The sequence below is a fragment of the Sus scrofa genome, chromosome 3 (assembly GCF_054392235.1).
Source record: "Sus scrofa isolate SSC_HxYL_T2T_F1_AM1 chromosome 3, Sscrofa_HxYL_maternal_Yorkshire_Landrace_v2.0, whole genome shotgun sequence".
NCBI lineage: Eukaryota > Metazoa > Chordata > Mammalia > Artiodactyla > Suidae > Sus > Sus scrofa.
Window position 1 is genome coordinate 80,291,535 of NC_139385.1, and position 144,179 is coordinate 80,435,713.

The following is a 144,179-nucleotide window of genomic DNA, read 5'->3' on the forward strand; positions in this document are numbered from 1 at the left end:
AACACATCTTCAAACCATGTAGTCTCTTGAATTCTTTAGGCTGTACTCACTGCATTTTTAGAATGTGATCACTAGCAATCTTGCCTGCAGCCCTGCTTTCAATTACCACTGTCATCAGGGAGAAGAGGCAAGGAGACATGAATGGAGCAAGAAAAACAGTCCCAGTGATACAAGAAATGTCCATTCCTTGTTGGGAAAATCTTAAGACTGACCTGGGAAAGCACACTATCACCAAATCACTTGGAGGCCAGAGAGGATGTTGGTTAGAAGAGCCTGTTGGCGTTGTAAAGCGATGGTTTAAAAGCCCTCAGAGATGGTAAAACCACCGCCACAGGACTTTCTTTTTTTGGTGGGGGGGGGGGTGCAACCGCAGCATATGGAAGCGGCCAGGCTAGGGGTTGAATCGGAGCTACCGCTGCCGGGCTTTGCCATAGCCACAGCACTGCAGGATCCAAGCCTCGGCTTCAACCTACATCACAGCCCACAGCAACGCTGGATCCTTAACCCACTGAGCGAGGCCAGGGATGGAATCCACATCCTCATGGATGCTGGTCAGATTTGTTACCACTGCATCACAATGGGAACTCTGGACTTTCTGATATATGGTGTGAAGCCTGAGGAGGGCATGGGGTGAAAGCGCCCAGTGGCAAAAGAGTATAGAGGGTAAAGGATGCCTGACACCGTCTCACATCTTTGAGTGCTATAAATCAGAGGTGGCACTCCAGTTGGGACACAGTGAGAGCTGAGGTACAGGCCTACACATGCAGCTCAAGTCCAAGTGCTGGCAGTGAGTCATCAGTAGCCCAGTGCCCTGTGTCTGATGTGAAAGTCACCCTAAATCAGTGTGTTGTCAGTGCCATTCTGGTGACCCAATCTCACATAATCCCACATCAGCCAGCAGGAGAAATTCAATTTCCAGGCTGCCCTCCCAAACGAGAGCCTAGCCAAGAGGTCTCAGGTGACCCACTGGCACAAATCTTAAACTTCCTAAGGCAATGGGTTAGCCATATGCATGGAGTAGAGGTTCAGCGAGTACCCCGAAGGGGGAGAAAACAAAGATTGAGTCCACATATGTTCCTCTCTAAAGACAGCCATTTATCCCCCACCCCAGGTGTCTATCATGCCTAAGCAAGCCCTATTGGAAGAGGAGATCAGATAAACCCACTTATTTTTCTACTTGCATTGTTGCCCAAGCTTATTTGTTTTTCTGAAGATGCAGTAGAGTCACAGAATTTCCAAGCTGCAAAGGATCTGAGGCATTCATAAAATCATAGATATTCAGATCTGGAGGAGCTTTTTAGGGTCATTCAGACCAATCCTTTATATCTGAATGCCCTCCTTTCTTAGTTATCATGATACCCAATGTCCTAATTTTCCCTCCTGTCTTTCTGACCACTCTTTCTCAGTCTCTGTTGCAAGCTATTTTTTTTCCAGGGTGAAATCTTCATAATCTTTTTCTCACTCTAGATCCGTAGGTGAGCACGTCCAGGCCCATGGCTTTAAATACCATCTGTATGCTAATGATTCCCAAATATATATTTCCAGCCCCACAGTCCCCCCTGAGTTTCAAGCTCATATATCCAGCTGTCTATTGCGTACCACTAGTATCATCACAAACATCTCCAACTTGAAATGCTTAAAAATGGACTCTAGGTTTTATCTTTCCCATGGATCAATAAGTTCCTCCCCTAGTCTTCAAGTCAAAGGAAATGGGTCTGCTGTCCATACAGTGTCAGAGCCTGAAACCCAATATTCCTTCTTCCTATCTGCTTTTCCCTCTCTCACATCCAGTCTGTTAATAAATTCTCTCCGTTCTTCCCACCTTCTGTCAAGTGCATCTAGTTTTCTTCATCTCCAAGCCATCATCACCTCTCCCCTGAATCACTCCAGTAGTGTCCTAACTTGTTTTCCGGTATTACCTCAATCCATTCTTTTTTTTTTTGTCTTTTTTTTTTTTCTTCTTTTTGTCTTTTCTAGGACCGCACCCACAACATATGGAGGTTCCCAGGCTAGGAGTCGAATCAAATCTGTATCTGCTGGCCTACACCACAGCCACAGCAATGCCAGATCCAAACCACATCTACGACCTACACCACAGATCACGGCAACACCAGATCCTTAACCCACTGAGTGAAGCTAGGGATCAAACCCCAGTCCTCATGGATACTAGTCAGGTTTGTTAGTGCTGAGCCACGACAGGAACTCCTCAAGTTGCTAATTTAAATTTTAAATCATCCAATGGCTCCCACTGCACCCAGAATAAAGTCCAAACTCATAAACTCCTTCAAATGGCTCTAACCTCATCTCATATATTCCCTCTTGCTCACTGTGCTCCAGCATTGTTGGCCTTTTATTGAATTGAACAAACCAAGCATTTTCCACTCTCAGGGCCTTTACACACTGAGACCTCTTCCTGGAAGGCTTTTCTACTAATTTCTTCTATAGATCGGAGCTTGTCATGATTTTAAACACATCTACAAATTCTTGGGCTTTAACCTATCAAAAGGTAGAATCTAATTTCCCTCCCCTTGAACAAGGACAGGACTTAGCAACTTTTTTTTTTTTTTTTTTTTTTTTTTTGTCTTTTTGCCTTTTCTAGGGCCACTCCAGCGGCATATGGAGGTTCCCAGGCTAGGGGTCGAATCAGAGCTGTAGCCACCGGCCTACACCACAGCCACAGCAACTCGGGATCCGAGCCGTGTCTGCAACCTACACCACAGCTCACGGCAACACCAGATCCTCAACCCACTGAGCGAGGCCAGGGATCGAACCCGCAACCTCATGGTTCATAGTCGGATTCGTTAACCACTGTACCACGACAGGAACTCCAGCAACTTGCTTTTAATGAATAAAATGCAGCATAGGTGACTCGGAGTTGCTTGTAAAACTAGGTAAAAAGAACCTAGCAACCATTCAAGAAGCCACACCACATGGAGAGGCCACATACCGGTATCTTAGGTCCTGGCAACAGCCAGCATCAACCACTAGATGAGGATGATGAGGTTGACGAGGGAAATGAGGGCGGTTTCAGATGAGTCCATTCCCCAGGCTCCAAGCTGCCCTGGCAGATACTGGGTAGATCAGAGACGCAGGGTCCCCGCCAAGTCCTGCCAAAATTGCAGATGTTCGAGCAAAATAACTGCTACCCCTTCCCTTACATGCGGAATCTGAAAAAAGGACACAATCAACTTCTTTATAGAATAGATATTGGCTCACAGACTTTGAAAAACGTATGGTTTCCAAAGGAGAGAGGTTGTGGGGTCGGGGGATGCTGGGGGTTTGAGATGGAAATGCTATATCATTGTACAACTATAAATGTAATAAATTCATTGAGTAATATAAAGAAAAATAACTGCTACCCTTGTTTTAAGCCACTAAGGTTTGGGGTGGTGTGTTTCATAGCAATAAATAGATGCCAGGAATATAGCTGATAGGTTTCCTTCTCAGAACTTCTCTCCCTGAACATGTTATCTAAGTACGTGTTCACTGGCTCCATCCACCACTGATAAATGATTAATTATTATTATCATTGTTATTATTTTGTCTTTTTTTTTTTTTTTTTGTCTTTTCTAGGGCCACACCCACGGCACGTGGATGTTCCCAGGCTGGGGGTCTAATCGGAGCTGTAGCCACCAGCCTACGCCACAGCCACAGCAACGCGGGATCCGAGCCGCATCTGCAACCCACACCACAGCTCATGGCAACGCCTGATCCTTAACCCACTGAGCAAGGCCAGGGATCAAACCCGAAACATCCCTGGTTCCTAGTTGGATTCGTTAACCACTGAGCCACGATAGGAGCGCCGATTAATTATTATTATTAACGTCAGTGTCCAGCCTAGTGCCTGGCACACAGGAGGTGTTCAATGAAGATTTGTGAAATGATCAATTAAGCAGATGAATCCTCTTGCACATTCGAAGTTATCAGTTATTACTAAGATGGAAGTTTATTTAATCACTTGAAGGGCGGCAACATCCAACATCCACTCAGATCGAGGGAAGGGTAGCTGTGGAGCATGCACTCCTGGCGCTGCCGCATGGGGAAGGGTGGGCAGACTAAGTGACTGCCACTCAGGGGCTAGAGGTCGCTGGGGCCTGGGAAATTAGAGAAGGATCCCCAGAGACGCCTGTCCTGGTGTCAGTACAGCAAACGGTCTCCCTTATCTGTTATTGAGAAAGCAAGTGGCCCTCTCTGTTATCTGCTGTGCCTGACAGCACATGTCTTTCTCAGAGATGGGCATATTCCCAATTTGGGAACCAGAAGACAGGCGGATCAAGGCGGGAGAAGTTTCAGAGAATCATTCTTGCAAGAGATGCTGTACTTTGGCAGAGATGATAATGACAGACATGTCAGACAATTGAGTTTCAGGCTGGTTCCTGGGGGCCCTGTCCATTGCTTTCCTCTCTGACTTGTGGTTTCCTTGGTGACAGGACAGCTGCTGGGCAGATGGCAGCTTTGGGGCCACCTGTCTAGCTTTGAAGCTAACTGACTCTGACAGCTTTGATTGGAATGAAAAGATGTAGGGTCCCTACTGTCTTTCTTAAATTAAACCCTCCCTCCCGGAGCGTGTGCGTTTGTAAACATTGCATTAGATTAGGGGATTTCTCCTGTGCCAAGAGGGTTCCTTTATCATAGAGGTCAACTTTCTGGGGCCGCTGGAAGTGTTTCTGAGGTGGCGCTCCTCAAAGCTGCCCCATGAAACGAGGCTACACCCTCGCCTGCTCCCCAGACTGTGATTCTCAGGGGTATGTACCAATCAGATCTCGGCGGAAAAACAGAAACCACACCTGGCTGATGGTAGGGGCAGGAGGAGGGTGAAGTGGTAGCTGGTTGTAAATTAATTCTAGAAAAGCAGAAATATGATGTTTATTCACCTTTGCACTTGCCAATTTTAGGTCTCTTCCCAGCTCTGCCCACCACCACCCCTACTCTCAGAGCACTCAGAGTTCTTGAGTTTACTGCCCTTTATTTTAATGCTGGTATGTATTTTTAAAATTTTCTTAGGGAGAAGTTCAGAGAAAGGCAAAAGTAGAAGGAAGAGTTCCCTTTTTGGCTCAATAGGTTAAGAACCCAACTAGTACCCATCAGGATACGCGCTCAATCCCTGGCCTCACTCAGTGGGTTAAGCATCTGGCATTGTTGCAAGCTGCGGCATAGGTCACAGACACGGCTTGGATCCGGTGTTCCTGAGGCTGTGTGTAGACCTGCAGCAGCAGCTCCAATTCAACCTCTAGCCTGGGAACTTCCATATGCCACTCGTGTGGCCATAAAAAAAGCAAAAAAAAAGTGCATGAATGAGTACAATTAATCCATATGTACTCATCACCAAAGTTGTGAATCATCAGCTCACAATCTTACTCTATCCCAAATCTCGTCTATTTCTCTCTCCTCCTCCTATGTTACTTTGAGGCAACCCCAAGTACCATTTGGTTTCATCAACTAATATTGCAGTGTACAGCTCTTTAAGTTGATTCTTTTTAAACATGTTACCTCTATGCCTTTCCCACACCTAGAGGAAAATTGCTTAATATCATCAAATTCCAGCCAGCATTCTCATTTCCATGTCTCCTAAATACCGCCCACAGGCTTTGGGAGGGACCCTGGCAGAAGCACAATTGGAGACAGGACAACAGTGGACCTGGCTGTGGCCTGGACCAGGTGGGCACTAAAAGGTCGAATGGGGGAGGAAATGGCAGGAGATGCCGAGGGACTACGGGACTATGAGCAAGACTGAGAGAGGGGACAGGATCCTCTCTCTCCTTCCAGCCGGAGGGAAAGGGGAGGTTCTAGGAGGAAGGCATTGTCAGACAATGGCCAAGGGCATTTTTCTCCCTTCTCTCCTGAACATCTATTTGGCACATCCACTCCCAACACTTTGGTCTCCCGTGGTGCCCAGAGGTTCCTAAAAGGGAGACACTTTCTCTCCTTCACCTGCTCATTTTCAGTGCAAACAATGTACTTGGTGCATAGTAGCCGCTTGATAAATGGTTGTCAGGGCACTACCTTGTTGGACAGCTAGATGGCCCCTGCTAGGGTCCAGGGTAGGCTACACAAAATGTGCCTCAGTGGCCTATTGATTATTTGCATTAAAGTTACTTAAGAAATCCCCCCCCCCCCCATCTATCAAAGGAAAACGTGCCCAGGTCACAATACAAGAAGAGCGTGTAGAATTGGAGATATTACTGCAACCAACCTGGGGGGGGGTGCATTTTTTATTGAGGTATATTTGCTGTACAGTATTATGTAAAGTTATATAGTGATTCACAATTTTTATAGATTGTATTCATTTCTTGCTTTTTTTTTTTTTTTTTTTTGGTTTTTTGGCTTTTTGTCTTTTTAGCAGCATATGGAGTTTCCCAGGCTAGGGGTCCAGTTGGAGCTGTAGCCACTGGCCTACACCACAGCCACAGTAACACCAGATCCAAGCCACGTCTGCGACCTGCACCACAGCTTGTGGCAATGCCGGATCCTTAACCCACTGAGCAAGGCCAGGGATTGAACCCACAACCTCATGGTTCCTAGTCAGATTCATTTCCGCTGCGCCACGACTGGAACTCCAGTATTCTTTTTAAAGTTATCATACATATAAAATAAAATATATTCCTGTATTGTAAAAAAAAAAAAAAAAAAAAAAGAAAAGAAGAAGAAAGAAATGGCTAATGCAAAAGAAACCCTCCTTTCTGTTGCACTGGAAAAAGGAAAGAAATCTCACATATGAGAATTACACTCCCAAAACCAAGCAGAACCCTGTAAGTTGTAATTAGATGTTTATGCATTTAAAGTCTTCTCATTTATAGACAGTTATTGTTGTACTCTGATCCTTTTGCAAGAGTGTTTTATCTTTGAGAAAGTTCACAAGTACAGGTCTCTGATAAATTTCAGACAGTACCGCTGAACGGGGTAGGAAAAAATTATAAAATCCTAATGAAAAATTTGATCGCTTCGGAGTTCCTGATGTGGCATAGTAGAAACAAATCTGACTAGTATCCGTGAGGATGTGGGTTCAATCCCTGGCCTTGATCAGTGGGTTAAGGATCCAGCATTGCCATGAGCTATGGTGTAGATGGCAGACACGGCTTGGATTTTGTGTTGCTATGGCTGTGGTATAGGTCGGCAGCTACAGCTCTGATCCTGCCCCTAGCCTAGGAACTTCCATATGCCATGGGTATGGCTCTAAAAAGCAAAAAAAGAAAAGAAAAGAAAAAAAAATGTATGTCTTCATAAAGCAGAGAGCAAAAAGGATTAATTGCTGAGTAAACTGGTGAATATGGTTACAATGGTTTTTTAGAGGGAGGGTTGTCTGGAATATTACTGTGTTTTCCAGACATAAGGAAACCCTTCCCCTCAAGCTGCTTATGACTTAGAACAACTGGGTAAATTACACCTCGGTGGGTAAAATTCAAATATTTTTCTTTTCTCTCCGCCTTGTCTCTCTAGAAATTAGAGACTCTTCGGTTCTGAGCAGCCTTATCAGGTGAATGGGAAAAACTGTTTCCTGTCATGTGCAGGGATCTTGATATTTTGGGGACTTCTAGAAAGGAGAACTCCACCAAGGCAGAATCTGATGGCAGGACCTTGGCATGTCTTTCCTGGCCTTCAAAGGCCTTTCAGGAATTTTGTCTGAGATTCCTGAGGAATTATGCCAGAGTCAATGTGGAGGAGCCTACGTGGTCAATGGACCAGACTTATTTTGGAAACAAATTAGCCTTGGTTTGGCTGTGTTCCATAGAGATGAGGGTAATTTTGAAGAAAAAGATTATGTTTCAATAAATATGAAATTCTAGTTCTGTTAACTGAATTTATGAGTCATTAGAGTTATTTATGAGAGTTATTGTGTTAGCCATACTTTTGTCCTAATGTTCAGAAGGAAGAGAAAATTATCTAGTGGAATTTTCACATGTACAATGCTTGTGGACAATTGGGCGTAAGCAATAAATGTAGGACCTGTGAAGTGTTTCCCCATTGATGTACCTCTGAGCTTGTTCATGCTACCTGATCAGTTTTTCCTCAACACGGATTAACTAGGCAAAAATAAAGGAGGCTTAGGGAATTCCTATTGTGGCTCAGTGGTAATGAACCTGAGTATTCTCTATGAGGATGCAGGTTCAATCCCTGGCCTCACTCAGTGGGTTAAGGATCCAGTGTTGCTGTGAGCTGTGGTATAGGTTGCAGACATGGCTCAGATCCCATGTTGCTGTGGCTGTGGTGTAGGCTGACAGCTACAGCTCCATTTTGACCCCTGGCCTGGGAACTTCCATATGCTGAGGGTGTGGCCCTAAAAAGAAAAAAAAAAAAAAAAAAAGGAGAACCTACCATGGACAGACATGCTCAAGCAGCTGCATCACCCTGGCATTGAGGGAAAGATACTCTGATCATCAATGTTTTCTACTGAAAGACTTGCAATCAAAAGGGAAAATGATGGAAAAACCTGGATGTATCCAGGTATGGGGAAGTCACTCTAGCTTATACATGGTTTAAATTAAACTTTACCAACCAAAGAAGACTATTTTGTGGCCTTTTCAGACATGTGTTGTACATCTGCTTTGGCCATTATGGATTTCAGACATGTTCCCTAATTACTGAGAACTTGAATTTTCTGAGTTATGTCAGATGCCACTAGCCATTCCCAAAGCATGTCTGCTGGCAGGTGGTAGCTGCAACCTTATATTTTTAAAGTCCTCTCTTGTAACTATTCAATTCTTAGACAAGGAAATTGCTTTAGATCTGATATTATCAAAAAGAGACTCATGCATAGCGACAGTGGCTCCTGTTGTGTTTATGTTAAATGCTGCACCAGAAGTTAAAATCTACTTAGGCAAAATTAGACAACTGGCAGTCTCCTCAAAATGCCAGTTCCAGACTGAATTTTAGGCTTATTCTCCTGAATTCTTCAGGGAATTAGATCTATTTTGTCCATTAAGTTTCCAGTTGTCACTCCTACTTCAAACTGTATCTGTTGCACCAGAATTGTGGCCCAAGGGATTGAAATCTTAATCATAAAGACTCTTTGGATCCAGAACCTGTAACTCAGCAATATTTTTAATTTGGTGCCCATTCCCCAAATTGAAGCAGAAGTATGCCCCATTTCAGCAGGATGTGGACAGAGTGGGCATTACCACATTCCCTAAAAGACTTGGGGAAAGATATAACAGAGGTGGGAAGGAAGCAATCCCATTTACCACTGCATCAAAGAGGCTAGAATACCTAGGAACAAACCTACCTAAAGAGGCAAAATGCCTGTACTCTGAAAACTACAAGACACTGATGAAGGAAATCAAAGATGACACAAACAGATGGAAAGATATATGCTCTTGGATTGGAAGAATCAACATTATCAACATGACAATAATACCAAAGGCAATCTATAGATTCAACATACTCCCTATCAAATTACCAATGGGATTTTTCAAAGAACTAGAACAAAAAATTTTAAGATTTGGATGGAAACACAAAAGACCCCAAATAGCCAAAGCAATTTTGAGAAAGAAAAATGGAGCTGGGAGCTCCCCAATTTCAGACTTAACTGCAAAGCTACAGTCATCAAACCTGTATAGTCCTGGCATGAAAACATAAACGTAGATCAGTGGAACAACATAGAAAGCCCAGAAATAAACCCATGCACCTATGATCAATTAATCTGCAACAAAGGAGCCAAGAATACACAATGGAGAAAAGACAGCCTCTTCAATAATTGGTGCTGGTAAAACTGGACAGCTACATGTCAAAGAAGGAAATTAGAACATTCTCTAACACCATACACAAAAATAAACTCAAAGTGGATTAAAGACCTAAATATAAGACCAGACACTAAAATTTTTAGAGGAAAACATAGGCAGAACACACTTTGACATAACTTGCAGCAATATCATTTTTGACCCACCTCCTAGAGTAATGAAAATAAAAACAAAAATAAACAAATGAGACCTAATAAAGCTTAAAAGCTTTTGCATAGCAAAAGAAACCTTAAAGAAAATGAAAAGGTGACCTACAGAGTGGGAGAAAAATCTTTGCAAACTGACAAGGGATTAATTTCCAAAATATACAAACATCTCATACCAAAAATGTGTGTGTGTGTGTGTGTGTGTGTGTGTGTGGAAACAAAATATAGACATCTTTATACGAAAACAACAACAACAAAAAAAACCACCTCAATTAAAAAATGGTCAGAAGATCTAAAAAGACATTTCTCCAAAGAAGGCAGATAGACAAAAAGCCATGAAAAGATGCTCAACATCACTAATTATTAGAGTAGTGCAGGAGTTCCCGTCATGGCACAGTTGTTACCAAATCCGACTAGGAACCATGAGGTTGCGGGTTCGATCCCTGGCCTTACTCAGTGGGTTAAGGATCTGGCGTTGCAATGAGCTGTGGTGTAGGTCTCAGACGCAGCTCGGATCCTGTGTTGCTATGACTCTGGCATAGACCGATGGCTACAGCTCCAATTGGACCCCTAACCTGGGAACCTCCATATACTGCAGGAAGCAGCTCTAGAAAAGGCAAAAAGACAAAAAAAAAAAAAAAAAATAGAGTAGTGCAAATTAAAACTGCAATGAGGTATCACTTCACACCAGTCTGAAGGGTCATATCAAAAAGTCTACAAACAATAAATGTTTTTTTTAAAAAAAAAACAAAAAAAAAACCTCGAACAATAAATGTTGGAGAGGATGTGGAGAAAAGTGAACCATCCTACACTATGGGTGGGAACATAAGCTAATGTAACCATTATGAAAAACAGGATGGAGTTTTTTTTAAAAAAAAACTAAGTATAGAACTACCATATGATCCAGCAATCCCACTCCTGGGCATATTTCCAGAAAAAACCATAATTCAAAAAGATACATGCACCCTAAAGTTCACCACAGCACTATTTATAATAGCCAAGACATGGGAGCAGCCTAAATGTTCATCCACAGAGGAGTGGATAAAGATGTGGTACATATATACAAGAGAATTAATTTTTCTTTCTTTTTTTTTTTTTTTTTTTTTTTTTTTTTTTTTTGTCTTTTTGCCTTTTCTAGGGCTGTACCCGTGGCATATAGAGGTTCCCTGGTTAGGGGTCTAATTGGAGCTGTAGCCGCCAGCTTACACCACAGCTCACGGCAATGCTGGATCCTTAGCCCACTGAGTGCAGCCAGGGATTGAACCCACAATCTCATGGTTCCTTGTCAGATTTGTTAACCACTGAGCCATGACAGGAACTGCCAACAGAATTAATTTTAAAAGCCATAAAAAAGAATAAAATAATGCCAATTGCAGCAACATGGACAAACTTGGAAATTCTCATACTAGGAGAAGTAATTCAGACAAAGAAAAATATCATATGATCATTAGTACATGGAATCTAATGAAAAATGATATGGGAGTTCCCATTGTGGTTCAGCAGATTAAGAACCCAACATAGAGCTCCCGATGTCGTGCAACGGGATTGACAGAGTCTTGGAAGCACTGGGACATGGGTTCAATTCCCAGCCTGGCACAGTGGGTTAAGGATCCCATGTTGCTGCAGCTTCGGCTTAGGTTGAGAGTGTGGCTTAGATGTAATCCCTGACCTGGAAGCTCCATACGCTGTGGGGTGGCCAAAAATGAAGAAAAAAAAAAACCAACATAGTTTCAGTGAGGATGTAGGTTCCATTTCTAGCCTCGATCAGTGGGTTAAGGATTCTTCATTGCCACAAGCTTTGGCGTATGTTGGTCATGGATGTGGCTCAGATCTGGTGTTGCTGTGGTGTAGGCCTGCAGCTGCAGCTCCCATTACCCCCGGCCCAGGAACTTACATGTGTCACAGGCACAGCCATAAAAAGAAAAAATAAAATAAAATAAAAAGATTTTTTTTTAAAAAATGATGCAAATGGAGTTCCTGTTGTGGTTCAGTGGTTAATGAATCCGACTAGGAACGTTGAGGTTTCGGGTTCAATCCCTGGCCGTGCTCAGTGGGTTAAGGATCCGGCACTGCTGTACGCTGTGGTGTAGCTCACAGACGCAGTTCGGATCCTGTGTTGCTGTGGCTGTGGCGTAGGCAGGCGGCTACAGCTCCAATTCGACCCCTAGCCTGGGAACCTCCATAGGCCTTGGTTGTGGCCCTAGAAAAGACCCAAAAAAAAAAAAAAAAAAAAAAAAAGATACAAAAGAACTTACAGAACAGAAATACACTCAAAGATTTCAAAACCAAATATATGGTTACCAAAGGGGAAATATGGGAAGGAGGATAAATTGGGATGTTGGGATTGACCTGTACACATTACTGTATATAAAATGAATGGGTAACGAAGACCCACTGTATAGCACAGGCTAACCTACTCAGTGCTCTGTAATAACCTATATGGGAAAATAATCTGAAAAGGAGTGGATATAGGTACATGTATAACGATTTACTTTGCTGAACACCTGAAACAAACGCAATTTTGTAAGTCAACTGTACTCCAATAAAATTTATTTTAAAAAAAGAAGTGGGAATTAATTATAAGTGTGTCCCCCTAAAACTGATATCTTCTGCTAGTTTATGATTCGCATCTCTATCCAAAATAATTATTCCTTTTCTTGTCCTGTTCTCCTCAAAAATTGAGGAGTATGAGAGAAAAGAGGAGAGTGAAACTGAGCAGGACTCTGTGGGGCTCCCGGGTACAAGAAAATCCTTTCTGTGTCCCCATTTCTTTTCTTTTCTTTTCTTTTTTTTTTTTTTTTTTTGCCTATTTGCCATTTCTTGGGGAGCTCCCGTGGCATATGAAGGTTCCCAGGGCAGGGATTGAATCAGAGGTGTAGCCGCTGGCCTACACCAGAGCCACAGCAACACGGGATCTGAGTCGCGTCTGCAACCCACACCACAGCTCACAGCAACGCCAGATCCTTAACCCACTGAGCAAAGCCAGGGACTGAACCCACAACATCATGGTTCCTAGTCCCATTCATTAACCACTGCACCACAATGGGAATGAGCAAGGCCAGGGATTGAACCTGCAACCTCAGGGTTCCTAGTTGGATTTGTTAACCACTGAGCCGCGATGGAAACTCCCCCATTTCTTATCTGTAGGAAATAGGCCTCATTCAGCCTCTGTGACCTTCCCTGAGTTCCAAAATTATGTTCAGACAGCTGCTAGTGAGGGAAGGGATGGGATGCAGAGACATGGGAGGAGCAGTTTAGAAACAATAGTGCAGCCTTGGGGCAAGGTCCTGGTTCCCCCTCAAAGAGATACACAGAACTAAAACCCCCAACAAATGGAAGATAGTAACTACTTGGAGAAGCATTCTTCATTCCAGAAAGAAAGTCATAGGTCAATAGCCTCAAAGACTACCAGAACCCATCCCAGGACCAGCCTTGAAGAAGAATCCAAGCTTGCATCTACCCCTTTCGGCATCTGGACCCTTATCTTTTCCATTCTCCAAACTATTGAGACCAACTCCTATTCACTCCCAAAGGAAGGCACAGCCTTTTTGTTGTTGTTATTGTTGTTAATTTTACGGCCACACACGTGGCATATGGAAGCCAGGGATTGAATCTGAGAACTATGAGAACTATGCTTTCAGCCCTAGCAACACCAGATTCTTTAACCCACTGTGCAGCCAGCTGGGGATTGAACTCGCACCTCCACAGCAACCCGAGCTGCTGCAGTCAGATTCTTAACCCGCTGTGCCATGGCAGAACTCCAAGGAGGGCACAGTCATTAGGGCATTGGCCTACAGTGGCCTCCTTTGCTTGGTAAAGCAATAAGGCTATTCTTTTCTCCTTTGCCCCAAACCCTCTGGGTTTCTGCTCAGCACTAGTGGACAGAGTTTTGGCGACACTCCCTGCATCTGAAGGTAAATTCCCTTATCACCAGAGACAGAATTCAGGCCCAGATACCTACATGTAAACAAGCCTTGTTACTTCTTTAATTAACTACCCCAAGGCCAAACTCTGTTTAGATTCCTCACTAATTAGGTATCTAAAGCCGGGTTTTTTTTTTTGTCCTGTCAATTCCTCAGAAAGGCTTTGTTTTTTGTTTTGTTTTGTTTGTTTGTTTGCTTTTTAGGGCAGCACCTATGGCATACTGAAGTTCCCAGACTAGGGGCTGACTCAGAGTTGCAGCTGCTAGCCTATGTCACAGCCACAGCAATGCAGGATCCAAGCCGAGTCTGCAACCTACACCACAGCTCATGGCAATGCTGGATCCTTAACCCACTAAGCAAGGCCAGGGATCCACATCCTCATGGATAATATTTGGGTTCATAACCTGCTGAGCCACAATGGGAACTCCACAAATGCATTGTTTTTTGTCTAGAAGTATAAAAACTGCCTGCTTTTGAAACAAGAGGGAAGAGGGCAGGGCACAACCTTTAAAAAAAAAAAAAAGACATAGCCATTGAGGACACAACAATAACTGGTTAAATCCAATTAGGCCCACGATGGAGGACTGCTCAGCTTCCAGTGGACGTTGGGCCTCATTACAAGCTCACTGTGATATGTAAGCATCTAAATGACATGCCCAAGGCACCAAGACTATTCCCAGTCCCCATCATAAAAGGCTGAAAGAGTGGACAGTGGCCCAGTTCCCCCAGCCCCTTCCCCCCAAATAGTTGGAATAATCCTCCCGCTCATTAGCCTATGAAATTACCCTGCCCATAAAAACTCACTACCCCTTATCACCTTCTGAGATGCCTCACACTCTGTGGACTGTGTTTCTCCCAGGGCTTCTCTCTCATCTTTTGAGATGGCCCACACTTTATCTATCTGTATGTATCTCAATAAATCCGCTTCTTACTTATCACTTTGCATCTCGCTGAATTCCTTCTGCGCAGAGACAAAGAACCGAACTTCAGTAAGTCCTGAGACCAGGTGTGAGTATATCTAAAAAACCGTGGCTTCAAGCCCCAATCTGAGTTGCATGGTTTCACTTTGGCTACTTCTTAGGTCCCATTTCCATGAGCCTCTATGCACACCAATTAAAGCTTGTTTATTTTTCTCCTGTTAATCTTTTTTTTTTTTTTTTTTTTATCTTTTTAGGACCGCACCAGCAGCATATGGAGGTTCCCAGGCTAGGGGTCTAATCGGAGCTATGGCTGCTGACCTATGCCACAGCCGAAAGAATTGAGACCCGAGTTCAGGCATAAAAGACTTTATTAGCGGGGAATACTGCCAGCCTGACTCACAAAGGGAGGTCAGCAGTCAGCCTGTTGGAGGAGGGAGGTTATATGTGGGTGCCAAGAAAGGGGATTTCTTATGCAAATAGGGTGAAAAGGAACAGACCAATCAGTTTGGGGGAATTGTTAGTAGGATATGAACGGAAGTACAGACATTCTTCTGGGTAGTGGGATAGTCTTGAAGACTGGGTCACATGATTTCAGGGAAGACTTAGTCATGTCTCAGTCATGTCTCTCCAGGAGCTAGGCGAGAGCCTAGAGCTAAGTCTTGTTTTTCCCGGGACGAACCTAACGCTGGCAAGCCACGTACCTGCTGTTATTATTATGATGACATATTTTGACTGAAAATAATGCACAATCTAAAAGTTGAGAATTATCTTTTATTCAGTTGAGAATTGTATTTTATTTCTGAGGACTCAAGCCCAGGAGGCAGCCTCTCAGCTCACTCTGAGGGACTGCTCTGAAGAGGTAAGGGAGGAGCCAGGATGTATAGAAGTTTTTGCAGGAGTTTCCTTCGTGGCTCAGTGGTTAACAAACCCAGCTAGTAACCATGAGGTCGTGGGTTTGATCCCCGGTCTCACTCAGTGGGTTAAGGATCCAGTGTTGCCATGAGCTGTGGTATAGGTCACAAATGAGGCTCGGATCCCGTGTTGCTGTGGCTGTGGTGTAGGCCGGCACCTAGGCACCTAATCTCTGACCTAACCTCTAGCCTGGAAACCTCCATATGCCACAAGTACAGCCCTAAAAAGCAAACAAACAAACAAACAAACAAACAAACCAAAGCAAACAAACAAGTTTTTGCAACAAAGACCAGGAAGTCAGAACATCAAAAGATTACTGCTAATTATAGAAAATCAGACATTACAAATTAATGAATTTAGTGCTTTTCTAAGTGTAAGAAGGTCCAAGAGTCTGGACTTATTGAAATCATACTTTGGATATACACCATAGCTATCTGGGGCCAGTATCTTGTTCCAGCCTGAATTCCCCTCAGGATGCACTGTTGGGGGTGGCTGCAGTGGCTTGATGGCTCTCAGCCTGTTTATCTCCATCCTGAGTTCCCTCAGGGCTCACCATAGGGGGTGAGGAGTGGCTTAGTTGGCTGAAGGTAACATCCTTTGTTTACAGATATGGCAGGTGGCATTCTTAGTCCTCACAGATAAATAACATTTTGTGTTCAGGTGCCCGCAGCTGTCAGCCATCAGCAGAGGTGTGACTCCTTCCCCTGCTGGCTTTAAGTGGCTTAGATATCACTTCCCAAGAGGCACTGGAAAGTGGCAGCCCCCCCCCCCCCCCCCCCCCCCCCGCCGCCCGCCCCAGTTAACATTACAAAGAGATCTGCAAGGAAGCCCAAGAGCTCCAGGAGGCAAAGCACCCTTGAGATAGCTGTGCTTTGGCCCAGAGAAGGCAGCACGGCCACCCCCTTGCCAGGGACCTGCCTGATGCAGGCTGTGCATCCAGCACCGCCACTGTCCTGCACCTGCAAGCAGTGGGAGTACCCAAAGGCCACCTTGGGATCTGCGGGGATGCCATGAGCACCTGGGATGGTGGTGGCGTCCTTTCATTCTATTTCATCCTTTAAACATTTATTAAGCCACTGCTGTGTGTTAGGCTCTGGGGATATGGGTAGAAATAAAAGTACCGTCTTTTCTCCCATGGCATTCAAGGCATGATGGAGAAGACCGACCCTCAATAAATGATTCAATGTGCAATACCAAGGACTAGAAAAGAAATTCATACAAAGGCAGGAATAACTAATAGAGAAGAAGTTTATTGGTGCCAAGCACAGTTTTGGCAATGAAAATAAAAGAACAAAACAGCCCTCCTGCCTCCAGGGAGCTCATAGTGCAGAGGACAGACACAAACTTAGAGGGAAGAGACAGAACTAAGGACTCAGACTGGGATCAGAGGTGTCTGGAGGGAGGTCAGGGAAAATTTCCAGGAAAGCTTGTTACTTAAATCGACTCTTAAAGAATGGGCAGGAGGAGTTCCTGTTGTGGCTCAGTGGTTAACGAATCCGACTAGGAACCATGAGGTTGCGGGTTCAATCCCTGGCCTTGCTCAGTGGGTTAAGGATCCGGCATTGCTGTGTGAGCTGTGGTGTAGGTCACAGACACGGCTCGGATCCCACGTTGCTGTGTCTCTGGCATAGGCCGGCGGCTACATCTCCTATTAGATCTTTAGCCTGGGAATATCCACATGCCATGGGAGCGGCCCTAGAAAAGGCAAAAAGACAAAAAAAAAAAAAAAAAAAGAAAGAAAGAATGGGCAGGATTCCGGGAGTTCCCGTCGTGGATCAGCAGTAACAAACCCAACTAATATCCATGAGGACTTGGGTTCCATCCCTGGCCTCACTCAGTGGGTTAAGGATCTGGGGTTGCTGTGAGCTATGGCATAGGTGGCAGACGTGGCTCAGATTCAGTGTTGCTGTGGCTGTGGCGTAGACCAGCAGCTGCCACTCCAATTCGACCCCTAGCCTGGGAACCTCCATATGCCTCAGGAGCGACCCAAGAAAGAAAGAAAGAAAGAAAGAAAGAAAGGAAGGAAGGAAGGAAGGAAGGAAGGAAGGAAGGAAGGAAGGAAGGAAGAAAGAAAGAAAGAAACAGGATTTTGCCAGGTTGAAAGGTGACAGATGAGAATCTTCGGTAAAACGATGGAGGGGGACGTGGGACTGGAAAAGGAGGTGTGGTCAGATCGGGAAGGGCTTGGTTGGACAGGTGAAGAAGTTCCAACCTGATCCAGAGCAGCAAGGAGCCTCAGGGGTCTAAAGCAGAGACCTGAGCTATAGAAACCTCACTGCCAAAGGCAGAAGTGAAGACCGGAGAGAATACTAACAGCTCAAACTCAAATGTGCTGAGTATTTGACATTCACTTTTTTAAGTCCTCTAAATGGCTCTGGGATAAGAATTATTGTTTTGATTTTACCAATGGAAAAAAACAGGTGGCCATCAAATGCCCACAAGATTCAAGCCAAGTTCACATCCACTAGATGCAAGCGAAATTCACAGTTGGCCAGCTGCAGAGCCGGAGCTCTTCTTCAGGGTGAGCAAAGCCAAAGGTGCTGGTGAGGGGACCACAAGGCTGTGGGGCCAGTGGGCATGGACTGGCGCTAGACTCAAGATCCGATTGGTGGGTGGAATCAACAGTACTTAATGAATTTATAAACACCTTCTGCAGCTCAATACCAAAAAAACAAAAAACCCCATCCAAAAATGGGCAGAAGATCTAAACAGACAGTTCTCCAAAGACATGCACACGACCAAAAAACACATGAAAAGATGTTCAACATCACTCATTATTAGAGAATGCAAATCAAAACCACTATGAGGTACCACCTTACACCAGCCAGAATGGCCATCATCAAAAAGTCTACAAACAATAAATGCTAGAGAGGGTGTGGAGAAAAGGGAACCCTATTACACTGTTGGTGGGAATGTAAATTGGTGCCACCACTGTGGAAAACAGTATGGAGATGCCTCAGAAAACTAAAAATAGAACTACCATTTGATCCAGCAATCCCACTCCTGGGCATCTACCCAGAGAAAACCATGACTCGAAAAGACACATGTACTCTGATGCTCACTGCAGCTCTATTTTCAATAGCTAAGACATGGAAACAACCTAAATGTCCATCAACAGAGGAGTGGATCAAGAAGAAGTGGTACATATACACAATGGAATATTACTTAGCCATTAAAAAGAACGAAATACCAGCATTTTTTGCAACATGGATGGACCTAGAAACTATCATGCTAAGTGAAGTCAGCCATACAATGAGACACCAACGTCAAATGCTTTCACTGACATGTGGAATCTGAAAAAAGGACAGACTGAACTTCTTTGCAGAACAGATACTAACTCACAGACTTTGAAAAACTTATGGTTTCCAAAGGAGACAGTTTGGGGGTTGGTGGGATATGCTGAGGGTTTGGGATGGAAATGCTATAATTTGGTTGTGATGATCATTGTATAAATATAAATGTAATAAAATTCATTGAGTAATAAAAAAGCAGTACTTAATGACTGTTAGAGCTGCTAGGTGAAGATTAGGAAAGAGCTAATGAAGAGATTATTATTAAAAGTTCTTTTTTTTTTTGGTTTTTAGGGCCGCACTTAGGGCATATGGAGGTTCCCAGGCTAGGGGTTGAATTGGAGCTGCAGCAGCCAGCCTATACCACAGCCACAAAAACACCAGATCCAAGCCACATCTGTGATTTACATCCCAGCTCCTGGCCGTGCTGGATCCCTGACCCACTGAGCAAGGCCAGAGATCAAACCCGAGTCCTTCTTGCATACTAGTTGAGTTCATTACTGCTGAGGAAGGACAGGAACTCCCAAAAGTATCATTTTTGAGATAAAGTTTAGACCTGAAAAAAAACTTATTGATCATCCAGAACAACCCTTTGCTCTAGTCATGCTCCTAGACAGGTAAAGGCAACACACATGCATCTGTATCCATGCTTTCCTCTGCTGGGAAGGATGGGGTCCCATCCTTGTGTCTGCTCATGGCCACCTGGGTAATTTTTTTATCCTTCTTTCTACTGAATCATATCCCAAAACATATGTTCACTGTAATTTCTCTCATCTTAAAAAACAAACCCTCTTTTGGCCCCAAATCTCTCCCCACCATCACCATTCTGTTATGTCAACCCTCCTCAGAAAACTTCATTAGACTCCACTTTCTCTCCCCTTATTCTTTCTTGAAGCCACTTCAATAATTCTATTCCCACAACTCCACCAAAATTGCTCTTCTTGGAGTTCCCATCTTGGCGCAGCGGAAATGCATCTGACTAGGAACCATGAGGTTGTGGGTTCAATCCCTGACCTTGCTCAATGGGTTAAGGATCTGGCATTGCCGTGAGCTGTGGTGTAGGTCGAAGACGCAGTTCAGATCCTGCGTTGCTGTGGCTGTGGTGTAGGCCGGTGGCTACAACTCCAATTAAACCCCTAGCCTGGGAACCTCCATATGCCACAGAAAGTGGCCCTAGAAAAGACAAAAAAAAAAAAAAGACAAAAAGACCAAAAAAAAATTGCTCTTCTTGTGCCCACAATCACTCCACATTGCAATTTCAAGTCAACTGAGAGATTTCATCTTAGGTGACCTGTCAGCAGCCTTCAACACACTTTCAAATGAGCTCACCCTGCTGATATGGGACCTCCCAAGTACCCTGTGCCGATCCACGAGTCTCACCCTTGGGGTACCCCAACCTCATGCCCTCACTATGGACAAAGTTACAGCATGGCTACCCGAGCATCAGCGTTACCTCAGCACTTTTACGGAGTTCCTGAGGCCAGAGGGATGATCTTCAGGCCTCTGACAATGAAACGAAAGCGCAATAACACCAAACTCAGCATAGTTAACTTGATCATGGACCTGTTTGGGGCCCACATGGTGATCCATGTAGCAATTTTCCCCTCGCTTCCCCATCACTGTTCCCCATCTCTCTCTCTGTCTCCTGGATCATCCTCATCAAATTAAAAGCATGCTGCAACTCTTCCCATCTTGAAAAATAACCTGTCGGTCTCTACCCCCCTCATACTCCATCTCATTTCTCTGCTGCTTTCTTGCAGAACTCTTCTAAAGACTCACCATGCTCACTGCCTCCAGTCTCCACCTCTGTCTTCTAGAAAAACCCTCCCCCAAACTGCTGTGGTCCATCCAGGTCAGCAAGGACCTCCAGACAAAAGCCGTGGTCAGCAGTGCAGCACCTTTCCTGCCTCATCTTCCAGACCTCTTAAAGTCGGAATTTTTTTTTTTTTTTTTATAATCTTCTTAGGGCCGCACCTTCGGCTTATGGAGATTCCCAGGCTAGGGGTTGAATCAGCTGTAGCTGCCGGCCTACACCAGAGCCACGGCAACTCGGGATCCAAGCTGCATCTGTGACCTACACCATAGCTCATGGCAACGCTGGATCTTTAACCCACTGAGCAAGGCCAGAGATCAAACCTGCAACCTCATGGTTCCTAGTCGGATTCGTTAACCACTGTGCCATGATGGGAACTCCCCTATAACATCTTTTTTTTTCTCATATTTTACTCCTTTCTTTTTAAATAAAAAAAATTTTTTGATGGCCGCATTTGCAGCATATGGAAGCCAGAGATTGAATCTGGGCCACAGCCATAGCAACACCAGATCCTTTAACCCACTATGCCAGGCCAGGGATGGAACCCGAGCCTCTGCAGCAATCTAAGCCACTGCAGTCAGCTTCTTAAGCCACTGTGCCACAGCAGGAACTCGTATTTTTTTTTTTATTTATTTTTAAGGTGAGCTCATCCAATTCCATTTTAACACTGTTATACATACATACATATATATATATATATGTATATATATATATATATATATATTTTTTTTTGTCTTTTTTCTATTTCTTTGGGCCGCTTCCACGGCACATGGAGGTTCCCAGGCTAGGGGTCTAATCGGAGCTGTAGCCACCAGCCTACGCCAGAGCCACAGCAACGCAGGATCCGAGCCGCGTCTGCAACCTACACCACAGCTCACGGCAACGCCAGATCGTTAACCCACTGAGCAAGCACAGGGACCGAACCCTCAACCTCATGGTTCCTAATCGGATTCGTTAACCACTGCGCCACGACGGGAACTCCCTAACATTGTTATAAATTTAGGACATCTTAATTGTTGTCTCAGCCTTAGCAGGCTCCTGGACTTACTCTCTGTCTAGATATCAAATTAGCTGCTCAAATTCCACATACTTCAGACAAAACTTATCTTTCTTTCCTTTCTCTCTCCCCTTCCCTTCTTCTCTGCCTTCCTCTCCATCAGTATCTATTTTTTAATCTTTTTTTGCTCATGATAATGGGGAATTTCAAGCACCCATCAAACTAGCTAGGCGGACTGGTATAATGAATCCCCATGTAACCATCACAGAGGTTCAGAAATTACTAACTCATGGTCAATTTTGTTTTTCTCCGCCCACCCCGTCCCCGCCTTGTATTAATTATTTTGAAGCAAATCCAGGGCATAAACATAAACATAAACATCATTTCATCTGTGCATATTTCAGTGGTTATTTCTAGAAGATAAAGCCTTATTTATTTGTTTATTTATTTATTTATTTATTTTTGCTTTTTAGGACCACCCATGGCATGGAATTCCCCAGCTAGGGGTCAAATCCAAACTGCAGCTTTCTGCCTACACCATTGCCATAGCAAGGCTGGATCCAAGCCACATCTGCGAACTACACCACAGCTCATGGCAATGTCAGATCCTTAACCCACTGAGCAAGGCCAGGGATGGAACCCTCATCCTCATGGATACTAGATGGGTTTGTAACTGCTGAGCCACAACAGAATGGCCTTTTTGATATTAGAGCCTCATTTTTAAACGTCATCATATGACTGCTACACTCATAGAAAATAATTTCAAACTGTCTCATAATTTTTTGAAGTTTGTTTGAATCAGGATCCAAATAAGAGCTATACTGTGTGAATGTTGACGTATCTTTTTTTTTTTTTTTTGCTTTTTTAGGGCCATCCCCGCTGTATATGGAGGTTCCAGGCTAGGGGTCTAATCGGAGCTACAGCTGCCAGTCTGTGCCACAGACTCAGTAATGCAGAATCTGAGCTGTGTCTGTGACCTACACCACAGCTCACAGCAACGCCAGATCCTTAACCCACTGAGCAAGGCCAGGGATCGAACCTGCAACTGCGTGGTTCCTAGTCGGATTTAGTTCCACTGCGCCACGACAGGAACTCCATACAAGGGAAATCCCGATATATCTTTTAAGTCTCTTTTAACTTATAGGTTCTTCTTCCCTCTTTTTTCTTTTCAATTTGTTGAAATGAGGCCTTTTCGTTCCACATTTTGGATTTTGCTCAATGCACCCTATGGTATAGTTTAACATGTCCCTCATGCCTCTGAATTTTAGGAAGTTGAGATTAACATAAACACACTGCTATATATAAAATAGATAATCAACAAAGACCTACTGTATAGCACAGAAAACTCCTCTCGATATTCTATAATGACCTATATGGGTAAAGAATCTGAAAAAGAATGGATGTGTGTATATGCATAACTGAATCTCTTTGCTGTACACCTGGAACTAACACTTTATTAGAATGATTCTACCTCAATAAAAATTAAAATTAAAATGAATAAAGAAAACTGATGTTCCCATTGTGGCTCAGAGGAAATGAATCCAACTAGTATCCATGAGGAGGCAGGTTCGAGCCCTGGCATCGCTCAGTGGGTTAAGGATCTGGCATTGCTGTGAGCTGTGGTGTAGGTCACAGATGCAGCTTGGATCGTGTGTTGCTGTGGCTGTGGGGTAGGCTGGCAACTGTAGCTCTGGTTGGACCCCTAGTCTGGGAACCTCCATGTGCCGGGGGTGCCACCCCCCCAAAAAAGAAAAGGAAGCTGAGTGGCCCCCTGAAATATTATGACAACTACCACAAAGCCAATTATTTCAAGATATGATATTATGAGTTGCTAAATCAAGTAATCATATGTAGGCATTGCATAGCCAAACCCTGAAGACTCTCTAAACTGTATCGAAGAAGATAGCATAAGCACAAGTAAATCTTTTTTTTTTTTTTTCAAAAATTTTATCTGTTTTGGTTACAGCTATGGCACGGGTTCAATCCCTGGCCTGGAAATTTCTGCATGCCTCAGATGCAACCAAAAAAAAATTTTTGTCGGTTTTACATCAATTGCATTTTTTTCTTTTTATCTGTGACCCCTTTCGAAGCCTGATCTGTCTCCCAACTACCTTCTTACCTCATCTCTGTCCCTCTCCCCTTCAGGTCCTCTGCCCAGCCACACTGGCCTCCTTGCTCCTCAAGAGGTCTTGCTATTCGTGTGCTTGGAAAGTCCTTCTCCCACGTACACACCTGGCTCGCCCCTTCCCTAAAAGGCCTTTCTTCTCTCCTCCGTATAAAACAGCCACACTGCCCCCCACTCCATCATTCTCTATCCTCCTCCCCTGCTGTATTTTCCTCTATAGCACCAACCACATGCGACATAATATATGTTAGGTGTTCACTCTCTCACTACAAGGATATAACGTTTCTCTATTTTGTTCACTACTGTAGCCCCACCATCAAAAACAATGGTCCTGGGAGTTCCCGTTGTGGCTCAACGTGACATAGTGTCTATGAGGATGAGGGTTCGATCTCTGGCCTCGCTCAGTGGGTTAAGGATCTGGCATTGCCATGAGCTGTGGTGTTGGCTCAGACACAGCTCAGATTCTGTGTTGCTGTGGCTGTGGTGTAGGCCAGCAGCTGCAGCTCCCATTCAATCCTTAGCCTGGGAACCTCCACATGCTACAGGTGCGGCCATAAATGAAAAAAGAATTGTCCTGCAGTTCCTGCTTAACGCAAAGGGATCAGCAGCATCTCTGCAATGCCAGGACACAGGTTCAATCCCCCCACTTGGCACAGTGGATTAAAGGATTCAGTGCTAGAGTTCCCGTCATGGCTCAGTGGTTAACGAATCTGACTAGGAACAATGAGGTTGCAGGTTCGATCTCTGGCCTCACTCAGTGCTTTAAGGATCCAGTGTTGCCGTGAGCTGTAGTGTAGGTTTCAGACACAGCTCAGATCCTGCGTTGCTGTGGCTGTGGCGTAGGCTGGCAACTACAGCTCTGATTAGACCCCTAGCCTGGGAACCTCCATATGCCACAGGAGTGGCCCTAGAAAAGACAAAAAGAGGCCAAAAAAAAAAAAAAAGAAAGAAACGAAAGGATTCAGTGCTGCCACATCGTTGGCGTAGGTCACAACTATGGTTGGGATCTGAACCCTGGCCCAGGAACTCCATATGCCACAGGGCAGCCAACAAAGAAAACAAAACAAACAACCAAAACGAAAAAAACAGTGGTTCTAGTAATAGTTCAACCAATATTTGTTGAATGAGTGAGCTGAGGCAAGAGAGAGGGGCAAAGAGAGAGGTTGAGCATCTGGGGTAATTCGCTGCTTGCGGAGTCTGGGGCCTAAGGGAAAGGTTTCAAGGAGGAGGGAGAGAGTGATTAGATCAGAGAAAGGAAGAGCCCTAGTCAGTCTGAGGATGTTGGGGCTGCAACTTCTTCCTCTCTCCTTCCTTTTCTTCCCCCTCCTCCTTTGAAATATCATCTATAATGTACAGGATGTTAAACTAATCTGCTTGAGTGGGGAACTCTAAGTGAAAAATATCCATCCAGGGGAGGGAGTGGGATGAGCTGGGAGTTTGGGGTTAGTAGATGCAAACTATCTATTGCATTTAGAATAAATAAGCAATGAGGTCTTGCTGTACAGCAGAGGGAATTATATCCAATCTCCTGGGATAGACCATGATGGAAGGAAATGGAAGAAACCGTAGTGTGTGTGTGTGTATACATATGACTGGGTCACTTTGCTGTATAGGAGAAATTGGTACAACATTGCAAATCAACTATACTCTAATAAAGAATTTCAAAAAGGAAAATATCCAAAGCCTAAGGCTGGAGCAACTTCCAGTCTCTAAGGTGAATCTGAGGCTCAAGGATGAATTTTAGGGCAGTGTCCATTGTGGCTTAGCAGAAACAAATCTGACAAGTAACCATGAGGTTGCAGGTTTGAGCCCTGGACTCGCTTAGTGGGTTAAGGATCCAGCGTTGCCGTGAGCTGTGGTGTAGGTCTCAGACACGGCTTGGATCTGGCATTGCTGTGGCTGTGGTGTAGGCCGGCAGCTGCAGCTCCGATTAGACCCCTAGCCTGGGAACCTCCGTATGCCATGGGTGTGGCCCTAAAAAGACAAAAAAAAAAAAAAAAAAAAGATGAATTTTAGGACATGGACAATCAGGATGCAAATGGTGGGATGGTGGCTGTTGAGAGTGGGATGGGGTTTCCAAATGCAACCACACAAGGAATCTCCAGGGCAGATCTCCTGACAGCCTGGATGGGGTGCCAGTGCCACCTCCCTCCAGAGGTGCATCTCCTCAGCAGGATCTGGGCAGCGTCTGGTTCTAGGGAGCTGGATTCCTAGGCAGGGGCCGAGGCATGCTGCAGGCTCTAGGCAGCAGGGGCTCCCCAACAGTCCGTGTGGGCTCAGAAAGCAAGGGGACCACAGTGTCGTAAAGCCTGGAGGCCCTTTCTCCGGAGCCACTGCACTGCGATGCTCCCAGGGACTCCCACTCTATCCTGGGGAAGGGAGAAGCATCACAAAAATACTGGATATTGGACATTCATTCTCTTGATGAGGGAGGACTCAGAGTTACTGTGACATCTCTTGCATCCAAATGTTGTGACATCTCTTGCATCCAAATGTTGTAAAGCAAATTCACACTTGCTTCATACATCATGCATACAGATTGACTAATACACATGTACAAATGCTCTTTTCCCAGGGTTCTCACTCTACGGAGTACAGGGTAGTGGCCGAATGGCAACATCTGGGGCTTAGAAATTCATAGAAAGTTGCCAAGGAACGTGTCACCTGGTTCTGTTTGGTCCCTCCCAGATAGAAGGCAGAACTGGTCCCCTGGGATAACTCTGGTGCCCCAAGGCGAGGATATTTTGACATGATCGAGTAAACCAAAAACAGGAGCTCAGAAGCTCACTGGTCCACCCTGTCCAGTCTCCAGCGTCATCAGGCAGCTGCAGATGGTTCTGGCCGTTCCCACTGCTTATTAAGGAGGAAAACACTTCATGAAACAAAGAGTACGCATTTCTCCCTTAGCAGACCTGAAGTCCTGGCACTTCCAAGGGTACTGATTCCTGTTGATCTGTTATCAAATGGGAGTCCTGCTCCTCGCCACTTAGAAAATCAGTTACGTATTCACAAATGATGGTAGAAAGGAAAAGCACCTTTATTCAGAATGCAGCAATCTGGGGAGATGGTGGACTTGGAGTCCCCCAGAAACTATCTCTGAAGCTTCTGCCATGAAACCTTTAAAGGGAAGGAGGGAGGTCATCTCAGTTGATCACTGAGATGGGGGATCAGAGTCGTGACCATCTCCCCGCTGGCCCCCCGCAGGCAGGCTTGTCAACTCCTTGTGATCTTCTAAATGTTCACACAGTTTGGCCACACAGTTTGTTCACAAGATTACTGAAGGGGGCGCTAGGGAAGAGATTTTAAGGAAGAGATTAGTAAGTAATCCATTAATTACTTAGTCTTCATTCCTACTTCTTTGATCTATGGAAAGAACTGACAAGTTAGGCAATATATGGTGGGATCAGGAGGTCTGCAGGGTACACTTGGGTCAAAGAAGAGTAGAGCGTGGGGGCACTTGGTTTAAAAGTCAGTTACAGGAGTCCCTGTCATGGCTCAGTGTTTAAGGAACCTGACTAGTACCCATGAGGAGGTGGGTTCGGTCCTTGGCCTTGCTCAGTGGGCTAAGGATCTGGCATTGACGTGAGCTGTGGTGTAGGTCGCAGAAGCGGCTGGGATCCCATGTTGCTGTGTCTGTGTCCAAGGCCGGCGGCTATAGCTCTGATTGGACCCTAAGCCTGGGAACCTCCATTTGCTGCTGGTGCAGCCCTAAAAAGCCAAAAAAAAAAAAAAAAAAAAAAAGTCAGTCAATACAGCTGTTTTTTTTTTGGGGGGGGGTTGTTGTTGTTGTTTTTGTTTTTGCTCTTTAGGGCCGCACTTGCAGCATATGGAGGTTTCCAGGCTAAGGGTCTAAGGGTCTAATGGGGGCTACAGCTGCCGGCCTACACCACAGCCATAACATTACAGGATCTGAGGTGAGTCTGTGAACTAAACCAAAGCTCACAGCAATGCCAGATCCCTGACCCACTGAATGAGGCCAGGGATGGAACCAGCATCCTTATGGATACTGGTCAGGTTAGTGACGCCGAGCTGGGACAGAAATGCCACAGCTTTGCTAAAGTGACAAAAAAAAGGGGGGGCTTCCTGCAGAGGGTGGTTTCCTGCCAAGAGATTCCTACATTTCCACATTCCAATTGGCGCCCTTCATGTCTGCTTTCCCTGGAAATGGGCTTGCAGGCTGGAGAACAGAGGCCACGAAGAGAGAAAGAAATGTGTTTATCACTAAATGACAGAAGGCCAAAGGCCACAACACCTCCTGATAATACAGAGAGAAAGGCCCCCTCCCCGCTCCCCACCACCCTGGGGTGAGATCAGGTACTGCCTGAGGGCCAGGTTCTTAAGGTTTCCTGTGATGCTGATATCTGAGCTAATATCAAGGAACCACACCGGCAGCAGACGAAGCTTACAAATAACAGAACAAAAATGTTCACGCTGGGTAAGGAGCTAAAATCCCCTCATTTTACAGAGCAGGATGGCAGCCCAGGAAGAATGGTTGAGGCATCCACATGATCTACAGATACACGTGTCAGGCTTTTCCCAACCTGAAACGGCGGGTGCCGTGTGAAACCTTTGATATCAATTTCAAGAACATCATTAGTAAACACAGACAAAGAAGAACAACTGCTGTCCAAGACAAAAACAAAGGCCATCTATAACTCCACAAAGAGACTCAGAAATAACTTATGTTAACTACCTGGAGTATAGCCACAGTCACTCTGCCTCGATGCTTGTCTTTCCCTCTCTCTTTATCTAATTCCATGTCCTCCACCAGAGAATAGAGAGTTTTTAGACATATCTAGAAAGGTTACAGCATTGCCAATAGACCCAACCAGCAAAAAGAATCAGTGAATTTGGTTATACCAAAAAAAGGATTCCTAGTCAACCAAGGGTATTGTGGACAAAATTAACAGATTGGAAGAAGATGCACACAGTATCTAAAGCCAACAAGAGACTGATTAAACAAGGGACTCCAGCAAATCAACAGGAGAAAAGAAAGAACCCTTGGTGAAAAATCAGCAAAGAGGGGAGTTCCCATTGTGGTTCAGCAGAAATGAATCTGACTAGTATCTATGAAGATACAGGTTCTATCCTTGGCCTTGTTCAGTGGGTTAAGGATCTGGTGTTGCTGCAGCTGTTGTGTAGGCCAGCAGCTACAGCTCTGATTCAACCCCTAGCCTGGGAACTTCCATATGCCTCAGGTGCAGCCCTGAAAAGACACACACACACACACACACACACACAAAGAAGAAGAAGAAAAGAAAAAAGCAGAGCTCCTATTGTGGCTCAATAGATTAAGGACTTGTTGTCTGTCTCTGTAAGGATACTGGTTTGATCCCTGGCCTCGCTCAGTGGGTTGGGGATCTGGCGCTGCTGTAAGCTGTGGCATAGGTCACTGATATGGCTCTGATTCAACCACTGGCAAGGGAACATCTATATGCCACGGGTGCAACCCTGTAAAGAAAAAGAAAACAAAAGAAAAGAGCCGGAAAATCCTTGTAAAGACTAGAAAATGCCCTGAGGACTGTGGGTAATCTAGACTACTGGTCCTGGGGCCCAAACCAAAGAACACTGAACAACAAAGAAGGAAGTGAAAGGTGAGACAGGCTGGCAGAGGCTGGAGAAGGCTGGCTTTTTCTTTAATGTTGCTAATCTCTGGGTTGCTTCTCTATACCCTGGAGGTCACTGCAGTGGCTCAGGTTTGATCCCTGGCCCCAGGATTTCCCAGCTGGAAGCAACCTGCATGCAGACTGTCCATTTGTTTTTTGTTTGTTTGTTTTTTGTCTTTCTGCCATTTCTTGGGCTGCTCCCGCGGCATACAGAGGTTCCCAGGCTAGGAGTCGAATCGGAGCTGTAGCCGCCAGCCTATGCCAGAGACACAGCAACACGGGATCCGAGCCACATCTGCAACCTACACCACAGCTCACGGCAATGCCGGATCCTTAACCCACAGACTGTCCATTTGTTTGAAGGAAATGGATTTCCCCAGGGGTGAGGAACCCCCAGAAGAGGTGGGAGTTGGGGAGGGGGCAGCCCGAGGGAAACCTGTGAATGGCCCAGAGGCTTTTAGTGCCTCCAGAGGAACCTGTTTTAAATTCTACACAGAGAAATCTCCCTTCCGAGCATCTTGTTCAGTCTTATAATCTACGGGGAATTAGGGTTCCATCCACCGATGAGCCCCAGTGGGAAAAGGGAGAGCAGCTCTTCTCTGAGGCCCGGTGATGGGGCAGCAGCCACCTAGGGAGTGTGATTCTACCACAACTGCCCTGAGTGGCCGCTGAAGCTGGCAGGCCCTGCAGAGCTGCCACTCCAGAGCACCTTTGGGGTGCCCAAATCCCAGAGGTGGGAAATCCGAGGAGGAGCTGCTGAGGAATGGGGCTGAAACCCCACATGGTCCTGTAACAGGCTATCTGTATACTGTCAACAGGTACAGGATGGTAAATATCCTGCTGTTAACACCAGAAGAATTTTTTGTGTGTGTGTCTTTTTGCCATTTCTTGGGCCATTCCCGCGGAATATGGAGGTTCCCAGGCTAGGGGTCGAATCGGAGCTATAGTCACTGGCCTACGCCAGAGCCACAGCAACACGGGATACACCACAGCGACCTACACCACAGCTCATGGCAACGCCAGATCGTTAACCCACTGAGCAAGGGCAGGGATCAAACCCGCAACCTCATGATTCCTAGTCGGATTCGTTAACCACTGCGCCACGACGGGAACTCCAGAAGAGTTTTATAGGGTACATGCCACGCACTTGATGTCCAGCTCCGGGCCCTGCCATCCCCGGCGGGCTCTGCCTCACAGATACTGGTTTTCCAGGAGCCCTTTGTCAGCCAACTTCCCGCTGGGTCAGCCAATGGGAAACACTGCAGAAAACTAGAGGGTGGGAGGGAGAGGCTAGGGCATTTCTAACCACCTCCCACCCCAGCTCTGAGGTTCCAGCTTCTCCACCTCCTCCCCAGCTGAGAAGCTCCGAGTCCAAAGATTCTGGCCCAACCAATGGGAGAGAAGTGGCTTTTTCTTTTAATGTTGCTAATCTCTGGGTTGCCTCTCTATACCCCAGAGGTCACTGCAGTGGCTCAGGTTTGATCCCTGGCCCCGGGAACTTCTACATGAGGTGGGTGAGGGTAAAAGAAAGATAAATAACTTTTCCTTCACCACTAGTGAGGCTGAATTTTGTATCTGGCTATCTCTAGGATCCTGTTAACTTCCTGCCTCAGTAATTGTCAAGCAGGGCCATGTCAATGTCAGTGGGTATCACTAGGGACTTGGGAGGAGTTTATTTCCCAGGTTTGTGTTTTGCTTATTAGGGAGAAAGTTTGAAAGATCAGCAGGGAGAGGACAGAGGCAAATGGTTTTTTAGATGCTCATGTATAAGTAAGGGCATTATATCCTGAATATGAATCACGAATGCCTACGGAGACTAGCTGGGGTCCCAGAGGGTTCTGCTACATCTCAGCCAAACTACTGGGATGGCTGGGCCAGCCCTGGTGCTTCAGTAGTGCTTGAAATCGAGGGGCTCAAAGATGGAAAACTCATCTGTCCTCCAGTTCCACAGGGACCAAGTTTCTGGAGTGAGAAATATCTGGAGGCAGGGAGCTTGGGGCTTGGTCACATGCCTGTCAAGCACGTACAGTCAAAATCAAGGCATTCATCAGCTACTCAGATGGGCCAGGAAGTATTAATATGCTCAAAAGATGACAGCGCTCTTGAAAAGGCTCAGGAACCACACATTGACTCTTTCGAAAAATGTTAAAATTTATTAATAATAGTTAACATCACACAGTTAATTCAACTAGCTCTTTTATCATACACGACAATATCTTCACTAGTCTGAGCGCTCAAGGATGTGAGATGATCTGCTATTGAGCACAGTACAGTCAAAGGCTGAGAGTCAGTGTATTTACATGGGCAGGGCAGCATCCACAAGGAACTATCACCTAATCGTGGCAACAAAAACGTTCAAAAGGCATTCTCCAGCGTTCTTTCCTGAAAACCAACAATACATCTTAAATAGCCACACACACAGCTCTACCTTTTAAAAATGTGCAATTTCATAGACGGTGTCTGCTGTTCAAGTTCAAAAGTTAAAAATCCATCTCTGTTTCTTGGGCATCCCTTAGTGACACACAAATCTAGACACTGTTCTCAGTACAAGTTGGATAAACGTGCAAAAGTTGAGTGCTGTTGAGTCATGTCATTCCATCGTTCTATTTTGAACCTTGCATCCTACTCAACAGTGTTACAAGGCTATCTTCTCCTTACCATGAAATATTCAAGTGGAGTATGTGTGGATGTGCATATTTTCTTTCAGATGCAGAATTAACTGCCCTCAAAAAGCAGGGTACGGAAGGTTTTATATCCCACCCCTCCACCCTGCCCCCCGAAGGCAATTTCAAATAAATACTTCTTATAAAAACAGCTCAGCCTAGGCAAGTCCGTGAACAACACTTCTGGTAGAACCGTCACAAACCAAACCCAAGGCGAAATTGGCTAGGAGGGCACAAATCCACCCAAAGTGTTGTCCCTGAGGTTTTATTTGTTTGTTTGATTGTTTAATTGTTTAGTTTTGGTTTACTATCAACAATGAGACTTTTTTTTTTTTAAGGTCTTGGTGGCTTCCTTTACCTTGTTAGAGGGGTTTAAAATATTACCAACTAACTACCCTAAGAATGATGATTTCTAAGCAGGGTCTGTGGAAATGCGTCCCGCTTCCTTTGTTACAAGTCTCTAGGCAGAGCAGCCACGTTGGCGTGCCTTCTTCGGTCCATAGCCCCAGCCTCCTTCACTCTGCCCCCAGCCACCTTCCAGGTTTCTGAGTCTGCAGGAAAGGAGGAGCTGGGAAGGAGCTGCTTGACCATTCACTCACCCTAAAGAGGCTTTCCTTCTCTTCCTGTAGGTGAATGAGGTATTTCCAGTAACCAATCCATATCTTCCGCTTCCATCCTTCAACCACACTGACCTACTCATGAGGCTGAGGCTGAGGAGACCCTGTGCATCTATATACATAACAAATTAACATATAAATACATCACGTACAACCAATCGTAACGTACAGTGTCAAAAGGAAGGAGAGCAGGTGTACTTCATGAACTAAAGAAATTTCAAATATAAATTAAAATGAAAATACAGTGTTTCTACTTCTGCAAGAAAAAAAAAAAAAAAAAACATTTTAAAACATACCAAAAAGTCTCCCCTCCCCTAAAGGTCCACTGCTTACAGATGACTCGTGAACCCACAAGGAGATGGGGCAACAAGCCCACTCCCAGGCCATGTTGACCCTTGGCTTTGGTTTCGCTTCCTCAGATACAGGATGCTGCGATTCCAGGAAAAGCATCCACCGGAACCCACTGGGCAAATGCTTGTAGATGTGATTGAAGAGGGGCTGGCCATGTGGCTTTCCCCCTCCGTTACCACCCCCGCCTCCTTGCAAGGAGGAGGTCTGTCTGTCTGTGGGAGAATCAGGCTTAAGTCAGTGGAGACCTCTCAGAGCTCTGAGAGGAGAAAGGGCAATCCACCTCCTTGCCGGGGGATGCTCTCCACCTAGAAAATTCAGGTTCAGGCTCCAAAGTGAAGCAACCGTATCTTGTCATTAGTGTCCTCATCCTGTAGGATTATACTTGGACATGGAATCTGGCCACGGGGATTAGCAAAGGTTCATTTTTTCCCGAGTTTTAAGAGAACCAATGGTAACGGTTGTGATGAGTGTGAACAAATCCTTACTTCAAACTGGGTTTATCTCAGCGGGCCAAGGCTTGGGTACCAAACTCTACAGTGAGTAGACAGAGGAAAAACCCAGTTCAATTAGGTCCTCTTTGCCAAGGAAAAGCCAAGAGGGTCTGTCTCTGACACAAAGGGATAGCGTCTTATAATTTAAAGCAGAAAAGAGGGGAAATCAGAGGAAGTTCTTCCAGCTTCTGGGGGTCTACCGCTGTCCAGCCTCTCGGATGCGGCAGGCCACAGCAGTGATGAGGGCTGCCCCCTTCCCACTGCCGTCCTCTGACTCCAGGAAGGACACGTCACATTTTGGAGCCAGGTCCTTCACTGTCTCATGCATGATTTTGGCAAAGCTGGAAAAGACAGGAAAAAGACAGGGAAAAATACATTAGTTGTGATTGAATTGTGTCCTCAGAGATGGGACCCTAAGAAATAATGCTGGAAACCTAGGAGAGGGTGAGAAGTACCATGTGTGAAATAGTATGTTTTGTGTTTCAGAAAACAGAGGCTTGGAGAGACCAGCAACATTCCCAAACTCCATATCACAGAGGGTGAGGGGGATGCTAAGATTCAATGCTAGGACAGAAGTCTGAGATTCTGGCAAGCTGTGTTCTTAAAACCTTAGCAGTGAGAGAGAAGTTCAACAGTGGTGGACCCCACAAGTGGGCCTTGTCGAAGTGCATTAACCTGTTCATCAGCTCTGGAGGGGAGGACCAAGCCCCCCCACATGGGAGATGCCATTTTCCAGAGCTGTTGACTCACATCAGACCCATACCTAACCCCAAATGTCATTACAGGCAAAAGGAGCAGACTTAGGGTGGTGGGGAGATTATGGGGATCCCAGATTCTCCCTGATATGGGACTACAGAAAGGGATCATTGGTCACCATGTGTCCCAGCCGAGCAGGCTCCAGTTGCTCGTCCCCATCTGCAGAGCTGAGAGCACCAAGCCCCAGGGCTGGTAGCTCGACCTCTGTCCCCTCCCGACCTCGCTGGGGACTAAGGTTCCTATTTTCACAATGATACTGATCCTCAACTAGATAAACTTGGAACCTCCCAAGGTTCACTCTTTTCACTAATTGTGTAGACTCTGGGTAAGTCTCTCAACTCCTTGAAACGATCATAATGAGAGCAGGTAACAATTTAATCGATGGTCCCTCTCCATCCTACCCACTGTCCTGGGAAAGGGCACAGCCCTAGTCTTTTAACTTTTAGCTGAAAAGCTTCCAGAAGAGAGGGACGGTATGCAAGTCAGGGAAGAAAAGAGGAGAGAAATAATGATGAGAGGAGAAAAAGGTGGAAGAGATAAAGACAGGAAAAAGAATAAAAAGAGAAGAGAATTCAGTACTTCCATACTGGGAGCAACAGTGGGAAACGTTCTAGAAAGGGCCAGACAACAGATACTTTGAGTTTTGTGGGTCCTGTGGTCTGTGGCAGCTACTCTGCGGTTATAGCTGAAAGTAGCCACAGACAACACACCAATGAGCACAAAGGTTGTGTTTCAATAAAACTTTATTTACAAAAACAGTCGCAGCTATAATCTGCCAACCCCTACCCTAGACTGTAGGAAAAAAAAAATCTTGCTCAGAGTTCCAGCGTATATTTACTAGAATATTGTGGCAAGAGCACTGTTTGGAATGGTAAAAAATCTAGCAATAACTCAAATATTCATCAGTAGAATAAAACTATAGTATAGTCATTCAAAAGTATGCTATGCAGCCCTGAAAATTAATGAACTATGATTGCGTACTTGCATGTGGATGCATCTCAAAACCATGAATGCAGTATGAGAAAAGCCAGTCCCAAAAGAAAAGAGGCCAGATGATTTCCCTTACGCTAAGTTCAAAATTAAGTAAAACTAGAGTTCCCATCGACTAGGAAAAATCCGACTAGGAACCATGAGGTTGTGGGTTTGATCCCTGGCCTTGCTCAGTAGGTTAAAGATCCGGCGTTGCCCTGAGCTGTGGTGTAGGTTGCAGACGCAGCTCGGATCCCTCATTGCTGTGGCTGTGGTGTAGGCCAGTGGCCATAGCTCCAATTAGACCCCTAGCCTGGGAACCTCCATATGCTAAGGGAGCAGCCCAAGAAATGGCAAAAAGACAAAAAAGACAAAATTAAGTAAAACTAAGCAACATAGATGCATATGGAGACATATGGGGGAAAAAAAGAAAGCAAGCAACTTCACCACCACAGCACTTACTCCTGGTAGGGTAGAGTGAAGGTGCAGTTGAGAAGGGCTCATGGGGGGCCTCCAAGCTGGGTGGTGAAACACAGATTAGTTTATTAATCTTTAAACTATAACATACACGCTTTGGAATGCCTGATAATTTGCCATAAAAAAGAGAGAGGAAAGTAAGGAAAGGCAGAGAGAGAGGATGGACAGGAAGATGGAGACCAGACACTCACTGAGGATGTAGCTTGTAGAGGGTCCCGTCCACGCCCACCGTCACTTTGAGGGTGTCCAGCCCCCGGTTTTCTCGTATTTTGTCCACCACGGCGGCCATGCCTGCACCGCAGAGCTGGGCTGCCCGCCGCGCCACCACCGTGCACACCTCCTTGACAATGATGCTGTCGTCGCAAGTGCTCTCAAGCCCCAAGTGGTGCAGGATGGCGCGGACCTGCAGCAGGGCCAGGCAGTCACTGGGCAGGAGAGACACAGCAAGAGGTCAGTCACTTACTGACAGGGCCTGGTGGCCCGCCACTCTGGGGGCCCTGGCTCCTTCATCAGGAGCGGTTCCAGGGGATCTGGCCTCCCCCAGAGACGTGCCTTCTATTCTCAAACTCAGTTCAGGGCTCATGTCACTGGCGCGTGTGGACAAGAATGTGAAGAAACTGTTCCCTACGCCACTTTGCCCAGGCAAGGGAGGGCACTACTGCCACAAAACTGATACTCAAAACAAAAGGAAAGGAGTTCCCATCGTGGCACAGCGGAAACGAATCTGACTAGGATCCATGAGGACACAGGTTCAATCTCTGACCTCGCTCAGTGGGTTAAGGATCTGGCATTGCCATGAGCTGTAGTGTAGGATGCAGACACAGCTCAGATCTGTCGTTGCTGTGGCTGTAGTGCAGGCCGGTGGCTATAGCTCCAATTGGGCTCCTAGCCTGGGAACCTCCATATGCTGCGGGTGCGGCCCTAAAAAGAAAAAACCCCACAAAACCCCAAAGGAAACTTACTGCCCTTGGTTTCGACTTGTTTGGAAATAGCAAAGATGGTGATCATATGTGCATGTGACAGTTTTCAGCCACGAAGCCCTTTCCTGCCCAAACTCTCATTGTTCACAGGTCAGCCGGACAAGCATCACCATCCAGATGAGATGCCTGTTCTATTTCTACTCCTTACCCTTAGATATCTGAAACCTATTATGCACTATTTATGAAACTAATGGAAAAAAAACTATCTGAAAAAAGTAAACAGAAGTGCAAACTAGAACATACTCTGTCTATTCACTGGTACAGATACACAGGTGGGTTGTCCAATTCCTGGTTTTCTATATGCCTGAGAGTAATGACAACAGCATTAATTTTTAAAAGGCTCTGAAATTCAGTGTTTTAATTTGGAGCAGACTTTTCCACCATTGGACTGGAGGAGGAAGGCTTTGCTTTAATGAGCCGCCACAAGGCATATTTCTGCCTTGTCTGACAGGCCAACCTTCGCTCAATCCTGGCTGCTTTAGTACCGCAGTCAGTGGTTAAGAAGAACTCTCCTGCCAAGCATAAGTACCTCAGTGGGTTACCTCCCTCCATGCATTCTTTTTTTATTAATTTTTTAAATCTTTTCCTTTTTGTCTTTTTTTGGGGGGGCGCACCTGCAGCATATGGAGTTTCCCAGGCCAGGGGTTGAATGGGAGCTAGAGCCACCGGCCTACACCACAGCCACAGCAATGCGGGATCCGAGCTGTGTCTATGACCTACACTATAGCTCATGGCAACACTGGATCCTTAACCCACTGAGCGAGGCCAGGGATCGAACCCACAACCTCATGGTTCCCAGTCAGATTCGTTTCCGCTGCACCACGAAGGGAACTCCTATCTTTTCCCTTTTTTTGGTCTCCCAGAGACATGGAGATCCCAGGCCAGGGGTCAGATCTGAGCTGCAGTTGCAACGTACACCACAGTTACAGTAATGCCAGATCCTGTAACCCACTCTGCTGAGCTAGTGATGGAACCTGCATCCTAGCACTGCAGAGATGCCACTGATCCTGTTATGCCACAGCAAGAACTCTCCTCCGTGCATTATAATTTACATTCTATGAGCAGCTATCTTTTTCTCTACCTTTGAAATTGATCTAAAACCCAATAGTACTGCTTTGCACGGGCCCACGACAGCTTAGCATGATTTTTCATGAGAATATTATGTATTTTCCCTTAAAATGCCAACTCTCCATAAAAGATTTTCCCCCCAAAATAATAACATTTTTAATGAAATCAATGACATGGGAAACATAACATTATGTTAAGTGCAAAAGTCATGATATAAAACAGAATATATGGCATGACCCCAACTGTATTTCTAGAATGTATTATATTTTATTCACTCACCTACAAATATTGATAGGGAAAAGACTGGAAGGAAATATACCATGCGTTAATAGTGAGTGGTGGGATTCTAGATGGTTTTTATTTTCCTTACTGTATTTTTTTTAATTTATTTTTTATTTTTTTAATTACTCAATGAATTTTATTACATTTCTAGTTGTACAATGATCATCACATCCCGATTTTATAGCATTTCCATCCCATTTATTTTCCCTTAAAATGCCAGTGTCCATAAAGTACTTTAAAACAACGCTGTAGGTACCAACCGACCTCTGCATAAGCCACACCCTGATCTTACTTGACTGTGGAAACCCTTCAGCTTGTCTGACCATGAAAGAGAGGATATACAGTCACATCCTATTCCAGGCACTAAATTCTCACCTCTCAATCTGAGACAGGAACTTGGTTTCAAAGATGCCCCTCGTCTTGAGTCGCTCCGAGATGCGGCCACGAAAGAGCAGCCCACGCTTGGTGAAATCGATGAGGATGTTACGAACAATCTCACCCAGGTACATGCCGCTGATCATTTTCTCGAACCTGCAAGAGGGGGATGCTCACAGGGGTTAAGAAGGAAGGTGGGAGTTCCTGTCGTGGCTCAGTGGTTAATGAATCCGATTAGGAACCATGAGGTTTCAGGTTTGATCCCTGGCCTTGCTCAATGGGTTAAGGATCCCGCGTTGCTGTGGCTCTGGTGTAGGCTGGTGGCTACAGCTCTGATTAGACCCCTAGCCTGGGAACCTCCATATGCCACGTGTGCAGCCCTAGAAAAGACAAAAAAAAAAAAAAAAAAAAAAAAAACGCAAAAGAAGGAAGATGGTGGGATGCGGTGAGACAGACCAGCTTAGTCACCCCTCCTGCAGCAGAAGGCAGAGGGCAAACACATTCTCCTTGGTGGGAAAAGAGATGCTATTTGACTCACTTGGGCAGGACTCCTAGCATCCACACATACTGACTCACAGTTTCTGGAAAAATGCGGCCAGAGGCCCACAGGGCTCCTTGAGATTGACCCCACCTTATGGGTCCATTTCCCTTCCAAGGCTTATTTCCAACACCTCCAGAATGAATGCACGCCCAGACCCCACCACACTTCCAGAAGGGTAGGATGCTGAGTCAGTCCTTAGCATGAACATCCTGAGTCAATTCTGAGCATGTTGCTGAGAATTTAACATGCTTTCTTTACCACCTCATCCTTTACCCTCAGTAACTAATGACAGCTGGAGGCCCCTGCCCTGGTCAGAGCATGACTGCTCAATGGCTTGAGGGTCTTCTGGCCCTGCACAGGGCCATTAAAAAAAATCGAGGTTCATGCACACTGTGGTGTATGGAATGATTGGCCAAGGGAGAACTGCTACCCAATATTTTGCCACCCAGTATTCTGTGATAATCTACGTGAGAAAAGAATGGATGTGTGTATAATTGAATTACTCTGTTGTACAGTAGAAGTTATCACAACTTCGTAAGGCAACTATACTTCAATAAAACTTTAAAAAAATCAAAGTTGAGGTTCCCAGTTTCAACCAAGGCCCACCACCATTCACTTTTGTCTCACTCCAGCCTGTTTCTTTCATTAATATTGCCTGCCTGGCCCCTGGAGGCATTTTAGTCTGTGACCTCTATTATGGACAAATAATTTGTGAGGTATCTTCTACAGAATGGTGGTCCTGGATTAATCCACTTAGGAAACCTTAAATGCAACCTCTTCCTGATGCATGTGTGCTGGATCTTATACGGATGCCTCCCTGACTACTAGGGGCTTTTGATGCTGGGGCTGGATCCTTGTCCAGTTTGACAGTAGAGGGTGCTACATACTGGATGGACAGAGGAGGAGAAACAGCCCTGCTGTTCTTCGTTTCCTGTTCCTGTCTGCCTTGCCCCAGCAATGCTTCTTCACCCTGACAGCAGCAGGTGGTTCAGCTGTCTGTTTTTCCTCAAGTCCCAAACGTAGGTTTTAACGCTCTCCTGGGCCTGTTCTCACAGTCCTCAGGGCAGGAGTTGCTTCTCACACATGCTAATGTCTGTGCTCTCCAGAACCCCCTTTTTGTCTTTTCATTGCTCTACAACCCATGTGACAAGTTCCTCTCTGAAATTCTCCTTGCAGCATAACTGTTGTGATCTGGTCTCCCAGCTGGACTTCAAAAGCATCACTGTCCAGCAGGGGGGAAGGACTTAACCCAGAGCTTTCCAGAGGTATTTGATAAGAAGCCCTTTCCAAAGAACTCTCTTTATTAACATATCAAGAGAGGGAGTTCCCATCATGGCTCGGTGGTTAACGAATCCGACTAGGAACCATGAGGTTAAGGGTTCGATGCCTGCCTTTGCTCAGTGTGTTAAGGATCCGGCGTTGCCATGAGCTGTGGTGTGGGTTGCAGATGCAGCTCAGATTCAGCGTTGCTGTGGCTCTGGCGTAGGCCGGCCACTACAGCTCCCATTGGACCCCTAGCCTGGGGAACCTCCATATGCCGTGGGAGCAGCCCAAGAAATGGCAAAAAGACAAACAAAAAACAGACAAACAAAAAAAACATGTCAAGAGAATGGGTGTGCTGGGATTTGCTGTCGTGGAGGACACGATCATTCATCTCCATCTAGTTCAGGGGACAAACAGACCAGGGCCCACATCAGCTGGGTGCCTACCTCTGTTTGCCAGCATTGAGGGAAAGTTCATCCACGGCCGCATCAAATTCTGTGCGCAAGTCATCCAGGCATCCATTGTCCCCGAAGGCCCCCCACTCCATGTTGACACACATCCGCCCCTCTTCCCCTTCCACCAGCTCGACATTCCGCATCTCCTCCATGTAGCAGGCATTGCTGCCCGTGCCTGCCAAGCCCAGAGATGTCAGTCAGGGCCTCACCCAGCTCTGTTTCTCCCACCCATCCCACCCACCTCCCACGCTAGGCTGTGTGCCCCTTCACGGGAGGGACAGCCCGAATCCTTACCAACGATGAGGCCGACTTCGCAGTGAGGGTCTTCATAGCCACAGGTCATCATAGTCCCAACCGTGTCATTCACCACAGCGACCACGTCCAGGTCAAACTCCTGAGAGCAACCACAGATCTCCAGTTCACACAGGAACCAAAGAGTCGCCCTTCAGAAACTCGCAAGGATGCATGCATATGCAACTTATACGGCAGGGCTCACTTTCTTCAGTCACGTTTCTGCTCAAATGTCACTTCCTCAGAGGCCTTCCCTGGTGAGGCTATTTATTTATTTATTTACTATCATTATTATTTTGTCTTTTTATAGCCACGCCTGTGGTTTATGGAAGTTCCCAGGCTAGCAGTCGAATGGGAGCCATACGCCCTAGCCACAGCAACCCCAGATCCGAGCCGAACCAAAGACTTACACTGCAGCTTGCGGCAACTTGGGATCCTCAACCCACTGAATGAGTCAGGGATCGAATCCTCATCTTCACCATGTCAGGTTCTTAACCCACTGGGTCACAATGGGAATTCCTGGTTAGGCTGTCTAAAAGAGTGTCCTTCTCTAGCCCAGCTCACTCTGGCCTCACCCAACTGCATTTTCCGTCATAGCTCATAGCACCTGCGACATCAGCCCGTGGGTTTGTTTACAGAACAAGAGCTTGCTGCGGGCATTCCTGAATTCCCGGTTGCCAAGAGCAGAGCTTGACACACAGTGGGTGCTCACCAACTGCTAAGTTAATTCTCCCTCTGACCAATCCAACCTCACTCAATACCTCCCCCCGGCTTCTGAACACACACATCACACTTGAGGCCCATGCCATAAAGTGCTCTTCACCCACCTCTCGCCGGTGGATGGCTTCCTTCAGCAGTGTGACCACGTCCTCGCCCTCACAGCCAGAGGCCTTGAAGCCTTTAGTCCACTTGAGAAGGATGCTCTAAAAATCACACGTGGGCAGGGATGAGGAGAACGGAGAAGGGCTGCTGAGTCATGCTCTAGTTCTCAACCTCACAGGCTATCCAAGTGCCCTTTAATAACCAATCATCTCACCCATAAATGATTCTACACCTGTTTCGCCAACTAGGATTTACTGAGCAATGACTATGCACCAGGTACTCGGCCAAGCACATCCCATGTTCTCCATCATTTAATCCTCACGGCAACTTTGTGAAATGTGTATCATTCTTGTGCCCTTTTTGCAGGTCATTGTGGCTCTGGAGTAACTGCTCAAGGTCCGCAGCTTGGAGGAGAGGATGGCGCACCGCTAGGCCCACCAAGTCCAGTGGATGGGCCTGTAAGCACCACACAGTGCACCCCAGGGGACAAAGTTCTATACTCTGGTTTCCTTCACTGGGCAAAGCAGTTTGCTCTATACATCAATAGAGAGAAGTCAGTTTGTCTCTTAATTTTTTTTTTTTTTTGTCTTTTTGCCTTTTCTAGGGCCACTCCCATGGCATATGGAGGTTCCCAGGCCAGGGGTCGAATCAGAGCTGTAGCCGCTGGCCTATGCCAGAGCCATGGCAACTCGGGATCCAAGCCGCATCTGAGACCTATACCACAGCTCACAGCAACACCAGATCCTTAATCCACTGAGCAAGGCCAGGGACTGAACCTGCAACCTCATGGTTCCTAGTTGGATTCATTAACCATTACGCCACAACGGGAACTCCTGTCTCTTAAATTTTTTTTTTTTGGCCATGCTCATGGCTTGCAGAAGTTCCCAGGGGCAAGGATCCAACCAAGCCAACCAAACGGCAACCCAAGCAGCTGCAATGAAACACCAGATCCTTAACCCGCTGTGCCACAAGAGAACTCCTTGCAGTCTCTTAATTTTCAGACTCCAGTATGAAGTGAACAAGTACCCTGAACTGTGTCACTGAACCCTCTGGGAGCAGATACATGGCTTTGAACATGGGGCAACTGTCTCATGTACCATGTCCTGGTTCCTTCTTTCTGCTGTAGCCCATCAGGGAGCAAGCATCAAGGATCCTCAGACCCCCTTCCTGAGAGGTCAGAATCCACACATGGACTGTGTGCTCACTATCCACATACTTGTATGGTTTCTCCACCCACTCGTTTGGTTGGCATTTCATGGCCCAGGAGTTTGCTGTGTTCAGATCCCAGGAGATTCGGAAAAACAAAGCGAAATCTCAGCAGTGATCCAGTGTACACACCTATATCCAAACAATGATGTGCTTATCTCCACCTAAGTTTCTTGTCTGCAAATTAGCTTGACATCGCTGATGAAATTTTGTACTTGGCACTTTCAGGCTTACAGAAAGGTTCAAATAACATTATTGCAGGTGGTCCTTGATCATAAGACACACACAGAGGCCCTGACAGCTGGGGAGAACGGCCTGGGGCCACCAGCTAGTCCGGGCAGCTGGAAGCCTCTGGGCCTCAGCACCTGCTGGTTGTCCCAACCACAGGGTGAACTCCCCAGAGCAGAATCCAGCTTACAGACAGAACGCAGCTTCTGCTTCCTTTGCTCTCAATTTTCTCAATTCTAGACTGACTTCATGCTCCTTACAGAAACTTAGAACCTACAGAATAAAATCCAATAGAATGACCTGGAATTTTATAATTCAGGCACAAACTGAAACAGTTCACATGTCTTGGAGACCACCAGATAAAGAAATATCTATACATGTTGCTATACGAGAAAAATATTTCAGTAGGAAACGTCTGGAAGCATATACACTGGAATGTTATGTTTTTATCTTCCTAGGAATCACATGTTTTGTATGTTTCTATATTATAGACATTATACTTTTCTTAAAAATATTTCAGTCTTACCACCAGTTTTTCCCAATTCATTGAAATTTCCTCCAAAAAACCAATATGAGGCAGTGAATGACTGATGAATTGGCTATTTCCCAACTGTTGAACAATTAGGTTTCTTTCTAATGACTCTGTTATAAGCAGAATCTAACTCTCAGAGGGGAAGAGGAGGAGGCATTTATAAAACTTAACTGAAAACTCAACTCAACTGTAAGGCCTGCTGCTCCAGGGATGCTGGGCAAGCCCACTGCACCTGTGACTGTCCCCACCTATGTGCCTTTCTCCATACTGCGGAGTGAGTATTCCTCATGCCCTCCAGGTATGTGCTCAGATTATCAGCAACATTATCTTCCCACTGGTGCCATATTCCAAAGAGCAGCTCCTGATTTTCTGAGCTTGCTTCATCTGTCCAGTCTGTAAGCACCTAACACAGGAATCGTGCCTTTTATACCCTGGCAACTCTGTCCATCTCATAAGTCCACTTATATGGCAAGGAAGCAAGCTTCTAGAACATTGATTAAGACATAGAGGAAAAGGAGTTCCCGACGTGGCTCAGTGGTTAATGAATCCGACTGGCAACCATGAGGTTGCGGGTTCCATCCCTGGCCTTGCTCAGTGGGTTAAAGATCTGGCGTTGCCATGAGCTGTGGTGTGGGTCGTAGACACAGCTTGGATCCTGCGTTTCTGTGGCTCTGGTGTAGGCCAGTGGCTGCAGCTCCGATTTGACCCCTAGCCTGGTAACCTCCATATGCCATTGCAGTAGCCCTAGTAAAGGCAAAAAGACAAAAAAAAAAAAAAAAAAAAAAAAAAAAAAAGACATAGAGGAACAACTGCTTAAGTAATAGTGTTCTGATCTCTAACATACCAGGCATCCATCCTGAGCAAGACTAAGCCTTGCCTACTCAGCAATCCTACACTTTAACACACCCATGTCCAGAATAGGTTGGAGCGCCTTTGCCACCTGCTTCATTCATCCAAGGCAAGTTGGACAGGGAATGAAAAGCAAAGGGGAGAAACTCCAGGGCATCCAAAACAACAGAAGGTGGAGTGAAATGAACTGAGCCCCAAACAGGAGCCCTCAGGAGCAGCTGAGCATAACGGAGGATGGGCTCAGGTGTCAGGAAACCAGAATGAAATCATGGCTTAGCTGCTCCTAAGCCACACGACCTGGGGCAAGGTACGTGGCATCTCTGTAGACCTGGTTTTCCTTTCTGCAAAGCGGGTATACAAACACCTGCCTTATACGATTGCCGTGAGGGTTAAAAGAGATAACGCATGTGGGAGGCCTAGCAGAGTCCCTCACGTAAAATGCTTAAAAAATGCCAGTTGTTAATACTGATTAGCATCTTCATCAGCCCAAAGATTGTTACCTTCTTGACCTCCACTAGCTCTGACTTCCTCATTCCCATCAATAAGTCCTTCCCCATGACTGGTCACTAGTGCCCTTCTTTTCTGTCCCTCGGCTCAGCTTTCTCCCCTGCTCCAAACGAGGAGTGGTTCAGAATCAGTACAGCCCACAGGAGAGCCCTCCAGGCAGGCCCTGTTACCTCATCCAGGCTGTTCTGCTGGCAGGGGAAGGAGAAGGTGAAACCCAGAGGCAGGGACACGCCCTTCACGCCCATGTACTCGAGGAAATCAGCAATGCACTGGACGATGTGGTCAAAGAGCTGCAAGGAGAAGAAGTTAGGCTCTGAAGGGCTGCCCCCAGCGGCGCCTCCACCCAGAGAAATGCTAGCTCAGGCGCACACCTATAAAGGCCACCCCATGGCCCTGACCCTCCTAGCCACCCGCCCCCACGCCCAGGGACCAAGGGTGAGCAGAGAAAGCCCTGTGCTCCAGGTGAGAAGCGAAAAGCGGACAGATGATCGGACTAGGAAGCAGATGTCTGTACACATAACAGAAGCGGACTCAGCAATAACATGGAGCAGAAAAAGGTGCCATTGGCAACCACACTGTTGGACAGAGAAACGCTCACACGAAACGAAATAGGTCTGTGAGAGAGACACACATACCATGGGGAACCCTGCCCCTCTCGAATCTTACCAATGACACCCAGGCACCTTCCTACAGGAAAGAAACCCTTGGACTGCCGTACAGATGGTGGGTGCCAAATGGGAGGGGGAGGGTGTGGGAATGCTGGGATTTGGGAGGTCATAGATCCAAACAAACCCCTGCCTCACCTCGTCCCCTGTGCCATGCATGACCTCCTGCGGGATCGAGTAGATCTTGTTGTGCATCTCCACTCCGCGTCGCTTCCCATTCCGCACGCGCACCAGCAGGACCCGGAAATTGGTACCCCCAAGGTCCAAGGCCAGGAAGTCGCCTTTCTCTGGAAAATAAGCCCAGGAAGATGATCCAGTGGGGCTGGAGAGAGTGATGGTCTAAAACACCTTCCCCAAAGCTCCCTATGGGGAGTTCTCCCAGGAGGCTCTGGACAACCTCGGGGAGATGGACCATGAGCTCCACCTAACGGTAAAGAACATGAGATCCCTGGACCAGAGACCTGCTTGGCTCCTTAGTGGTTCTCACATGAATTCAAGTGGCAGGATCCCAGGAGTCATAATGAGCTCCAGAACACAGGAAAGACACAATGATACAGGACACTCAAAATATCCAAACAAATCATCACTCATCCTAAATCAAAGGCCACCTTACGTTAGGTTCCAGAATAGAGAAGAAATAGCAGAGTCCAACTCTTTAAAGGAAACTGAAGGAAAGTATTTCTAAATGAGAAAAGCCTCCATCCATTGACAGAGAAATGGATAAAGAAGATGCAGTACATATATACATGGGAATATTACTCAGCCATTAAAAAGAATGAAATAATGCCATTTGCAGCAACATAGATGGACCTAGAGATTATCATACTAAGTGAAGTAAGTCAAAGACAAATATGACAGCATTTATATGTTGAATCTAATTTTTTAAAATGATACAGATGAACTTATTTACAAAACAGAAACAGACTCACAGATTTCAAAAGTAAACAGGTTAACAAAGGGGAAAGGAGGGGGGAGGGATAAATTAAGAGTTGAAGATTAACATATATGCACTACTAAATATAAAATAGATAACTAACAAGGACCAACTGAATAGCACAGGGAACTCTACCCAATATTCTCTAATAACCTGTATAAGGAAAGATCTGGAAAAAAGGATGGATATTTATTTGTATATGTATAATTGAATCATTTTGCTATACACCTGAAACTAATACAACATTGTAAATCAAACTCCAATGAAACTTTAAAAAATAAAAACAAACACACACACACACCCCTTCTTTTTAGGACAGTCACAATGCACTACATGCCTCACACACAGTCTCCATGCAACCCTCAGGCACCCCCAAGATGGAGGGAGCCAGGACCACTCTCTCAGTCTCCAGGACCACGCTGGATCCTGTACCAGCTGTGCTGGCCTGGTCAATGATAATTTTCTGAATTGGGAGCAGACCTCTATTTCTTATATTGCAAGACCTGCAGCAAGGGTCAGCAATCTTGTTCAGTAAAGGGCTGGGCAATAAACATTTTAGGCCTGTGAGCCATAGTCCCTGCTATAACCACACAACTTTGCTATGATAGTACAAAGCAGCTATAACATGTAAGCAAATGGGCGTGACTGTGTACCAATAACACTTTATTTACAAAACGAGTCACCGGGCCAGATTTAGCCATGACCCTTAGTTTGCCAACCCCTGACCTTATAAGAGCTAGCCCTGGGACCAAAATTTCTGGGTTTGAATCCCAGCTCTGCCTATTTCTAGCTGTGTGAAGTTGGGCAGGTATCTTAATTTCTCTGTGCCTAAGTTAACAAACAAAACTACTGATCCCTGTTGACAGTTAAAGATGAAATGAATTAAGATGTGTAAAAAGCTTAGTGTTTAATACATAGCAAGCATTCATTAAGTATTTACAGTTATTATGATTCACTTTTAGCAGAGAAGTGTGTTGGTTGAGCTCATTGAACACTAGAATTTTCCAGGAGGATAGCTGAAAAAAATACATTCAACTATCTGGTCTGAATACTCAACACTAAGGCAAAGGGAGTCGTCCTGGAGCAATCGAACACGGGCCAGGGACAAAGGCACACCGTGGTCAGCTGGGGGGCAGCCCCACCGCATACCTGTGCCATCCGGGGTGGCACACACATAGGTGGGCAGCATCTTGACTGGGGCAATGGCGTGAGTCTCCTTGCTCAGACCTCGCTCCATTTCCACCTTCATCCTCCTCTTGACCTCCAGCAGCTGCTCACGGCTCAGCTTTAGAGGCTCCAGAGTCTTCTGGCGGGCTCGGTGTTGATCGGCCAGCCGGTAGGCCACCGCTGTCACCATGGCAGCCCCCTTGCCACTGCCGTCCTCAGAGCGGAGGAAGCGGATGTCGCAGTCAGGCACCAGGCGCCGCAAGGTCTTGTGAAGACGCTTGGCGAAACTGCAATCAGAGAGGGGACAAGAGGTGGGTGTCCCCTGTTAGGGTCAGTCATCCAAATGGTTGGGGCAGTAGCTCACCACTTCAGCCCAAAGGGCACCCTAAACACCCTCTCCCTACTCGTTCCCAAATTAGGGAACACTGCATAAAAGCTCAGATATTCAATGGCCACCACCCCACTAAAAGGAAAGACCCTCTCTGGGAAGCCACTGTCTCTTGCATGCAGTCACAGAAGGCCTCTCCTTCCCACAGGGCACAGCCTCTCTGCCCAATTCATCAGCCTCACTGTTGGAGGAGCCCATTGGAAGCCAGAGACTCTGACATCAACACTATTCATCAGTGTTCCCGTCGTGGCTCAGTGGTTAATGAATCTGACTAGGAACCATGAGGTTGCGGGTTCGATCCCTGGCCTTGCTCAGCGGGTTAAGGATCCTGCGTTGCCATGAGCTATGGTGTAGGTCGCAGATGTGGCTCAGATCTGGTGTTGCTATGGCTGTGTCGCAGGCCAGTGACTACAGCCCTGGTTGGACCCCTTGCCTGGGAACCTCCATATGTTGTGGAAGCAGCCCCAAAAATGGCAAAAAGACCGGAAAAAAAAAAAAAAAAAAAAAAAAAACAAAAAAACCCAACACTATTCAGCTGTCACCACTCATTTCATTAGCTGCTGCCTGGGAAAGACCCCAAAGGAAAACATCAAGAGGCTCTTCTGGACTTTGGCCTCTCTTTGGCCAGTTTCTGCCAACGATCCCAAGGGATCTGAACAGCTAAAGGCAATGGATGTCTTCAGCAAGAAATTCTTGTGTGGTGCCTCCGAGAAGCCACAGTCTCCAAGGCCTCGTTACTCCAAGTGTGGTGTGTGGGCCAGCAGCTTTGCTGGGGGCTGTTAGAGATAAATCTCAGGCTAAATCCAGACCTTCTGAATCAGAATCTGTCTCTTAACAAGATCCTGAGTAATGCATGCACACTTTAGAATTTCTGAAGCACTAGACCAGGAGCCTAGGCAATGGAAGGGCTGAGATCTTCATTTAATGAAGGCCCACTGAGCTGGTACTCAGATTAGGTGAAAACGATGGGAGAGTAAGCAGATGCAATAATAGAGAGCTACCATTTAGATCCCAACTGAAATCTGAGTATTTCAGCACATATGACCGAGGGGTCAAAACGTGGAGGGCAAGATGGGATCCATGCAAAAGCCAGCAGAGCCAGAGAAGCTGCAAATAAGCATGCAGACAAGGAGCCCCCAGCAGCCAGGAGCGTCTGACTACAGCCTCTACCCACGGGACACACCCCCAGCTCCCACCTGCCCAGCTGAGAACCTGTATTCTACAAAGAGCCTCAACTCCATGGCCCATCTCCACCACCCCACATCATGAAACAGAGTTCCCAGAAAGTCAAGCCCTCTGAGGTCCCCAAGCGCTCTGCGTGCTGGCTCACTGGGGGTGTTTCTTGTAGACAGAGCCGTCCACGCCGATGGTGGAGCGCAGCCGCTCCTCGCCCTTGTTCTCCTTGATGCGCCGTAGCACGGCCGCCAGTGTGGCCGCACACAGGCTGGCTGAGCGTGTGGACACGATCTGGCAGACCCGGTGAGTGGCCACACAGTCCTCCTGTGTCGGGTCCAGGCCCAGCCGCACCAGGACCTCCCGGGCCTTCCGGATGCCATCCTTCTCCCTGGAAAACAGAAACAGAAACAGTGTGTGGGCAGGTGTCCACTCAGTGTGGCCAGTATGTGGGCTGACAAGGAAAGCCCTCGGCTGCAGCAGACGCTGTATCTCAATGCAGGCAGACACTGCTTTAACTGGCATCTAAAAATAGTGATAAAGGGTCGGTGCTTTGAGATTAGTCCTCTTAGGGGATCTAAGTACCACAGAAATATGAGTATTTTCATCCCCTCTGAGTTTAACAAGCAGGTGTAGTTCCTTCAAGAATTCCACATAAAGTTATTTGAACTGGCTTACTCCTCTCTTTAGAACCAAAATCACCTCCTCTCCACCACTGACCCCTAAAACAATAAGGCCTCCTCAAGTAACAAGTGGAAACCTCAAGAACAGGTAACCAGAGAGTTCCTGTTGTGGTGCAGCAGAAATGAACCCAACTAGGAACCATGAGGTCTCAGGTTCGATCCCTGGCCTCGTTCAGTGGGTTAAGGATCTGATGTTGCCGTGAACTGTGGTGTAGGTCACAGACATGGCTCAGATCTTGCATTGCTGTGGCTGTGGTGTAGGCTGACAGCTGTAGCTCTGATTTGACCCCTAGCTTGGGAACCTCCATGTGCCACAGGTGCAGCCCTAAAAAGTTACAAAAAACAAACAAATAAAAAAACCCCAAAACAGGTAACCAGGCCCAACTCTTTGGATATTGCTAACTGAAAAAGAAAAATCAGGCCGTCCTCACTCCCACCCCTGCTGCTCTGTGAAAATTCAGGCCTCAGCTCCTAACTTTCAGAACTTAAATGGGTCAGTCTCAGAGCCATCCAAGGACCTATTTTTCTGTTATGAGGCAGGGGTCAGGACAGAGCCCTTTTTGAAAATTGCCAAAAGGGAATCAAACATCAGTGCTTCAGGAGAATGGAGAGGGAATCGATGCAAACAAGTCATTAAGGAGCCCACGGGGAGCCTCCAGCAATAAGCTGAGGCCCATGTGCCCGGCAGGAACGCAAGTGCAAAAGTGCAAATCCCTGCATGGGGGCCAGTGGTCCCCAACACGGCAGGTCACTTGGGTAGGCAGCACATTCCCAGCAGCCAAGAGTGGAGACTCCCTGGCAAGTGAAGTCCAGCCACAGGCTGCCATGGCCATGCTGGGTGAGATCCTTTTGCCATCCACATTTGAAGGGTCAAGGGCCTGTGCCTCGTCTTCATTCCCCAGCTGCCTGACCACCCTTCCAGGGATCCAGGGAACAGAGAGAGACCCGAAGCTTACCCTTCAATATCCGAAACATCTTTGGTCTCAAAGTGGCCCGTGGCAAGGAGTTCAGGACTGAGCTTCCCCCCGAAAAGCAGCTCCTCCTTGGCCATCTTCACCAGGATCAACCTCACCAGCTCCCCCATGTACAAGCCACTGATCATCTTCTCAAATCTGGAGGGAGAGACACACCAACAAAATAAAGTCCCTGCTGCCGCTGACCTCACACCTTCCTTGTGGGAGCAACACGCATACACGTGAGGCTGATGCAGGACAAAGCACTAACTTGCATGGTGCCTACTAGGAGCGAGATGCCTATAGAAGTGAGAGCTGGGCAGGGGTGGGGCTGGAGGAGCCAGGAACCCAGGCTGGCTCTGCAGGTGGGTGAACATGGAGAAGGATGGGTTTTTTGGATTTTTTTTTTTAAATTTTTTAGGGCCACACTTGCAGCACATGGAAGTTCCCAGGCTGGGGGTCAAATTAGAGCTGCAGCTGCTGGCCTATGTCACAGCAACACCAGATCCCAGCCACATCTGTGACCTACACCAGAGCTCATGGCAATGCCAGATCCTTCACCCACTGATAAAGGACAGGGGTCAAATCCATATCCTCATGGGAACTAGTCAGGTTCTTAACCTGCTGAGCCAGAGCGGGAATTCCAAGAAGGATGGATTTTTAGCAGCCAAACCAAATATCCAGGGAGTGTGGGGCATCCTGGAACAGCCTAAATTTGAGGTAAACTGAGTAATGTATAAGGTAGTGATTTTTAATAAATTTTTAATGAATTTTTTTTCCTCTAGCAAGAAAATGCTCCTTAAAATAAAATCTTATATAGAACCTCAATATTTATGTACTAACGGGGGGGGGGGGGTGCATACAGGTAATCAGTCTGATTAAATTTGAGGCATAGGCCCAGCAACTCATCACCTCACACACCTCGTGGGCCATTTGTGGATTTTTTTTTTTTTTTTTTTTTGTCTTTTTGCCATTTTTTGGGCTGCTCCTGCGGCATATGGAGGTTCCCAGGCAAGGGGTCGAATCGGAGCTGTAGCCACAGCAACTTGGGATCCTAGCTGCGTCTGCAACCCACATCACAGCTCATGGCAATGCCGGATCCTTAGCCCACTGAGCAAGGCCAGGGATTGAACCCGCAACCTCACGGTTCCTAGTTGGATTCGTTAACCACTGTGACACGACGGGAACTCCGGTTTGTGGATTCTTGAGAAAACTGTAAAAACGACCCTGGGCAGGAAGATGGGGGCGCGAGGAGAATTGAAGGGCAGGCTGAGACCAATAAGAAGCAGCTCTAGGCATCAGGTGGTCTTGGGAATCTGGGAGGGAGAAGTCAGAAGCTTCTGAGCAGGCAGGAGACTACATCGCCGAGGGCAGGCAGGTAATTTATTTTTTCAACACTAGGTGACACTGTTTTCTTTAGAAGACAGTCTTTCTCCCTCAGATTATGTGATGGGAGAAACCGAGCCCTTACAATTCCTTCCAGCCCAAAAGGCCCTTGTCTGGGTATCCGGGAAAAGATCTGGGTCCTAGAGAGAGGAGCAGGGGTGTGGAAGGGATTCTGATGCCACTCAGTGCAAACTATAAGAGAGGAAGCTGGAAGTGACCTGCTCAAGACTCAAGGCCAGGTATGGCTGAACGGGAGCTAATAAGAGGTATGGTGGAACTGGAGCTCAGTGGAGAGCTGGCAAAACTGCTTGAGCAGAGGTATGTTTAAAATGTTTAAGCACCATCACAGGCCCACGGCCTAAGAGGCAGCCCAGCTCCAACAGCAAGGAATTCCCATGTCTGCTGGCTTCTGTACCTTCTCCAAAATAGCTGGTTCTGTGTGAGAAAGGGGAAGGGGCCAGCAGGGCTCTGGAGTGTAGGTGGTAAAAGTTGTTTTTTTTGTTTTTTTGGTCTTTTTGCCATTTCTAGGGCCGCTCCTGTGGCATATGGAGGTTCCCAGGCTAGGGGTCCAATTGGAGCTGCAGCCGCTGGCCTACGCCATAGCCACAGCAATGCGGGATCCAAGCCGCGTCTGTGACCTACACCACAGCTCAGGGCAACACCGGATCCTTAATTCACTGAGCAAGGGCAGGGATCGAACCTGCAACCTCATGGTTCCTAGTCGGATTTGTTAACCACGGCACCATGACGGGAACTCTGGTAAAAGTTTTTATTTCAGTTTTTCAATACACTTTGTTTCACTGTTCAGAAATATTTATGTAGAAACACATAAAGAGTGAAAAAAGGTTCCCACTCAAGCCCAATAATAACTGCAGGGAGAGCGGACACATCGGGATATATGTCCTTCCAACAAATTTTTTTTTAAGTAGTTTTGGGGTCTATAAATTTCTCACCAAGCCATGGCAGACACAGCACGTATTCTATGAACGTGACAATTAAAGGACTCACATTTCAATGTGTGAGAGAAGCTTGTGACTTTAACTATGCTTTGAGGAAGCGAGGACTTCCCCTGTAAAGAAAAAGGCTCTTTTTATGGAGCTGGTTTATAGGCTGGATTTTCCTCTCCAAGCGAGGATCAGCACCAGAAGACTTCCTATAATGGTCACAGCACCAGCGAGGCCAGAGAGAGCCTGATTGCTCAAAATGTTTTGTAACTGCCTTCAGAGCTTGCAGCAACCTCTGTCTCAAGATCTTGAATGAGGACATTAGGCAAATGTCTGCGAGTGAAATAATGTTTTGTAAGAGTCCAAAGTAACCAAATACCAAGTCTGACCAAGCTGGAGAGTGTAACATTCAAGATGCCGCATGCTAGAGCCCCTTCTCTCTCTGTTCACTCCAGGACCCTGGCTGGACCACAGGTGCAGGGAAAGTGGCTTTCTTTTTTTGTTTTTTGTTTTTTTCTTTTGTATTTCCTAGGGCCACACCCTCGACATATGGAGGTTCCCAGGCTAGGGGTCGAATGGGAGCTGTAGTCACCAGCCTACGCCAGAGCCACGGCAATGCCAGATCAGAGCCATATCTTCGCCATACACCACAGCTCATGGCAACGCTAGATCCTTAACTCGCTAAGCAAGGCCAGGGATGGAACCCACAACCTCATGGTTCCTAGTCGGATTCGTTAACCACTGAGCCACGGTGGGAACTCTGGGAAGGTGGCTTTCTTAACCAACTTTTCCATAGGCCTGGGGTCTGCCTACAGCTGGGGTGGGAGGCAGGGCCCAGCCGAGCTCACCGGCCAACACTGCCTGAGATCTGGGTCAGAACCTTGGCCAGGAATTAGAAGCCAATGGTCTCAGCCTCATCCTCTGGGCAGTCTCAAGGTGGGAGCTACGAAAGATCCCTAATCTTCCCCATCTCAAAATGAATTTTCTTATGTGATGCACAAACTGTTTCTATGGGCAGCTTACAAACTGAAGGTGGAAAGGAAGAAGAGCAGGGCCACAGGGCCTTCGAACAGGATGGCTCTCAGAGACACAGCCAAATTGTGACCTATGTATGATCTGGCTTGTCCGCTTGCTCTGTCTGTCTCAGATCCCTCTCAGCATCTTAGAGACACAGTGTATGTCATAAGCACAACATTCCCGTAACCAGCGTGTGCCTTGGCAATGTTGAGGGGCTAATAAGACTGCAAAGTGAAAATGAGGACCACCCGCGGGCCCTGGCCGCCCCCCACCGCCCCCCATCCCCAGCCCACCGCACACAGGGGAGGTTGCTCACAATTGCTTCCCGGGGTTCAGAGAGCCCATGTCGATCTCCTGGTCAAACTCGGTGCGGATGTCGTCAAGGGCGCCGTCATCCCCAAAGGCCCCCCACTCCATGTTGATACACATACGCCCCTCGTCACCTTCTACCATGTCGATGTGACGCATCTCCTCCATGTAGCAGGCATTGCTGCCCGTGCCTGGACAAAACAGGGGGACTGCTCAGCACCCACCTGTACTGCACTCCCCCCCAGCCCCCCACCTCCTTCTTATTTACTTATTTGTCTTTTTAGGGCTGCACCCAAGGCATATGGAGGTTCCCAGGCTGGGGGTCGAATTGAAGCTACAGCTGCCAGCCTACACCACAGCCACAGCAACACCAGATCCCAGCCTCATCTGTGACCTACACCACAGCTCACGGCAACACTGAATCCCTGACCCCCTGAGCAAGGCCAGGGATCGAACCTGCATCCTCAAGGATGATAGTCAGATTCGTTTCTCCTGAGCCACGATGGGAATTCTCTTTTTTTTTTTTCTAATTTACTTATTTTTTCCATCTCCTTCTTAAACCCTCTCCTGAGACTTCCTAGGGTGGCTAGGATTCCTCAGCACAGATTCATGGGGCACCCCCACATAGAGCGCCCCACAGCACGGTCCAATCACTACCACCCCCAATGGCACAAGTCAAGGCTCAGCTTTCCAAGGTGACCACACCATTACCTCCCCATATGAAGTACAAAGGAACGTCCAGGCCCTGGACCCCTCTCCCTTCCCAATCCACTGGCCAGCACTGGTCCTCACACCTAGAGCTTACGCACCCACAATGAGACCGATCTCGCAGTTCTGGTCATCATAACCACAGGTCATCATGGTCCCAACTGTGTCATTCACCACGGCCACAATATCAATATCAAAGTCCTGCAGGGATAAAAGGGGGGCTCTGACATTCAGTCACAGAAAGATCACAGATGTGACGATGAAGAGAAAGAGCAATACGACACACAGCTCAAGTGCAACAAAGCTGCCCTCTTACCAATGCTACTCGAAGCCAAAGATGGCTAGAGCTGGAAATGGAGTCCGGACTCAGCCTGACAGCAATATCCCACTTCCGACCCTGCTTGTCCTCACACGGAGGACCTTCCCGACAGCAGCCCTGCAGTCTAGTTCACGGCCATGGCTGCACTAAGGAGAGCCCGTCTTGTCATCACTGTCTTCTTCTTTCTTCTCTTTCTCTATCCCCCGCTCCCTCCCTCCCAGGTCTTGTCCTTTCTTGGCCCCATTCCACCCTAATACAAACATCATCCCAATTTTTCTTATTTGAAAAGGATATTCAAGTCTTCTTCACGTTAAAATCTAAGGGTTTTTTTCTTTGTTTTTTTAGGGCCACACCTGTGGCATACGGACGTCCCCAGGTTAGGGATCGAATCAGAGCTACCTACAGCTGTCGGCCTACATCACAGCCACAGCCACAGCAAGAGCAATGCCAGATCTGAGTCAAGTCTTTGACCTACACCACAGATCACAGCCATGCCGGATCCTTAACCCACTGAACTGGGGGGCCAGGGATCAAACCCGCATTCTCATGGATCCTATACCAAGGCAAAGATTTTTTATCCATCACGCCAATCTGAAGACCCCAAAGGCATCCCATCACTAGTGTGCTAATTATCTCTTAATATAGGTATGTCATTATACAGCATGCCTTAAACTTATACAGAGCTCTATCTCAATGAAACTGGGAAAAGAAAGATTATTGGGTAAATATAGCAGAGAAGAAGAAACAAAGACCGCTCCTTAAGAATAAATGAGGAGTCCCCTGGTGGTCCAGCAGTTAGGAATTCATTGTGGTCACTGCTGTGGCTCGGGTTCGATCCCTGGCCCAGGAACTTCCACATGCCTCAGGCACAGCCAAAAAAAAAAAAAAAAAAGAACAAATGATTCTCATGTTGATTTGAGAACGGACAGGGAATAATCGTCTGAAGACCCCAAAGGATGTAAAGAGCCTCCAGACCCCAAGCTCCTGCCCCCCACCTCTGCTGCCCGTACTCACCCCTCTCCTCTGGATGGCCTTCCGGATTAGAGTAACCACGTCTTTCCCTTCCACACCACTGGACTTGAAACCCTTGGTCCATGAAACCAGGAAACTCTGGAAAAGGGCCAAAGGATATTGATTCCCCACAATATTCAGACCACACTGTGCACACAGCCATCAGGAGGAGACCTAATGGAGCCAAGGGGCTAAATTAAAGTCAGGATTGAATTTGTATATTGCTGCCGGACTAGCCTAGAAACTCTGTCAAAGACCAAGAAAGGAGGTTAAATGAATGCTTTACTGCCCAAGAAGTGGAAAGAGCAGGCTCTAGGACTGCCAAAGTAAGATACTTGTATGTCAACATCATTAACTTTCAAAGATCTTTATAACACTTAAAACAGGGTCCCTGGTTTCTCGCTCCTGTTTCCCTAAGGGGGATCAAGACACTGTGCAGTGTTAGTGAGGCTACACATTGTCATTTGAGGGGAGAGTGATACAGAGTCCCCCACACCCTTATACCTCTTTACCACCCCCCTCCACACTCACCCAGAACCGAACTCCCAACACTCAAGTATTAGAACCAACACCATGGTAGCAGGTGGCTCAGAGTTCATCCCAGTCCTCCCAGCCCAAAGAATAAAGCAACAAAGGTGTCCGAAGAACTCATCTTACCTCATCTAATTTGGTTTGGATGCAAGGGAATGAGAAGGTGAAACCCAAAGGGAGCTTCTTGTCTTTGATTTGTAGCTTATCCATGAAGTTAGCCAGGCACTCGGCAATGTGGTCGAACAGCTAAGGGCACACAGCACAGGAAGATGAGCAGAAAGGCCAAAGAGCATTGAGGTTAAGGGCACGGACTTTGGGCTCAGAAGGGAACTTGCTGTGTGCACGCAAGGTTTAATGTATGAAGGTTTAATGCAACCATCTCTACAATGGGGGGCAGAGGGGAATGACTGTACCAACCCACTTGAGATACCAAAACGATTAAATGAGTCAATAACATATAGATTGATTATTAAATACTGTCTTCCACTTAAGCCATTTATCTAAATCACTGTCAAAATAATCCCATAAGGCAGGGGGAAAATCATGGCCCAAGTTAATCCATATGTCATCACAAGCCCTGGGAACAGAAGATCCTTTGGTGGCTCTGCCAGAACCTCCCTTGACACGGATGCACAGCTGATTGTCTTACAAGAAAGGGCAGCCATCTCACTGCCAAGTATTTTAGCCTCCCTGTCTCTCATCATTAGGGAGGGGAGGAGACATGCTCTGTTGGCATTCTGTAAACAAACTAACAAAAATAATTAACTTTTCTGTTTTTCCTCCATTCTGGAAAACTAATCTCTTCAGGGCAAAACAAGGTATCTTTGTTCTCTAACTTCAGCATGGAACACCCAGTGAGTCCATGAGGAGCACCAAGAATAAACAGGGTTTTGTGGATGGGCAGCTTCACAACCATGACTAAACAGGACCTGAAGCTTCTAAGAAGAATCCTAAGACTAAGAAAAAGCTCTCTTCACCATCGCCTAGGCTTTCAATCTGCCCCAAAGCCTACAGTCCCGATGACATTCTTTTGCCCCTCAGCATTCCCAAAGAGAAAGTTGGTGACCACCCAAACGCTCAGAGGCTGAGGCCAGGAGCAGTCTGATGCAAAAAGTAAGCAAAAGTCAAAGAGACTGAACAAATTTGAAGGGCCAGGTTGACCAGATGGCAAAATCAAAAAGCCAAGGAAGTTACAAGAGGACAACATTCCTTTTCCCTTCCAGGCAGAAGCAAGGGAGATTCCACTAAAAAAGGGGTTCCCCGGGGTGAGGTCCACAGCAGCACCACCATCATGTTATAGATGCAAATTCTAGGGCCCAAACCCAAACCTGCTGAATCAGAAATGGTGGGGGTAGAGCCCTCCAGGTGATCCTGAAGTTTGAGAACCACTACACTCAACCACAATTAGTATTTGCATTTATACAGGAAGAGAGAGATTGGGGGTGGCAGGGTAGGCTGAGAGGAGCACTGGCTCCCCAGATGTCTGGGGTACGCTCAGAGAGAGGGATCCAAGAAGACCAGAAGGCCATCTACAAGGTTAAACTTCCTAATTAAACTTCCTGCATCGATCCTGTCCCTCTGTCCAATCACAGGCAAAGTTGACCTGGGATGATGCTGAAACTCCCATCCCCATATCAAAACATTCTCAAGACCAAGGGCTGGCCAATGAGAGGGCTCTCGGCCTAAGGGGATACCCAACTAATGCACAAGTGCCAACTCCCGGGAGCAGAGGTGAAGTCTTTTCATAGGTAAATAGGGTTTCTAGACAGATATTCAGCAAATTCTATTCTTCTGTGGGGAAGTTGATCAGACACAAAATTTACAGTAGGGTTAAACAAGTTTGCAGCACCTCCTTCCTGGTACTCTAGTCAAAATGATCTTTAATACAATACCTTTATCTGAAAAAGGGAAGTTGCAGAATCTTGCCAAGAGATAAGGTCAATCATCAGAGATGGGGATGAGACAGGGGAGGGGAAGCAAAATAGTTTCCCCTCACCAGCCCTGATCACTTCTCTCTTTCTTTCTTTTCTTTTTGTTTTTGTTTGTTTGTTTGCCTTTTCTAGGGCGGCTCCCACAGCATATGCAGGCTCCCAGGCTAGGGCTCTAATCAGAGCTGCAGCCACCACCAGCCTACACCAGAGCCACAGCAACAGGTGATCCAAGCCACATCTGCAAACTACACCACAGCTCACAGCAACGCTGGATCCTCAACCCACTGTTGCAAGGCCAGATATCAAACCCACAACCTCATGGTTCCAAGTCGGATTCGTCAACCACTGCACCATGACGGGAACTCCCACTTCTCTCTTTCCAACTGCACTGCCAACAAGAGGCTAGAGTTTCCCTTGTGGTGCAGCAGGTTAAGGATTCAGGATTGCTGCAATTGTGGTGCAAGTTCAATCCCTGGTCTAGGAACTTCCACACACTGCAGGTGCAGCCAAAAAAAAAAAAAAAAGAGGAGGCTGGTGGGGAAAAAAAGGAGAGGCATTAAATAATATGTTGCCCAATAAAATGGCCACTAGCCATCTGTGGCTATTTCAGTTAATTTAAATCTTTAAAAATTAAAAAGTCACTTCCTTCATCACACTAGGCATATTCAAGTGCTCAGTGCTGCGGGTAGCTAGTGGCTGCCTCGTTGCCCAGGGTAGGTACTGAATAGTTCCACCACTGTGAAAAATTCTATTAGGCAGTGCTGGGTTAGAAGAACCTACCTCTCTCTCTCTTTTTTTTTCCACCCAAAGTTCGTTTTATTTTTTCTGCATCCTTTACCTATTTTTTTTTTTTTTTTTTACATACCATTAAGTGTTGCATGAAGGGAGGTATCACTAGAATTCTACATTTCCTCTCCTAACAAGAGAGAGTACTCTGCCTTTGAACCTTGAAGTACGTGTCACTGTCCCTTCCCTATGCTGTACTTATCTTCTGGCAGAAGACTAAGCTCCATCAGCGTCCCTGATTTCCTTGGGTCTCTCTGGGTATGAGTCCCGCTAACATTCATTCATATGGAGCACTTGCGACAGGCCTTGCACTGAGACATGTGTGACCCACTTGATCCAGAAAGAGGATGGCTGTCCTGCTTGTACACACGACTGGGATGTCCTGGAGGTGAGCAATCTCTACAAGCAAGAAGGGCGTTTGTTCCCTCATGCTTGCCCATCCCTCCTTGAGGGAGGGTCTAACAGGGGGCTTGCATTTCCATTGTTGTATTGGTTAATGGCATGACAGAAGCCAGGCCTCATGCCACGGCAGATGCTGTTGTGCTGAGCTACAGAGCAGGCAGGGGTCAGGGTAATATTCTAGGATCCTTCTCTTTGAATGTCAGGTTCCAAGGCAACTTCCCATCAGGTGAGGAAGGTACAGATCCTTCTCAAAGTAAGTACTCCTTACTATTGGCTTCTGTTAGACCACCAGCCTGGCTTGAATCTTCCATATGTTGGATAGATGTGCTACAGAGGCTGGAAGTCCAAGATTGAGGTGCCATAAGATTCAGTGTCTAGTGAGGGGTCCTTTTCCTGGCTTGCAGATGGCTGCCTTCTTTTGTCTTATCACATGGTGGGGGGGTGGGGAGCGAGCGAGCCAGAGAGTATCCCTATAAGGATACTCAAAACAGCACCTCGACCATCTGCTTCCTTTAATGAAAGACTATCTTCTTTTCTGTTAGCTGATTGTGTAGGATAAGATGCTGGGAGAAAGAGTTAACACCTTCCTGCCATAAAAAAGGTGCAAAGGGCGTCCCTTTATGAAGGTACAAAAGGCTTCCTTTTCCTTATTGGTCTGAGAATTTGTTAACTCCCTTTTCCACAGGATACACTGAAAAATCTAAAGTGGCTGCTATTGCAATTTGTAATGCACTGCTCTCAAGTGGAACTTGCTGCATCAGAAAATAGATTTTTATCCAGGGACCCACCCTGCCTAGGCTCATGGATATTCCAAAACCTTTGCAAATTTTAAGTTTGGTGATGTGGTCTTGGTTTTAACTAAATTTAATTTTTTAAATCCATTTGTTTTCCTTAATTAAAAGATTGAGACCTAAAATTCAAAAGAAAAGAAAAGAAAAAAACAGGGGGAAAAAGGAGTTCCCGTCGTGGCTCAGCGGTAACAAACCCAACTAGTATCCATGAGGATGCAGGTTCGATCCCTGATGTGGGGCAAAGATCTGGCGTTGCTGTGGCTGTGGTGAAGGCCTATGGCTGCAGCTCTGATTCAACCCCTAGCCTGGGAAATTCCATATGCCACAGGTACGCCCTAAAAAGCAAACAAAAAAGACAGGGAGAAAAAAATCACCTATAATCCCATCTCTGAAATAGCCATTATGAATTTCCTTCCAATCTTTTTATCAAGTGTTTTCTGCTTTTAGGTCCATAGCATTCTTTCCCTTCCTTAGGATGGAATAAGCACCTATATTTTCTGGTTTTCTTTGTTTCATTTTTATATATGGCTTTTTTGTGTATTTGGAGCCTTTTCAATGTCCCAGTAGTTTCATAGTTTCTTCCAGATGGGTCTCATAGATTTTTTTGGCCTGAAATATTTTCTTTATGTACACCAGAGCTAGGGACAACCTGAGTAGAGCTCAGATCCCACAGTCCCAGAAACTCCCTTGTCCAACACCAGCATTAAAATAAGGAAAGTAGGCTTACACTCAGGCTAACCCCCAAAGGCATATAAAGGGTCTAAAAATATCTCCCCCACATGTTCTATTCATGGTCTGAAATGCTTTTCCCAGGAGGTAGCCTGCTGTGGTGGGAAGAAGAGTACACTAGGAATAAGAAGGTTCCACCTCTTCCAAGTGCTAAGGCTCAAGAGATGACCATGCAGGAAGAGCAACTTCCTTGGACTCCTCTTCAGCCAATCACTCTTTTATTGAGTATCCATTAGGTATCATAAATACAGCAGCAATAGCCAGTGCTCAAGAGTGATCCCTTGGAGTTCCTGTCGTGGCGCAGTGGTTAACGAATCCGACTAGGAACCATGAGGTTGCGGGTTCGGTCCCTGCCCTTGCTCAGTGGGTTAACGATCCGGCGTTGCCGTGAGCTGTGGTGTAGGTTGCAGATGCGGCTCGGATCCCGTGTTGCTGTGGCTCTGGCGTAGGCCGGTGGCTAGAGCTCCGATTCGACCCCTAGCCTGGGAACCTCCATATGCCGCAGGAGTGGCCCAAGAAATAGCAACAACAACAACAACAACAACAACAACAAAAAGACAAAAGACAAAAAAAAAAAAAAAAAAAAAAGAGTGATCCCTGTAGCTGTGCTAGCATCCAGGAATGTCTCTGGTGATTCCTCCCCATGGACTGAGAGCAGCTGAATATCCCAAGGAAGCTTTGGCAGAGCAGGTGAAAGGGATACCAGTGTCTCTGGACACCCAAGAACAGAGTAGACAGTGGCTGGACCTGTGACCATCACCCACCAACCAGCCAGGTATTTGTGGTGTGATGGCAACGAGTGGCCTCCCGTGGGAGGGTGCTCCTTGGGGAAACTTGAGAGGGAGAGCCAGAAAGGGCCTGCCCTACGGGATCTCACTTTTTCAGGAGCCCCAGACCCTTTGGGGAGTGCTTCCCACTGTGGAAGCAGGGGCAGGTAGTGGGGCCCCAGGACCACCATGTTGCCTAATTCTAGGGAGCACCATTCCCATGGACCACAGCAGTGCACAGAGCCTCCTAGAACTGGACAAACACAGGCTCTGGTCACATGGATCTGGCTTTGTGTCTTGCTCTGTCTGGCCCCTCCCACCCCTTTAAGGTGAAGCAAAGTCACTCAATCTTTCAAAGCCCAATTCCACATCTATAAAGTGGAGATAAAAGGAGCACCCAGCCTTAAAACTGAGGATAAGATGGGAAATCCATACAAAGGACTTCTGCTCACACTTCAACACAACATTTTTACTTCCTGTGGGTGGGAGGGTGGATGGTCTTAGTGGTCCAGTTGGACTTGAAGCCCTGGACAGAGAGGACCAGGACTTTGACTCTCAGCAAGGATTGGTGGCCCAATGCACAGCAGATGCTCGATACATCTTTGGACACTATCATGATGGCAATTCCATCCTTTCTTGTTATCTTCTAGCTGTTACCAGCCACTCTTTTTATTGTTGGGTGCTGAGTATAAAATAAAGCCCACAGAGATATGGAGATGACTACGCTTGAGTTGGGGCCAGTGTGTAAGCACATGAAAGCCACTGCAGTGGGGACAGACACTCAGAATCTGGATTTGTGTTTCTTCAATTGGCTCCCATCCTTGTGTGCAAAACGTCTTGTTTTAGAAGGTGAAAAAGAGACAGCGCACTTCCCATCGTGGCGCAGTGGTTAACGAATCCAACTAGGAACCATGAGGTTGCAGGTTCGATCCCTGGCCTTGCTCAGTGGGTTAAAGATCTGGTGTTGCCGTGAGCTGTGGTGTAGGTTGCAGACACGGCTCGGATCCTGCATTGCTGTGGCTCTGGCGTAGGCCGGCAGCTACAGCTCCAATTAGACCCCTGGCCTGGGAACCTCCATATGCCGGGGAGCAGCCCTAGAAAAGGCAAAAAGGCAAAAAGGCAAAAAAAAAAAAAAAAGAGAGAGAGACAGAGAGAGAGCATGCAAATAACCAAAAAGGCAAAGGAGCGGGTTCTATTTTCATGCAATGCTATGCTAACAACTGTGAGTAGAAGAGGCTGCAGAATGACCACCATGCCCGGTGGCAGTATCACACCACTATTGTGTATTCTACTGACTTGCGATTCAATGACACCACTAACTACAGGCGTCCAGCGTATACAAGCAGACCTCAGATGAGATGGAAAATCAAAATCCCTGCCACTACAGCACACCCAGACCCGGGGGCCTCATGTACATGTTCCCTGCTCTCTGGCCTTGTGCACCGTTCTGGATGAGGACCCCCAAACTAATCACCAGGCAAAAAAGAGGACAGGAAATCCAAGCCTTAGTCAGGGTCTCCTCCCTCCAGACTGCAGGGAGGGAGCAGCATCTGCTCCTGCCGGGCTCAGAGCCGCCCACCCGCCATGGCCACCCTGAGAGCAGGGGCATACCTGGGTGCCACTGCCTCGCATGATGTCCTCGGGGATGGCGTAGATCTGGTTCTCCATCTCAACCTTCTGGAGTCCGTTGTCTGTTACTCTCACCCAAAGCACCCGGAAATTGGTCCCCCCAAGATCCAGAGCCAGGAACTCTCCGTGTTCTGCAGAGAGAAGGGCCACTGTTAGTTGGGGAAAGACAAGGTGAAGCTGTTTCACAGAGACCAAAACCTAAAACCCAAGAATCCTGCCATAAACACAGCCCATCTCTGCAGAATGAGGTCGCCAGTGGGCCTTACATTTCTTCTACACACTTTTTTTTTTTGCTTTTTAGGGCCACACCTGGACCCTTGGGAAGGTTACAGTATAGTAGCTGACTTTGTAGGCTGCTTTACCTGGTTATCCAAGGACCTACATGTGTTCCTCTGCTGTTCCTTTTTTTTCTTTTTAGGGCCACACCTGCGGCATGTGGAAGCTCCCAGGCCAGGGGTCAAATCAGAGCTACAGCCGCCGGCCTACACCACAGCCACAGGAACGCAGGATCCGAGCCACATCTGTGACCTACACCACAGCTCACAGCAACACCAGATCGTTAACCCACTGAGCAAGGTCAGGGATCAAACCTGCATCCTCATGGATACTAGTCGGGCTCATTACCACTGAGCCACAATGGGAACTCCTCTACACACTTTCATGTTTTGTCTTGTCTCATTCTTTTCCTTAATGCTAAGCCCTTTTCTATTACTTGCAGAATTCACATCAACAGTGAGACAGTTTCACATCCAATGATAGGGGGCCCACCCCCTCGCAAGAGCTGACTGCTTCCCAAGGGCTTTCAGCCAAGTCCCCAGGGAGCTCACAAGGCCTTCCAAGCACAGCAGCAAGGAGACCCTAACTCAGTTTTGTCCTTTACAACCCTAACTCAGTTTTGTCCTTTAGACCCCCAGGACACCCAGCATACTCCTACAAGTTTGTGGGCCCCTTGGCCTTCTGCCAGCTCGTGATCCCTGAATTTTATGTTTGTAGACCCTGAGGGCAACGTCCCTCGGCAGGACGCCAGGGTCACATGCTAGACTGGAATGGGATCCAGCTGGTTATAAACTAAGAGGCCTAGAGTCAAGCAGGTGCCCCCACCAAAGATCCTAGGCTGACTGCTGTGTGAGGGGGTCCTGACCTGCAAGTATGTAAGACAAGAGGCAGCCCACTCGGCTGTCCTCAAACAAGCCTCAGGCCTGGGGCGGAGTGGAGAGAGGGAGACTCCACAGACCCAAGCGGATCAGCAGGAAGGCACAGCCCAGTCCCTCCAGGAAGTAAGCAGTGCAGAACAGGAAACATCCAGATTCTAGACAATAACACCGGCCACAGGGACACGTGCCATTGTCTGGCACAGAATGGAAGTGCTGAAGAGGCATGGAGGCTGGGGCCGGGGCCGGGGCCGAGGCCGGCAGGGCAGGCAAGGACCAGGGAACAAGGCGGCTTATCCCCGCAGCAGCCCCTTCAACCCATCTCCCAAGGCCCTGCTGCAGCCCTTCTTGAAGGATACCAGTTATTTCCTGGAGGTTACCTCACTGGGCGGCTTGACAGCACTCAGTCCCTGTCCTCATGGGAGACTGCCCTGAAGTCGGGGACACTGGATGGCGGGTCAGGAAAGGGCTCTGACTAAGTGAAATGAGGGTCTATCTGGCCCACACCCTCTCAGCAACAGTAACGGCTTGGCCCTGCCCAGCTCCCTTGAGGGCACGGTCCACAGCCCCTAGAGTCCAGAGGGGCAACGTGGAATGGACATTATCTTGCCTTCCACACAGCCATGGTCTACTAGGAATGATATATGGAGACTGGCCCCAGAGCCCACATTTCCCACAGCACAACTCCAGCCACTATTCCATGTAGAATGGATAAGCAATGAGGTCCTACTATACAGCACAGGGAATGCTATCCAGTCTCTTAGGATAGGAGATGATGGAAGACAGCATAAGAATGTGTGTATGTTTATGATAGTATTAGAAAAAGAATGTGTGTGCATATATATATATATATATATATACACACACACGTATATATGTATATGACAGCATGAGAAAAAGAATGTATATATGTGTGTGTATGTATATATATGATAGTATTAGAAAAAGAATATGTATGTACATACACATGTGTATATATATACATGATAGCATGAGAAAAAGAATGTGTGTGTATATACACACACACACACACGGACATACCTATGTATGTATGTATGACTGGGTCACTTTATTGTACAGAAATTCAGAAATTGGCACAACATTGTAAATCAGCTACTCTTTTATTTTTTTGACTTTTTTAGGGCTGCACCCACACACATATGGAGGTTCCCAGGCGAGGGGTCTAATTGGAGCCACAGCTGCCGGCCTACACCACAGCCACAGAAACGCAGGATCCGGGCCGCATTTACAACCTACACCACATCTCATGGCAACACCGGATCCTTAACCCACTGAGCGAAGCCAGGGATTGAACCCGAAACCTCATGCTTCCTAGTTGGATTCGTTTCCGCTGCTCCACAATGGGAACTCCTATATTTTAATTAATTAATTAATTTATTTATTTATTTAGTCTTTTTGCCTTTTCTTGGGCCGCTCCCATGGCATATGGAGGTTCCCAGGCTAGGGGTTGAATCAGAGCTGTAGCCACTAGCCTACGCCAGAGCCACAGCAACGCAGGATCCAAGCCTCTGCAACCTACACCACAGCTCAACGGCAACGCCGGATTGTCAACCCACTGAACAAGGGCAGGGACCGAACCCGCAACTTCATGGTTCCTAGTCGGATTCATTAATCACTGCGCCACGATGGGAACTCCCTAATTTTTTTTTAAGTATTAAAAAAAAACCCAAAAAAACAAAAACTTCAGCCACTTCTTGGACGGCAAATTCCTGAGCCTCTGAGCCCCCACTACCTTATCTCTAAAATGGGAATATCATGGAGTTCCCACTGTGGTGTGAAGGGATCTATGGCATCTTGGGAGTGCTGGGACACAAGTTTGATCCCTGGTCTGGCACAGTGGGTTGGGGATCTGGCATTGTCATAGCTGCAGCCAATGTAGCAGCTACAGCTTGGATCTGACCCCTGGCTCAGGAACTCCATATGCCATGAGGTGGCAAAAAAAAGAGATTTAATTAATTAATTAAAATGGGAACACCATACCCCATGTGGTCGATGTGAGGGGAAAACCAGATAATGGGCCCCGAGCACCCAGCACAATGCCAGGAACTTAGAACACAGTAAGTACTAGAAACTTAGCATCCAGGCTCTCAGCAAACACTGCCTGATACCCACACTTGAGTCTCTCAGTCTCGGTGTCAGGGCTGCCTCTCAGGACTGAAAAAAGTAAAAGCACCTTCAGAGAAGAGGCTGAAGAAACCTGCCCAAGAACAGCCACTGGCATCTTCTCCACTGACTTCAGCCTTCCTCCTCGGGGGTGTGAATTTCCAGTCCCCTCTCTGACATTTGGAGGTTTGGTCCCCCCCCCAGCCCTCTGACTGCTGTCATTAGATGGCTGAGGCAGTCTCAGCCCCATCTCCTGTGGCCATGGGTGACTTTTCCAAGCCCTCCAGTTCTGACCCTCCCCTGGTAGTGGGACATCAGCCAGTTTGTAGGGAAAACTATGCAGTGGTTGTCATGGGGGATGAAAAAGAAAATCAAAGATGAACTGTCTGCATCAGCATTCTGCAGCCCAGGACACGTGCAATCTGCTGAATCGGCGACCGTGGGGGATTGAGGCGGTGAGGCTGCCCCTGGCTGGGCATGATTCAAGGCCAGCTCCGATGGATTCACTGGAGACACCTCCATCAAGAATGGTGGTTTTCAGAAAAGGAAATCATGGACCTGGAGAACAGACTTGTGGTTGCCAAGGGGGAGGGGGAAGGTGTGGGATGGACTGGGAATCTGGGGTTAATAGATGCAAACTATCGTCTTTGGAATGGATAAGCAATGAGATCCTGCCGTGTAGTGCTGGGAACTATACTTAGTCACTTATGATGGAGCATGATAATGTGTGAAAATGGAATGTGTACATGTATGTGTGACTGAGTCACCTTGCTGTACAGTAGAAAATTGACAGAACACTGTAAACCAGCTATAACGGAAAAAATAAAAATCATTATTAAAAAATAATAAAATTAAAATAACATTTTAAAAAAAAGGATGGTGGCATTGCACCAAATTTATGGTTACCAGAGGGGTAATGTGGGTGGGAGAAGAGGGGCTAGGGATTGACACATGCATGCTACTCTATATAAAACAAATATAAAATAGATGGGTAACAAGAACCTACTGCCCAGGGTACCGCTGAATACTGTGTAATAATCTAGTGGGAAAATAATCTGAAAAGGAAAGGATATCTGTGTATTATTACTGGTTTACTTCATTGTACACCTGAAACTAACACACTTTGTTAAGTCAACTATACTCCCAATAAAATTTACTAAAAATAAAAATGTTTTTTAAAAGGTGGTGGTTTTGCAGTCTTTCCTGATGGACTGACGGGAAACCACAAATAGGCAAGTACTGCTGACAGTTCCGTCCTGGGGAAAGGAACGTCACTCCTCGATTTCTCTTCAGATGCCACAAGGACAGACATTCCTCCGGGTCCCTCCTCCCTGGAGCCCCGACCCCCACAAATACACATGAACCACCTGCGCCAAGGATGTTATGCCTTCCAGGGCCCAATATTTCTCAGGCAGGCTTAGCACGGTTACTGCGGGAGCTACATCCGAAGGCGACCTCTTGCGACAGTGGATGGATCCTTCTGCCTAAAGCCCATCTCCACACTGCAGGAGAGGCCGTCACACAGCGCAGGAGTTAAGAGCTGAACCTCAGAGACAGGTAGGCGGGCTGTGTTTTAAATTCCAGCTCGGTTGTGTGACTACCTGTATGGCTCCTCTGAGCCTGTCACCTCACCTGCAGAACGGGGCTCTGATGCTGACGTTCCGGGGCAGGGCGGTGGCGGTGGCGGGGCGGGGGGTGGCAAGGGAGCTCATGAGCTCAACGTCAAATACAGAACATATTATGTGTGAATAAGTACGGAGTAAACCATCACGAAACAGCTGCTGCCCTCACAGTTATTTCCCTTTGATAAGGGGTGGCTTCTCTCCTAGTTCTCCCCAGCTCTTCCACTCCCTGCTCACTTCTGTCCTGCTCCTGGCCCGAACCCTACCTGGACTGTGAAACCTCCAGGACATCCCAGAAGCCCAGAGCTGAGGAATATTTGTTAAGTGATGTGGCGTGAAGGCAGCTGGCATCTATGTGCCTGGGACATTCAGAATGGACGGGCAGGAAAACATGCCTACGGCAGGTTTCTTAAGTACACAGCCACAAGGCAGACGACCCAATAGACTCCAGAGGGATCATTCTGCTGAGTGACTCTAGTTGGTATTGGAGGCAACGTATTAAGAAAACATCTCATATTGCATTTGCTCATTGATGGTTCATTTGTTAAACAAAATATCTGAGTGCCAGCTGTGGGATTTATATATGAGACCATAAGGCCAGAGGTCAGATTGCTTTTATTGTTAAGCGTGCTGTTATGTCTCGAAAAAAGTTTAAAGTTTTTAAAAATAATAAAATAAAACATCTGATTTTTAAAAGTATAAATAGTACGAAAGCGGAAAAAATGAAAAGCAAACATCTCTTTTCTTCTCCACACCCTAAAAGTAACCACTATACTGTTTCTTGAGTGTCTTTAGATATATTTGTATTAAAAAAGGGGGAGGAGTTCTCCTCGTGGCTGAGTGGTTAACAAATCCAACTAGGAACCATGAGGTTTCGGGTTTGATCCCTAGCCTTGCTCAAAGGATTAAGGATCTGGCATTACCGTGAGCTGTGACGTAGGTTGCAGACGAGGCTCGGATCCCTCGTCGCTGTGGCTCTGGCACAGGCCAGCGGCTGCAGTTCCAATTAGACCCCTAGCCTGGGAACCTCCATATGCCAGGGGAGCAGCCCTAGAAATGGCAAAAACAAAAAACGAAACAAAACAAAAACACAGGGAAGGCTGTTAACTGACACATTCTAAGAAAAGGATGTGAATTTCTGGGTCTAAGGATTTCTGCTTTTATTTTGAAAGATATAACCTAATTATCTTCCTAAAAATTCTCTCCAATTTCTGCATAAACCAAAAGGTGGGTTTTACTCTCATCCTATGTTTTGTACAATTAATCTTTGCCAACCTCATAGGTCCAAGTGGTATCTCATTTTTAAACTTGGTTTCTTTTCTTTGTGTAGCTTTAGACACTTTGAATTGTTATCAGCTTGGTAAATTCCCTTTTCTATGAATGTTCTACTCAGATCTTTTAAAATACTCATTATTTTCTTAATAACCTAAGAAAGCTCTTTGTATATTAATGAAAATAGTTTTGTTGGTTGTATATTTGCAATTACTTTTTTCTCCAGTTGGATGTTTATCTTTTAATTTTGCTCATGGTATTTTTTGCCATGAGGAAGGATCTAATTTTTATGTGGTCAAAATACTTAGTTTAGTTAATTTAAGGCCCAATGTTGATATTTTTAACAGACGAGAAATATTTAAGTGATGTTTATAAGCATTATCTCCATATTCCTCAACAACCCCTGTTGGACATTATGATCTCAATTTCCAGATAAGAAAACCAAGGTTCGGGTCAAGTAATTGAAACCAATATTTAAATCCATGTCCAGCTCTCTAGCAACGTTCTGTACTGTAATGAGCAAGAAGGCGACTCATAAGAAAGCTCTAAACCCTCAAAAGAGGAATTCTTCACTAACAAATGCTAAGAGCATAAAACTCAGAGGTTATCCCAGGCCCTAAGCGGGCCTGGGTGGCAAAGGAAGTGACATTGTGGTTCAGAAGCTGAGTCACTTGGTTAAGATCATCATAAATGATTGCTGGATTCGACCCCACCTGACCCCCAAAGCCCAGGCCTGTCCCTATGCACCTCCCATATCTCTTGTGATGCTGGTTCCTAGAAGCTCAGAATCCAGGAAGGAAGTAAAGAAGCCATAAAGTGGTTAAAAAAAAAAAAGAAAGAAAGAAAGAAAGAAAGAAAGCAATAATGCCCTAATCTTTATCAGTAACTTCAGCCCATCCCTCTGGGCCAAATGCTCTCAAACTTGAACGGGAGATAGCAGACTTACATCCACTGGCGAGGGGTGACGCGGCCTTCTCCCCAAAGGACCCTGGGGCTTACTGAAAGTTTTTCGATGCAGGCTTTTTGGTAGGCACAAATTGGCGCCATCTCACCCAGTTATACCAAACCTCTGTTCCCAACTTACTGGACACTCTCCAAGCCCTCTCCGATGAAGATCCTCCTAATTAAGATCATCCCCCTCCAAATGACTTTGGATGGAGTTCCCATCGTGGCTCAGCGGAAACGAATCTGACAAGCATTCATGAGGACCCAGGTTCAATCCCTGGCCTGGCCTCCCTCAGTGGGTTAAGGATCCAGCATTCCTGTGAGCTGTGGTGTAGGTCGCAGATGCGGCCAGGGCCTGGCATTGCTGTGGCTGTGGTGTAGACCAGTGGCCACAGCTCTGATTCGACCCCTAGACTGGGAACCTCCACATGCCTCAGATGGGGCCCTGAAAAGACAAAAAAGAAAAAAAAATTTTTTAATTAAAAAAAGATGTGTTCCCGTCATGGTGCAACAAAAGTGAATCCGACTAGGAACCATGAGGATGCAGGTTCGATCCCTGGCCTTGCTCAGGGGGTTAAGGATCCAGCGTTGCTGTGAGCTGTGGTGTAGGTTGCAGATGCGGCTTGGATCTAGCATTGCTGTGGCTATGGCAAAGGCCGGCAGCTATAGCTCTGAGTAGGCCCCTAGCCTGGGAATCTCCATATGCCTTGAGTGCGGCCCTTAAAAAAAAATAACAATTTGAAAAAAAAGAACAACCCCCTCCAAAAACTGACAAAAGAAGAGGTAACAAGCTTCCACTAAAAGAAAACAAGGGTGTTCCGGTCATGGCGCAGTGAAAACAAATCCAACTAGGAACCATGAGTTTCGATCCCTGGCCTTGCTTAGTGGGTTAAGGATTTGGCATTGCCGTGAGCTGTGGTGTAGGTGGCAGGTGAGGCTCCAATCCTATGTGGCATAGGCTGGCAGCTGTAGCTCCGATTCAATCCCTAGCCTGGGAACCTCCCTATGCCAAGGGTGCGGCCCTAAGAAACGAAAAGGAAAAGAAAATACTTACAGTCGAGAGGAACTGGGAATGGGAACATTAGGTCTCACCACCCTCCACCAAATTGCCCAACAGTTAAGACTCGAGCTGTTGTTTGCTGACTCATTTTGCATCCTGGACTACATTTCTGCCCACTTTCAGTGAGGCTCTTATCAAATACATAAGGTCAGCAAGATAAAGGAGTTTCAATTTCTCCTGGGAACTCACCTGTCCCAGGGAAAAGGCTGAAGAGACGAAAATGGCCTCTAAGAGTTCCCATTGTGGCACAGCAGAAACGAATCTAAGTAGGAACCATGAGGTTGCGGGTTCAATCCCTGGCCTTGCTCCGTGGGTTAAGGATCTGGCATTGCCGTGCTCTGTGGTATAGGTCGCAGACGTGGCTCGGATCTGGCGTTGCTGTGGCTGTGGTGTAGGCCGGCAGCTACAGCTCCGATTCCACCCCTAGCCTGGGAACCTCCATATGCCGCTGGTACAGCCCTCAAAGGACAAAAAGACAAAATAAATAAATTAATTAAATAAAATGGCCTCTAAGTAACCATCTGAATGTGATAGTCACTGTCATCTCAGTTGAGGGGACACTAGTAATGTATGTGAGCAGGCCACATCCCCAGCGTTGTTCAAATCACACGTTCACAATGTCCACGCATTTGGTGAGGGGTGAGGGGCAAGGGCCAGCTGAATTTTCCAACAGTCTATTTTCGATCACTAGGTCCTTGCCACTAATTAAAATAGACCGCCACCTGTTCCTCCCATCAGGAGCTCGGAGCCGTGTGCCAACTACTGCATTGAGTGACCTGCGAACAGAGCAGGTCTGGGTTTGTTCTGGATTTTTAAGCAGAGGTGCCCTTTTATCAAAGGCAGCTGTGTTCAGAAGTGGCAGTGTCCTGCCTGGTCTCACCCCAGGGCTTCTTCAGGTGATTAAATGGGCTTCTTCAGAAGGACCTCCAGAAGATTCCCTTTAATTGAGTAGATTTTTTTTTTTTTTTAGGTCTTTTTTGCCATTTCGAGGGCCGCTCCCGCAGCATATGGAGGTTCCCAGGCTAGGGGTCGAATCAGAACTGTAGCTGCCAGCCTATGCCAGAGCTACAGCAAAGCAGGATCCAAGCCGCGTCTGTGACCTACACCACAGCTCATGGCAACACTGGATCCTTAACCCACTAAGCAAGGCCAGGGATCAAACCTGCAACCTCATGGTTCCTAGTCAGATTCGTTAACCACGGAGCCACAACGGGAACTCCTAATTGAGTAGATTTGATGCAGCATTCCTAGAGTTCTCGGGATCCTTGAAAGTGGCAAAGTCTGCCCTTACCCTAGGCTTAGCCTCACTGCCCACATCCTCACTTCCAATTTTATTTCTTTTCCTTACTCTTAATTGTCTTGTATATGGCATTCAGCATAAAAGATTCCAATCTGTTTAAAGTTGGGAGTGGGGCCCACCACTTTAAAAATATTTTTTAGGAGTTCCAGTGGTGGCTCAGCAGGTTAAGAACCCAACTAGTATCCATGAGGATGCAAGTTTGATCCCTGGCCTCGCTCAGTGGGTTAAAGATCTGGCATTGCCGTGAGCTGTGACGCAGGTCACAGACGCAGCTCAGATCCTGTGTTGCTGTCGCCATGGCTGTGGTGTAGGCCCGCAGCTACAGCTCCAATTCAACCCCTAGCCTGGGAACTTCCACATGCTGCAGGTGCAGCCCTAAAAAGCAAAAAAAAAAAAAAAAAAAGTTTTTTAAATCACTGTCGAGTGTCAAATGCTGAATCTATTCTAGGACCTACCAATGATACACTTGCGATTAGTTATTCCAACACTAAGCTTTGAACACAGTCACTAAAATCCACTTAGCCACCCAGTGTGGTTTGCAACCTCGTCCCTGCTTGGATGGGGGATGGGAGAGGTAGGTACACTGTAGCAGGTACCATGACCAGAGTGTTACAGAAGGAGTCATTATTTCTGCTCTGAAAAAGGAGGCTTCTTGAGATGCAACACAGGGCAAGCAGGGCTTAGTGGCTGGAGTTGCCAGACAGAGAAAAGGGGACACATATAGAGGTGTGGCAGTTCATGGCATGCTCAGGGAACAGCATGTCAACAGGGTCTGCAACACAGGGCTCTCATGGCACGGCTACAAGCACACAGCCAATGCCCATGCCAAAGACTTTGGTTTTTAAGCAGAAGGTCAGATTTTCAAACAGGCTCCAGTGGCATTGAGGATACGGGTCTAGAGCTGGAAGGCTGGTGAGGGGTCTCTGTAATACAGTCCAGCTGAGCAGAGATGACAGCTTCGTTTTCAGGGCCATGCAGAGACACCCTGGTTTGTTCAGGATTGACATGGGGCTTTCAGTCCTAAAACTTGGAGATTCCCAGGCAGAGCAGGATGGCTGGTCACCCCGGGGCCATGTTAGATCCAACCATAGCGCCATCAGCCCTTCCTTGTCACCCAATGCCAAAGGCATGCAGCCTTGAACTCTGAGATAGGATGAAGACACATACATACATACTTTCAGATACAGTTCCTGTAATAACTCAGTGGCCTCAAAGGGACCTGCTCCTACCTGCCCTGCCATAGCAAGAACATTTTCAGGGGCCCCAGGTGACTGCACTGAACATTTTGATCTTCTTCCACGGAGGAGTTCTGGGTTGAGGGGGACCTTGCTTAACCTTTGTGATCAAGTGCCTTCCAGCACACCACTACAGACTGCTCTAAGAATGTATGGTATGGACTCCACTTGAGAGGCCAACTAAAAATCTTCAGGTCTTGGAGAGGCAATCCAGCAAAACAAACTTTGCTGGACACAGGTTTCAAGGTACATATTTCCCAAGTACCTGGCAACATCAGTCACTACCACACCTGGCTGCCCCTTTGTAAGCTCCAAAATTCCAGATACCCCAATATAATACAATGGCCAGTCTCCACCCCAAAGCCTGGAAATAAAGTAAAATAAAATAACATGGTATATTAAAAGGATCAAATCACAGTCGGTAAAGGATGGTGTCTGGTAGAGTCAAGGAAGGGGGTAACGTGATATTCTGTGTTGTTGCTTTTCAAACCATTCCAAGCAACAGGATACCGAATGTCCAAATGTAGATGTGGAGAAATTATGTTGCTCCAAATGAAGGGAGGGGCCTGGAACACAGAACCCTTTGGAAGTAAGTGCCCCCCAAAGCTCCCAAAACACCATCAGAAAGCACCATGCTGGTGCTTTTATACTTAGGTAATGTTTCTTAAGCCCAAAATATGTGGCACTCACAGAGAGATGTTATACTAGCTCCCCAGATGTCAAACAATCCTGTAAAGGATTAAAACATGATTATGTTTCAATACAGTATAGGCGATGGGTGTGTTTTCAGGCAAGCTGACCTTGGTTCAAATCCTGTTTTGTTGTTAGCCATATACTTTTGGGTAAATTATAAGAAATTTAATAATTAGATTTCATTATCTGTTTCACTCCCCAGGACACAGGGACACAGACACACACACATACACAATTTGGGGTTAAGGTTCAATGCGATGAATGCCTAAGATGTTTAGCACAAGGCCTGGTGCATATAAATGTTTAATAAACTCCAGCTACCGCTATATGGAGGCTACTTATCAATACAATCTTCATCTTAAATTGTAGACACCACATAAATCCACTTATTAGGAGTGCCCATTGTGGCTCAGCAGTAACAAACCCAACTAATATCCATGAGGATGTGGGTTCGATCCCTGGCCTCACTCAGTTGGTTGCTCAGTGGGTTAAGGATCTGTCATTGCCATGAGCTGTGGTATAGGTTGAAGATTCGGCTAGGATCTGGCATTGCTATAGCTGTGGTGTAGGCCAGCAGCTACAGCTCCGATTGGACCCCTAGCCTGGGAACTTCCATATGCCATGAGTGTGGCCCTTAAAATAAAAGTAAATAAATCCACTTAATAAGCTGCATGTATGCCAGCTATTGATCTGAGTCTCCACTGCACAGCTGATGATGCAACGCTGAGAAAACAAGATAAGGGATCCTTTCAGGGTTTTACCAACCTCCTTGCAACTTATCACCAGCCTTGTCTCTCTTTATCAGAGCTTGTTGCAGGATATGACCCAGTATCATTGAGTAATCATTTCATCTATGCAAGCCATATGACCCCAAGATAATCTTCATTCTTCAAAGGTGGGGCACAAGGCAGCTGGGCACCCTGCTGCCCCACAGAGGACCAGCCTACAGAGGACCAGCCTCTGCGAGGACTCTATTGAATGAACTGAACAGCTAGGCCAGAGTTACCAATGGAAGAATGAACGTACTGTGCTAGCAGTGCTAGAGGTAGATAAGCATAAAATGCACCACCAGTGATAAGCCTAAGGGCCCAGGCATTGGAACGCTGCTGGCTGGGTTCAAATCCCAATGCTTCCACTTGCTCAGTACGTGACTTTGGGCAAGTTGCCTAATCTCCCTAAATCTACTTAACTTTTCTCTAACACAGGGTTTAAGGTGTCTACCATTGGATCCCAGTGAAAAGTAATGAGACAGCTCAAATTCAGTTCTTACCATAGTTCCTGGCATTAAATAAGCCTACATTTTAAATTTATCATCATTATCCTCATTCCCTGCTCTCGAGGGAGTTAAGTCCAACTCGAGGATGAAGATATACTCACTCAGCTGTAAAAAATAATTCACAGTTCAGGGAGGTGGGGAAGTATCAAAAGATCAATACAGCAAAGCCTTCACCTCACTCTGCCTTTAAGACACACTTATATCTAAATAATCCTGCCAAGACAATGAGGGCAATAAAGACACTACAAAGAGGTTTTTTCTAAATTGGAACCTACAGCTGGAATATGTTGATTTTCAATTGGGTTGTACTTGAGTTTCTTATTATTATGCTTCAAAATCAATCCATATTTATGGTCTATTTAAAAAGATAATAACCTTATTTGCTTTAGAAACTTTTGTTCAGCAACATGAGCCAAAGTAAAGCATGAATCTTATGGTCATGGAGTCAAAGCTACCTATGCTTCAATCCCAACTCTCCATTAACTGGCCGCAGGTGACCTTGGCAATCTCTTTTGGCCTCACTTGCCTTATTTTTAAATTGGGAATCCAGAGTTCCCGTTGTGGCTCAGGGGTTAACAAACCCAACTAGTATCCATCAGGATACAGGTTTGATCCCCGGCCTCGATCAGTGGGTTAAGGATCTGGTGTTGTCATGAGCTATGGTGTAGGTCACAGACGTGGCTCAGATCCCCCCACCCCCACCCCGTTGCTGCGACTGTGATGTAAGCTGGCAGCTGTAGCTTTGATTCAACCCCTAGCCTGGGAACCTCCATATGCCATGGGTGCAGCCCTTAACAAAAAAAAAAAAAAAAAAAAAAAAAATTGGGAATGTCTCTCTTGTAGAGTTTGTGTGAAGAGTAAAATAGATCATTTATGTACACAGACGTTGTGAGTGCTCATTAACTGGTGTGTTATTCCTGCATTTCCTCTTGAGGGAACTGTCCTCTGAAAGTCATATCCCTATAATATATGTAGGGGATCCCAGGCCCCCATTGGACTGTGATTGAGGCTGATACTTCAGTCACATGTATGGCCACTGCTTAGGTCAGGGCTGCCTACAGAGAGGCCGAGATGGTGAGATGACTCCTGGCAGATACAAATGAATACTTTTTTTTCTTTCTTTTATTTTTTGGCTGTGCCAAAAAAAAATAAAATGCTTAAGTTCCCTGGCCAGAGATTGAACCCGAGCCACAGCAGTGACAATGCCAGCTCCTTAGCCTGCTGAGCCACCAGGGAACTCCAAATGAACGTTTTCTTTATGCAACTCTGCAGTGCCCAAAACCAAAGGTGGGGGGCAGTTACAGACAATAAATACTGGTGACATGGGCAAGTGGACCTCTTATACATCATCAGTGGGAGTGTAAAGTTTTAAACACTTTTGGGAGAAGGTCCGGGAGTTGCCTATAAATTAAACACATCCCAAACTATGACCCAGAAATTCCACTCCTACTTGTTTACTCAAGAAAATGAAAACACATGTCCAAAAAAAGGACTTGTGCAAGAATGCTTATAGCAGCTTTCATCATGATAAGCAAAAATTATAAATAGCTCAGGTGTCCATAGCATTCATGTCACATAGGATTCCAACCATACCATGGAATCAAAAACCGAAAAGGAACAAACTACTGATCTACACAACACGGGTGAAGGGCACATTATGAGGGGCACATGAAGCCCTTGCACGAAGAATCAATACTATATGGGGGGGGGCGGGGCTGGGAGTTTGAAGTTAGTAGGTGCAAACTATTCCATTTAGAATGGATAAACACAAGGTCCTGCTACAGAGCACAGGGAACTATATCCAGTCTCCTGGGATAGACCTCGATGGAAAAGAAGGTTTTTTAAAAAAGAATGTGTATGTATACACACATACACACATAGATATGCCTGAGTCACTTTGCTGTATAGCAGAAATTGGCACAATATTGTAGAACAACTATACTTTAATAAACAAAATTTTTTTAAAGAGTAAATACGTATGGTTGTAGGTATAGGAAGTTCTGGAACACGCCAAACTAATACATATGGAAAACTTAATCCAATGATTGCCTCTGAGGCTCGGGGACAGTGATTGCCTGGGAAGGTATGTGCACAGAAGGACTTCTGGGCTGACGGTAATGTTCTCTCTCTTGGTAGGGGTTGTTAAACAGGTGTGTTATTTGTCAGTTCAGAGGATACTTGGGCTTCTCATACAAAATTTTACATCAAAAGAAAACAGAGCAAAGCTTGAACTCTCGTTGATAATGTGCATGCTGCAGTTTTAGGGTTGAAATGAACTGATTTTCGAAATTTACTTTGCAATGCCTCAAATAAAACAAGACAGACAGATGGATGGAAGGACGGGAGCATGTTAAAACACATCTAGTAAGATATCAATGTAGACTCTAGGTAGGCTGTACAGGGATGTTCGTTACATAATTCTCACTGTTTGAAAACTGTTCCAGAGAAAAAAAACAAATGGGAGCGTGTTTTACATGCATACCTACCCCAGCTGATACCACATTCAGTCATCTAAGTAAGATATTCTTGGACCATTTATAAACATTTCATTTTTATCTGTGCCAACGATGTTTCTTTGTACTGCAGGCTCCACACAATCCATGAAGCACGGGTATTTTAGAATCAGCCCCCGTGGGGTTCTGGCTACTAACATTCTCTTCCTTCTCACAGAGAACTCAAACCATAATTTGGAGATTCATTTATCTTTAGGCTTCCACCATAAGCAAATGGCCTGAACCTTTCCAGTCTCTCCCACAATCTCTACCAGGTCTTTGACTACCACTAGAGCTGGGACTATGTAAATGCATGGTGGGAACGGTTCCCGTCGTGGCTCAATGGTTAACGAATCTGACTAGGAACCATGAGGTTGCGGGTTTGATCCCTGGCCTCACTCAGTGGGTTAAGGATCCAGTGTTGCCGTGAGCTGTGGCATAGGTTGCAGACGTGGCTCAGATCCCAGAGTTGCTGTGGCTGTGGTGTAGGCCAGCAGCTATAGCTCCAATTAGACTCCTAGCCTGGGAACCTCCATATGCCACAGAAGCGGCTCTAGAAATGGAAAAAAGACAAAAAAAAAAAAAAAAAAAAAAAAAGGGCATGGTGGGACCTGTATAAGTGAATGGTGGGATCTGGTTCTTGCTCCAGACGCAGGTCCTCCGGTGAGAAGGACGAACCCTCACACCTGCTCCCTCCAAAAGAAAGGAGCTGGGAGTAACATCGGTTCTGGGCAAGCATCTTGCTTGCTGTGGGGCTTCATAGGACTGGGTTTATAATACACATGAGAGAGTTATCAAACCAATTCTCCTTTAATTCTCAGACAGCCAACACTCTGATGTTTCCCCTTTTTACAAATGAGAAAAACGGAGGATCGGGGCACAAATGAGCAGCTCTAAGGCACACAGCTTGAATTCAAAGCCTTTTAAGCCTAGAATTCTGATCTTCACCCCTCACCACTTATGGCCCTGAAATCACCTCTCACCTCTGGCAACAAGTAGTCAATTTTACAAATGCCCGACTACGACACAACTGGGTGAGAAGCATTTAAGACAGTGGCTTTCACACAGCAAACGGAAAAAGAAAAATTAGTGCTTCCTGACTAGAAACTTATTTTTTTTTTTTTTTTTGTCTGCCTTTTCTAGGGCCACTCCCATGGCATATGGAGGTTCCCAGGCTAGGGGTCCAATCGGAGCTATAGCCACCGGCCTACACCAGAGCCACAGCAACGCCAAATCCAAGCCATGTCTGCAAACTACACCACAGCTCACGGCAACGCCGGATCGTTAACCCACTGAGCAAGGCCAGGGATTGAACCCGCAACCTCATGGTTCCTAGTTGGACACGTTAACCACTGAGCAACGACGGGAACTCCTAGAAACATTTTTTAAAAAATAGAAGATAATAGATGTAACTGTGACACGTTGAAGAATAAACATTGGTTTCTAAAATTTGTTTCAGTTGTCTCTCAGTATTCATATGTGTGTGCTTCTTCTCAGTATTCATATGTCTGTAGTCCAAAAGTTAGAGAGCCACTAAAATTAAGGCCTCTAAATCAGAGGTTTAGAGCTGAGGCTTAATTTCCCAGGTATGAAAGAAAAGTAACGCTGGAAAGAAATGAGCTGGGTAAAGTTCTGAGGCAGGCTCGCATAGGCAGGCCCCTCCTGAGCAAAGGCCTTCCATGGGAGAGAAGCGTGATCGCCAGTAGCAGCAACAGTGCCCAGACTGCAGCCTCCGCCAGCAAACAGGGCACAGCCGAGCCTCATGGGCTGTGTGACCACATCCAGGGGAAAGGCAGCGGATCCCTCCATGCCATGCAACTGCTCCCTTGGTCTCTCCTCTCAGTAACTTACTGAGGTGCCAATAAATAACAAAGAAGAATTTTCATTTTTCTTCATTTTTTTTTCTTTTTCTGGCCACACTTGCAACATATGCAAGTTCTCAGGCTAGGGGTTAACTCAGATCTGCAGGCCTACACCACAGCCACAGCAACACAGATTCAAGCTGCACCTGAAACTTACACTGCAGCTTGTGGCAACACTGGATCCTTAGCCCACTGAGCAAGGCCAGGGATCGAATCTGCATCTTCACAGACATTATGCCGGGTTCTTAACCCTTTGAACCACAATGGGAATGCCAAAGGAGAATTTCATTTTTGATGGGCTTTATCTACTGAAGAGTCACTGGTTCTCACTGCCACATTCCATGACTCACAAAGCTGACTAACAAAACAAACTCAAAGCCTTGATGGGGACCACTTTCAATGACATTCCCAGTCTTCTCCTCCCCATTCCATTTTCCTGCTCTCTCTCCAGAAGCAACCCCTATCATTTATCCAGTACACACTTTCTGGTGCATATTCTAATAATTTTAGGATGTGTACCTGTCCATGAGCAACGTATAGCATAGCTTTGAGGGATTTTTTAAAATTACATCCAACCGGAATTCCCGTCGTGGCTCAGTGGTTAACGAATCCGACTAGGAACCATGAGGTTGCGGGTTCGATCCCTGGCCTTGCTCAGTGGGTTAGGGATCCGGCGTTACTATGAGCTGTAGTTTGGGTCACAGACGTGGCTTGGATCCCGCGTTGCTGTGGCTCTGGTGTAGGCCGGTGGCTACAGCTCCGATTGGACCCCTAGCCTGGGAACCTCCATATGCCACGGGAAGCGGCCCTAGAAATGGCAAAAAGACAAAAAAAAAAAAAAAAACCAACCAAATTGGATTATGATGATCATTGTACAACTACTAATGTAATAAACTCATTGAGTAATAAAAAAAGAAAAAATAATAATAATAATAAAATTACGTCCAACTGCTATGAGGTATATGCCCTTTTGCAGTTTTTCACTCATTGTTCTTTAGTATATCCCTATTTACAGACGGACACTTCTGCTACATGCTATATATGCTAGTATCCCATCCCATGGACAATCAACTGTTCCCAACATGCTGTCATTATAAGCATCTCAGCTACGCGCATTCTTGGACATGTCTCCTCAAATTCACATGGGAATCGGTTCAAGGTATAGTCGGAAGTAGAACTGCTGAGTTGTCATATACACATATTTTCAACTGAACTGGTTGCTGCCAACCTCACATCCCTGGCAAACCACTAGCTCAATATATATCCTTCAGACTTTATACACCTGCATATACGCATACATACACGATTTTACAGGACATAAGGTTTTACGATGGCTTACAAAGGACGGTTTTCTGCATTAATTGACCGGTGCCTAACTGGTGGACATTAAGAGTTTTTCCCTCAATAGCAATTCCAGGAATGTTGTGCCTAAGTACGCTGACACGCTAATTCTAGGACATGTGTAGAACAGACCAGGACTGCTGGATCCACCTCTTTATTTTTACAAAGGAGAAAAGGCTGATTCCCAGGGAGCTGGGGTGAGGACCTGGCCCATGGATCCCCCGGCAAGGGAGGAATGAAAGAGTTCTCTGGTCTCTGGTACTTCAGGAGGCATCAGGTCTGATTAAGGGAATAAAACATTCCAATACACAGCATTTCTTTTACACACCATCTCCATTTACACTGTAGAATCCGAGATTATACAGAGGCACTCTGGGTATCACAAAAATCACTTAAAATCTCCCCCTTTCTTTCTTTCTCTCTCTCTCTCTCTCTCTCTCTCTCTCTTTTTTTCCGGCCACACCTGCAGCATATGGAAATTCCCAGGCTAGAAGTTAAACTGGAGCTGCAGCTGAGGCCTACGCCACAGCCATGGCAACACCAGATCCGAGCAGCATCTGTGACCTACACCACAGTTTGCAGCACTGCTAAGCAAAGCCAGGGATCAAACTCGCATCTTCATGGACTCTAGTCAGGTTCTTAACCTGCTGAGCCACAACAGAAACTCCAAATCTCCCCATGTCTGCGTGTAAAGGAGGCCCGGCCCCCAAGTCTTACACCAGAACTCCACTCCCAAGAGGGCTGCAGGCGTCAGCTGCTGGCTCCTATCCTCAGTTCATGCAACCCAATTCATAGAGACTAGATTCACTGTGGACAGAGAGGCAGGCCTAAGATGGGCTCCCAGGACTCCGGCCAGAGGTCAGGGCAAGAGACTCCATGACCAAGTAGTTTAGCAAAGTACAGCCCCCGGTGCAAACTAAGAGGCAGAGGGAGGTCTCAGTGCTTCAATCTCAGGAAAGCAGTGAGAAGAGATAAAGTTGGTGCCATACCTAGTTTTCCCCAGCAAACTTACTGCCTAAAATACAGGCCAGAGAGCCAAGTCCAGCCCCATCTCAAAATATTTCAACTGAATATACACTGTGTGCACTGGTGCTGAGCATCCATACGCATGCACACATACAGACATGATGTATCAGGTGCTGTCTTGATGCCTGACCTTTGGTATATGAGTTTGAATCCTGACTCAGCTTCTCATTAGCTGGGCAACCTGAGGCAAGTTACCTGACCATCCAAGCTCGCAACCCCTCATCTTTCTTTCTTTCTTTTTTTTTTTTTTTTTTTTTTTTTTTTTTTTTTTTTTTTGCTTTTTAGGGCCACATCTGCAGCATATGGAGGTTCCCAGGCTAGGGGGTCGAATCAGAGCTCCAGCTGCCAGCCTACACCACAGCCACAGCAATGCCAGATCCAAGCCATGTCTTCAACATACACCACAGCTCACAGCAATGCCGGATCCTTAACCCACTGAACAAAGCCAGGGATCGAACCCACAACCTCATGGTTCCTAATCGGATTCGTTTCCACTGCACCATGATGGGAACTCCCCAACTCCTCATCTTTAAAAAAAAAAAAAGTAGGTAAAATTTGTACCTACCTTTTAGGGTTTTATGAAAAGGAAATGAGTTCCCTACAAGTAAGTGCTCAGAAAAGCCCATAATATATATTTAGAAAATATTGCCTGAAATAAAGACAAGGTCCCTGGCCTCAAGGAGCTAATAAATATATCTGAATGTCAAATAAAAACAATGAAAGCGGGTGTGGCTGCCAGTCGGAGGGAGTGGCAGGACAGTAAAGGTGCCCTTCTAGAGGGCATCAATGGGTACCCGGGAGGAGGCCCTCACCTCAAGCAGCTCTTTGAAGGGCTGAGACACACACACACTCAGGAACAATCCCGAACAAGGGCACGCCCGCAGCGCTGGGCCAAGGTTGGGTCCCAAGGCTTCAGCAAACACCTACTACTTTTAGGTACAGAGTCTTGTTAGACAAGCCAGTCCCCCAGAGACTGTCAGCAAGTAAGCCTCAGGGATGCAGAGGGGATGGAGACACTGAAGGCTTGTGGTGCCAAACAAGCCCCGTCCTGTGCCTCCCCCACCCCAGCCCCAGGGCTTCTCTGCAGAAGCTTCCGCAGTCCCCTGGCCTTCTCGCCTCATTCCGGTTCTCAGACTCCAGGCCTCCTGGCTCCTCCAAAGCCCTGGCAGCTGCCCCTTGGGCACTTTCTCACACCTTCCACATGCCCCACACCCCTCACCCCTCATAGCCCCAGAGTCACGGTATCTCTAAATCAGAGGGTTATCAGGAGTCTAGTGGCTAGGACTCTGCACGTTTGCCACTGCAGCCCGGGTTCAATCTCTGTCCTGGGAACTGAGACCCTATATCCAGCATACTGGGGCCAAAAAAATTAAAATTAAAAATAATAAAATAAGGAGTTCCCTTTGTGGCTCAACGGTTAACGAGCCCGACTAGGATCCATGAGGATGCGGGTTTGATCCCTGGCCTCACTCAGTGGGTTAAGGATCCGGCATTGCCGTGAGCTGTGGTGTAGGTTGCAGACGTGGTTTGGATTCCGTGTTGCTGTGGCTCTGGCGTAATAGTTCAGATTTGACCCCTAGTCTGGGAACCTCCATATGCCATGAGTGTGGCCCTAAAAAGCAAATAATAATAATAATGAAATAAAATGGAAGGTTATTATGAGGATTAAATGAAAGAAATTGTGAAAAGGATTAAATGAAAGAAAAGTTCCATTCCCCTCTCTGAGGATGCTGCCACCCCCAGACAGCAGCTGGGCTCAAGGCCCTGGCACCACCTTGGAATCCGTTCTGCCCACTATATTCCACCAGGGCCGTCCCCTGGGCTCTACCAGCCAATCAATCACCACCCCCCTCCATTCTACATAAACCGCTGAGGCTGAGGATGTGGTTACCCAGACACTCCTGCTCACACCCCTCAAAAACCTTCAGCTACTCCCCAGTGCTTGCTACTAAAGAAAGACTCAACACTTCAGGCATGCACACAAGGCCTCCTGGACTTAGCCCCAACCCGCTTCCAACTTGCGTCTCCACTATGACCCTCTTCTCCAGCTTGAGTCAATCCCTTGCTGGGCGATGCCTCATAAACTAGGCTCTATACCCAAATGAGGGGATTAAACAAAGCTTGACAAGTTCTTATTGCACAACTTTGGATCCTTTAAGACTTTAATAGGTACCAGGTCTCCTCACATCCTACAACATTCCTTTGGATTTCTAGTACTCTTTTTTTTCACAGAGTTCAAGAAACCAGTCTAGGATGATCCGTACCACACTGCTTCTCCAGTAAGCCTGTGGAATGTGCCCGCTAGGGGGACAATGACTGCCCTGGCCTATGGGCCACGATCTTAGGCTCGTCTGTCATTCATCTCGCTCATGGTGTGCATTGTTGGCGAAGCTGTAAAATCCCCAATGGAGCCAAGCAGCCTTTCTCGGGGCATGGATGGGGCACAAATGGCCGATGGCGGTACCCGGCCCGGCTAGCCCAGATCTGCTTCTCCCCTGACTGCCAGGATTGCCTGCTTTCCCGCTATCCCGCCCCACAGACTTTCCTTCCAAGCCCCACGTGCTCCAATTAGCCAGGAGTGGCTTCAGAGGCTTGAAAGCAAAGAACTTCCCCTGAAGTCACCCATGTCTCCCGCCCACCGTGGAGCCCCCAGAGCCACCCCCTGGGGCATCACCTGTCCCATCCGGAGTAGACCTCACAAAGGTGGGCAGCATTTTTACTGAAGCAGTGGGGTGGGTGGTAGCTCCAAGCCCTTTCTCCATCTCCTTGCGGAACCGCTTAGCTATCTCCAGAAGGGTCTCATCGGAGAGGCGCATGTGGTAGAGATACTGGTCAACCTGAAAGAGGAGAAAATGAGAAGAAGCGACCTGGACGTTAAATGCATTATGTCCTGCAGCTATGTCATCAAACATCACTCAGCTCTTCAAAAGGATACAACCTTTTATGTTCAGAAGGTTATTATTAAAGACAATTTAACCAGGATCTATGACAGAACTTGGTCTTAAAAAGAATAAACTATGGAGTTCCCATCATGGCTCAGCATTACCGAATCCAACCAGGAACCATGAGGTGGTGGGTTCGATCCCTGGCCTCACTCAGTGGGTGAAGGATCTGGCGTTGCTGTGAGCTGTGGTAGAGGTCGCAGCCTCAGCTCAGATCCTCAGCTGCAGCTCCAATTCGACCCCTAGCCTGGGAACCTCCGTATGCTGCAGGTGCGACCCTAAAAAGACAAAAAAAATTACTAATTCCCTGTTGGGTTGGGACCCACCACTCTCTTCGGGCTTATTTCTGCCTCCAAGGAATGATGAGATTGGCCCTTCACAGATCATTTCAAATATCCAGACCACAGCTAATCGTTGATCCTTCTGAGACCTCAAAAGTTGAAAGATCAGGGGCTGGAGATAGTGCTGAAAGCAGCTGTAAGCAAAGGCAAAGGAGAGCCTGTGGCGACGCAGCCCACCCCTCTCCATAATCACCATGTGGTTAAAATACAACAAAATGGACAGACGGCATCCTCCCCTGGGATGAGAAAGGACAGAGCAGGCATGGAGACGTGTAAAGGCCCTGGGCCACTTGTCCAACCCTCCTCGGGCAGCAGAGGAACCAGGCTTGTCCCACAGGTTTTCAATTTGCAGAAACGAGGACTTCCTCAATTTCCCTGTGCTGCCAGCCTTTATGAAAGACAGTGAACTCCACTGGTCTAAGTCAGGAAGGCTCCAACCATCCACTCTGCTTTCTTATTTCAGGCCCCTGGCATCCCAACTGCCTTGAGCGCACTGTCTGCCTCGGCCTCCCAGCCCCCACCCTGAGCGGGGTCACTGATCTGGGCTCCCTGCAATACTGGGGAGCTAGGGTGCTCCTGAGGAGGCCTGGCCTCCACCACGAAGACATTTGAGGTTTTCCAGGAGGGAAAACTATACAGACTCAGACAAGATCTCTCCTTATTGGTGCAGTGGGTAGAAGACAAGTATCTGGAGACTCAGGGCCTAGGACCATTTGAATCACCCCCAGAGGCCTCCTGCTCCAGATCCAATGACACCTGGCCCAGGAGCACTACATTATGGCTTACACATCCCAGTGCTAAAGCACGGAAGTCTCAGCCACCAGACCAGAGGCCAAAGCTAAGGCATGTCTAAGTGAGATGCCCTGAAAGGCAACAGTAATAACAACAAACCCTTCAGCAACCTATTCTCATGGTTTTATGCCCATTAACTCAATTTAAACAGCCCTGAGAGGTAGGAAGTGTGATTTCCTCCATCCTAGCGAGAGGGAAAGGCCACAGGCTCAAAGTCACACAGATGCAAAAAAAAGGTTAAGCCAGGAATGAACGGGGCAGCCTCAATCACCTGTGCAAGGTGAGCCTTGCCCACCTGTCCACTCTGCTTGATAGAGGCCCCTCTCTGGCGAACAGCAGGGTCTAGATAGGACAAATGGCACTACAGTGCATCAGGCTAGCCATGTCCCCGAAATGGCCATCTTCTCTTCCCATCACCCCAGCACACAGATATGAAGGGCAGACAGCAGAGGGCATGGCCCACAGGGCTACCCTAGCAGGTCAGAGAGCAGCAGATGTATCTCTGGACCTTATCATGAGTTTGACACATGATAAAATTGGAGCGCCCACATTATTGCTTTCCCAAAGAGAGGAAAGAGCCAGAAGCTATGCTGCCACCCAGCCCCACCTCCGTAGATGGTTCCAGGTGTTGCAAAGGAAGCCAGAGAATTTCCTCATGGGAATGGAGAGCCTGCACTGCCTTGCGAAGAAGCCGCACTGTCACTTCCTGGAGTGTGAGGTCATGTGCACAAAAGAGCAAAGGTAGGGTGGCCACAGTGATACAGTGGCCATTAATTTAACTCTGATGCTGAAGCTGCTATAATGCCTGTTGGAGATCCAGTCAATGCTCCTCATCCTTCACTCTCAAAGAACCTACCAAGTTGAACAGCCAGCCTTTACTCAAGCCTCGTTGCCCTGTACCCAAGAGATTATAACCATCTTTCAGTGTTCAGTGGTAGAGGAAATGATGATGATGGTGAGTTATGGCAGCTAAATATTTACCAAGCATTTCTTACCTGCTGGACACCATCCTATGAGTTTCCTGACTTGATTTCCATTGTTCTTTTGTAAAACTTCGCTACCCCAGTTTTACAGGTCCCTGGGCGGTGAGGGGCAGAGCTAGGATTCAAACTGAGGGGTGGCTGGCTCTCAAGCCAAGCCCTTAGGATCACCGCCCTCACCGGTCCCTTGGACCCTCTTAGTGTGGGGGGTACTCTCTGCCCTGCAATTTCTCCAATGACCTGAGGGCTCTGATTTCTTCTCCATCAGATGAGATTAAGAGAAAGGATATGGGACAGCTCTGCAAAATGCAACTAGAGCACCTTGGCCCAAACGTCCTCTCTTTGGAGCTTGGTGACGGACCCACCCTGAGTTTATTAGGGCCACTCAGGAAGAGATGATTAATCACCTAATGTTATAGCTTCCTAAACACACCACTGAGGCCCACCCCACCTTGGCCAGCACTGCTGTGTTAGCTGAAGGGTAGCCAAGGGAAGCAGAAGTCAGAAATAGGAAGCAGCCTCTGTACAAAGACCTTTTCCCTGCACTGGGAAGGGAGCAAAGGGACTTGGTAGAGTCCTGCCACAGTGCAGCCAGAGCGAGGAAGGAGCACAAGGCCCAAAGTCTTGGGAGAACATCATTTAGGAGATACCAAATGTACACAGGCCTTTGGCATAATGAGAGTTCGAAATCCCATTGAACACAGGCAGCATCTGAGTTTGTCTAGTTTGGCCTTCTCACTCCAATGGCCATCGGGCCTAGGTTTTTGTTTTGTTGGGGTTTTGTTTGTTTGTTTGTTTTTTGGTCTTCTTCATCTTTTCTAGGGCCACACTCATGGCACATGGAGGTTCCAAGGCTAGGAGTCTAATTGGAGCTGTAGCCACTGGCCTACGCCACAGCCACAGCAATGCCAGATCCAAGCCACATCTGCGACCTACACCACAGCTCACGGCAACGCCAGATCCTTAACCCACAGAGCGAGGCCAGGGATGGAACCTGCATCCTCATGGATGCTAGTCAGATTCATTAACCATAGCACCATGACAGGAACTCCAGGCGTAGGTTTTTGAATGCTTCCAAGCATGATAGGTTCCTTACTTCTCTAAGTTGGTTAGCTTCTACTGTTGGTCAGCTCTGGTTGTTAGAAAGCTCTTCCTCAATTTCAGATAAACCTGCTTTCTGATCACTTCTGTCTAGCCTCCGTTCTGCCACTTGGAATAAGAGTTCTTGAACTTGGCTGCACATTAGAATGACACATGGAGAATTCCTGAAACCGTGGAGTCTGTCTGGGTGCTCCAGCCATCTTCCTCACTCCTTGGGCCGGTCTCTGGCATCCAATAATGTGATAACGATGGGCTGTGCTCTGGGCAACTGTTTAAGGTCATTTTTACCACTTTCTCCCTGGAGCCTTTGCAAGCCATGACTTAAGACATTAGTCTAAGTGTGAAATAATCCTGTGTGGATCCTGGATGCTGGGAGTTGGGAAGTCAAACCCTGGGCTTGTTGGAAACAGATTTCAGTGGTTGGATTATCAAAGCAGAATCATTCAGGCCAAGCCTGCTTTCCTAGCTGGTAGTGGTAAAGTGTGTGCTGTGACATTAGAAAAACCAGTGCTCAGGAGTTCCCGTCATGGAGCAGTGGAAAAGCATCCAACTAGGAACCATGCGGTTGCGGGTTCGATCCCTGGCCTTGATCAGTGGGTTAAGGATCTGGCATTGCCGTGAGCTGTGGTGTAGGTTGCAGGCAGGGCTTGGATCCTGCGTTGCTGTGGCTGTGGTGTAGGCCAGCAGCTGTAGCTCAGATTAGACCCCTATCCTGGGAACCTCCATATGCCACGGGTGCGGCCTAAGAAAAAAGACAAAAAAAAAAAAAGAAAAGAAAAAACAGATCCTGGCTCTAGCCCCTTGACAGGTCTGTAACACTGGATGAGTCACTCCTGTCTGAGGCCCAGCTTCCTCCCTATAAAATTGGGAGGGCAGGGCTTACAACAGAGTCATCAGCATAAATGAGGCAATGAATGTAAAGCCGTCTGTCTGTCTCTTTCTACCCCTTTTCCTGTTTTTTCTCACAGATTCCTCTCTGCCAAGTGGCACCCTCAGGGGATCAAGGACCCTTCTCAACCCTACATAGTCACGTTCAGGGTTCACAAAACCAGAACCGTGTCCCCCCAACGTGCCTTTTCTTCCTGTGGTGGGCTGTGTCCCAGTACCCTGGACTACTTTCTCTTTAAATCTCTATCCAAAATAAAGAAGGGGGAGTTCCCGTCGTGGCGCAGTGGTTAACGAATCCGACTAGGAACCATGAGGTTGCGGGTTCAGTCCCTGCCCTTGCTCAGTGGCTTAACGATCCGGCGTTGCCGTGAGCTGTGGTGTAGGTTGCAGACGCGGATCGGATCCCGCGTTGCTGTGGCTCTGGCGTAGGCTGGCAGCTACAGCTCCGATTGGACCCCTAGCCTGGGAACCTCCATATGCCGCGGGAGCGGCCCAAGAAATAGCAAAAAAAAAAAAAAAACAAAAAAAACAAAAAACAAAATAAAGAAGGAAAGGAGGGCACATTCCAGGCTGGGGACACAGAGGTAGGCCAGAAGCAGAGCCTGGCTCAGGTGAGAGAAGTCCACCTGCGTACCCAGAGGCCAGGGTGTGCAGGAAAGAGAGAAGGACAGTCGTTTTAGACACATCTATTTAGCCATCTTGCAAGGACTAGAATTCCTCATTGGGCCATTTTGGTCAATGTCTTCCTTCCCCTGGCACGCCAGTCCTCGCTTGCCTCGTCTACAGAATTGTGGCAGAGGTAGGAGAAGTTCTACAGAGAAATCGAAAACAGGCAGGACGCCGGGGGGCCTTCCCAGGTACAAAAGCCTTTCTGTGTCTCCCGTCCATGTTTGCAAGAAGAAAAGGCTTCAGCCCCTTAGTCCTTCCAGAGTTCTAAAGAGCTGATTCGAGCAGAGCAGGTACTACTTAGGGAAGGGAGGGGATGAAGAAACAAAGGGAAGGCAGTCAAGAAACAATAGTGCAGCGGAGTTCCCAGTGGAACTCCGACTAGGAGTTAACGAATCCGACTAGGAACCATGAGGTTGCGGGTTCGATCCCTGGCCTTGTTCAGCGGGTTAGGGATCCGGCGTTGCCATGAGCTGTGGTGTAGGTCGCAGACGCGGCTCGGATCCCATGTTGCTGTGGCTCTGGTGTAGGCCAGCTGCTACAGCTCCAATTAGACCCCTAGCCTGGGTACCTCCATGTGCCGCGGGTACAGCCCTAGAAATGGCAAAAAGACAAAAGAAAAAAAAAAAAAAAGCAAACAAACAATAATGTAGCGATAAAGTAGGGTCCTGGCTTCCTCTCAAGGAAATGTATGTAACAATATCTTTGAGTTCTTCTGCAAGAACTCAGGCCCCACCCAGGGGGAGAATGGTGACTTCAGGAGGCTGAGCACAAGATTCCTGGAGCACCACCCTGTGACCTCATCACCAACCAATCAGAAGTCATACCCTGCAGCCCTCACCCCAAATGTTGCCTGTAAAAACTCTTCCCCAAACCGCTGGGTCTTTTGAGCTCAAGCTACCCACTCTCCTTGCATGGCCCTTGCAAAAATGTTTCTCGGCTCCAAAGTCCAAAGCTTCAGCCTCACTCTGTGTGTCAGGTACACCAACTGTTGTTTTGACAAAATTAACTCCACGATCTTTTCTTTTTTCTTTTTAGGGCCACACATGTGGCATGTGGAAATTTCCAGGCCAGGGGTTGAATCGGAGCTTCAGCTGCTGCCCTGCACCATAGCCACAGCAACACCAGATCCAAGCCCATCTGTGACCTAGAATGCAGCTTGTGCCAACACTAGATCCTTAACCCATTGCTCAAGGCCAGAGATCGAACCCACATCCTCAAGGATACTAGTTGGGTTCTTAACCTGCTGGTCCACAATGGCAAATCCACTCTCTTTTTTTTGGCTGTGCCCATGGCATGTGGAGGTTTCTGGGCCAGGAATCAAACCCAGTCCACAGCAGTGACCGCGTCAGATTCTTAACCCCTAGGCCACCAGGGAACTCCCAACCCCATACTCTTTCTGAAATAAGGGAACACTCCAAATGGAAAGCTCATCTCCTGAAGTGCCCAAGGAAGGGAAATTATGTCACAGCAATGATGCAAGGAATGGAAGAGGAAAGAGAGCACCCTCATAGAGGCTCCACTTCAGAGTTTACAGTGAGTGGGCTCGGGTGTGGCAGACACAGCCCCAGTCAGGTATGAGGAAGCCCAGAAAGGAAAGGTTTGGAGGTGAAAGCTGGAAAGGGACCTCAGAGAAACTGAGGTCAAATCCACAGCCTTGACCAAGGTCACGTGGTTGAAACTAGACTCTGGATCACCCAGATCCCTTACTCTACTGTCCGAAACAATAAATGACAACCCTACCTCTAAGGGTCCCCAAGGGCCTACATCATCTTGCAGGCCAGTTTCAATGAAATTGGACCCTATTTGGTTGCAGTGGGAAAATGGTCCTAATCAAACTATTTCTATCCAAAATAGAGCAGCATGTCAACTTTGACCGTTTCTTATCTAAAGTGCTACAAATCCTAAACCTTAAGGAGTCTCAAAAGAAAGTGGAGAAGACACCTTACATTTCAACATGAATCTGTATGATTCTTATCATTCAAACCCCGAATCCCTGACCGCTGCTGTGACCCCCAGCTTCTCTCAGCCTCTGTGGAAAACCAGTTACAGGCAAAGCACTCCAGTGCACAGGAACACAATTTAAAAGCAATCAACTGTGGAGATGCAGAGTGGTGATAATGGTACAACAACGTGAATGTACTTAACACCATCAAATTGTATACTTTAAATATATATACAATTGACCCTCAAACAATGGGGGGGTGGGGCACCCACCCCCAAGCCGTGGAAAATCTGCACAGTTGGCACTCCTTATACACAGTTCCACATCTACAGATTCAACCAACCATGGATCATGCAGGAATGTGGTACTATAGCACACATTTATCAAAAAAATCTGCACATAAGTGGACTTGTACAGTTCAAATCCATATTGTTCAAAGGTCAACTATGTGTATATATGTATGTATTATATATGCATACATACATACGTATATACACGCACGATTTTTTTTAATATTTATTTTTTAAGAAATTAAAAAAAAAAAAAAAAAAGAAGAAATCAAGATTCCTGTTCTCTGGAACCTTGCAGGATAGCACAGAACTCAGCTCATTATAGACTCAATCAATGTCTCTGAAATGAATGGAGGGAGGGGTCTTAGCAAAATAAGATAGGCACGTACAGTGCAACAAGAGCCCATGGGGAGCTGTGTCACAGGTATGAATGAGGAGCCCGTGAGACCAGCATTCAGGGGACACTGCTTCTAGGCTAAGCGCATACTTATCCAACACATATCATAAGCACATACTTATGTCAGTGGGTGTATGTTGACCTGGAGACAAGAGGGAGCTCATGTGAAAAGGCTGAAAAGGTGTGGGCAAGCCCAAGATGCTGGAAGGAGGTTATGAACTTGAGGACAAAAAAGCTACTCACCTCACTACATTGCATTAGCTCCCTACTGATAAGCCTTCATATTGGTATGATCTAATCCTATCACCTATAAGCAAGGGATCGATGCAGAAGGAAGAATCATAACACTCACCCCACTGTATAAAGTTGCTGTGCTGTTCCCTGACCAGTCAATTTCTCTGCTGGGTTTAGAGTCAGGAGAAAGTCTGGCTGCCCAGAGTCACTGTGCTTCCTGCTATAGGCCATGTCAATTTCATTCACAACAACTGCCTCAAAGAGAGCTGTCCTTTTTGCCTTGGCTATTAGGAAGCTCAGGGCTCTGTACTGAACTTCTATGAACTAAGTTTTTTTGATAATCATCCCTACTTGTAGTTCCATGACTCTTATTTTAGAAATGTTCTCAGTGAAAACTGAACCGTATCAGCTAATTCTTTCAGTAGGTAGAAGAAAATAAATCGGCCATTCCTACAGGACACACCCTCCCAGTATAGAAGGGTGAATTCTAGTGATGGAATTGGATAAGAATTCCAAGTGATGGAATTGGATTCTACTTATGCAGCTCCATAAGTACAATCAGGACCAAGGACACAGGGACACCCTGAGGCGCTGTTGCACTGTTGTACCTCTTTCTCCAGTCTTTGGGTACTACTGATTAGTGTCTAGAACCTTCTCTCTAGAAGGTGTTGGACGAACACTAGCTAATTCCTAATGGTTAGCTTCTTCTAGACACAGGTAGACCAGCTAATTGAATTTCAGCTTTCCTAACACTTGTTTTTGTCCTAAAGATACAATCAGGTATATACACATATTCCAAAGATTCCAAAGCTCCATTCTAGCCTCCTAGAACGAAATTTAGGAAAGACCATACCTTGAAGTGAAGGGCTTTGACCAGTCTCATCTGTTTCAATTCAGCTATAGTCAAAGCAGGGATGGAGGGGCAGGGCATGGTACTATACAGCCGTAAGAATGCACCACCTAAGGAGTTCCCACCGTGGCTCAGCGGTTAACAAACCCGACTGGTATCCATGAGGATGTAGGTTCGATCCCTGGCCTTGCTCAGTGGGTTAAGGATCTGGCGTTGCCATAAGCTGTGGTGTAGGTCACAGACATGGCTCAGATCCGGTGTTGCTGTGGCTGTGGTGTAGGCCAGTAGCTGCAGCTCCAATTAGACCCCTAGCCTGGGAACCTCCATATGCCACCGGTGTGGCCCTAAAAAAAGCCAAAAAAAAAAAAAAAAAGAGTGTATCACCTACTATCACATGCCAAGAACATGTATAGATGAATCTCACAATATAAAGTTAGGTAAAAGAAGCCAGACACAAAGGGGAACATACTATGAGTCCACTTATTATAGCATGTACTGAAACAGATCTCTGCTGGTAGACGTCAGGATAGTGATCACAATTAGCAGGCGGCACACTTACTGCTGCTGGGAATAATTTGTCACCAGATCCGTGCAGATCCACCGTGCAGTGGTTACCTGATGCCTTCCATTCCCTATGTATGTTACACTTCAATGTAAAACTATAGGAAGATTTGCAGCAACATGGATGGAACTAGAGACTCTCATATTAACTGAAGTAAGTCAGAAAGAGAAAGACAAATACCATATGATATCACTTATATCTGGAATCTAATAGATGGCACAAATGAACCTTCCCCCAAAAGACAAAATCATGGACCTGGAGAATAGACTTGTGGTTGCCAAGGGGGAAGGGGGAGGGAGTGGGATGGATTGGGAGCTTGGGGTTAATGCATGCAAACTATTGCCTTTGGAATATATTAGCAATGAGATTCTGCTGTGTGGCACTGGGAACTATACCTAGTCACTCATGATGGAGCATGCTAATGTGAGAAAAAAGAATGTACACATGTATGTGCAACTAGATCACCTTGCTATACAGTAGAAAATTGATAGAACACTATAAACCAGCTATAATGGAAAAAAATAAAAATCATTATAAATGAAAAAAAAACTATAGGAAGATAGATGAAACTAGAGATTCTCATGCTAAATGAAGTGAGTCAGAAAGATAAATACCATATCATGATCACTTATATCTGGAATGGAATATACAGCACAAATGAACCTATCTACAGAAAAGAAACAAACTTATGGACATGGAGAACAGACTTGTGGTTGCCAAGGAGGAGGGTGTGGGACAGACTGGGAGTGTGGGGTTAATAGATGCAAACTACTGGATTTGGAGTGGATAAGCAATGAGATCCTGCTATCTGGCCCGGGGAACTATATCTAGTCACTTGTGATGGAGCATGATGGTGGGTAACATGAAAAAAGGAATGTATGTATATATTACGTATCACTGGGTCACCTTGCTGTACAGCAGGAATGGACAGAATATTGTAAATCAACTATAATAAAAAAATGAAAAAAAATATATGTGAAGAAGAAAAGGGCAAGGCACTGACTAGGCCCTAATCTATCTACTGCACATGGTCAGAAGACCAAAGAGGTCAAACCAGAGGGGAAAGCCATAACTTAAAAGCAACCACTCACAGCCTTCCGGTGACTATGTGTTGACACATGGCTGCAACTTAGTTACGAAAGAATTTCATATTTTTGCATTGTTCCTTTGCCAGGGTTTTACCACAAGTCTCTGACAAGGAAACCAAGGCTTGGAGAAGCGTCCCCAAACCATAGGCCAAGTCCCTAACAGGACCCATAATATCCAGTGGGCAGCTGAGTGCCCTCACCTGAGGCAAAGGTGTGCCCCATCCTGGGAAAGCTAGGTAAATGCTGCTGTCAGTGACCTCATTAATAATAAAGCCTTCACAGACTCCTCCTGGGAGGACCAAGGCTGTACAAAGAGCAGCAAGTTTATCCCGTAAAGTTGCCAAGCCAGGGCCAGATGTTTCTGATATGATTTAAAACAAACAAACAAAAAGGATGAGCTGGGGAGGACAAGACACAGCAGATCCTAGATTTTTTAAGGCCCCTGTCCTCTGAAACACAGCCAACCAAAAGTGACAGACCTTTTTTTCACCGGGGTGCCACGCCACCTCTGGGAGAGCCCGGCTGACGCAGCACCCAGCATCGTGCACTCACCTGCCTGGAGCAGCAGGGTGACTGCGGGGCTGACCCAGGAGGCTCCCAGGCCCCTCCCCCAGGATCCTGTTGCACCATCCTGAGTCACTGGCTTTCCTGTTCTTCCAGTTCCTGCTCTCAGCTGCATCAAGTAACAGCCAGACTGCGCTCAGGCAGTAGCACCTGCCAGGGGTCCAGGAGATGGGCATGTGGGACGCCTGTCCTGGGACCCTCCTGTCCTCAAACTGGGGCAGCAGTGCAAAGGAATAATATGTCCCCGTGGTCCCTGACTCTGGAACAGTTCATTCACCTACACATGTCGATGGAGCATCACAAGGAGTGTGCCAGGGCTGGCGCAGAGGACACGGGGATACAGCGCACCTGCAAGGTTCTCAGTCTCTAGGTGGGAGGCAAAGACGCCAATGAGTAAGTACAAACTGAAGGTAGTAAGGACAGAAAGTAAGCAATTTCTTTCACACAGATCACATACATTAATACACTTTTTTTTTTGTCTTTTTGACTTTTCTAGGGCCGCTTCCTGTAGCATATGGAGGTTCCCAGGCTAAGGGTCTAATCAGAGCTGTAGCCACCAGCCTGCACCACAACCACAGCAACGCAGGATCCGAGCAGAGTCTGTGACCTACATCACAGCTCACAGCAACCCTGGATCCTTAACCCACTGAGCAAGGCCAGGGATGGAACCCGCAACCTCATGGTTCCTAGTCAGATTCGTTAACCACCGCGCCATGACGGGAACTCCAATATCGATACACTTTTGAGGAGTTTCCGTCTTGAAAATGTTAGAGGTCTGTGTATGTGTTGACCCCATACCTAGAATGTTCTCCTCATCTGACCTCACAAACTCCCACTTGCCCTTCAGGGCCCAGTACAAGCGGTCTCTCCCCCAAATACCTTCTCCCAAATTCTCAGCCAGGTATGCCAACACGCTTGTGACACCTGTGCCTCTGGCCCTCACTGGTCTCAGAGGATGAAAGGCGCTGACTCCTTTTTCCCAAGTTGATTTGTGATGCCAGAGCCATCTCGGTACTGCGATACAGCAGGTGCTCAAGACATAAGTGTCGTGGTGACACCAAGGGGGGATGGGAGTGCAGGAGAGTAACTCGGGTGACTGCAGCTGCCCAGGAGCCCAGAGCCTGACCCCGTTCTTCAAGCCTGGGTCTGATCGTGCAGCCCCATAGTTTCCTCTCCAGCTACCTGGCTGCCCTGGCCAGTGCCCCAGTCCCCTAGGGGTCAAACTCTGCCTCCCCTGGACAGACTCTGCCCCTGAGCCTCTCAGCCCACAGACATATCTAAACTCCCCATTCCTGTCTGCTGCCAGCTGTCCACCCACCTGACCCAAATCCCTCTGGACCATATCCAGCCCCAAAGCTTCCCAGTTGGCCCCACTCACCCCAGACTCACACCAAAAGCAGGACAACCATACATCCCAGTTTGACAGGATAATCTCAGTTTACAGTGTAGTAGCAGCAGAACTGTTAATAGCTCCCCTTTTTATTCCCCAAAGTGGCCCCAGTTTGGAGTTCTCTTGTGGCCCAGCAGGTTAAGGATCCAGCATTGTCACTGCTACAGCTTGGGTTGCTGCTGTGACGCAGGATCGATTCCTGGCCCAGGAACTTCCGCATGTCATGGGCGCGGCTAAAGGGGGGACGACAAAGGTGGCCCAGTTAAGGCAGTAATTATAGGGTCGCCTTAGATACAGGCTACAAAGCAAACTCCGCTTGCGGTTCTTGGGGAGCCCACCTCTGAATGATGAGAAGAGCTCCTGCTGTACTAATGGTGCCAAAGGAAACAGGAAGGATGGGGATTGAGAAAGAGGGTTCCTGGTTGGTCCCTCAGTACAAGGCACCTGGTTTCCTCAACTGTAAAATGAATCATCTCAAAAGTCCCTTCCCAACTGATTCCTGACTCATACATAACCCCATGAAGGTGAGGAGCTCCCGTTGTGGTTCAGTGGTTAACAAATCCGACTAGGAAACATGAGGTTGCGGGTTCAATCCCTGGCCTCACTCAGTGGGTTAAGGATCGGCATTGCCGTGAGCTGTGGTGTAGGTCGCAGACACAGCTCGGATCCCGAGTTGCTGTGGCTGTGGTGTAGGCTGGAGGCTACCGCTCCGATTAGACCCCTAGCCTGAGAACCTCCATATGCCACGGGAGCGGCCCCAGAAAAGGCAAAAAGACCAAAAAAAAAAAAAATTGAAAAATTATAACCCCATGAAGGTGAGAGACAGGAAGCCATCTCCAGTTGTCCCAGGAAGCCCCATGGAGCCAAGGGCCTGGGCTCTGGAATCAGACTGCCTGGGTTTGAGTTCTGGCTTGCCCTTCAGCAAGCTTCTATCCCTTTCTGTGCCTTAATGTCTTCACATGAATTAACAGGTAATAGTAAAGTAATGCCTGGAGGGCTGCGTGAGGATGGCCAGAGGTGCAGGAGCATCCCTAGAGCCGGGTGCTTAGCAGGTGGAGCTCATGTTTGTTATTTTAAGACCTTTGGGAATTGAGGGAGAAGGGAAACTGATGGGAAGTGGTTGGAAGGCTTCATTGGAAGGAGTTGAGACAGAAAAATTTGGGAGGAAGCAAGAGGAAAAAGTCCCTCAAATGAGAAAAAGGAAAACTGGCAGCTTCAAATTCCCTTCTTTAACCCTCAGTTAGAGCTGTCCAGTGGCTAGCTGGCTTCATTCCTTTATCAGGCAAAATGGAGATGCCAGAAGGCAAAGCATGGGAATAAGGCCCTCTAAGAACCTAGACCGTCTTCAGGCCTCCAGGGCAGGGGCGGGTGGGTGGGGGCAGAGGGCTCCCAGAGCCAGGTTCTCGGGCCTAACTCACTCTCTCTGTTGACTCCAAGATAAGGCCCCTCCAAGGAAGGGACATCAAGGAAATGCTAAGGACAAAGGTGCAAAAAGCATGGCACTTCAGGGAAAACAAGATGGCCTAGCTCCTGCTCCCAGGGGAACAAGGCCAAGACTCCCAAGGCTGGACAAGGAATGGGGGGAGTTGAGTGTAGGTTCCACACAGAGGGTCTCTCTGGCTTTGTCAAGAACCCTGGGCACCCCAGTTTCAGAAGGGGCCACACTGCCCAATCCAAAGTCTGTATATTCGGGCCAAAGAGTTCTGCTAAGACCCAAATGGCCAAGGACTCTCCATCCAATGTGCCAAACAAAAATGTGGGAATGATTGTCCACTTCACTGACTCTTGGGGGTTCAGGTGGACTGAAACCTCCCATGACCCAGTCCTATGACTCAGCAGCACAGGGCAGCTCAAGTGGTCTCCCCAGTGGGAAGCCAGAGTCTGAAGCAGATGTGAGGAAGTGGGAGCAGGCATCTCATTGACCAACTGCAGCACAAGTGGCCTTAGCAACTGCCCTGGAGCAATGCGATCCTGCCCTCCAGGGGAGGCAAAGAGAGGGGGAGGGCGCTAGGCTTCAGTAGGGAGAGGGGCTGAATGAATGCTGTGATTATTGGTTCAGCCCTTCTCCCAGTGTCTCTCATGACTTCCTAAGGAGGATGCCTCAACCTGAGGGGCACCAAAATAGCCGAGGCATCCCAGAGACCCCATCACCACCCCAGCCCTGGGGGGAGGCTACCTTCCAGAGGACCAGAAGGAAAGCAAGTCAGAGGGAAAGTTCAAGGTTGGGTCTCTGCTGTCCAGGAAGAGGTGAAGAGGGAAATGAGGACACTGCCTCATGTCTCAGCTTTAGGAATTGTCCATCCTTCTCGCCTTCCCTGTCCTCTGCTCTAAGCTGACAGCAGACAGAGAGTATAGATAGACCAGAACCATGTGCCCTAAAAGCCCTCCGGGAGAAAAAGCAAGACCTCTTTGGCTCCCATCCAGAGGGACAGCAGTGCAGTCGAGAGTGCGTCTTTCTCTGTGTACCTAATATTTGACCCGTAAAGTGTTGACTAAGTGTCAGGCACAGCACTAAGAGCTTCCCATATATTCACTCCCTCTTTATTTTTTTATTTTGCTTTCTTTGGAGACCACACTGGCGGCACATGGAAGTTCCCAGGCTAGGGGTCAAATCAGAGCTACAGCCACCTCCCGGCCTCCACCACAGCCACAAGGGATCTGAGCTGTGTCTGCAACCTAGACCACCGCTCATGGCAACGCCGCATCCTTAACCCTCTGAGTGAGGCCAGGGAATGAACCGGCATCCTCACAGATAACTACTCGGGTTCGTTACCGCTGAGCCACAACAGGAACTCCTCACTCCCTCTTAATCCTCACAAGGACCCTCTCTCAAAGTGTTATCTACTCTTCATTTTATAAGAGGAAGAAACAGGCTAGCGAGGTTAAATAACTGGACCGTGTTTTTTATAAGAGGAAGAAACAGGCTAGCGAGGTTAAATAACTGGACCGTGTTCACGGAACAGGTTTGTGATGAGCCAGGATCCAAGTCCAGGAAGCCTGGCTCTATATCTCACCACACAGCCTCTCCCAGTGACTGCTGGACTGTCCCACAGTGGGTATCAACAGCCATAGTAATTCCACCAGCTCACACGCCTGCCTTGCTCAGAAGCCTGGTAGATGCCTGGGCTCCAGGGGGAAGCCAAACAACAGCCAGGCTGAGATTCTCCTGGGGGATGGCTGAGCAAACTTCTCCCCCCACCCCTGGCTTCCTGGGGTGCTTGCCCACATTTTTCTGATTGAAGAAAGAGAAACAGTAACTCAGGTAACCCACACTTCAGCCAGGGGTCGTGGACATCTGCTAACTACTGTGGTCTGCAGATGTCACCTTAAATTCATCTTTCGTCAAAGGCTACTTCCCACCATGACTATCCCATGACATAGCACACAGAGCTAAGAACTGTGGTCCTAGTTGCAGCTACTGCTAAGTAGCTGTATGAACATTAGTGATGCCCTGAAACACTGGGGGTTGTTTTTCTGATGCACTTTCTCAACCTATAGATTTATGGGTCAGAAACGTCTTTTTGGGGAGGATGGGGGGGCTGTCCTGGATATTGTAGGATGTTTAGCATCATCCTTTGCCTCTACTTACTAGATGCAAAAACACATCTTCATCCACCTGCCTGTGAGAACCAAAAATGTCTCCAGACATCACCAAAGTCCACCTGGGAGACAAAATCTCTACTAGTTGAAAACTATTCCCTAAAGGAGTAGTTTAAAACAAAACAAACACCCCACAGGCTTTGCCCCTATAAATCGGGGTAGGATAAAAACTCTTACTCTTTCTGATAGACTGGGATAGTCCCTCACAAAAAATTATCCAGCCCCAAATGTCAACGTTCCCATCATGGCTCAGCGGTACTGAAACTGACTAGTATCTATGAGGAGGCAGGTTCACTCCCTGGCCTCATTCATTGGGTTAAGGATCGACCCCAAGTTGCTGTGGCATATGTAGGCTGGCAGCTACAGCTCTGATTCCACCCCTGGCCTGAGAACTTCTATAGGCCATGGGTGCGGCCCCAAAAACCCCAAACAAAAACAACAACAAAAAAATGCAACCCAAATGTCAATATCACTGATGTTAAGAGAACTGCTTTAGAAGTAAGCAGAAACCGCCACCTGAAATCTATGGGGCGGATGATAAGCCATGGCCAATGAACTCTGATTGGATCTGCCCCCCCTCCACCCCAACTGCTTTGGAAAGGCAAAAACAGACAACACAGAGGACTGGAAAACAAACCAAACTTGCTGACTTCAAAACTCCACAATGATAATGAGGAACCAGTTCTCAGGATTCATCTTTTAAACCGGAAGTACCTGAACAAAGGAAGCCAGTTATCTGGGGTTCCTGAGTTCTTTCAATACATCAGATCTCCTTATTCTGGCTGCCACATTTTGAGAAAACTGTTGTGGTTTGTGTTTTGAGTCCCCCAGGAAAAGGGCCCTGAACCGCCCTCAAACTCCACAAGGTGCTAGTGATGGTAACAAAAAAAAAAAAAAAAAAAAAAAAGTTGGCTTTGTCTGAGGAGTCTCAGACTTTTAATTTATTCAGGGGTAAAGAAAAAATGCTTCTCAGTGCTCTCTGAAATAGAAGGTCAACAATACAAAACAAATGGGCAACTAGCAAAACTACAAAATACTCCTGCTAGCATCAATTGTCTGGAAAAGGAAAGGGACTTAGTATCAGGATACTCAGTATCAGGTTACAGTTTACAAGGCAACCTGTACCTGTCAATGTCAGTTAACTCAGCCCAAAATAATGTTATTAAGGTTTTGTCTGTTTGGGTTTTTTGGTTTTTTTTAGGGCCACACCCATGGCATATAGAAGTTCCCAGGCTAGGGGTCGAATCAGAGCTACAGCTGCCTGCTGGCCACAGCCACAGCCATTCCAGATCTTAGCCTCATCTGCGACCTACAGTACAGCTCATGACAATGCCGGATCCTTAACCCACTGAGCAAGGCCAGGGATCAAACCCGCATCCTCAAGGATGCAAGTCAGGTTTGTAACCCGCTGAGCCACAATGGGAATTCCCATTAAGGTTTTAATCAGTAGTATACTCCCATACTTGCATCCCCTATCTGAAGATTAATGGCACGTAGTAGGTGCTCAAAAAAAAAAAAAAAATCAAGATTCCCTTGAGGTCCTAAACTCCCTACGCCATGGGAATGACTGCCACAACCAGACTAGACACCACCCTTTACTGGTTGTAAAGTATCTATTCCTGGAGCTTTATCTCACCAGACAACAGAAAGATAACAGTTTCAATTGCCCACATCTGTATCTAGGTATCCAGAGGGGTCTTGTACCCACAGTAGGTTCTCAAAAAGCATTAAACTCATATCTCCTGGGGGCTCCATTGAATCTTTCTGCTTCCAAGATATTCTTCCCCCCACCCCCGTCTCACGGGCTACCCCTCACTCATATAGCAAAGAGCCCAAGTGAGCTACCTGTCCTCCAAGACTGTATGTCACCAGTCAATGCGTGTTAAAGCAATCCGGTTAATGGCTGAAGGAAGCTGTGTATACTTTTCATTTCCCTTCTAAGGTTAATCCTGATTCTCATTCCTAAGAGACAAAAATCCTACATTGTGTATTAATTATACCTCAATTAATAAAAAGAATTCTCTTGGAGTTCCCTCGTGGCTCAGTGGGTTAGGGATCTGCGGCACAGGTTCTATCCCTGGCCTGGGAACTTCCGAATGCCACAGGCAAGGCCAAAAAAAAGAAAAAAGAATCCTCAAACTCTCCAAACACCCTTGATTGCGGGAGCACTGGAAACACCCTTTCTCTCCCTCTCCCCCACCCCTTTCCCCTCAGGATCAGCCTCAGGCCAAGATAAAGAAGAGCTGTCTTCCCTCCAAGGGTCCACCCATCCACCCACCCATCCTCCAGCCCAGTACCAGCACTCCCCTCAGCTGCCTCTCACCCTCCTCCACTTCCTGCAGCCCTTGCTCAACTTCTTTTTCCAGGAAGGTCTCCTCCTTCATCCTTGCACTTGCGGAGCACCTCTCCAGTGGCCACGAATTGCCTATAAAAGTGAACAGCTAGGATTCCACCTGCCCGGAAACTCCCAGCTCCAGTGTATGAAGGAAGGATACACTGGGGCAAAAGCAGTTGTGTAAACAGGTGTCACATTCACAGGAAGGATGATTCAAGTCTTTGGGGGAATGAAGATAGAGATGAGGCTGAGGTTGGGGGGAGTCGGGGGCAATCAACATGGAGTCTTGGAGTTCCCGTCGTGGAGCAGTGGTTAACGAATCCGACTAGGAACCATGAGGTTGTGGGTTTGATCCCTGCCCTTGCTCAGTGGGTTAACAATCTGGCGTTGCCGTGAGCTGTGGTGTAGGTTGCAGACGAGGCTTGGATCCTGAGTTGCTGTGGCTCTGGCATAGGCTGGCGGCTTCGGCTCTTAATTAGACCCTTAGCCTGGGAACCTCCATATGCTGTGGGAGCGGCCCAAGAAATGGCAAAAAAAAAAAAAAAAAAAAAAATGGAGTCTTTTTTTTAAGTGTAGTTATTTTATAGTGTTGTGTTGGTTTCGATGTAAAGCAAAGTGACTCAGTTATACATATATGAACATGTCCTTATCCCTTACGGTTTACTACTGGACACTGAATATAGTTCACCGTGCTATACAGTAGAAACTTGTTGTTTATCTAAATTTTATATATGGTAGTTTGCATCTCCTAATCCCAAACGCCTAATTTACTCCTCTCCATCCCCTTTCCCCTCTGGTAACCTAAATTTGTTTTCTGCGTCTGTTTCTGTTTCGCAAATAAGTTCATTTGTGTCATATTTTAAGAGATAGTACTCAGTCTTAAAAGGCTTCTGAAATGATCCAGTCTGGCTCCAGAAACAGACAGGGAAGAAACACTAGGAGGCCTCTGAAGTAACCCAGAGACCAGTGGACAAAGGTGGAGCAATTGGAGAGTCAGTGAAATGGATCCAGGGCTCCCAGCCAGAACACTCAGAGGGTACCGGTGCTACTAATATAACCAAGAGGATAGCCAGCTGGAGTTCCTGTCAAACGAGAGAAACAAATCCGACCAGGAACCATGAGGTTGCAGTTCGATCCCTGGCCTCGATCTCGGTGGGTTTAAGGATTGGGCGTTGCCGTGAGCTATGGTGCAGGTCGCAGACGCGTCTTGGATCCTGCGTTGCTGTGGCCGTGGCGTAGGCCAGCAGCTGTAGCTCCTATTGGACCCTTTGCCTGGGAACCTCCATATGCCGCAGGTAAGGCCGTAAAAAGCAAAAGCAAAAAAAAAAAAAAAAAAAAAGCCGATAGCCTGTTGCATTTCTGGACATGCTGGGTGAGGATGCTGCCAGCATCCAAGAACCAACACAGACACCGGCCAAGATATAGTCCAGTAAAGGTCCCAGAGGCAGGGAGTATGGCCAAGAGCATGGACCTCTGGAGCCCACCTGCATGGCTTCACTTCCGAGCTCTTAGGAAAAAAGCTAGTGACCTTGACGAGTCACTCTGTGATAAGGAAGTCACTTCCTTATCAGTATCTGCTTCACGGTGTTGTTGCGAGTGTTAATGAACTAATGTGCAAAGAGCTTAAAACTACCAGTACACAGTATATGCTATATGTGTTTGCTCTTGAGTTTCAAAATGCCAATCAGCCAAAGTGAGAAAATAACCTTACTCTCCTCCTAATGGCTCAAAACACTGGGCTTGTCTATCAGGAGACAAGTGATTCTTCGAGTTTGGGGCAGGTGAACCTAAGCTTTCCTTGCCTCAGACTACAAAATGATGGGGATTTCAGACAAGTCCAAATCAAGGCCTTTTCAAAAGGATCTAAAATTAAACTAAAGCATCTTCTGCTCCTAATTCTTCCTTTGGGCAGCAACCTTAAAAGATGCTTCCAACTAGTCTCTCTCATTCTCTTCCTACTTCCTAGTTGCAGCTGGAACCCAACAGCTTTGCTCACCTAAACTGAGAGGCTAAGTCCTAGGTGCTGACACCTGCTGAGTTAAGGCCTGACTCAATTCTGCCTCCATTGGTAGTTTAGGGGAAATACACCCAAGTGTCCCGAGACATTGTCACAGGCTGAAAGGTAGCTGCAAGCACAGAGAAGCCTATAAAAAAGACGTTTTCACGGTGCTTAATCATCACAGCTTAATCATCACAATCCCTAAAATGGAGAAGATCGCTGTTCACAAAAAGAAATTGGCGGTCCAAAGCAAAATGACTTGCTCAGGGTCCTGTGGTTAATAAACCACAAAACTCTCTTCCCAATGTGAGGCTAAAGAGATGACCTCTCCCATTCCAGACCAGGCAGGCGGTATAACTGCACAGTTCTGGTCCTAGCCTCCAACCTCTGATTTAAGGGAGGTTAAATTTGTGGCTCTAGGTTCCTTCGTCTGGATTAGGGTGGGGAGATGGTGAGTAAATTTAAAAGTCCTGGGGCAACATTCAGCCAACTGAAAAGACCTCCCCAGGACTAATGATCCCCTAGCTTTGTATTCTAGTATTTGCCAAGAAATGAGTCTTCCACAAGGGTTAAGTCACTTCTTGGGCAAAGAAGCCCGAAGAAGCTTCCAAGGTCCTTCCGGCTGGCAGACACGCTCTTAAATAACTGAAATAAACTGACGCACAGCAGCGTCCCAGGAATGAGTTAGTAACAGCCAAGTATAAACAGAGTAAAACTCAACTAAACCAGCCACCTTCCGCTCCAGTCTGAGACTAGGTAAAGTCATGCTTTATTTGGGGGGTTCATCTGTCATGGCTCTGAAAATTCCTTGATAGCAACCCACCATCCTCTCTTTGCTCTCAGGTTCCCCGGAATGGGAGTATGAACAGGTCGCCCCACAGAAAGATAACGTCAAAACATTTTACCAAAAATGTGTTCCTACGAAGACACAGAAATTCCAAGTATGTAATTGAGCAACGCTCCGACATTGACTCACAGATCAGGACACCGTTCGCCCCTGTCCAAACCCATCCCCTCTTCTCAAGTCCTAGCAGAGACCCAGCCAGGGCCAGGGGCCAATCCTGAAATCCCGAGCGTTTCAGGAACTCAATTCTCCCCAGAGAGCGCCTGGGGCCGGGCCTAACCCCACCCCCCACTCCATACCCGGAGGCACGGAAAGCGAGCCTCTCCGGCAGGGCCAGAGGCTTTGTCTTACGTAAAAGACTTGGCCTGAGCGAGAGCTCGGGCGTGGGGGGCTACTGGGAGGGGAGAAGGCAGACAGGTCCGGGCCTCCGACGGGAAAACGACAAAAATTTCCAAGAAGGCGGCAAAGTTTCGGGGGGTTGGTCCTCTCGGAGAAACTTTTAGGAACCGCAGAAGTAACATCCAAAGGCTGCCCCCCATTTGGAAGCGGGCCTGGGAGGTGGCGGAGACTCAAGGTGAAGCGGAGCAGAGCGAGGAGCTGCGGGGCGCGGGGAATGGGGGTAGAAGGGGAGAGATGCCCCTTGAGGAGCCTCAGTTCCGGGCGCCTCAGTTCCGGGAAAGGGGTGCGACGAGTGGAGTTCCTCTGCCCCTTTCCCAGCTTTTTCCTCTGTCGTCTTCTCCCCAAGCCCACCTCCGCAAGGCCCTGAGGAACGCTGGGGAAATCGTAGGTCCCCCAAACTCCTTTTGCGCGGGAGGAACCGGGACAGCCCCGCGCAGCTGTGCCTTCCCCTCCTCCCTCCAGGATTCTCTCCACGTGCTCTCGCCGGAACTCAGGCTGCGAAAGAGGGGCTCCTCCCACGTGGGCCCAGCAGTCTAGGACTACGTGCCGGGTGGCCCGCCCCTCCAGGAAAAAAAAAAAAAAAAAAAAAAAAAAGCTCGAGCGCGCGCTGGGTGGCAGAGAGCGAGAGCCGCCTTGCACGCGGGCACACGCCTGCCCGTGCCTAGCGGACGTGGCTCCAGCTCAGGAGTTTCCCCACCGCCCTGATTTTTTCCGCGTCTGCGGCCCGGAATGGGGAAGAAGCGGGTCCCCGCAAGGTCTAGGAGAGTCCCAGCGGGCCGGGACCCCGGAAAGAGGCCTGGGGACAAAGCAACGTGGTCGGAGACGAGCCAGCCGCCCCTGCCCGTGTTTGCTTACCTTCTGCACTTGGTCATGGTTGAGCTCTGTAAAGAAGTAGGCGAGCAGATGCGAGGCAATCATCCTGCTGTGGCCAGACGGCGCGGAATTGGGAAATTGAGGCTGGTGCGCGTGTAAAGGATGAGAGCGGCGCGGTCTGACCGCTTTATACCAGGGCTAGGCGGCGCGTCCGGGAGCAGTGAGTCCGGGAGGCACACAAAAAAGGCACACGGTGGCGCGCCCGGCTGGAGGTCTTCAGGTCTCTAAAAACAGGCTTTGGTAGTCACAACGGCTGGAAGGAGACCGAGAATTTCTCCCGGCGACGTGTTGGGATACCCCACTGCTAAGGTACTAACTTCAGCCACAGGATCACTAAGGCTCAACTTGAGAAGGACCGCAGCGGGGCTCCACTAGGGTGATGCTACTTCTCCGGCTCACACGCGCGCTGCTGTCGCCCGCTGATGTACACGGCTTAGTGACACAGCGGTGGTAGCTGAGGCCCGGGACTCTTGCTCTGGAGTTTCGTGCAACAATGTGGCTTATTGAGGGGTTGCCGGCTCTGGGGCCGCCCAGTCAGTGACGCGCGCACGCCCATTGGCTGTGCCGGGAGGGTGTGTGCGCCCACGGGCCGCCCACCGCGGCGGCACAGCCAGTCAGAGCGCAGGGCCCGCGGGCGCGGCCTCTCCGATACCCGAGCCGGCAAGCTGGAGGGGCGCGCCCGGGGCTGGGGGCGGGGCCAGGCGGCGTGGTTGAGACGTGTGGTCCGTGGCAAGAGGCTGGGGCGGAAAGGCGCCTGAGCCACCGCCGCGTCAGGCTCAGCTCTGGGTGGGGGGGCGCATGATCACAGACCCAGAGTGTGGAGACTGGAAAGACGGGTCACCGGACTTGCACACGCCCTGGGCGGGGAGAGAGACACCGTCTGGCATCTCGGGGTCATGTGAGGGGCCTTCCCGCTACTGGGTCACATTTCTGAAACGTTTTAGTTCTCACCTACTGTGGCTCAACGCTGATGCAAAATAAGCCGCCACAGCTACTGCTTATTTTATGCCAGGCATCACAAAACTGAATGGGTGTGGGTTTTACAAACCTCCTTTTACAGATGAGGAAAATGAGGCACAGAGCTGTTAAGAGACTTGCCTAAGGTCACACAGTTAATGAATGGCAGATAAGGGAAGGAACCCATGTCCCTCCTTGAGGCCCTATTGTTTTCCTTATTATCCTATCCTGCAACTTTAAGAGCCAGGGAAGTAGAAAGCGGGAAAAGAACTTTGCAGCTGTGGGACTGATGCGTGGTGTGCAACTTTAAGAGCCAGGGAAGTAGAAAGCGGGAAAAGAACTTTGCAGCTGTGGGACTGATGCGTGGTGATTAAGGGTGTAACCTGAACAATCCTGGACACGTGTAAGGTGGGATGCTGAGAAGAGTAGAAGCCCCAGCCACAGCTAATACCTAGCACCAGGCTTTTATATCTGTTGGAAGCTGCAAGAGTGACTGCAGCCTGCAGGTGCTTGTGAAGAATAGCAAGCCTGGAGTTGGAAAGGTCACTGGGAGGGAAAATGAGGGTTCGCAGTGTTCTGCTGAGGCATTTCTCCTGTCATAAGCAGTGGGGTGCTACCAGCAACATATTGATAATGATAATAACAATAACACACAAGCATTAAATTTCATTGCTGGAAAATAAGAATATACAAACAGAAAAAACAAAAACAGGGAGTTTTTGTGGTTCAGTGGATTATGAACCCAACTAGTATCCATGAGGATTCAGGTTCATTCCCTGGCCTCGCTCAGTGGGTCAGGGATCCAGTATTGCCATGAGCTGTGGTATAGGTCACAGACCGGGCTCTGATCCTACATGGCTGTGGCTGTGGTGTAGGCTGGCAGCCCAGCCATAGCTCCAATTTGACCCTTTGCCTGGGAACTTCCATATGCTGCATGTGCAGTCCTAAAAAGTAAAAAAAAAAAAAAAAAAGCCTTCATATTGCCAAATCCTGTGTTCCTATCTATTTTACACCCTTGTCTTATTGACCCTCTCAGGGATGTTGGGCACAGTTGACCAAATCCCTCATCCAGACACACCTTCCTCTTCTGAGCCAGGGAAGCTCTACCCTCCTAGTTTCCCTCTAACCTCACTTCCTCGGCTCTTCAGCCCCTGCTTTCCCTGCTGGTAAATGTGGGTGTATTCTAGGCTGTCCTTCACCCTCTTCTCTGATCTAGTTACACTCTCTCCCCAGTGTTCCCTGCCAGCCCCATGACTGTTATATCATTTACACCCTGATGACTGACAAGGTAATTCTACAGTGAGGACCTCTCCGGAGCTCCAGACTTATCTCTCCAGCTACCATGTGTCATCTCCTGCTGAAGTGACAAGCATCTCACACTCAGGATGCCCAAAGCTGAACTCAACTTTTCTTCCCAAATCTATTCCTTTCCCAGTTGTCTCAGCAAATTGCATCACCATCCACCCTGAATCATCTTTGAGTCCTTCCTGACACTCACCTTAATCCAATCAGTCTATCAGCAATCAGTCAATTTGACCCATAAAGCAGATCCTATAACTGATCTCTTCGCTCTGTGTCCTTGAACACCTCTTGGCCAAGCCACCAACAACTCAGCCAGAGTCACATTGTCCTACTTTGCCCCTGCTTCCATTCACCCCTCCCTCCACCTGACCCCTTATAGTCACGGAGCCAAAGTGACCTGAGTATAATGTAAACCATTCATCTCTTCCTGGCTCCAAGCCATTTCCTGTCTTGGAGTAAAATTCAAACTCCTGACAATCACCATTCAGTCTGTATATAATACGGCCGCTGCCTCTCTCTTCACGCCATCCCACACACACTTCCCCCAATATACGGCTTGGAGCTCAAGCTAGTATGTTTTCCTCAAAAATGTCATACTCTTTCCCACCTGAGGGCCTTTCCTCTTCCTTTTTCTTCTTTCCAAAATGTTCTTCTCCAGTTCTGTATCCAGCTGCCTCTTCCTTCTTACCAAGACTCAACCAAAATATCACCTCAGAAGAACTTCTGCTGACCGGTTTGTCTCAAGTAGTTCCCCAAGTCACTATCACGTGACTCTGATTGATTTCCTATTGATTTTCTCTCTAGTCTTTCTCTCCTTACTAGACAATGAGCTACAAAAGGGCAGGATCTATGTATATGTGGTCTCCTTATATCCATGGAGCCTAGAGTGGTACTTGTTACATGGTAGGTGTGCAATAAATATTTGTTGGATAAATGAATAGAAAATCTTAGAGATAACCATTGTTCATATAGTGTAGAAAAATTCACTCAATATCTCTCATCTGATTGCAACAGTCTCACAATTAGGCTTCCCTCTTTAGACATAGAAACATCATAGATTTTAGAGTTAGCTATCCAGCAGAGATTCTTAGAGAAGTGGTGTGACCTGATTTGCTTTTTTTTTAGGGTAATAATTTCCCTCCATGTGGATAGAGGGGGAAGAGGTCAGAGACCAGAGGCAGAAAGAGACTAAAGCTGTAAGATAGAATCAGGGCCTGAACTAAGGTGAGGGTGAGACAGAGAGACAGGCTATACTTTAGATGTTTTAAAGTCTGATGTGGAATTGATGGCATTGGCTAGGAGTGGGGGATGAAGAGGAGAATGGCTGCTGCCTAGCTATTCTTGGAAACCCTAGAGTCCAGTGCTGCAAAACTAGTTGACCCCCAGCAGGTGGGACCAAAGCCAGTGGGTCATGGCAGTCATGATCCCTTGTCCATACACTAACTCAGAGCCTCTTCTCCACTCCCGTCTTTGGTCCCATTTCATATGGACCAGAATGCTATCACAAAGTGCTTTATTTATTTTTTTATTTATCTTTTGTCCTTTTTTAGGGCCGCACCCGTGGCATATGGAGGTTCCCAGGCTAGGGGTCTAATCGGAGCTGTAGCCATCAGCCTACACCACAGCCACAGCAATACCAGATCTGAGCCGCGTCTGCGACCTACACCACAGCTCACAGTAACCCACTGAGCAAGGCCAGGTATCAAACCCGCAACCTCATGGTTCCTAGTCAGATTCGTTTCCACCTTACCACGACCTGGAACTCCACAAAGTGCTTTAAATGCATATTCTCTCATAGGAAGTTCCCAATCCTGGGAGGTGGACTAAGTATTGTTTTAAGCCCCACTTTAGGAATTCCCTTGTGGCACAGTGGATTAAGGATCTGGTGTCACTGCAGCAGCTCAGGTCGCTGCTGTGGAGCAGATTCAATCCCTGGCCCTGGCCCAAAAACTTCCAGGTGCCATGGACGTACCCCACCCCCAAAATAAGCCCCCAACTTACAAATGACTAACTAAGGTGGATTACTCACTCAAGGCTGAGACTTGCATCTCAGACTTTTCTGACTCCAAACTCCATGCCTGGAATTTATTATTTATTGATTCTCAGTTCTCTCTCTCTCTTTCTCACTCTCTCCCTCATACACACAAATGTTGAAGAGTAATGAGACACCCATGTAATCTGCATTCCACAATCCCAAGGGAGAAATCAATCAGCATTTTTTTTTTTTTGTCTTTTTAGGGCTGCACCCACAGCATATGAAAGTTCCCAGGCCAGGGGTCGAATATGAGGTATAGCTGCCGGCCTACACCACAGCCACAACAATGCAAATCCAAGCAGCATCTTCAACCTGCATCACAGCTTTCGGCAATGCTAGATCCTTAACCCATCGAGCAAGGTCAGAAATCAAACCCAGGGCCTCATGGATACTGGTCAGATTCATTATTGCTGAGCCACAATGGGAGCTCCAGCAAATATTTATTAAACAAAACTTTGCTATTTTTAGGACAGTCTGGTCCGTGCTGTGAGAAATACAAAAGAAATACAAGATGTGGTTCTTTCTTGCCTCTGCAGGATTAAGTATTTCATCAGAGATATAAAAGAGTTATTACAGAATGAAAAGGTCTATCACTGAGAGCCAAACATGCTTGTGTCTTTGTATGCGATGGAGTTTTGAAGGGGGGAAGAGACAGAGCTACAGGTCAAAGTCAGTCAAAGTGCGTCTGATGGATACAATACCAGCTTTTACACAAGACTGTCTCTTGCCTCATGTAGGACTGACCTGAATCTGACCATCAGGCTTCAGGGAGCAGCCCAAGAAAGAGGCCACTTCGCCAAAAGACCTCTACTTACCAAATAGTCCTTTTTCTTATTAGGATTTATTAAGTTTGCCACATGTTATAAGTAATAGGATTATGTGGAGAATTTTAAGACTGAGGGTGGGCCTGCCCTAAATATAAATATTCGGATTCCTGCATTGAGTTATCTTTAATGCCAAGCCCTAATAATCTGCATAGTCTCTTGTGTTTCATAGTTAATTATAATCTATGAATTTGAGGGACTGTGGGAAAAAAAAGAACCTTTAAGAGCAGTTAAAATTTAAAGATTTGAAACCAAAGGGTACATAGCAACTTCATTTTACCTGTCATAGTTGCAAACTGAACCCATTCAAGTTAGTTTAAGCAGAAAAGGAGTTTATTGGGAGCTCTCTTGTGGCTCAGTGGATTGAAGATCCAGCATTGTCCCTGGTTGTTTCTGTGGCACAGGCTCAATCCCTAGCCCAGGAGCTTCCACATACCATGGGTGTGGCAAAAAGAAAGGAAGGGAGGAAGGAGGGAAGGAAGGAAGGAAGGAAGGAAGAGAGGAAGAAAGAAAGAAAAGAAAGAAAGAAAGAAAGGAAAGAAAGAAAGGAAGGAAAGAAAGAAAGAAAGAAAGAAAGAAAGAAAGAAAGAAAGAAAGAAAGAAAGAAAGAAAGAAAGAAAGAAAGAAAGAGGGAGAGAGGAAGGAAGGAAAGAAGGGAGTTTATCGGAGAATAAAGACCCTTTCAGGATCATAGGGAGAGCCAGAGAATCAAGCTCAGAGTCTAGCAATCCAAGGATGATGTGCAAGTTATGCCACCAAACCCCACTAGTGGAAACGCTATTGCTATGGCCACTGGGCTCAGGCTTCTCTGCCCAACTCCTGATGCTGGGCATAGGATTTTACAGCCAGGACATGCCACAGCCACCTATGATGGTTAGACGTCTGTCTCTCAGGAATTCTACATGGGACCCCTTCCTTTGTGGTGTTTGTTTCTGGGTTGACATCTTACAGCTGGTTGTTGCCAGAGCTGGGGCCGTGTGCCTGTGCCCTCGCTGTAAGAGAAGCTGGGGAAACAGGCCCCCTGTTGACATGGGAACATTGTGTGGGCTTGGGCCTTTCTGAGCCCTACCTTCTTCATCTGCAAAGTGGAGACCATGGGACAGAAAATGAAAAGACTTGGGAGTTCCCATCATGGCACAGCAGAAACGAATCCAACTAGGAACCATGAGGTTTCAGGTTCAATCCCTGGCCTCACTCAGTGGGTTAAGGATCCGGTGTTGCTCTGAGCTGTGGTGTAGGTCGCAGACGCGGCTTGGATCCCGTATTGCTGTGGCTCTGGCAAAGGCCAGTGGCTACAGCTCCAATTAGACTCCTAGCCTGCGAACCTCCATATGCCTTGGGTGCAGCCCTAAAAAGACCAAAAAAAAATAAAAAAGTAAAAAAAAAACAGTATGGAAAGACTTGAATTCAGAGCCTGGTACACGGTACATCCTGAATACCAGTTTCCTAAATACATCACTCTAATATCAAGTTGTTGTTTTTTTTTTTTTTTTTTCTTTTTAATGCCACATTCTCAGCATATGGATGTTTCCACACTAGGGGGTCTAATCAGAGCTGCAGCGGCTGGCCTAGGCCGTAGGCACAGCAACGCCAGATTCAAGCCACATCTGTGACCTATACCAGACCTTGCAGCAATGCCAGATCTTTAACCCACTGAATGAGGCCAGGGATCAAACCCCCATCCTCACGGACAGTATGTTGGGTTCTGAACCTGGTGAGCCACAACAGGAATTTCAATATCAAGCTTTCTATGTGATAAGAACTCAGTAATTAAAGAAAATTCCAGCTATCAGAAATAGCCAATGCAGAGTTTAGGGGACTGGGAGAGACTGGCTTGTTCTGAATGGCATACGGTGCTCTGGTCTAGAGAACAGATTTCAGTGGGAACTGGCAAGAGGGAAGCTGGCCAGGTAGGCAGGGAAGGCTCAGGGAAAAAAAAAAAAATCGGGGGTTGGGGGCTAGTCATAGAATCCGTCAGCATTCAAAAGCATAGCGCCTGGGCTGGAAGCAGTGTGGAGGACAGATCTGTGGGAGTGAGACCAGAGTTCAGGGGAAAGATGCTGAAGGTCACTACTAGGCTTATGACTGCAGGACAGAGAAGTGAAATTAGTGAGAAAAGTATGAGACAGCACAAACAGGACATGACAAAGGAGTGAGTGGGAAGGGCAGGGACAGTAAAGACTTCAAGGCCATGGTTCTCACTATGGGCTGTTCTTTGGAAGAGTGGTGAGTGGTGTACTATATAAAAATCTCCAAATTAAGGAGTTCCCGTTGTGGCTCAGTGGTAATGAACCCAACCAGTATCCATGAAGATGCGAGCTCAAATCCTGGCCTCGCTCAGTGGGTTAGGGATCTGGCATTCTTAAATTAATAAGAAAAAGAAATTTAAAAAAACTTTGGTAAAGGATACAAAATCTGATATAGGCAGAGTAGTGAAAATGCTCATTTAAAATCTACTGATCCTTCATTTTTCACCCATCAGCTTGGCAGAAATCAAATAATGATAATACACCATGCCATAGAGAAAGAGGTACTTTTTCTTCCAGCACCTTGTTGATAAGAGAACGCAGCCTCCATGAGGTCAGTTTGTCACACTCCATCAATTACAAGTACACCTTCCCATTGATCCTAAGATCTCATTTTTCTTACCGGTATACCTACATATGCTGTGTAAGTTTATTGCCTGGGGCATAATTTGTCATAGTAAGGCTGAGACCAACTTCAATCCTATCATTTGTGGACTGGTTAGGCAAATTAAGCACATCTATACAAAAGAATCACTTAGTTATCACATATTAAAAAACCAAGAAGCTATAGTCTCCAAAATATACAAACAGCTCATATGACTCAAGAAAAACAACAAAAACAGCCCAATTGAAAAATGAGCAGAAGACCAAAACATACATTTCTCCAAAGAAAGCATACAGATGGCCAGTAGACACATGAAAAGATGCTCAATATCATTAATTATTAGAGAAATGCAAATAATTGAAATACAAGACATAGTGAGATATCACCTCATACCAGTCAGATTGGCCATCATCAAAAAAGTCCACAAAGGGGAGTTCCCGTCGTGGCGCAGTGGTTAACGAATCCGACTAGGAACCATGAGCTTGCAGGTTCTGTCCCTGCCCTTGCTTAGTGGATTAAGGAGCCGGCGTTGCCGTGAGCTGTGGTGTAGGTTGCAGATGCGGCTCGGATCCCGTGTTGCTGTGGCTCTGGCATAGGCCGGTGGCTACAGCTCCTATTCGACCCCTAGCCTGGGAACCTCCATATGCCGTGGGAGCGGCCCAAAGAAATAGCAAAAAGACAAAAAAAAAAAAAAAAAAAAAAAAATAGTCCACAAAGGACTTCTCGTGTGGCTTACAACCTAACTACTAGGCATTGCTTCTACAGTGGCTATGGCTCCACCCCTGGATTGGGAACTTCCATGTGCCGCAGGTGCGGCCACTTGGTTTTTGGGGTTTTTGGGGTTTTTTGTTTTTGTTTTTGTTTTTTTTTTGTCTATTTGCCTTTTCTAGGGCCACTCCCTCGTCATATGGAGGTTCCCAGGCTGGGGGTCTAGTCAGAGCTGTAGCCACCGACGAGCACCAGAGCCACAGCAACACAGGCTCTGAGCCACATCTGCAACCCACACCATAGCTCACGGCGATGCAGGATTCCTAACCCACTGAGCAAGGCCAGGGATCGAACCCGCAACCTCATGGTTCCTAGTCGGATTCGTTAACCACTGAGCCACAGATGGGAACTCCCCAAGTCACTACTATGCAGCAGAAATTACCACAACTTTGTAAATCAACTATACTTTAATTTAAAATGTGAAAAAAAGCAGCTAAGTATTAATACAGAATAGTCTATAGGAGAGAGTTAAGTAAAAAACGTAAGATATAGGCAGTTTTCATGCAAAATTATAATTAGTGTATACAAAGGAACTGAAAATAAAATAAAGATAAACCTGTGTGGGATAGTCATAAACTTTCTTCTAGGTAGAGGGCCTGGGTGACTGGAGACAGGCATGGAATAGAGACTCTATTGTGGAGTCTTACTATCTACTTACCAAAAAAAAAAAAAATGAAATTAAGAATCTACTGGGGTAAATGCACTGGGGAAAGGACTTGAGGTTAAACACTAAACATGAACAGTTAAGTTTTTTAAAAATGAGGAACTTCTTCTTGGTGCAGTGGGCTAAGGATCCGACATTGTCACTGACGTGGCTTTGGTTGCAGCTGTGGTACAGGTTCCAGCGTTGGCCAAAATACTTCTGCATGCTGTGGGTGGGGCGAAAAAAAAAATGCCAGGCCACATACCCGTCCAATTAAATCAGTATCTTGTGGGGAAGGTGGGGAGAACCCAGGCATTATATATATATAATGGCTGCATCTGTGGCTATGGAGGTTCCCAGGCTAGGGGTCAAATCAGAGCTGTAGCCACCGGCCTATGCCACAGCCATAGCAATGCTAGATCCTTAACCCACTGAGAGAGACCAGGGATCAAACCAAAATCATCCTCATGGATACTAGTCATGTTCTTAACCCACTGAGCCACATTTGGAACACAGGCATCAATATATTTTAAAGCTTTCCAGGTACTTCCGCTGTTCAGCCAATGGTAAGGGAAAAAAAAAAATAAATGGTGGTATCAATTTTGGGTGTTTTGGCTTCTGTACTTGGGGGGAATCGGCTGAATCTAGCATCAAAATCTGACTCTGCCATCCCCTAAACACCAGCTTGATCCCTTTGCTTTTCTCTGATATTTGTATCTCTTCCTGGCCCAGCAGCATCTGGTCCTTATCTTTGTAGCTGCCCCATCCCTGCCCTCTAGACAGTAGGAGCTCAGTTTTCTTATGAACTTGCCAAAAACCCAAGTAAACTTCCTAGGGTCCTGTCACTTCAGTGATGGGGAATGTGTTACTCTTAACTGTCCCAGCAGGAATGAGTGAGGGACCTCCCTTTCTCTATGCCACCCCCTCCCAATGACTTCAGTTCAGATGATCTCAGGTGCAGGAACACAACACTCTGGATCCAACAATAGAGATACTTGTTTCAAGTAAAAAGCTGCCTGTTAGAGAGCTCCTGCCTGAGTGCATTAGGGCTTGGGCCTCACTGCTCTGAGAATCTCTTGGCTCTGCCTTATTCCCTGAGTTGGCTTCATCTTCTGGCCGGTAGCAAGATAGCTGCACCATGTCCAGATTTCATATATGAACTACAAGATCCAGAAAAAGAGAAAGGACCTGTCTCCTCCTAGATCTCTTTCTTTCTTTCTTTTTTTTTCTCTCTTTTTTGGCTGCCTGGGACATATGGAATTCCCAGGCCAGAGGTCAGATCCGAGCCTCAGTTGTGACCTAAGCCACAGCTATGGCAACACTGGATCCTTTAACCCACTGTGCTGGACTGGGGATCAAACCTATGTCTTGGTACTAGGAGATGCTGCTGCTGATCCAGTTGTGCTACATCAGGAACTCCATAGATCTCTCTCTCTTTTTTTTTTTTTTTTTTGGTCTTTTTGTGTTTTTGGGCCGTACCCACAGCATATGGAGGTTCCCAGGCTAGGAGTCTAATCAGAGCCACAGCTGCCAGCCTACACCACAGCTACAGCAGTGCAGGATCTGAGCCGAGTCTGTGACCTACACCACAGCTCACGGCAACGCCAGTCCTTCCCCCACTGAGCAAGGCCAGGGATCGAACCCACGACCTCATGGTTCCTAGTCGGATTCATTTCCGCTGAGCCACGACAGGAACTTCAGATGTCTTTCTTATAAGGAAAAAAAAAAAGCATATCCTGAAACTCCCCAGCAGCCTTCTTTCCACTTAATCTCATTAGTCAAATCAACACATACCTACTCTAAACCCAGTTATCTTGAAAGAGGTGTAGGATTATCATAGTTGGCTTACACCAGTGGTTCTCTACTGGGGGGTAATTTTACCTCCAGGAGACACTTGACAATATCTGGAGACATTTTGGGTTGTTTCAGCTGGGCTGGAGGTGCTACTGCCAAAGATGCCACTCAGCACCCTATAATCAGACAACCCCCGCCACATACAACAAAGAATGATCCAGTCCCAAACATCAAGAGCACACCCTGGCTTGGACTAAACAGGGGCCATCCTAGAACTGAGACCAGGATTATCTTACCCTGGTCACTTGGCGAATTCCAAACAATATCAGGTTTTTTCAGGGAAAAGAAGGGATGTGGTAGGCAGCCAGTAATGCCCCTTGCATCACCACTTCGAAGGTCCCAGTGTCCAGCATCTGCCTCCTGCAGAGTAACCCAGACAGGGAATTTGTGAATTGATGACAGAATCGCAATATAGTGCTTGGATCTATAGTCCCAGAGCTCAGCGAGGCTAACATTTGTGATTTAATATTCATGTCTCTGCAGCTCTAGAAGGCTTGCACTCAAAATGGCCACAGGACATTTGCTCTTTGGTCAATCCCAGAACATTAAAATGTTGCTTCTCTAAATCTTATCAGAAAGGACTGCGTGACATCACTCTTGGTAGAATTTTAGCCATCAGAGATAAAGCATGGGTGGCTACTCTCACTTGCAGCACTGGAGGGTGGCTCAAGGAGACGTGGGAGTTCAGGGAGTCAAGATTAAAGTATCAGCTAAAGCATCCAGAACAAAGTATCCCTGTTCTTGGCAGTCAAATGCTCCACCACTGAGCTATACCCACCCCTCCCCCACCCCCCGTTCTTTGGTTTTTTTGCTGAGGCAGTTATTTATCCAATATCTCTTTGGCCTGAAAACAAAAGCATTAATTACAAAGACAAACTTTTTAGGGCACAGATCAAGGTTGACATGCTATCCCAGGAAATGTCTATATTTGTGTCAATTTCTAATTACGAAGCCTGGAAATATCTTGAGAACTAACTTATGGCTACGAAACAGGTACAAACTGGAGTTCTCTTGTGGCCCAGTGGGTTAAGGAGTTAAGGATCCATCCGGCATTGTCACTGGTTGCTGCTGTGGTGCAGGCTCAATCCCTGGCCCAGGATCTTCTACATGCCTCAGGTGCAGCCAAAAACAAACAAAAAAGCCAAAATCAAAACAAAAAACAGGCGCCAACTTCTAGGGTCATCAGGACCCAGCCAACTCCAGGGATGGCAGCTGGTTTCCATGCCAACATGACTGTCCTAGAATTGTGTTCTATAACTTTGTTTTATTAAACTTAACACTCCATTCACCCTATGGCTCACATCCCTATTAAGTAATAGTCACTACCTGTGGTAACCATTAGTTCTAGTCACCAAATGTTTCTAGTTCTCCCTCCAAGTTCTTGGTAGGATTACAAAACCTTGTCCCTTTAAATTAGATGTGAACATGTAACATGTTTCGGTCAATGAAAAGTTCAGGAAGTCCACACAAAAAAATTGAGCTTGAGCTGTATGATGGAAGCACAGAGGCCCCCTCTGTCAACCTGGGTCCTGAAGTTAGGATGATCTGGGGCAGAGTTCCCATTAACCAGCAAAGTCAGGGTTAGGGCATATAACCAATAGAGGTCTCTAAATGTCATTTGTTTCCTCCTACATCTTCTCCCTTTATTGCTCCAAGTTTGCTTGCCTCTATCTAATTCCCTACCTCTCTTTTCACATCCCAATAGCCACAGCATGGCTTCTGGAGCCCCAGTTTCGGGCCAAAGAGACTCTCCTGCATCCTTAGCTTCTCCACAGAATGTATCCTTTACCTCTGGACCTTACCTGAATCCTGGCTCTCTCTAGAGGACTCTCACCCCACACACCTCACACCTGAGGGTTGGGAGGTGAGATTGCTATTGCCAGTGCCAATGCTGGCCCTGTCCTTGAGTAAAAGTCCCATTCCTTTAAGACTCATGGCCTCCAGCTGAGTCACCCCAGGTCTTTCCTGATTTTACTGACATCTCGCCCCCCTGGGCACCGGTATTACAGTCTTCCCGCCTTTTCCAAATCCTGCAGAATCCTGGGAGACTTCAGTGGCCCTGTGGACAACTACCAAACACTCTGGCCTCATAGCTTCCAGATCCTTCCAAATCTGGCAACCTCCACCCTCTTCGTATTCTGGCCACTCTCTCTGAGGCTGCATCCTGAACCTTGTCACCACTCAGAATTGTTTCCCAGAGTTCCCAATGTGGCTCAGCAGAAACGAACCTGGCTGGTATCCATGAGGATGCGGGTTCGATCCCTGGCCTCTCTCAGTGGGTTAAGGGTCCGGCATTGCCATGAGCCGTGGTATAGGTCGCAGCTCATATTCAACTCCTAGCCTGGGAACTTCCATATGCCACGGGTGTGGCCCTAAAAAGCAAAACAAACAAACAAACAAAAAATATTTCCCTTTTGCAGTCAAACTGTGGTGGCCACTGTAGAGGGATAATGAAATGGCTTAGTAGGTTGAGCTGCACCGGGTCCTGAGCAGACTTCCTCTTCCCAAACCATGTCCTAAAGCAGAGGTTCTCAAATTTTAATGATTTCTTCTCATCACCTGGGGCTCTTGTTAAAAAGCAGACTCCGATGAAACAGGTCTGGGGTGAGACCTGAGATTCCACAGCCATATCTCTGGACCTTACTTTGAGTTATAAGGAGCTGTGACCACGAGACCTGGCTGCCCTGAGCTTTCAATTCTTCCTACAAGAGAAGCTCACCTATGCCTCTTTGAGTTCTAGTCAATCCCTATATAACCTGCCCAACAAGTGGAGACCTGTCTCAAGGAGTCCAGTGACCTGTGGGTTCTACCTTGAGTTTTACATTTTTTTTTTCTTTCTTTTTAGGGCTGCACTCATTGCATATGGAAGTTCTCAGGCTAGGGGTCGAATCAGAGCTACCGAACTACACCACAGCTACAGCAATGTCAGATCCGAGCCACGTCTTCAACCTACACATCAGCTCATGGCAACACCAGATCCTTAACCCACTGAGAGAGGCCAGAGATTGAACACGCTTACCTCATAGATATTCCTCGGATACTTATCCCACTGAGCAACAATGGGAACTCCCTGGAGTTTTACAAGTTAACTTTAAACTTCTTAAATAATCTCAGGAGTTCCCGTCATGGCTCAATGGAAATGAATCTGACTAGTACCCATGAGGACACAGGTTTGATCCCTGGCCTCGATCAGTGGGTTTAGGATCCGGCATTGCCATGAGCTGTGGTGTAGGTAGCAGACAAGGCTTGGATCTGGTGTTGCTGCAGCTGTGATGTAGGCTGGCGGCTACAGCTCTGATTCAACCCTTAGCCTGGGAACCTCCATATGCCATGGGTCAGGCCCTAAAAGACAAAAAGGAAAAGGAAAAAAAGAGAATCTCCGATATAAATGGTTCACTATTCTTCAGTGCATTATCATCAGCTCATAAAAAGTCCCTCTTCTTGTAATTTCTTTCTTTTCATTTTTTTTTTAATTTCAACCCTGATAGTTCAAACTTTTCCTCCCTAGCCCTTGTCATAGACCAGCACTCTAGTATGTTTGATATGGGTCCTTAACTATGCATGCATTCAACCTTGTAAAAGAAGTTGTATATGCTTACATTTTAAAATTATATAAACAACATGCTGCTTACAAAGGAAAAACCACGAGACTTTCCTATGAGGTCTTGTTGTGGCTTTCTCCTGATGAGGTAGCTGAGATTCATGTCTCCTTTATTTATACAGAAAAAGAATACACCCCTTGTTATTTGAACTAACTCCAGAGAGTATTTCTTGCAACCAAAATAACCCAAGGAACATACTTCCTCCTTGGGTGGTTGTGAGCTTACCTGAGAGCATGATGTGGTGTCTAGACATCCCTGGCCCACAGCTCCTTAAGTCAGAACATCTTTTGTTGTAGTTGGCAAAGGGCTGGATGATGATTACGAGTTCCCATCATGGAGCAGTGGTTAACGAATCCGACTAGAAACCATGAGGTTTCGGGTTCGATCCCTGGCCTTTCTCAGTGGGTTAAGGATCTGGCATTGCCATGAGCTGTCGTGCAGACGTGGCTCGGATCCCGCATTGCTGTGGCTCTGGTGTAGGCCAGGTAGCTAGAGCTCCAATTGGACCCCTAGCCTGGGAACCTCCATATGCCGCGGCAGCAGCCTAAGAAATGGCAAAAAGACAAAAAAAAAGAAAAAGAAAAAGAATTCAGTCTCCATATGACCCAGTGACCCTTTCTAGACATCAACAGCACTCCTAACACTAGCCTCAAATACTGTCATAGGCCCTGGGACATATGATTGAAGTTAAAGAGGCTTTGTTTTGTTTTGTTTTTGTTTTGTTTTTGTTCTTGTTTTTTGTAGTTTTAGGGCCACACCCACAGCATATGGAAGTTCCCTGACTAGGGGTCTAAATGGAGCTGCAGCTGCTGGCCAATGTCACAGCCACAGCAACACCAGATCTGAGACACATCTGCAGCCTACACAGCAGCTCATGGCAACACCAGATCCTTAATCCACTGAGCAAGGTCAGGGATCAAGCCTGAGTCCTGATGGATACTAATATGGTTCATATTAGTGTCCACAACGGGAACTCCGAAGATGTTAAAAGTTTAAATCATGACTAGACAGAGTAAAAAGCCCAGTACCGACCCAGAAACATATAGGGATTTTTAGTATATGCTAAAGACAGTTTTTCAAGTCAGTGAGGAAAAGACTGATTCATAAATGGAACATCAGGGTGATGATTGCTGATGAAAAATTAATTTGGAGCCTTATCTTACTGCTTACAACAAAATAAATTCCAGATGAAACAAAGATTTATAGGCTAAAAATTTAATTATTAGAAAAAATCATGGGGAAACTTTTGCAATAACCTCCAATTAAAGCTTTTCTAGGGAATTCCCATCATGGCTCAGTGGAAAGGAATCTGACTAGCATCCGTGAGGACGCAGGTTTGATCCCTGTCCTTGCTCAATGGGTTAAGGATCCGGTGTTGCCGTGAGCTGTGGCTAGGATCCCAAGTTTCTGTGGCTGTGGCATAGGCCAGCAGCTACAGCTACAGCTCCAATACAACCCCTAGCCTGGGAACTTCCATATGCCATGGGTGTGGCCCTAAAAAGACAAAAAAAAAAAAAAAAAAAAGCTTTTCTAAACATCACATAACAACTTCGAAGTCTTAAAAGAAAGATGAATTTAGCTACACTTCAAAATGTTTAATTCCATGATACAAACCTACCATAAATAAACTTCCTTAAAATATAAATGCCTGTAAGGAAAACATCTCTGTCCCATCTAAAAAAATGGGCAAGAATGTGAAGAGTTCATAGAAAAGAAAATATAAATGCTCTAAACATATGAAAATATGCTTAAGATCACTTATAATAAGAAAATGCAAATTAGATTTACAATGACGTTGCATTTTTCAGCTCATAGACTGACAACTTTGAAAGATTTTAGAAAATATGTTAACAAAAATATATGGAGAGTTCCCGTCATGGCACAGTGGTTAATGAATCCGACTAGGAACCATGAGGTTTCAGGTTCCATCCCTGGCCTTGTTCAGTGGGTTAAGGATCCGGCGTTTCTGTGAGCTGTGGTGTAGGTTGCAAACACGGCTCGGATCCCGCATTGCTGTGATCCCTGTCCTTGCTCAATGGGTTAAGGATCCGGTGTTGCCGTGAGCTGTGGCTAGGATCCCAAGTTTCTGTGGCTGTGGCATAGGCCAGCAGCTACAGCTACAGCTCCAATTCAACCCCTAGCCTGGGAACCTCCACATGCCGAGGGAGCGGCCCTAGAAAAGGCAGAAAGACAAAAAAAAAAAAGAAGAAGAAGAAGAAGAAAAAATATGGAAACAGACACTGATAAATTACGCCAGAGGGCAATAATCGATCAAATTAAAGACGAACATAACCTTTGACTTCTAGGAATGTAGTTACAAATATGTTTGAATCTGTCTAAAATTACATGTCATTTTGTTAATGCAAATTATGATTTGCCTAAACAATAGAATACTATATGCAGCAATAAAAAATTGTTGGTGTTCCCACTGTGGCTCAGTGGGTTAAGAATCCGACTGCAGCAGCTCAGGTCGCTGTGGAGGCGCAAGTTCAATCCCCAGCCCTGTGCAATGGGTTAATGGATCTAGCATTGCTGAAGTTGTTGTGTAGGTCACAGCTGGGGCTCAGGTTCAATCACTGGCCCAGGAACTTCCATATACTGCGGGTGTGGCTGTAAAAAAAAAAGTTGTGAAGCTTTTGTGTTATTCATGCAGAACATGTCATTCAGAGGAAAGAGAAAATTGCAGAACAATGTAAGAGTGGCGGGAGAGGAGGAAGAGTGAAAATTCATGCATGTTTGTAGGTACACAGATCTCCAGAAGGTTATGCAAGAAACTTACAGAGAAGTGGGGGCAGGGGAGGGAGACTTAACATCTTGTGTTTAGCTTTTCATACCCATTGAATTTTATAGAATGTGCATCATTATAAAATATAATTAAGTTTTAAACAATAATAAATAAATATACCAAATGCTACCAGTTTTTCCAGCAGAGACTTCAGTGTCTGATGAGTTATGGTTCAAATTTCTATTGACTATATATACAAACAAATAAGGAAGTTTAAAAAGGAAGCAGAAGGAGACTATAGACAGAGTCTGGCTTTTATTCTGCGGTTTGGTTTCCCTAGGCATTTAGTGATGAAGTAATTCCTGCTCTCTCAAACTATGAGAGGGTAAGAAACAGCTCTCCCTCCCTCTTAAGAGATAGCTACAGTGTAGCCTCAGAGAAGGGGGGTTAGGTCACAGAGATGACAGCCTGCTGGTGAGAGCCAGGGCTGGTCAGTGGGGACAGGCAGGAGGTGGGGGCTCTCCAGCCAAGACAGTGGGCAAGCCCCAAGGGAAGACCAGAGCACGGGGACTGCACATTTGGCAGTTGCACCCAAGGCAGGGGCCAGAAGGCCACGCAGGGACCAAAAAAAAAGGGCAGCCTCCCAGGCATGGAGAAGGGAGCATCAAAAAAATAGGTAAGGAGTTGCTGCTGTGGCATAACGGTCTCGGGGGTGTCTCTGCAGCGCCAGGACACAGGTTCAATCCCAGGCTCAGCACAGTTGACTAAAGGATCCATTGTCTCTGCAGCTGTGGCTCGGATCTAATGCCTGGCCCACGAACCCCATGTGCCTTGGGGCAGCCAAAAAATGGAGAGACATTACCTAAACAAATAAATAAGTTCCAGAGGCAGATCATGGCAGCCTGAAAGGGGAAAGAGTATCAGGAATGGAATGGGGTGTAAGGGGAGGGAGATAGGCAGAGGTCCAGCACGCCCAAGGCAGAGAATACCCATCTCGCTTCATTTTGAGTCTGGTGATCATCTCAAGAGATAAGGCCTGGTACTGTGCAGCTCGAGCTCACATTCAGGGTAATGAGGGTGTGTTAATATTTATCCCCACTTAGAGAATGATCAGCACACAGTTCTAAGAGCTTTGACAGGTGGGACTCAGAGAAGCACCCAGCCCGTCACGCCTTCATGCTTCACGTTCTCTCAGCATTGGTTCTGTGCTGCTGCTTAATTGATCATTACCCAGCCTGTAAGACTCTGTACCCATTGCCCTGTGGGCTTTCCTTCATCCGTCCACTCATTCAACAGGAATCTACTGAGTACCTGTTAAGCCCAGAGGGGCAGTGGTTAACACATGGCAAATGTGATTTCTACCTTTGTGGAGCTTACCGTCTAGTGGGAAGACAATTAAAAAGTAAAAATCCAAGGAGTTCCCTAGTGGCTAGTGGGTTAAGGATCTGGCCTTGTCACAGCTTATGGCTCAGGTCACTGCTGTGGTGCAAGTTCAGTCCCTGGCAGGGGAACTTCCGCAGCTAGAGGCATGGCCAAAAATAGTAAAACCCAAATAAATATGTAATTCAGATTATGATACATGCTATGAGTTAATTAATGTGCTCTGAGAATGAGAAGCCAGCAGCTGATTTTGGATCGTGTGGTCAGGAGAGACGGCTGCCTGGATAACAGCCCCCATGGACATTGAGCAGTATGCATGGCATCCCCAGACACCCACTGGGCAGAGTGGAGACAAAAACCTCTGGGAAAGAGAACAGCATGCATGCTCAAAGTCACCAGAATAGGAAACAGTGCAGCAAGGACAAGCCACTGCGGGAAGTACCGACTAGGGATGGCAAGAAGGAAGGGATATGAGAAGAGGCTCAGATTCATGGAGAACCTGGAGAACCATGGAAGGAAGGTGGGATTTTTGTTCTACATTCTAAAGGGTACTAAGCAGGTAAGTGATGTGATTCAATGTATAAAGAATTTAAAGCCACTCTGGGAATTCCCGTCATGGCTCAGTGGTTAATGAACCTGACTAGCATCCATGAGGTGGCTGGTTCCATCCCTGGCCTCACTCAGTGGATGAAGGATCCACCGTTGTCATGAGCTGTGGTGTAGATTGCAGACGTGGCTCGGATCTCATGATGCTGTGGCTGTGGTGTAGGCCAGCAGCTATAGCTCCAATTGGACCCCTAGCCTGGGAACCTCCATATGCCACTGGTTCAGCCGTAAAAAAAGACAAAAAGCATCTATAATAAAGCCACTCTGGCTACTGTCTGGAGCATGGATTGGGAGAGAACAGAAGAGGAAGAAGGTAGGCAATTAGGAAGCCACTGAATCAGCCAGACAAGAGAATGATAGCTGCAGAGGGAAAGAATAGTGCAGTCAAGATGTATTTGGAGACAGAACTGCCAGCACTTGCTGGTAGATTGGATGTGAGAGGTGAGCAAAGACAGCAGGTTTCTGGCTTAAACAAATGAATCATTTGTTGGGGGGAATATGGGGAAGGATGGATCCAGCAGATGGACCCAGGGTGCCGTGTTGGACTTGCTAAATTGAAATGCTAATGACAAATGATAATCTAAGTGGAGATGACAAATAGCTGGTTCTATGAGTTGGTTGGTTGGTTGGTGGGTTTTTTTGTTTGTTTGTTTTGTGGGGTTTTTGTTTTTTGTTTTCTGGGGTTTTTTTGTTTGTTTGTTTTTTGTTTGTTTTTTGCATTTTAGGGCCAAATCTGCAGCTAATGGAAGTTCCCAAGCTAGGGACTGAATCCAAGCTGCAGATGCAGGCCACAGACAACTACGGCAACACAGGATTCAAGCCGCATCTTCAACCTACAGCATAGCTCATGGCAATGCCAGGTCCTTAACCCACTGAGTGAGGCCAGGGATACTAGTTGGGTTTGTAACACACTGAGCCACACAGGGCACTCCCTCTATGAGTTTTTTCATATCAGAGGTTCTGCTGGAGATAAAACATAGGAGTTGCCCACATTTGGTTGTATTTAAAGTCATGAGAAAGGATCAGATCCCCTGGTGAGGGAGTGTGGACAAAGAAGCTTTAGCTTCCTGGGTGTTTGAAATTTTTCAGCCTCTGATACATTGTTGACTATGCTACATAAACCTGCTCTGGAGCACCTGAGAGCAAGTCTTCACATGTGTATTAGGCTGTTCAAACAGTGGAACGAACCTCCTTTCTCAGCAGCAAATGTTTGACCAACTTGGTGTTTGTGATGCCCTGGGCTAGAGTCTCATATGAGAATCTTTGATTTAATCTCTACTTCTTTACCTCTGATTCTGGGTCTATTCACGCTTTGATTAAAAGGTCTTTTAGGAGGTCCTATTGTGGCACAGTGGTTAACGAATCTGACTAGGAACCATTAAGTTGCGGGTTCAATCCCTGGCCTTGCTCAGTGGGTTAAGGATCTGGCGTTGCCGTGAGCTGTGGTGTAGGTCGCAGGCACGGCTGGGATCCCGTATTGCTGTGGCTCTGGTGTAGACCGGTGGCTACAGCTCTGATTTGACCCCTAGCCTGGGAACCTCCATATGCCGCAGGAAGCGGCCCTAGAAAAGACAAAAAATAGTAATAATAATAAAAATAAAAGGTCTTTTAGTTGGAGTTTCCGTGGTGGCTCAGTAGATTAACAACCTGACATAGTGTCCGTGAGGATATGGGTTTGATACCTGGCCTCACTCAGTGGGTTAAGGATCCAGCATTGTGGCAAGTTGCGGTGTAGTTTACAGAAGTAGCTTGGACAGCTCCAATTTGACCCTGAGCCCGGGAACTTTCATATGCTGCAGGTGTGGCCCTAAAAAAGAAAAAATAGAGATATATTAATCAATTAGGGCATAATAATGTTACTCTATATGGTGTCAAGGATGGATTAGAAACAGAGATGAGGATACAAAACAATGTGAAGAAATGCAGGATCTGTTTATTATTTTTTCTTTCTTTTTTCTTTCTTTCTTTTTTTTTTTTTTTTTTTTTTTTTTTTTTTTTTTTTTTTTTTGCTTTTTAGGGCCGCGCTCTCAGCATATGGAAGTTCCCAGGCTAGGGGTCCAATTGGGATCTGAGCCAAGTGATATGGGATCTGAGCCAAGTCTGCCACCTACACCATAACTCACAGCAACACGGGATCCTTAACCCACTGAGCAAGGCCAGGGATCGAACCTATGTCCTCAGGGATGCTAGTCAGATTCATTAACCACTGAGCCACGACAGGAATTCCTGTTTATTCTTCCTAATTCTTCCATTTGTATGGATTCCAATGGATTCTGGAGTTGAATGACCAGCAGGGCTCAAGAACCCAAGCACAGCTACCTTGCTCCCCAGGGGCTGCCAATGTCTCTCTGTAGATCTGACATTTATATCCTTCAATAAAGAGGATTTGGTTGGGCTTATTTGGCCCATTCAATATAGGTCCCTTTTACTGAGCTAAATTTTTCTTCAGTCCACATCACAATGGGTCGGGCTCCGTGATATTCAGTCTGTCCCTAGCTGTCTTTGGTATGGCTAACAATCCCCGATTCAATCAGTCATGGTACTAGAAACAAGATCAGTTTCATTCAATGTGCAGGCCTGGGCCCCTGCAGCAAGATGCAGCCTCCACTTCGGCCGCTAGCCTCAGAAGGGGCAAGGATATACCCTCCTTCGGAGCACTGGCTTGAATGAACCATAATTTCTAGTCCCATCCTCAGGGCTGTTGCTATAAATCATCCTCGGCTGAGGCTGCCAGAGTGCGAATCTGAGATTATAAACTAAACAGACTGGTGGCCTAAAAGAACCCCCCCTCCCATCAAATATGGAAGCTTATTCTCTTCAACTGCTTCATAAAATATTCCATCAGGATATACTGCTGCCTTACTGTACGACTCTTACCTGCAAAGCTTTATATGCATTTTATTTCTCTCAAACTTGAGAAAATAACGTAGGAGAGTTTCCCTTACATGTATCTTAATTATGAGCTCAGGAGTTGGGTCCAAGTAATTAAAATTGATCCAGTTTTTAGCAAGGGACCTGAGAGTAATTTTCTCTTTTCTCTTTCTTTTTTGTTCCCAGGCCAGGGAACAACAACCACACCACAGCAGCGACCTGAGCCACTGTGGTGACAACACTGAATCCTTAAACTGCTGTGCCACAAGAGAACTCCAAGAGCTTCGAAGGAAAAAGAATCAAAGTAGTTTGTAGACCTATTGGTGAAGGATCATTAAACTAACTATGTATAGACAAGTTGAGCTTCCCTTTAGGGAAGAATTTCAGACATACAGAGGTCAGATCTTTGAGACATTTTAAAGAATGCCAGTGTAATAGTAATAGAAGGTTTGACAGTTTAGGTCACCTGTAAAAGGCACATGTGTATTCTAGGTCCAGTGTGAGAAAGAGATAGGGAGTGAAGGAAATTAATCACCCCATCAGCTCATCATCATCACAGCCTTGTCCTGCTGGGAGACAATTCTCCACCATTCTCTGGCCTTTTTGCATCTCTTAGGATCAGATGTTTACCTGCCTGTATTCCAGACTATTTTTTCAGAATGTTTGTATAGCAAACACCTTGGAAGACAGAGATAGTGTGTGCCTCCAGAGCATGGGACAAATTTGTTTACTGTCTGATAAAACAGTGTCTCCCTAACGGAGCCCTCCTACACTGTTGGTGGGAATGTAAATTGGGCAGCCCCTGTGGAAAACAGAATGGAAGTTCCTGAAAAAAACTAAAAATAGAGTTACCATATAACCCACCAATCCTACTCCTAGGTATATATCCAGAAAAAAAGAGAAAACTCTAATTTGAAAAGACACATGCTCCCCAATGTTCATAGCAACACTATTTACAATAGCCAAGACATGGAAACAACCCCAGGGCCCATCAACAGATGATTGGCTTCAGATGTGGTGGAGTGGGTGGGGGGGGCAAATGGAATATTACCCAGCCATAAAAAAGAATGAAATATTGCTATTTGCAACAACATGAACAGACCTGGAGAATATCATACTTTTAGTGAAGTAATCCAGACTTAGAAAGACAAATGCTATCATGTATGTATGGAATCTAAAAATAATACAAATGAACCTATTTGCAAAACAGTAATACACTCATAAACACAGAAAACAAACTTGTAGTTACCCAAAGGGAGAGGGATAGAGGGAAAAATTAGGGGTATGGGATCAACAGCCACAAACTGCTCTGCTTAAAATAGATAACAAGTACTTACAGTATAGCAAAAAAAAAAAAATTACACTTAATCTTGCAATAACTTATAATGGAATAATCTGGGGAAAATCATTGCACATTGCTGTACACTTGAAATTAACACAATATTGTAAATCAGCTATACTTCAAATTATTAAAAAATTTTAAAAGTTAGTGTCTTCCTTCGGAACAAAGTTCAGGTAGACTTACTATCCATTATATAAGAAGTTCCCTAGGAGTTCCCATCATGGCACAGTGGAAACGAATCCGTCTAGGAACCATGAGGTTGCGGGTTCAACCCCTGGCCTCTATCAGTAGGTTAAGGATCCGGCATTGCCATGAGCTGTGGTGTAGGTCGCAGACGCGGCACAGATCCCATGTTGCTGTGACTGTGGTGTAGGCCGGCAGCTGTAGCTCCGATTCGACCGCTAGACTGGGAACTTCCATATGCTGTGGGTACAGCCCTAAAAAACAAAAAACAACAACAACAAAAAAATGGGGTTCCTCTCTTGCAGTGTAACCCACTACATATGCAGGCATTACCTGGCTCTTTCATGCCTGCTGTGGAATTGGGATTTGATGAACCAGTGCAAAAATGGTGCTACTGCTATTGCTGTGAGTAGTAAATTGTTCTTTGTCTCAGCCCGGGAATCTTGGGCCCTTCACATTTCTTGCGTTTTGGGCACCTGCGAAGGTAGTTTGTCCTACAGGAAGTAACAGCAGTGTTAGCCATATCAAGAATCATGTTGGTGGAGTTCCTGCTGTGGTTCAATGGGATTGGCAGCATTTGGGGATCGCTGGGACACAGGTTCAATTCCCACCCTGGCACAGTGGTTTAAGGATCCGGCATTGCCACAGCTTCTGCTAGGGTTGTGACTGTGGCGCAGATCTGATTCCTGGCCTGGGAATTCCATATACCCCAGGGCGGACAAAAAAGGAAAAGTAAAGGGGGGGGGAGTTCCTGTTGTGGCTCAGCAGAAACGAATCCAACCAGTATCCATGAGTATTTGGGTTTGATCCCTGGCCTCGCTCAGTGGGTCAAGGATCCAGTGTTGCTGTGATCAGTGGTATAGGTCACAGATCAGGCTCGGATCCAGCGTTGCTGTGGCTGTGGTGTAGACTGGCAGATACAGCTTCGATTCAGCCCCTAACCTGGGAACTTCCATATGCTGCAGGTGCAGCCCTAAAAAGACAAAAGACAAAAAAATTTTAAAAAAAGAACCATACTGAGTTCTTCAAATGAACCTTACCTGACAGCCCGATGGAGGAGTTTTTTACTTCAGATTGTCAGACTGCATGAACAAATAAATACACAGTACTGTACTTTTCATGAGATTCTAAATTCCCAAAGCTTTTTTCAAAAGTTCTTCCAGGAGTTCCTGTCGTGGATCTGCAGTTAGGGAACCCCAACTACCATCCATGAGAACTCGGGTTTGATCCCTGGCCTCACTTGGTAGGTTAAGGATCTGGCGTTGCCGTGAGCTGTGGTGTAGGTCGCAGATATGGCTTGGATCTGGTGTTGCTGTGGCTGGTGTAGGCCAGCGGCTACAGCTCCGATTGGACGCGTAGCCTGGGAACCTCCATATGCTGAGGGTGTGGGGTGTGGCCCTAAAAAGACAAAAAGATCAAAAAAAAAAAAATTCTCCCAGAAAGTCCCAGCAATTCTTGGGGACAAGAAGTAATGATCATCTGGAACACAACTGGACCAGATGTTTTTAAGTTCTTCTCCGTTGATGGCAGGCAAGAACCTCACACACACACATAGACTGAAGCAGGACCCTTCCTTCCCCGCCTCCATTGCCTCTCCCTCCCAAATCCTTCAAACCCACCTGCTCCTTTCACCTCTGCTGCCTCTTCCATAATCCACACCCTCATCACCTCTTTCTAATCTTCCTCTCAGCTTTCACCCTCTCCCCCTCCACCGAATCCTATATGGTCATCGGAGTTGACGACTTCCTTGGATTCTCATCACCTTCAGGGCTTTGCTTTGCTTTTCTTTCTTTTTTAACACATAGACTTTAATCAGCTTCATATTTATATATATAATTTTTTTTTAATGTCTTAATGTCTTCTTTTCTTTTCTTTGTAGGACCCCACCTGTAGCATTTGGAAGTTTCCAGGCTAGGGGTCAAATCAGAGCTGCAGCTGCCAGCCTACACCACAAGCACAGCCACGCCAACACCAGATCTGAGCTGCATCTGTGACCTACGCCACAGCTTGCAGCAGCTTGGGATCCTTAACCCCCTGAGCGAGGCTAGGGATCAAACTCGCATGCTCACAGACACTATGTCGGGTTCTTAACCCACTGTGGCACAGTGGGAACTCCCATCAGGGTTTTTCAAACTAGGCAAACAGGATGGCTGCAAGTATCTGAAATATTGGTTAAGATTATTTTGAAAAAAAAAAAAGAGTTACACTGCTTTAAACCTTTTTGAAAAATGCTAGCCTGAAAGATAAACATCAAACCCTTAGCTTATCATCCAAAGCCCTTCATGACATTGCCATGCCGCCTAACCCCCCTCCGTCCCCAGAAACCCTACATTTTAGTTACTCTTCCTACATCCGTATCACCTACAATTTTTTTTTTACCACGCTGCTGCTGTGATCAAGCCTCATTGCACACAGGATCAAGTTCAGACCACTATGGCACTCACAATGCCCCACAGGCAGAGTCTTATTTTGTAGCCTTAGAGGCCACATTTTCCATTTCAACTAGAAGTGTCTTCAAATGCAGAAAAGAAGGATCCCACATCCACCACTCTCTTGCTCTCTTGGCCACCTGCTTCTTACCCTGGAGCCCAGTACCCCCCTTCCCACTTCATGACAGCTGCTGCCCTCCACCTGGGTGACAGCTGGGTCACTCCTCCATTGCCCTCCAGCCCCAGCCATAGTGGGCAGGGGCAGGCGTAGGTGTGCTCCCTGGAGAACGTGATGGCAACCCTCCCTGCCTGGGGATGGCAGTGCCCTGGTGATAATTTTTGGCAGGCATCCCTTCCCCACTCCTGACCCAGGTTCTGAGCATGTCCCTGCATAGAAGGTGCCATCTCTTGGTGGGGGGCGGGGGAGGCACCCATCAGACAGGAGTTGGGACAGTGAGCCCACCAGAAGCGGAGAGTGATTTCTCAGCCCCCTGCCAGGTCACACAGCCTCACCTTGCACCAGGCCCTGCAAATTTTGCAGCCAACCCTGCTGTCCCCTCTACCCGTGATGCCCTCCACCTCTTCTCCCCCGTTTAACACAAAATGGTAATAACAATAACAGTAAAAATCATTTACTGAACCATTAGTGTATGGTAAGCACTTAGACTGTAAAGAAGACAAGACATTCTCAGTAGAGTTTAGGAGTAAAGTAAGTCCAGGTGAAGAAGAGGTGGTTTCCAGGAGTTCCCGTTGTGGCTCAGGGGTTAACGAATCTGACTAGGAACTATGAGGTTGCAGGTTCAATCCCTGGCCTTGCTCAGTGGGTTAACGATCCGGCGTTGCTGTGAGCGGTGGTGTAGGTCGCAGATGCAGCTTGGATCTGGCATTGCTGTGGCTCTGGCATGGCAGGCGGCTACAGCTCTGATTAGACCCCTAGCCTGGGAACCTCCATATGCTGCGGGAGCGGCCCTAGAAAAGGCAAAAAGGCAAAAAGGCAAAAAGCCAAAAAAAAAAAAAAAAAAAAAAAGAAAGAAAAAGAGAGAAGAGATGGTTTCCAGGTGAAGGATCTGAGAGCTGGAGGTGTGGGAGCTGGTGGCCCTGAGGAATTTATAGCAATTCAAGGCCCCTGGGCCTCCTTGTTCTGGGAGGAGGCTCAGGTGGGAGGCTCTGTCCTTGGATAATGGGAACAGGCAGGAAGCAGCTGCCAAGTCTGTAGGGCGAGCAAGGAACACACTGTAACACCCTAGAACTGATGACCCAGTGCCTTCCGAGGACCTCTTTTGGGTTGCGTCCAGAGCTTTTTTAACCCGAAGTGAGAAGCAGCTCAGTTTGAGCAAGCACTGTGAAGTCTGTCCCCTGAGACACCCCCCTGACTGTAAATAAAATCCCAACTAATCATTTAGTGGCAAGTGCTCACCTCCCTGCCACTATGTCAGAGAAAAGGACTTCTCTAGGTCTTGGAGAACCAACCCAGGGGACCCCACACAGAAGGATGAGCTAAAAGATGACTGAGGCACCTGGCTTCTTTTTGCCAGTTCCTCGGTGCAAGGAGTACTGTCCAGGCTCAGGCACACTTTAAACCAGTGGTTTTCAGACTTCAACATGCAGGATTTTTTTTTTTTTAATCTTTTCTAGGGCCGCACCTGTAGTATATGGAGGTTCCCAGGCTAGGGGTCGAATCAGAGCTGCAGCTTCCGGCCTACCCCACAGCCACAGCAATGTGGCATCCGAGCCACGTCTGCGACCTACACCACCGCTCACAGCAACGCCGGATCCTTAACCCACTGAGCAAGGCCAGGGATTGAACCTGCAACCTCATGGTTCCTAGTCAGATTTGTTAACCACTGAGCCACAATGGGAACTCCAACATGTAGGATTATTAAAACAGATCTGGGCTCTCGCTGCTGAGTTTCTGCTGCCATATGTCTGGGGTAGGGCCTAAGAATTTTCATTTCTTTCCTTTTTTGTCCACCCTGTAGCATATAGAGTTCCCAGGCCAGGGATCAGATCCAAGCCACAGTCAAGATGTAAGCCACAGATGTGGTAATGCTGGATCCTTAATCCACTGTGCCAGACTGGGGATTGAACCTGCGTCCAGCCCTCCCAAGATGCTGCCATTCCCTTTGCGCCACAGTGGGAACTCCAGAATTTGCATTTCTAACAAGTTCGTTGGCAAGGCCAGTGCTGCTGGCCTGGGGACCACACTTTGAGGGCCACAATTTTAAACCCTGAGCAGAGAAGGCTAAGGGCCTTTTTGTTGTTGTTGTGTTGTTTGTTTGGTTTGGTTTGGGGTTTCGTTTGTTTGTTCTGGCTGTGCCCGAAGCATGTAGAAGTTCCCAGGTCAAGAATTGAACCAGCACCAATGCAGTGACAGTGCCTTATCCTTAACCTGCTGTGCCATGAGAGAGCTAAGGGCCTTGAAAAGAGGGTTCCAGAAGCACAGCTGTCATTAAACTCCCAGCAACCCATCTCCTTCTATAAACCTTCTAGACACACTCAATGGCTTGTGTTTTTCCCAAATCTCCCCACTATTTCACATGTCCAGGCCTTTGTTTTTTCTTAAGGCAGAACCATATAAAAAATAAAATAAGAATCAACTCTAATTCTACTACCCAGAGATAAATAACACTGAGAACTGAGTGAGTTGCCAGCAAGTTACTTTGGAGCAAAGCTTGCAAATAAATCTTTCAAATGCCTGTTTCAAATCTCAAGTGTAAAGCAGAAGCACCATGGCCTCAGGGAAGGTGGTATGGGAAATTCTTTTTTTTTTTTTTTTGTTTTTTTTTTTTTCTTTTTTTTTTTTTTTTTTTTTTTTTTTTTTGGTCTTTTGTCTTTTTGTCTTTTGTTGTTGTTGTTGTTGTTGCTATTTCTTGGGCCGCTCCTGCAGCATGTGGAGGTTCCCAGGCTAGGGGTTGAATCGGAGCTGTAGCCACCGGCCTACACCAGAGCCACAGCAACGCGGGATCTGAGCCGCGTCTGCAACCTACACCACAGCTCACGGCAACGCCAGATCATTAACCCAATGAGCAAGGGCAGGGACCGAACCCGCAACCTCATGGTTCCTAGTCGGATTCGTTAACCACTGCGCCACGACGGGAACTCCTTTCCTTTTCTTTTTAGGGCTGCACCACGGCATATGGAGTTTCCCAGGTTAGGGGTCGAATCGGAGGCTGTAGCCACTGGCGTACACCAGAGCCACAGCAACTCAGGATCCAAGCCACACCTTCGGCCTACACCACAGCTCACAGCAATGCCAGATCCTTAACCCACTGAGCGAGGCCAGGGATCGAACCCACAACCTCATGGTTCCTAGTCAAATTTGTTAACAACTGCACCACGACGGGAACTCCAGGACATTCTTTCATGTCACAGGATTGCTCTTCTAATGAAGGTTTACCAATTATTGAAATAATATCTTATTCTTGTGCAGCATTTTACAAAACACATTGGACCATATTGTCTTATTTGGATTGTTTGCTGCAAAAGGGTGATTTGCTCAAGGGCTAAAACACAGAAGTTGAGACAGAAATCCTGGTTTCCCGGCCCCAGGCTCTTCCCAAAGGGGAGGTCTTCTACCCAGGTCTCAGCCAGGACCGCAGGACACCATCTGCTTCATCGGGTTGTCTCCTGACAATTACAATCACACTGTCTGCCACTTCTAGCAGCTTTTTCTCTTATAGTGGTGTACCTTCCCCAACTCTGTCACCCCCTGTCCCCAGCCAAATACCTTGGGGCGGAAACTGCAGGGAGCTCAAAACACTCACCTCCAAGTCACTCTCTCCAGGTCAGCTCTGGGCCCAGTTGCCAAGTCACCCCCATGGCCCCATTTTCCTCCTCACTCTAATGGATGGTCCCAAAGGGGATATTCAGAGTAAGACTCTTGGATGGAGACGCAGAGAGGGTATTATGGAAGCCATTTGGCCCAGGAGACCCTGGAGCTAGAGACCTGACCACTCAGTCACTGGGTGGATCTGGGACAAGAAAACTGGTTTTGTTTTTCTTTTTTTTTTTTTTTTGGTCTTTTTTTTTTGGTCTTTTCTAGGGCCGCATCCGCGGCATATGGAGGTTCCCAGGCTGGGGATCGAATCAGAGCTGTAGCCGCCAGCCTACACCACAGCCACAGCAATGCAGGATCCGAGCCACTTCTGAGATCTATACCATAACTCATGGCAATGCCAGATCCTTAACCCACTGAGGGAGGCCAAGGATCAAACCCACAACCTCATAGTTCCTAGTCAGGTTCGTTAACCACTGTGCCATGATGGGAACTCCAAGAAAACGGTTCCTTTGCCTGCTATATGTGGATAATAAGAAGGGCTTAATTTAAGCAACTCGTTCGTATTCTAACAGCTGATGACAATGATGGCAAGGTCCCTAAAGGCCAGGAGAAGAGATGAGCCTCTGATGGGGGAGAGGCTTTGGGGTCACAGGGAAAAAAAATGGTAGAGAAGGTAGTTGGAGCCAAAGAGAATGGTTATCAACAAGCCCTTAGCTCTCCCAAAGTTTTTTGGGCCGAGGTTATACAAGCGTATTAGATAGAAATACCTCATATGTTGTCTTCACTGTTCTACTTACATTTATAAGATGCCCCTACTCCCTCCCCCTCAGCCTCCTTCCAGCAAACAGACAAGCACACAGACACACACACACAAAGCCTCCTATGTGTACACACACTTTTAACTTTTTTTTATTTTTAGTTTTTGCTTTTTCATGGCTGCAACCACAGCATATGGAGGTTCCCAGGCTAGGGGTCAAATTGGAGCTACAGCTAGCTACCAGCCTACACCACAACCACAGCAACGCCAGATCCGAGCCACGTCTGCTACCTACACCACAGCTCACAGCAGCGCCGGATCCTCAACCCACTGAGCGAGGCCTGGGATCAAACCTGCATCCTCATGGATACCAGTCGGATTCATTTCTGCTGCACCACAACAGGAACGCCAATATTTTATTTTTTTGGCTATGCCCCTGGTATGCCGAAGTTCCTGGGCCAGGGGTCGAACGTGCTGCACCTCAAGAGAACTCCCTAGGAGTTCCCATTGTGGCTCAGGGAGGTATGAACCCAACTTGTATCCATAAGGATGCAGGATCGCCCAGTGGGTTAAAGGGTCTGGTGTTGCTCTGAGCTGTGGTGTAGGTCACAGATGAGCTCAGATCCCTCCTTGCTGTGGCTGTGACATAGGCCAGCACCCTCAGCTCCAATTCAATCCCATTCAGCTTCCATATGCCTTGGGTATGGCCCTAAAAAGACAAAACAAACAAACAAAAACCCCACGTTCCCATGCAGTAAAATGTTTTTCTTTCTCTTGGTTTAATACTTAAGAGTAGCATTGCTGGATTATATGGTAAGAGTATGTTTAAAACTTAAAAGAGGAGTTTCCATTGTGGCTTAGCAGTCACGAGTCTGACCAGCATCCAGTGTTGCCTTGAGCTGTGGTGTAGACCGGCAGCTGTGGCTCTGATTCAACCCCTAGCTTGGGAAATTCCATATGCCACAGGTGCAGCCCTAAAAAGACAACAACAACAACAAAAAAGTTATAAAAATCTACCAAACAGCTGTATCATTTTGCATTCCCACCAGTAGTGTGTGAGATTTCTATTGCTCTGCATTCCTGTTAACACTTGGTATTGTCAGATTTTTTTTAAGCCGCTCTAGTGGTTAGGAGTATAATAGTAGCTCGTTATGGCTTTAATTTGCATATTCTTAGTTACTAATAAGGTGGAGCATCTTTTTATGTGCTTATTTGTCATCTGTACCTTATCTAATGTGAAGTATCTGTTCAAATCTTTCGCCCATGTCTTATAAGGTGGTTTATGTGGTCTGGATACAAGCCTTCATCAGGTATGTGTTTTGCAAACAGTTTCTCCCAGTCTGTGACTTTTCTTTTCATTTTTTGAACAATGTCTCTTAAAAGTCAAAAGTTGTTTTAAGAGGTCCCCCTTGGGATATAAGTGAGGTTACTTCAGAAATATCCTGCCAACTGTAGGACATCTTTTTCTGACAGGAATTGTTGAAAGAGGGGTCAGGAGGAGAGTCTGCATGTGAGTTTCAGGAAGACATTTAGAATTTATATCAGTTTGCAAGGGCTGCCATAACAAACACCACAGACTGACTTAACAAAAAAAATTTTTTTGTTGTTTCTTTTTTTTTTGGCTGCACCCAGCCTAAGGATCAAATCCAAGCCACATCTGCAACCTATGCCACAGCTTCAGCAACACCAGATCCTTAACCCACTGTGCCACAGCAGGAACTCGTTCATAACAGAAATTTATTTCTGAAAGTTCTGGAAGCTGGAAGTCCAAGTTTCTTCTGACGCCTCCCTCCTTGCATTGCTGGTGGCCACCTTCTCATTGTGTTCTCATGTGGTCTTTTCTTTGTGCATGTAAATCCCTGTTGTCTCTTCATTTGTCCAATTTTCTCTCTTATAGGGACACAAGTCAGAATGGATTAGGGCCCATCCTAACAGGCCCTATCATCAAATACAGTCACATTTTGAGATATTAGATATTAGGGGTTGGGGTCAAAGTTCAGCCCATAACAGAGTTATATGCTCATTTATGTGGGAACAGCCTACAAAGGGCTTAGAAGTTAAAGAATAGATTGCCGGAGTTCCCGTTGTGGCGCAGTGGTTAACGAATCCGACTAGGAACCATGAGGTTGCGGGTTCGGTCCCTGCCCTTGCTCAGTGGGTTAACGATCTGGCGTTGCTGTGAGCTGTGGTGTAGGTTGCAGACGCGGCTCGGATCCCGCGTTGCTGTGGCTCTGGCGTAGGCTGGCAGCTACAGCTCCGATTCAACCCCTAGCCTGGTAACCTCCATATGCCGCCAGAGCGGCCCAAGAAATAGCAAAAAAAAAAAAAAAAAAAAAAAAAGAATAGATTGCCTATGACATAATGACTAATTTTCCTGTTTCCATTCTTCACCCCCCCAAAACTATTTTCAAAACAGCAGCCATAATTACAAGGTGTATGTTAAATTGTGTCACTGCTCTAATGGTTTCATGCAGTAGGCTGAGTAGTAGCCCCCCAAAGATGTCACATCTTACTTCCCAGAACCTACAAATATATTACTTTACGCGGTAAAAGGGATGTTGCTGATGTGCCGAAATTCAGAATCTTTTTTTTTTTTTTTTGTCTTCTTAGGGCCACACCCATGGCATATGGAGTTTCCCAGACTAGGGGTTGATTTAGAGCTGTAGCCACCAACCACAGCCACAGCAACGCAGGATCTGAGCCGAGTCTGCGACCTATACCACAGTTCACAGCAATGCCAGATCCTTAACCCTCTGAGCGTGGTCAGGGAACCCACATCCTCATGGATACGTCAGATTTGCTTCTGCTGAGGCACAATAGGAACTCCTAAATTTAGAAACTTTTTTTTTTTGTCTGTTTTAGGACCACACCCTTGGCATATGGAAGTTCCTGGGCTAGGGGTCAAATCAGAGCTGTAACTGCCAGCCTGCACCACAGCCACAGCAACGTGGGATCCAAGCCACACCTGGGACCTACGTTACAGCTTACACTGGATCCTTAACCCATTAAGCAAGGCCAGGGATCGAACATGTATCCTCGTGGATCCTAGTCAGGTTCATTACCACTGAGCCACAATGGGAACTCTCACAGGCAATCTTATAAGAGGGAGATAGGAGTGCTAGAGTCAGAAAAAGATGTGACAACAATAGAAGCAGCATTTGGAGTGACGTAGCCACAAGCCAAGGAATGCCAACAGCCTCTAGAAGCTGAAAGTGGCAAGGAATGGATAGTCCAGAAAGAATCAGCCCTGCCAACACCTTGATTTCAGTCCCTTAAGACTCAGTTCAGGAGTTCCTGTCATGGTACAGTGGTTAACGAATCCAACTAGGAACCATGAGGTTGCAGGTTCGATCCCTGGCCTTGCTCAGTGGGTTAAGGATCCAGCGTTGCTGTGAGCTGTGGTATAGGTCGCAGATGCGGCTTGGATCTGGGGTTGCTGTGGCCCTGGCCTAGGCCAGCAGCTACAGCTCCGATTAGACCCCTAGCCTGGAAACCTCCATATGCTGTGGAAGCAGCCCTAGAAAAGACAAAAAAAAAAAGGTCAGTTCAGGAGTTCCCACTGTGGCACAGAGGTTTAAGAATCAGACGGCAGCAGCTGATGTCAATGGGGAGCAGAGGATTTGATCCCTGGCCCAGGAAGAGAACTTCCAAATGTAGTGGGTGTGGCCATTTCAAAAAAAGACTCAGTTTAGGGGAAACGGGGAGGAAGAAGGTTATATTAGGGGTTTGGGATTGATATATACACATAGTATCTATGAAATAGGTAACAGTGATCTCCTAGATAGCACAGGGTAAATTATTCAATACTGTGTAATAACCTATATGGGAAAATCTGAAAAGAAATGGATATATGCATATGCACAACTGACTTCCTTTGTTGTACACCTAAAACTAACACAACTTTGTAAGTCAACTATATGCCAATAAAATTTACTTAAAAAAAAAAAAAAACCACTCAGTGCAGACTTTTTTTCCTTTTTTTTTTTTTGTCCCTTTGCCATTTCTTGGGCCACTCTTGCGGCATATGGAGGTTCCCAGGCTAGGGGTCCAATCAGAGCTGCAGCTGCCAGCCCATGCCAGAGCCACAGCAACTCGGGATCCGAGCCATGTCTGCAACCTACACCACAGCTCACAGCAATGCCGGATCGTCAACCCACTGAGCAAGGGCAGGGATCGAACCTGCAACCTCATGGTTCCTAGTCGGATTCGTTAACCACTGCGCCACGACGGGAACTCTCTTTTTCTTTTTTTTTTAATCCAAACAGTTCATACGTCTGGCCTCCAGCGCTATCAGAGAATAAATTTGGGTTGTTTTAATGCACTACATTTGTAGTATTTGTTACAGCAGCCATAACAACTTCCCGTTTCACAGTGTAAAAGACAAAGTCCCCGTAATGGATGTAATACCCTCTGTGGCCATCCCCCTGTTACCTCCTTGACCAGGCCTCCTGCAGCTCTCCCCCTTGCTCACCCTGCTCTAGCCACACTTACCTCCTTGCTGCCCTGCCTCAGGACCTTTGCACTTGCTGTTTCCTTGCTGCCTGATATTATCTTCCCCCAGAAATTATCTTCCCCCAGATATATATATATATATATATATG

At 46.8% G+C, this 144,179-nt stretch overlaps 1 protein-coding gene across 2 annotated transcripts; it reads right to left on the reverse strand.

The window, feature by feature from the left end:
* Positions 1-32,426: 32,426 nt before the first annotated feature.
* On the reverse strand, positions 32,427-109,368 carry HK2 (hexokinase 2). 2 transcript variants are annotated; one of them, XR_014839583.1, is made up of 18 exons: positions 108,874-109,368; positions 86,486-86,648; positions 64,395-64,543; positions 57,504-57,623; positions 56,850-56,945; positions 55,618-55,717; positions 54,816-54,999; positions 51,156-51,311; positions 49,674-49,907; positions 47,938-48,242; positions 45,993-46,141; positions 45,360-45,479; positions 41,873-41,968; positions 41,049-41,148; positions 40,565-40,929; positions 38,496-38,852; positions 35,982-36,215; positions 32,427-33,929 (listed from the first exon to the last, which is right to left on the reverse strand). XR_014839583.1 is itself a non-coding variant. In NM_001122987.1 (18 exon segments), coding segments are annotated over 18 exon segments (2,754 nt in total). In that variant the 5' UTR covers positions 108,937-108,940; the 3' UTR covers positions 33,426-33,784.
* Positions 109,369-144,179: the final 34,811 nt, after the last annotated feature.